General features: G+C 38.6%; 2 protein-coding genes across 2 annotated transcripts; one reads left to right on the top strand and one right to left on the bottom strand.

The window, feature by feature from the left end:
- Nucleotides 1-20,765: 20,765 nt before the first annotated feature.
- ACOX3 (acyl-CoA oxidase 3, pristanoyl) lies at nt 20,766-55,570 on the bottom strand. Its single transcript, XM_027686506.1, has 18 exons — nt 55,470-55,570; nt 53,110-53,288; nt 51,303-51,536; nt 50,425-50,496; nt 49,659-49,748; nt 47,909-48,052; nt 46,991-47,079; nt 37,121-37,217; nt 36,509-36,691; nt 35,016-35,138; nt 33,304-33,424; nt 32,692-32,811; nt 31,392-31,505; nt 29,612-29,727; nt 25,617-25,791; nt 25,096-25,163; nt 24,322-24,408; nt 20,766-21,186 (listed from the first exon to the last, which is right to left on the bottom strand). The coding sequence occupies exons 2-18, from the start codon at nt 53,275-53,277 to the stop codon at nt 21,067-21,069; spliced, it is 2,121 nt and encodes a 706-aa protein (XP_027542307.1). The 5' UTR covers nt 53,278-53,288; nt 55,470-55,570; the 3' UTR covers nt 20,766-21,066.
- On the top strand, nt 55,085-73,980 carry TRMT44 (tRNA methyltransferase 44 homolog). The gene is made up of 11 exons (XM_027686505.1): nt 55,085-55,952; nt 58,251-58,368; nt 59,227-59,446; nt 60,607-60,675; nt 62,832-62,939; nt 64,338-64,409; nt 67,373-67,479; nt 68,090-68,273; nt 68,940-69,330; nt 70,195-70,311; nt 73,531-73,980. Exons 1-11 carry the CDS (start codon nt 55,214-55,216, stop codon nt 73,761-73,763), a joined length of 2,358 nt encoding a protein of 785 aa, XP_027542306.1. The 5' UTR covers nt 55,085-55,213; the 3' UTR covers nt 73,764-73,980.
- Nucleotides 73,981-131,343: the final 57,363 nt, after the last annotated feature.

Raw genomic sequence — 131,343 nt, 5'->3', positions numbered from 1 at the left:
CCACGTGACAAACGGCTTGCTGCAATTGCTTCACCCAACCAAAGCAGCAAATCTGACTGCAGATCAGAGAGGGGATCTGAGGGATCTGGGATGCCACCAGAAGCAGATCAAGGCCGTCCCTGAAGCAGCAAGTTAGGACTTGTCAGCCATAAGAAAAGCCTTTTAGGTCAAACAGCTGACTGCTCTTGCACAGCAGCTTACGTTGTTGCATGATGCTGGTTGTCACTTTACTATTGCTTTGTAGAGAAGAAAGGTCCATCCTCACAGAACGTGCTCTACTAGGGCAAAGAGGGTCTGGTAGAAAGCAAAAAAGTCATGAGCTTGTTTTAGGATAAAACCAAAAAGTGTCATCTGTGTTGGTGCTGGCTAAGTTCAGGTTTGAATGATCTAACTTCCCTTCAGCTTGGAAAAGCACCATGCACGTGACAGAGTGTTAAAGCAAAGACATTCCTCTGCTAGTGTTGAGTGGTTTTGCTGACACCTGGACACCTTCACGCCTTGGCACGAGTCTGAGGGAAAACAGATAGTCTGGGCTCATATCACCACTGTCCATCCAGATTTTCCATCAATTTGATTTCTTTTTGTACAAGATGCTAAAAATGCTGGTTTTTCTATTTAAAATAAAATAAAACTAAACCCTTCTGTTTTTCAGACCACTGTTCTTTACCACAAGTGGGACTGAATCATATTTCTTCATTTCCCCTTCCTGTTTCTCTTCCTCAATCCAGGCTACAGGTAAATTTGAAATGCTCTGTGGCAGGGCACATATGTTGAACGTTTTGAAAGGATTCTGGAAAGAAGTTTAGAGTTTATTAGAAGATGGAAACACTTCTGTTTCTAATGTGCAATTAGGGAATTGCAAATCTGTCCTGAAAGTCCAAATAGTCAGGATAAAAAAATCCAACAGCCTAAAACCCCTAAAATCCCTAGCAACATCCAGGCCTGGCATTTAAGTTAAACATCTCTCTCTTTCAAGGTGTGATCCTTTTCACTCTCCCCTTCATGGCCACAAAGCAACATTTAATGCAATGTGCCCACTGAGAAAATCCACTCCTTCTGCTCTACCAAGGATTTACCCCCTCCTCTTCTACCGCTCCAAAAATCAGGGAAAGGGTTGCTTAAGATCTGACACTTGTCTTTGTAAGAGAAGTTGTTTAACAGGAGTTGGGCAAGTTTGGATTTTTTCCAGAGCAATTCCTAGTGCTGCAGCTGTGAGGGTCCTGTAAAAACACCAGCCTGAATCATTTACTTGCTGTCCTTTGCCACTGCTTTATCTGTGAGCAAACTAAAAACAAAGATGAATTATGAGGCTCCAAGTAACTATGTTGAGTGGAACATTTGAGATGATGGTGTGTATTTAACAAGAAATGTTTTATAATTGAAACAGAAATAGTAGGAGCTAAACATAGACTTTCAAATTCATTTGGAATCTGGAGTTGGCAGTTTTGTCTTTATGGTATTTGTATGATTTCCTTATTTGAACCAACATGAAGTACTTCTTTTTTTTTTTTCAGAATACAAGCATTTCAGTGATCCAATATTTTTGGCACACATCAGCATGGAATATCTGGTAATGACAAGTCAAAATTTAAAATCAGATTTTTTTTCCCCTTACAAAAGGTTCCTGTGAAGATGTCAAACTAGGTATTAGTGAACCCTCAAAGAGTGACAGCACGTAGCAATACGTTTCTGTGCAATATATTATTTTTGTTTAATTTTGATGAAAAAGAGCAGGGTGGTGTTACTTTCACTCTGATTGTAGAGATACATGAGTTACTTCCTTCCACACTAATCATAAGCCAGAAATGCTCAGATACACCTGAGTCTGGTGTGCACTATTTTATTGCTGCCATGCCAAGCTAGAAAGTCCTCTTGTGTGATTTCCCCCTTGAAACCCTCCTGCAGAAATCACTGCACCACACTTCCCCAGACATTGTGGATGTTCTCAAAATTCTTCTGGGTAAATGAAAAGCAGTCTCCTTTTCTGTAGGGCAGCATAGTCAACAAAAAGCAAGAGCGCTTTTGGTTGCCATTGCCCATGGATACCTGGATATTATGGGCAGTACAGTGTGTGGCAGAAAAGCAACCAGGGTAATAAAAAGCAAAACATTAAGGTTTCTTAGTCTTTAAATTGCTCAGTAAATGGGCAGTAAGCCATCATGAGTGGTTCTCTTGCTGAACTGTAGCTGCCTATAAGTTAGGAGTCTGGTCTCAGCTAATTGTCTCCCTCTGGGACTGGGGAGAAAGAGGATTCATCCCACCATAACACACAATTAATACTGTCTATTAGAAGCGTACCACTCTGGTGGTTACTGAAAAGTCCTGGATGGCAGTTCAAAGTCAAAGAATCCTTTTCTAAGAACAGAATTACACACAAAAACTGAAAAATCAGTGTGGGCCAATAATTAACTTGAAAGTGTTCCTTTAGGAGAGATTTTTTACAACTTTTTGTTTCCAAAACAAATCATTTGGCTAAAAATAACAACACTGCTTCAGTTCAATCTCAACAGAAATAAACAAACAAAGAAAATATTTTTCATTAAAACCAGCAATTACTGCATGACAGGATATAACTTTCTACCACATCCTATTTCTAGCTGCGGATTTTCTGAAAATGCACCAACAGCCCAGTGGCAGAAGTGGTATTGTTGAATGAACTCTCTGTTGACAGAGCTTTCCTATGACAGCAAGTCTCATCTTCACCTCTCCATCGGGTCTGCCAGGGGGTGAGTTCAGAATTAAGTCAGGAGGGGCAAAGACAGCACAACATCATATTTCAGCCCTGCAAAAAAACAAAGAGCACATACTTGGCAGCACTGTAATTTCTATGGTTACTTATGAATAACAGCACAGCTGGGGAACTGTTGCTACAAGCCACTAGCAGAGATCATTTGAGAGATCACACTTAAGAAGATCCATTAAAAAAGCACTGAGGTTTTTTTCAGGAATAATAAAACTGAGGACTGTAGTTTGTACTCTTTACATTAATTTCAAGTGGACTATCCTGTGAGTCATAAATTTGCCCTCATTACTGTTGTTGTTTAGAAAGCAAGAAGAGGAAGGATGACTCTTCATTTAAGACACCAACCAGGATTGATTGTTTCTGGACAAAATCTTGACCAGGAACATGATTTACTTGGATTTTGTTGGTCTCAGATGTTGATGTTTCCCTTGCTAATGCAGGCCAATGCTTCATGCAGCTTGGAGAGACTTTTTGGCCAGGGAGACCTGTATCAAGGCTTCTCTTTCTACCAAGGGGACAGTAATACAATTTTCCAGAAAGTCCGGAACAAATAATTGAGTAACCCTGAATCAGAATGGTTTGGAAGCTCTGACACAGACTTCCTGTGTGACCTGGGTGAAATGGCTGGTTTGTGTTTTCAGTTTTGTTTGTATTTCCTTTCTTAGCTGTTAGGACAGCAGTCACGAAGCCCTGGTAACTTCATTGCAATACAATATATCTTTAAATAATTGACAGAACAAATTTTAAAAGCCTTTTGGCCAAGGAAAGTCTATTTCTTTGTTTTACACAGTGCCCTATTCAGAAGGGAAGGCAAAATTCATCCTTCTTTTTGCCTGCCACGCGCTAACTGTGGGCTCCTCTGAAGAAAATCCATTCCTGAAACAGCCAGGGATAACAAAGACTTTAGGAACTTATTTTAGTTTTGCAAGTTCAAAGAAGTAGCATGTTGTCAAGGGACGGAACAACTGTTATTTTATATGCTTATGGGCAGAATTGTAAAAGAAACTGTTAAAAATACAAAATAACTACTAAGCATAGAATCACAGAATAATAGAATCATAGAATGGTTTGGCTTGGAAGGGACCTTAGAGATCACCTAGTTCCAACCCCCTCGCCATGGGCAGGGATGTCACCCACTGGGTCAAGTTGCTGAATTAATGCCCTGAACCTGTGAGTTGTCCCACAGAAATGCACTGCTGTGTCAATGCAAATGTTGCGTTTTGACATTTTATTCAGTGAAATGCAGGATTAGTATCAGAAAAGACAAATGAAATCCATGTAAGCCCTTTTGCAAGACTCTTTTTTCTGCATACTGTCCCTACACACAGTGGAATAAGCACATCATCCCAAATGAAGCCACTGACATCAGTAGAGTTTCACCTGGGACAGATTTGGCCTACTTTTGCTAATTGCATCATTACCCTCAAGCTACGCTGAACAATTCATTAGTGGCAGACAGCTGAATTTCTGAAAGTGTGTGTAACCTAACTCTAACCACCACACAGCAGAAACTACTCTCAGTAGCTCCTCTGGGCAACCAAGGACACCATGAAATTGAACAAATAAATATAAACAAAGAATATTTTTCAATTTGCTGTCCATCTGGAGTGCTGGATATTTTTCCAGCTCTGAAACTGAGGCATGTTTGCACATTATTAAAGGCAATCCTCTTTACCTTCTGCCGTCTCTGATGACCTCAATGAATTCAAGAGCATTCCTATAGATTAGAGATTTCCCTTTTCACCACTTTCAAAGAATAAGCCAACATGCCATGGATTGCTTAATTTTTGAAATTGGTTGCTTAAATCTTTTTTTGTTTTATATAAGACAAAGACCAAAGTATGATTTCGATTTTCATTCTTTCTTCCTGAATGCATGTTTTCACCTGCAGGTTAAATTCCTACAAATAATGAGGCAATGCCGGGCATGGCTCCTGTCTGAGTGGGACTGAGCTGCTGGAGCAGTGGCTGGGCTGGGGTGGCAGGGACAACCAGCTCTCCACGACAGCTCCCAGGCCATTCCCCATGGGATGTGTCTGCATGCTGCTGCCCTGTCCCGGAGGAGAGTTGAGGTCACTACCAGACATAGCTTGAATTGTGCCAGCTGGCTGGAGAGCCTGACAGCCTTTCTGAACTTGCTTGATTTACCAGCAGAGGCTTAACCTCGGAGTCTGCTGAGGCACCTTTCACTGGCAGGTACATGCTGGATTCCTTTTTCACTTTTGTCTATTACACCGCTTAAGGAGGAATGGTATTGCTTCATCTCTCTTGTATTAGACTCTGGATAAACAGGATGTTTCCTACAGAACTTGCCATTTGACTGATGTGTCTAATATCCAGCGTAGGACTTAATTAAATAAATATCCCCCCATCCAAAAAATCTTAGTTCTTGGCTAAAGTTTCATTTCTTGAGACAAAAAAATTACCTAATCTGTAATGTTGTTATTAGGCCCATCTTGCTCTCTCTCTGATTCATGATCATATTTTTTCTCAGTAATGGTGCTTCATGGGTGGAGGGACCATCACTCCATCATGGGATACCCTTCCTTCATCCCATGATGGCTGGAAATGGTAGAGGCTGTAGGTAAATAATCACAAGTTTGTTTCTGGATCTCACCAGAGCCATTTGGGTGCAAGTGCAGCAGATATGGGGACATGTGAACGTAGACTTACGGGTATCTGCCCTAGCAAATTTTCCAGCCAGCAAGTGAATACTTTTGTTAGTGTCTGCAGAAAATGGGGTTCATCTCACCCCACCACACACTTTTGAAATAACTGTTATGAACTGTACCCTGCAAGTGTCTGTTTCTATTCATATAAAGGCATTCAAGATGAGCCCCTCAGCTGCACCATTCAGTCGATGTCTAATACCAGGAAAGGTTGGTTCAGACACCAACCCTCTGTGTTGGGTGCAGGTCTAGATATAGGGCTGCTCAGCTCATAGCCTGATGAAGTATTGCAGATTGTGATTTCCTCATGCAGGTACTATTTACAGAGCAAAAATCTGTGATCAAATCTGTTTCTCCTACACGTCCTTCCCCACCCCAGTGTATTGGCTTTTAGCCAATATCCAGCTTGCAAACTGAGCCCAAGTTTTCTTCCCACCCTGCCTGACTTGTATTTGAGGAAGACCTACATGTTCCAGCCACGGAATCAGCATTTTCCAAGTCTTTCAAGAGCTGGGGTTGTGCCCAGAGAAGCACACTGGGGACTGCATTTGTGAATATTCCTGGTAGATGCTGACTAACATGCACCTGCTGCTCAAACAGGTCCCAGTCAACATACTGTTTGTGGTCTGGGTTTGATATTGTCTCAGATGTGCTGATTCAGCAGAGCCTCTCCTGTTGCATGCTGGAGCCATCCTCCCCTTTCTCCTGGAACTGAGTCCAGACCTTATCAAGTCTAATAGCATAGAGTTCCCAGGAAAACAAATCATCCTCTGTGAATCACCTCATAAGACAGGCACTTCATTGTCCTCCACCTCTGGTGATCTACAGAGGTTCTGTGTAAATAAAGGAGCTGAATCATCTTTTTCACAAATATTTAACTTGACCTAGTCCATAAAAAAGAAAAGATCAGAAAAAGGTTTTTATAAACATACTGTACATGTCCAGTTTGTTCTGCTTTAGCAAAGTGTAGCCAAAGACTAGAGATGCCTATCAGTACTTAGTAGAAAGTTTATATATAGAGAGAAACTTATATGTATCAGTGTTTTCCTTACATAGATATCAGTGCATTCATGCATTCTGTGTATCTACATGCCGGTCAAGCAGTTAAATTTTGCGGGTAAAGAAAAGTCCATTAAAGCCTAAATTAAGGACAGAGCAGTCTAAAATCTAGTGGAGGCTATGAGCAAGTAAGTTTGAAGGCAGCTACTGCACAGCCAAATGCTGTAAATTGCTAGCAACAATCCCTAGCAAAATTCCCTAGCAAACTTTCTGTGATGCAGTTTTATGACCAAATGTTATCTCTTCATTTAATTAGTGGAATAAATTGCAAGTAAAAGTTAATTTGACTCTTTGTTGCATATCTTCTTTATCTCTATTTCTTTACTTTACCTCTCCAAAGAATAAAATTGCTTGTGCAAAAGAAGTTTCTCACTTGCTCTGATTCCAGGAATAAAGACAAATCAACCTCCGATGCTGTCCTTCACCTCCTGCCTGTCCATCAAACCAGCTGCTGCAAGTCCAGCTTTTTTAACACTTCTCTGCATTTAGTACTACTTTTCTAATTTTTAAGCTCTCAAGCAGTGTGTTACTTTAAAGGTGATTAATGACAGTAGCAAACCAATATCAGACTGAGACTGTTAGAACTTTTCTTTTAAACACAAAAAGTATCCAGGCTGGTGAATATAAACTGATAGCACTTTCAGTTGCAGCAACTGGGGGAGACCCTGGTCACTGAAGATGTGATGCAATTGTGCAGTTGACCACACTCTCCTGCTCAGCTTCAGTCAAGGAAATCATGGCAGGTTTTGTGCTGGGGGTATGAGAAGCATGGAAGTAGTGGGGATCCATGTACCAAGTCTAAACTTCTACTGTTTGAGCTGTAGCTTTGCTTCTGACCCCTTGGGGTGCATGCAGGCCTGGTTTCAACAGGAGGGACTCCAAAGCTGTTCAGAAAGAAGTAGTGAAGACTCTTGCCTGGGAAGTGCATCTCAAACTGCTCATGCTAAGTGGGAGCTGGATGCTGTCCTCACCTTTCCAGAGTAAGTGCTGCTAAGGAGAGTGTCACCTACTTGCTGGCAGCATGGGTATAAAGGCTCAACCTCACCTACAAAGTGGGGCCCTGGACTCTGCAGTCTCTTGGGTGTCCATTCCCATCCTGAATTAGGGATGGAGACAGAAACAGGGGTTTTGATGTGTCTGTCTGCAGGCTGGCTCCTATCATCAAGCCCTGCACCTCTCTTGTTCATAACATATACATCTGCTTATATTTGTGCTCTTGCATATGAAACCTTTTCCACACATAGTTGTGCCAAGTAGTTTTGAGTAATGTGATTGCAGTGAGTTAGTTTAGCACTTCAAAAATAAAGTACAAATGGATATCAGTATTTTTAAAAGGTGCATTGGATAGTTTAGATTGGGACAGCAAATGCTCATCCCACTTAAAGTAGATTTCTTTCTATAACTATTTCAAGCAAATGTGTTTGTCTTGTTGTGCAAAATGGCTAAAAGATTTTAGGGACCATTTAATAATTATATATAGTCCAAGGAGTTAAGTAGAACAGAAACCACGCTTTTCAGAACTCAAGAAATTGTAGCATGCAGCAATGGTAATTTGGCACAGAGCTTACACAATAGATTTCATTTTTTCTTAACAGGACAATAATTGAAAACTGACTTAGCCCCTTAAATAAACCAATGACAGCTGGGAAAATCAGCAGATTGGCCCTTTGTGCCTGTTTATAGTGGATTTTGGCAGCGAGATAGTTGATGTAGTCTCTATAGGATACAGCTATTATGTCTTCCAGATGTGCTTGACCTTTATCTTGGATAAAAAAGCATCTTGCCATAGAAACTATCAATTTATATACTCTTAGCCCAAGTCATCAGCTCCTTTAAGATGCTGAAAAACCCCTCTTGTGGTGGTTATGCTTCCATTGCTATTCAGTACAGACATCTAACCTGTGAGAGCTTAGATTTTTTCAAATGTGATTACATAATTTAGCTCAATGTGCCTGTAGAAATCCTCCTATTAGGAAGATCTGTAATAGGATAAGGGTTGCTCTGTACCTGCAGAGGGACATTTAGGAGGCCCTTCCTTAGCTAGCTACTCACAGTGGGTGGAAGTAGAAAGAAAAATGGCAATGGCTTCTTCATGGGTTGACTTATTATTTATTTATGTGTACAGGATGATGCTACTGCTGTCTCTGGCTCTTTGGGGAAACTGTAGCAAACACAGTGCCTAGCGAAGAGTTAAGCTACAAACAGATTAATGCTCACATGCCAGGCAGTTGAGAAGGGCACAGGCCACCTCATACCTACTGACTCCAGGGGACAATGGCACTCCTGTGTCAATGCAAATTGTTCCATTGGCAAAATCCCAGAGCCAGGAAAGGAAGAAAAGGAGCCTCTGACTATAAATGCAGTTGAGTCAAAGAAGGGTTTTCAGTGTGTTAGTTTGACCGTGCCAAAAAGTACAGTGACATTTGGAGTGGCAGAAGAAAAGACTGAATGTCATACATCAGTGTTTATGGGGAGGAGAATAGGGGACATAGTGGAGCAGAGGAAAATAGGGAAAACAGGTAGAGTGCTGTGGGATGAGAGGGGAGCTGTGGTTGAAGAGGATTTGTTCGGATGTAAAATAAAACAAGACGAGATGTCAAGTGTCTTGTACTTGATGTCACATGCTCAAGTCTCCGGGCTAGTAGCTGAAGAGCCATGGCTCCCTGACTCCCAATGGTTTTGTGGCATCTCTGTAGTTTGGTTAACCCTATAGTGACTGAATTACTTGTTTTTCTGTTTCATATAGGTCAGACATGAGAACTCCTGACACAGAATACAGGTTCAGTACAGGAATCCAGGCTGACACATTAACTCAGGGAGCTACACGTCCTGGTGAGTGCATTTCAGACAACCTCAGTGCAAGTACTCCTTTCACCAACACATGAACCAAAATGTCTTGGTCCTCTCTACTCAGGCAGGCTTACAGGTGTGTGCTTGTCACCTAATCTGAGGCATAATGTTCCCACAGGACCACCTCATTACACGACTTTGAGTACAGATGCCTCGTGTTGGGAATTTAGAGGGTTGGAGTGGGGTGTGACAGTGTGGATTAAGGTTACAGCAGAAGAAACCCAACTGAACGAAAGACTGGAGCCAAGCTGCATGAGCTGTTGGCCACTAGTATGGTCCACTGACAATGATGAATATGACTCTACCATCTTACCTTGCTGTAGGACAGGAAGGTAAGCTTATAGAATGGAGGGAGTATACAAATGATGAAGGGAAGAGACAAGAGAGGGGCTGAACAACGTTCTCTCATGTCCACATTTCACCGAAAGCTTCTGAGATTCTGTAACACAACAGTAAGCCAGTTCCAAAGAAGAAGGAAGATTCTGGAACATGATTTCTGGAATGGTATGTAGTACTGTTTCTGTAGCTGATTTTATGAGAAATTGTTTGTGGGAAATTGAAAAAGAAACAAACCCACAGTAACTGTTCAAATTGGACCAAAATTGCAGACAAATAAAAATCTTGATTTTCAGCCTTCATATCTGTCTTCTGGCTCTTCTACAGAGACAAAAATGCCAGCTGGCAACAGACGGATGGTGCTTTCTGAGATGTTGTTTCCTGGAGATAGGAATATTTTTAAGAGAGGTGGTAGGCAAGGCAGGACTTTGCTTCATCATACTGATCTGCTGGTGTAATGTTGTTGGAGGGCATTACTGAGTTTTGCAAAGTGGCAGCTCTAAACAGAGCTTTCTTCCTGTGTTCTGCAGAACTCTCTGAAAGGGATGAATTCTGTCTATAAATCCCTGTTTCTTTCACTACTGAGGAAGACATAATGGTACACACGCCAATTTATCCATATTTAGGACTTTAACAAATTCACAGTATCTTTAAATCATGAGGCAAATCAAGGAAGGCAGTAAAGCAATATGGTAAAATGTATTTCATTAAAATGACCAAAATGTTGAAATAGCCAAAAAAAAAAATAGAATTTGACAAGTGGGAGGAGGAAACAGCTGTGTCAGTTGTTACTTTGCTGTGTAAACAATTTAATGCAATTATAAACCTGCTTCTGGTCATGCTGTGCTACAAATAAGAAGGTTTTTGCATACACTGTTCCTCTGCTTTCATCGAAAGCCCTCCTCTTGAGTCTCAGGCTGTTTTGGTAAGTTGGTAACACATGGTAAGCTGTGTTTGTGGGCTGACATGCAGATGTTTCAGCCTGAGCCTCTGCAGATGCTCTACTTGTCTGGACTGATGGGGATGGGCAGGTGCTGTCAAACCCCATGGCTGGGGTTGTGGGGTTCAGGCCATGCCTTAGGCTTTATGCTTCTGCCAGGAGGAAGACCACAGCTTGTCTTCTTAGTACTCCCCTTGTGACTCTTGCAAAATGTACACCTTTGTTGCTCAGATTTAACCCATTCCTGTGATCTTTGCCAGATTTAACCAGCTTTACACCCCATCACTCACAAACCTCATGAAGTTTGAAGACAAAGAAACAAGACATTTCCCAAACAATTAGTCCAGTAGAAGATGCATGAATGTGGTCTGTCCTATGCCATGGCTCAGCTAGAGGAGGCTTTTAAGGAGCTGTTATCCCGAGTCTTCTGCCCCTAGATTCCTGCATGCACAGCTTCAGTCAGTGCAGACCCCTGGTGCTGTGGAGGCAGCTTCCTACAAAGGGGGGGCTGCCCACTGCTTCTTTCAGCTTTATAAACAGAAAACCTCTGGCTCAGAGACCACTGCTTACTATGGACTATTCAGTGTTGAGCTTTTTTTTGTGTGGTTTAAATGGTGACTTGCTTGCAGTGCCACACACACACAGTGTAACCTGCACGAGGCAGGGCAGAGTTTGCATAGGTGTACATGTAGGGAAGTTCATAAGGAAGGGGTTTAGACAGAGTTTGCCTTCAAGGTCTGGAAACAGTACAATGTAATAATTTAAAACACATTACTTCAGTAATCAGAGAGGGTGTATGCATCAAAATAGAGTTTGCATGAAACTTAAAGCTTTTCAAAGCATTTATGGTTTACATAGCTATATGTTAATTCACAGACAGTCTAATAGTTCTGAGTATTCTCATAGCAACCACAGATCAACAAATGATTTCCCTGGGTTCTTTAGGCATACCACTGCCATTAGATCCTCTGATTTTTAATTAAAAGGAAATATTTCTAAACATCTTGAGGTAATTAAAATTGTGATATCTTCTGTAGGATGCATTTGTTAAAATAGCAGCAATTCCCCTACGTGACTTTATTACTCAAAAATATAACTGCAACTTCATTAGACAAATGACATTAACCAAATTTTTTAATATAAACCTAAAATGTAAATTATGCTCACAGTTCTGCTGTAATTCTTGAATGAAGTAAGAGAATTCCCTCTCCAACATTTTACAGTATAACCTTTGATATAATGATCTTATTAACTTTTACTATAATTCAAATATACCATATCACAAATAGCTTCTTATTATCTCTTTGCCATTCATAATGCTTTCATAAGTAGATGATTACTGTGATAATGTCATGACTTTGTGTTAAAAAAATTATACACGCACATCTAGATTTACACACTTATTTCTGGCTGAATTCTGACAAAGAAGTAGCAACCAGAAGAAGAATAATTTGAGTAAAAAAATTTTCTTAAAAACTGTTTAATTTGCATCTGAACACACATCTGCATGGCTTGAGTTTTGTAAATAACTTTATATCTGTGTGTGTATGAAATCTGTATATGGAAATGTTGCAACATGTTGCAATGAACCACTGGATCTTAGAAGATTTTTAGAGAATAATATTATTCTAGGTGTTGCCTAGATACATATGGAAGCAAAAAATAACTGAACAAAAATTGCAACAGATGTAATTGAATAGTGGTTTAAGGAGAGACTTCCACTGTGGATGAAAACTCATCATCAGTCAGTCTGGTCCTTAACTCCAAACTTTAAAACTCTTTCGAGTTTTCTGTAAAAATTATTGACTTCCCTCTCATACAGTAAAACTTACTTATAGAAGTATGTACCCATTATTTCCTTTTCTCTGTCTTTGGCAAATGCACTTCTGTCCTTCTAATTTCCATGCCAAATACTAGAGGTTATTTGCACTTTCTCTTAGCACAGGACCTTGGCATTGTCCATTGCTTTCTGTGTCTCTCCACTGTCTTCATTATTAGATTAAGGGTAAAGTCTCAGCCTTCACTCTCAAGATTCATCATAACCTAATCCTAATTTTGAAATCTCTCATTTACTGGTACAATGTTTACTCCAACCTCCATGATGCCATTCTGGATGCCAAGTACAGGCTACCATTTTTCTCACAAGCTTCCTTTCCAAATTAGGAAGGTCTCAGAAAATTTTGGCTAAAAATGGCAAATGGGACATTGAGATTGCTGCACATAATGCTATCCAGTACTGACATATTGATTTGTTCATAGTGCATTATTTGCTTTCTTCTATTTAAATTGCAACAGTTTGTAAATATATTTGTGAGAGTACAGTTGTGTACAGCATTTAGGATGGTGGGACCCTAGGCTGTGATTTCACCTGTCATGCATTACAAGCCCTCCCCCTCTCTCCACCAAGAATCTACGAAAACATGATGAAAATATACTAGATTTCTAAAATAGCAGCTATGTCTACCTTTTCCAGTATGTTAATTACAACTTAACCTGTATTGAAGAAAAATTGAGATATAAGGACTAGTGCAGTTACAGTTAATCTTGTCTTGAAGAACAGCATTTGACCAGACGACATCTTGAGTCATCTCAACTCATATGATGTGGGACATGTCTGAAAGAGTCTGTATAGGACCTCTTAATTGTTTTTCTTGGTTACATTCCTGAATGCGAATTTGAATATGCATGAGAGAATCATTCTGGTCATTAAGAGGTAACATGATGGTTCTGAGAAATGGTGAGACACACCTCACTACTAGTAATGATGCTACCATATTCCTCCCAACTAAAACAAGCTGTGATCCGTCATGTTGCAGATTGAACTTCTAAGGAATGTACCTTTTTGTGGAAGTTTTTTGCTCTCTACCCTCAACTGAAGCAAAATACAGCATGAGTCTTTCAATTCTGAGCTTTCATAGGTCAAAATAAAAAAAACAAGAAATTTTTTTTTTTCTTTAAACATCTAAAATCCTGTCTTGTGAGATTATCTGGTGAATCAAGGTTTGGATAATATTATTACGGGAGAAGTCAAGCAAACAGAAACATGACTCAAACAGTTTATTGCCAGGACTATTTCTTAACAAAGACGAAAATCATATCTGGTTGCACATGGAATCCTCCCACAATGAACAGGGAGCTTGGCAACAGAAACAAAACTGCAAATGCTCCATCTTCTGTTCTTGAACTGGCCTCACAGCTGAAGGATAGTGCAAAGACACCAGAAATTTGGACACCGAGGAGGATAAACCATAACATAGTTAAGTAATGCTGTGCCTGTTGCTTTGCTTGTCAAAACAGACAACCGGGTAGTAAGAAAGGTAAAATTTTCTTTAATTCTCCCTCCCCACCAAAAGAACCCGAATGAAACCCAAAACAAAAAGTCAGCCAAAAACACAGAGGGAAATTCCCTGAACACATGCTCTCGCTGTAGCCACGATGGACAGTGCAGGCTAAGAGCAGCAGGACAGTACTGCACCACCTCCAAAGTATCACCTGGTGACAGTCATGGGACCACCCCGGAACAAAGCCCACCAGTGAAAGCAAAGAGTGGCTCTGACTGGGTCTGTGCCAATGGGTTGTGCCTTGGATGAACAACGCTGAGTGCAACTGAGTGCCATGAAAAAAAATACATGGTTTTCATCCGCCGTGCAGCACAGCTCAACCATGCAAATATTTACAGATTGAGCAAAGAACTGGGCTGCTGCTTGCTGAGTGTCTGAGGCACTTGTGTGTTTCTCCCACTGCCCCACACTTCTGGCTGTGGAACTCACCCACAGATAGAGGATTGGAACAGGATATGCAGTTCTGTGGAGCTGGAAGACATCCCTTTAATAAGAATTTGTAAAGAGATCAAAACAAGCACAGAAACCCAATTCCACCCTATATGTGTCAAAAATAAATTTACAACAGGGAATACTCCCCAGGAGATATGTTTTTCCTGGCTTCTCCCTCACACCAGTGAAATACAGCCAGTGCTCAGTCCTGGACTTTGCAAACACTCATCATTGATAAACGAGATGGAAAAAGCCAAGTGTTTGTGTGGGCTTAAAAAAATTCATTATTTAATGATGCTCAGAGAAGTACGTTTTTGGAGGGTAGTTCATATGGCACCAGCTGTTCTGATTTAAAGGATCTTGGTACAGCATGTAACAAAACCATAGACTGTAGTTTGGTCATCCCAAATACTGTGTATATGCACAAACTTTCCTTCAAAGTAAACCATCTCCTTAAATCTCTCCCTGGTGATGGGATAAAAATTATATTTGTTTTGACGTACAACATTTTGTTCCACTTTGGACAAGCCAATAAAACTGTAATTGCATCATATTTTAAGCTCCTCTTTGACATGCTAAACATTGAGTTTGTTCAGTTTCCTGTTGTACCACACTTTTCTCCAGCTTTGAAGTCAATATTGTTCTCCTTTTTGCAGGTTTGTACCTGTAAGGAAGCAGGAACCTGGCATCTGGTTTCTCCGAGTACAGATAAGTACTCACAGAAATTCTCTTTTCCCACGATACTGTTTCTATTTTCCAGGCAGGCGGGCATTGGGATGTGGTTTTTTAGCAATAGGACTGGATAATTCTCTGATCATACCAAGGTTATGAGGATCTTGCATTTTCTTACTCTTCCTGTGACATTCCTGTAGCATTTATAAAAATTGCAATGCTCTTCTAAATACATAAATGGAGGTCAGTTGTTGATAAGAGCAACCAGCCAGTGCAGAGAGGAAAGCATGCACCTTCTCTCTGCTCTGTCTGACCTCGGATGACGAAAATCTCTCTTTATCCCTGTATTTTTGAAGGTGCTGTTGCATACTTGGTTCAGCAACACCAGCCTAGTTTAAACTTATTAAGCATTTCAGATTATGTTTTTTCTCACCTTTATTTACCAGTCCACCAATTCTGCACATTTTAATAAAAGAGATTTTATAATTATTTCCATCTTGCTGAGGAAAATAATAAGCAGTGGCAGGTCTAGGATTATCCTTAATAACATTCCTAAAGCACACATAATGATTTCTCCACTGATGGCTTCCTGAGATCTTGTCAGTCAGAAAGTTCCTAACCCAAGTCAAGTGTGTTTGCTGACAGAATGTTGATTTTTTTATTCTTGATGTCATGTGACTCTAAATAAGGTGTGTTAGAGGAAAATGTCTATGTTGCATGACACATATATTCAAAAAACAGAGTTTGAGAATACCTGGGATGAAATCAGGTTTGTCTGACAAAATGTATTTTCTGTAAAATTTCTGACTGATATTTTTTGTATTACTGTATGCTAATTATCTTATTAGTTGAATCCCCCTTCCGTTTTTCCATTATTTTGCTTCTGATAGAGTCAAGTTCACCACTTTTTTGTCCTTTTAAAATATTGGTATAATATCCGGCAAACTCTAATATAGTGGAATTTCTTTGATACAGAATATAACAGAAATGAGTATGATTAGACCAGCCAAGTCTTCCTAGTAAAGTCTTCACCATCTTTTGTTATATGGGTCTGCTGATTTTAAAGTGTTTACCCCAGTATGTGTTGCTTAACACCCGCCTGGGTTACTAAGGGACTGAAAAGTACTTCCTCACATCCCAGTGATAAAAGCATGTAAATATAGTGCAGAACCACTTCTTGAGTACTCCTTTTGCCTCATTATAAACAATTTTGTCATCACAGCTCACGTTTTTGCCATAGGAAATGATGTCTCTCTATAGATTCTTGTTTTGATTTTTACATTTTATAAAAACAACATATCATGCTGTTAAAAGAGGTTTCCTTCTCAGGCGATGTTTGTTTGCCCATTGCTTATGGGCAGGCTGCCCCCAAAAAAACAGGTGATAAGGCCAGTGCAGTATATGCTGTACAGCACACTGGCAGGATGGTTGCTTTTCTCTGGATACCTTAGAAGGTGACTTGGCCCAGGAGTCACATACCTATCACAGTCATGGGTCTGGACAAACTCCAGTTCCATGTTGGCCCTTTTGTGGGTTGTTTTCCAACTCCTGGTTATCTCTCCATGGCAAATATGCAGCAGGTAACTGCCCTTCTAAACAAAATTGACATTATGAATTGAGGCATTTTTTTCTAGCAAAGAATATGTAATTCAAAAATATTCTTTGCTTAAAAGGAGGAATTACCATGGATATTTTATGATTTGGCAAAAATGAGTATTTAGCAAAGCTATGAGTACAGACAAGATCACAAGTGAAACCAGTTGGGGAGGGTTCTCTGGAGGAGGATGGAAGAATGTGGGCAGGTGAAGGCAGCTATTGACCAGTGACAATTTTGACGGTCTTTGGAGACTGCTGCAAATCTCAGTACATGCTGGATACTAACGTGGACTGTAGTTCCCAAACAAAAAATGTAAAAAATGTGTAAATTGCCTTCAGGAAATCCACTGGGAATTATTCTAGCCGCACGCTGGTCTATTCTTTGAAAACACACCAAAGAAATTCCTGATGGAATTTGCATTTATTCAAGAGAGATTCGTGCTGTGGGAATGCTGAACAAACGCAACCAGGCTGCAAATGTTTGAGAAAAACACCAAGGCAAGGTAGTCAGCAGAACTGTTGTTCTCAGCAAAGCTGTGTTCACCTCTCCCTCTGCCTCTGAAAGGAACTGATGTGAAATGCTCTGCTTGCATTTGATAAATCTGTGATTTGACTTGCTTAGAGACGAATGAAGCTTTCTGCTTCTGTTCCCACTGACAGTGTTGTGGGCAGCCCGCTGTGATCACAGCTGACCTTCACTTGGCTGGATTGCCTGTCTCAGATTATACTATCACATGGATGTCTCATGCAGCGAGCTCCCCTCTGCTTACGGTGCTCCTTAGGCCAGTGAACCGAGTTAAAATGATCTGGAGCCTTACTCTGATCTCAGGCTAATGAGAATTGGGAATAACAAAACACAGTTGAGGCCCATGAAGGTACAGTGCCACAAGAGGACACACAGGCCTCTGTGATGTCCATATGGCTGCATCTGAGAGAGAGAGACAGGTCATGCTGCTAGCATGTGCTTGTATGAAGTCACCTCTCTGCTTTGAAAACACATTAGGTCAGTAAAGAAAATATATGAATAAAGGCAAACAGAAGAGGAACTTGTAACCCTGCAGAATGTGTGATAAATCATTTAATACAGTGGGAAAGAGGCTTTTAGACAGTAGTAGTGTATAAGCCTACTTATCTCTGCAGAAAACAGGCACCTCTGGGAAACCTGCATCCACAGAACTGCATCTGTAAAGATGGTAGAGCTTCCACCTGACTCCCTAAGCATTTCTCCTGACACCATTACTCCTACAAAGGTGATGTGAAATATTCATGTATTTATCTTGCCACATTAGCAAGGGAGGTGTGTGCATTCAGTGTCCTAATGCCCATAAACAATTTAATGTTTTTTGCTAGAACCTTTTTGCTTTGAGTCACATCAGCAGAAATAGCTCATCATAGAAGAAACCAGTTTGAAATACCCTTGGCAGTAATCCACTATCCAGGAGAGAAGCATGCAAAGGGTACCAGGGAAGCAGAATGTTAGGGCTCTTTCAGGCCTGCTTGGCTTCAGCTTTCTGGTGCCTTCATGTGGCAGCTTAAAAGGACAGATTCCTGTGGCCAAATTGTTTTGGACTGAAGCTATTTGACAGTCTTTGACCCAGCTCCCAAAACAAGTTAAAATGACACATCCAACTTTATTTGGCATTTGAAGTGGAAGGGAAATGACTTTTCTGTTCTGTGGGAAGCCTCTCTTATTTAATGTTCTACAAAGAGGAAGAAACTGCATATAATAATGACATCTTGTGGTAGTTGTTGAATTATTGTCCTATGATTTAGTAGATAATTGGATGCCAAATTTCATGACGTCTCTCTCTCTCCATGCTGAAGCTCTGCAAATTCAGACTCACAATTTCTGTTGCTCTGAGAAGCTGGATGTAGAAGATCTCTGGAACCTTTGGCTTATTGTTGACTTCAGAGAAAAAGGATATTTTGATAATTTGATTACAAATGTCTGGCTAAACATACAGTTCAGAAATTCATAGTCATAATTGATGAAAGAATGGCTATCCAGCTAGTCATACAGAAAATACTAGTTTTGATAATGTTGAGTGCAGAGTGGCTCTCCACATCCATAAGCAGGAGGAACCTGCTTACGCTGCACCACGGCTTTGTAGTGGGTGTGGGAGTAAATGGTGACAGCCTCTGCTGGCAGCATGGAAACATGACAGCTGCTGAACACCTGCACTGAGCTTGCAAACAGTCTTGGTGAGAGATGTGTGGTGTTTTAAAGAGTAAATCCCCAAGGCCTCACTGTACCCCTGCTCTGCTATTACTTACTTCAGTTTTGGAGTGCAGGTCTCTAACTCCTGCCATTAACTGTGTGGGTATCCAAGGACCACATGAAGCTCTAAGCTTACTGCAAGCTGTGTGACAGCTCATATTTAGGGTCCGTAATCATGCTATTTAACTGAATATCCTATTTTCTCTGCCCATAATCATGTTCTTGCTGATGTAGTCTCTGCAGTGCTTGCTCTAGTTGAAGTTAGAAGCTTTTCAGAACAAACAGCACTTCTGCCAGTTTGTACAGTCCTTATCAGTATGGAGGAGCACAGCTTTTATCAGGGAGTTTGGCTGTTGACAAAATAGTCATAATAAATAAGATTTGTGGGAACAACTTACGGGGTACATTTTTACAGGGTGTCTGTTTATCCTTTTGTGTGTTCTGGCCTCACCAGGTCTTCAGTTCTGTGGTACTGTGACACAGTTTTGTTTTGTGGTTATTTTGGGGATGAAGGTGGCTTAAGCTATATGTCAAACACCATTATGTTTTCTTCTGGGCTACCAAGGCCTCATAAATAGACTTATAGTCTATATGCAAGATTTACACAAACCTCTGTTTCCCAGCTGCGAGGAAGGAGGCAGAAAAAGACCATGTCACTTATGAAGAACTCAGAGGTGATGGTGAAATCACATGCAAGTGAGACAGTGAAATAATGTTGCTGATCAGCATTGATAGTACAGAATGTGGAGTGACAGATCACTGCTACTACATTTAATGTAGCAGGGCTTCTCTTCCCCATTTGCCTTTTTCACCGTCAGAGATCCTGGTGTTTACATTGGATATTGGGCATAATGTGCTCTGCCTGTTTCCTTCAGCTCTGCACAAACACAAGCAGGATTCTCTATTGATATAGAAAATTGCTAAAGATAATCATGAGACACTGTGATTCCATAATATCTAATGACACGTGTTTAGCTGTATTGATCTGTTTTTTTCCACGGGATGATGCCACCTATTGGAAGTTATTAAGAGAGGCAAAACAGCTCAAAGAAAATAAATACTTTATACTGGGCCGGTTTTTCAGCAAAGGTTATACTTTCCTACAGTTCAATAGCAAGAAAAAGAGCTTCTGTTGGGACATCCTGAATTATGGTACCTCATTAAAAGAGAAGAAGAAATAGAAGCAGAAAAAATACGGACAACAATGACTATTTCTGGAAAGGAAAAAGAAGTCCAGAAAAAAAAATACAGGTAAGGTTTAACAAGATAAAAATTATCTGTTTTTCCATTGGGTCTATAAATGACAGTCGCAGAATTTTGGTTTTTTGTTTGATTTTTTTTTTTAACTGAAGCGTGTTGATGGTGATAATTTTTAATTGACCTTGAACTTGTAGTGGTAAAATTATTAATATCTAAGATTGAGAGCTCTGGCTAAGAAGCTATCTTCACTAAAAGAACATCCTTTCAGCTAAAAGCTAAGTCTGTGATTGTTTCCAACTTTCCAATTCTGAGCTAAGATAAAAAAGGTGTGTCACTAATCAGAGCCATTTTTTCATATTGCTGTTATTTACTGTTTGATTCCTCAGAATTGTGGTAGTTAGCAAGCTCTCTAAGGAGTCCCATGCCTCCAGGGATGGATACCTGGTTTTAACATTGAAATGATTGCTTTTCCTTACTTTTCCATTCTTTTTTCTGAAACAGTATATAGGTTGGTTCTCTGTAATCTGAGAACAGAGAAGCAGAGGGGAAGATGCTCTCTGAATGTTCTCTTACCATATTCATAGTTAATACAGCTTCTGTCTGACCTGTCCTAAATTTTTTTTTTTCGCTTTTGTCAGTTTATTCATAATCACTGATGGGAAATGTTTTTTAATTATTTACCTTCTGTAAGGTAAGTAATGACAAGAGACTGATTGGAAAATTTCTTTTATATAAACTTTGCAAAGCAGCAATCATAATGATTCTTCATTTTTTTGCATTTAATTGAGTAAATATGTATAGTGTGCAGATTTGTTGCTCTTGCTCCTGTCATTACTATGTTAACAGTCCCTGAGACCAAGTTGGACTTGATTTCAAAGTTACTTTAAAACTTGGCACCTCTCAATGAAAATCTCTTCCATTTTCAGTGTTTGACATATGGTCTCCTTTCCTCTTGATGTTTGAAATGAAGTATCCATCTCAGGCCATCCAGACTCTTACAAGTTGATTGGTTTACAATCTTGACTTCAGCCTGCCTCTAACAGGTTTATTAATACAAAATTCTGCCCACCATGAAGGTCTGTTCAGAACTTTGTTGCCTTGAAGGATCTCTCCCCACATATTTTTATATAACTGCAAAATAATAATAATAATAATAAAATGATTAATGCATACAGAAGAAACAAACAAAACTTCTGCAAGATAAATTATCTAACTTATTGGTTGAAATGAGATTGTGATTGAATTTCTAGACAACAAATGTGAATAATTATGTAGAGGCAAGAATAAACACAAAGATAAAGCACAAAATTTCAAAGTACTGTAAACATCAGATTTCTGTGTAAATCATTTAGACCATCCTTGGCATAAGAAGAGGAAACCAGTAATCTTTATTAGTTCTTGTTTTCAATTTGACATGAGTTATATTATCAAAGGTAGAAATTCAGAAACAAAGTTATATTAAGCTAATCTTTGTTCTGTCCAAACCTGATACCAGAAGACTGTATCCGAAAACACTCATGCATGTCTGTTGTTACCTTAGTTTCAACACATTTCTGGAGAGTTCCAGAACTTCTCTTCTAGATGTGAACTGTCCAATTTAAGCATAAGAAAATCTTCTCTCAGAAGCAGATTGCTAATTTATCATCAATTTGCAATTTTATGTGGAAGAGTTAAAAAAAAGTCTATGGGAAGTAAATTTTGCAAAAGTGTAATTTTAGCAATACTTCTTATTTTATAATTGACTGAAGCTTAAAACTTTAAATAACATTCCAGAAAGATGAGGAAAGGAAGGCCATATTTTCAGCAGTAAGATAGAGTACAGTACAATAAAACATTAAAATAGTATAATAGCAGTCAGGCAGGTAAAGTGAAAAGCCTTTCTTCTACATTGAAAGATAGGTTGGCCCTATACATCTGCGATGATTTAATTAATAATGAAATATAATATATTTAATATTAAATATATTTTACCTTGATTGCATGGGCCAGTGTTAACTATTTATTCCACTCTATGTGAGTTAATATTGTCCAATAATTTTTAAATAATGTCAAAATAAATGTGGCAATAACTTCCCATATTTAAGTGGCTATTGTCAAAACTTCTACATAGAAATGATGTCCACACCATGAAAGTTCCTTTTAAAGAGAATCTGAATTCTTCTTTTGTGCTTAAAGCTGCCCATAACAAATCTTGAAACTTTTCTTCTGCTCAGATGAGCAGAAGATCTGAGGCTCATGGTGCAGCCATGAGCAGCACTCCACTGCAGCACAGCATATCTTACCCCAAATTAAATTCATTTTCCTGTTATACTTGGATAATCTATTCTTTACCATACTGTAATTTTTACTAAAATGTTTGTATTGGTTTTCAGAAGCTGCAAAGATAGCAATGAATAGGGAATTAAATATAGACAACCAGGAGACAAGGAGCTTTATTGAGTATTTTCTCTACGTGAGGGATTGGCAGCCTTTTTCACATTTCAGTTGAAAATATTTACATAAGCTGAAAACCACAGACTTACAGGCAGTTCAGAAAACCTTCCTGGATTCCATAGAGCATGGGTTGGATATCACTGATTGAAATTATTTTCTCAATATGGTTCAATGAATTTATAAAAAATTAATACACAAGGAAGCCAGTAGTGTTTAGAGTCCCATGTGCACAATTAATATATTATACTCATAATATTAATCTCTAATATAAATAAGCCTCAGTGCCTTCTGCATTTGTATGAGCTAAGAGCTAGCCAAATCCATCACGTGACAGCTTGATCAGCTAAGAAATCTCCCTCTGACTGTTAGAAAGGGGATAGTACTCTAGGAATGGATCACTGGGTACTTGCACCATATTTTATATTTCTGCCTATAGCATCTGTTCATAGCTTCTGTCAGAGACAGAATAATGTGTGAAAATGGGCTTTTGGCCAATACACATAGTCTTAACTTTCTTACAAATTATGTTCCTCCTCTGAAGAGACACCTTTGGAGCCTCCATCCCAAAAACCTACAGAAATGGAAACAAGGTTTCCAGTGATGATTACAGCCCTCAGTTGAGATGGATGGATAGGTAGAGAGTCTTTCCTCCTGTACTTGTAAAGACTGTGTTAACAAAATAATCATTGTGTTAGGTCAGCCTCTGGTTGGAAACATCTGGGCTGCCTTCTGTATTCCTTGATCACCATGGGAACGATGGACAACTTTGGACAAGAAGACATAGAGAATATTGGAAAGCATCAAGTACTTGACTCAGCAATCCTGAAAACATCCTGGCAGTGTCCCCAGGCTAGTGATTGTCTACAGTATCTATCCACACTAAACCAAACCACTGTAACTGTGACACCAGTCTCTACAAAATAGTTATCCCACAGCTTGGCCCTGCTGAGTAGGTTTGGCCAGTAAGCAAGAATTCTGGTTTGCTGAGACTTTGGAATGAAATATGGATCTTGAAATGTGTCAAGAAATAAAAAGGCAGAGAAGGACCATGACCTCGTACACCAACTCCATGGTGCACCCACATCCCAAGTCCTGCTTGTAGGTCTGGTTATGACACCTCAGAAAGGATATGGCAGAAGCAGAAAATACACAGAAAATGAAAACAAGGTCTGTCAGAGGAACAAAAAGGCTCCCATAGATAGCAACTGTATATGGATGGGGACTAGGAAGTATTTTTTCACAATACTCATAATTAAGTTGTACAAATTATTGTGTGACAGAAACCACAAGACAGCTGAATTTGAAAATGGATGGAAAAAATGGAGGACAGACACATTTGTGGCTATGAAACAGAGTGATACAAATACAACCTACAGTATGAGATATCTCTTAAACCAGCAACTGCCAGCAGTTCAGACACCAGGGAAAGAACACCATGATGTTTTATCTGTCTCATACAATGTTCTGCTTGGCCACCCTTCTCTGTCAGTTACAGAGTATTCTGTGAACTGAATCCAGTGTGGCCATTCTTATGCTCTTAACTCTTGCTTTGTGTAACTATATCAAAAAATTTCTCTCAGCCTTTTTTTTTTTTGTGTTCAGTGCATAGGTGCCTACAAGAGCAAGCTAGAGCAATACTTCACAAGCTTATCTCCAGCAAATGCAAAATGTCATTTTCTGCTGACATCAATTTAACTCTAGTAGGACTTTCCACTGAAAAAGTGATTTTCTTCTCTTTTGTACCTGTGAAGTGTCTTGAATGTGTTAAGGCTATTTACAGGCAATAATCCTCTTAATCATTAAACTTACAAATTTAACAATGGGTTTTCTTACCTCTCCACTGGCTTTACCAATGGGAGAATTGAGAATGAAGTCGGGAGGAGCAAAGACATCAACGAGGGCAACGGCATCATCTTTCAACTGTTTAAAAATAAAAAACATAACACTTGGCAACTTCTGTAGTTGTCTATGGCTACCTGTGAACTACAGAGCAGCATAAAGAATATTTTCATAATGTATCAGCTATTGATAATTTAAGAGAAGTCCATAATAAGTAGCCTAGTTTTATTTTGCCTTTTTTCACTCCCAGGGTAACTGTCAAAAGAGACTGCATTTTAAATGTTTTCCTCCTTTACTTATGGAGTGGTTTTAAAACACATTTTAATGAATATGGTGCTGTTTGCACACATAAACACATATATTTTTGAACTTTAAAAATGTAATGTTCATCTTCTTCTTTGAAATTTTGTTGACCTGCAAAGAATATATTCCAGTTTGGAAAGCTTTTGTGCTAAGAAAAAAAATTCACAAGCTAACACTACAATGAAATAAGTAGAACTGGACTGAAATATTTCACTGGCTTTCCAATGAAGATTGCAAGGCCACAAATACTGTGGTGTTATTTTGCAGGATATATTGTTTTCTGTTTATTGGTAAATAAATTAGGACTAGATTCAGGGTCGATGAGTTGCTAAACTTTACAGAAAATTATTCAGAAACTATTAATGTAGTATTGTGCTCATTTACCCCTTGAAGTACAGAATAAGTGATATATCTCCTTTTTAGTATTTGTATATTATATTATTTAATCACAACAAACAGGCTTACCCTGTAGCAGAGCTCCAGAATAGCATTCTGAATAAGTCTACCAGGTTGTTCACCTGAAGCATAGCCACCTGCAAACACATTCACAGAGAAGCTGATACCAGTTAAGATTACACTGATACAAACTTTTTACAAAAATGACTAAATAGATTCACCCATGTAATTGAATTAAAATCTTTCATTAATGAGTTGGCTGCAAAACTTTTATTCTAAGATATGTAGAGCCTTTTGCAGTAACAAGCTACACTACAGCATCTTGTTGTTTATCCCCTATCCTCTCCCCCAAGCACTGGATCACAGCAAAACTTGTGATCCCTCCATCACCTCTGAGCTAAGAGGGAGCCTTTTGGGTTATTTGTCATTCCAGATTCCTGCTCCTGAAAATTTGGTCGAGAATGATTGTTTTGTGCTGGACAAGCAGTAAGAAAACGCTCTAACATAAATCCTAGTTAGGATTCCCTCCCCCTGCCAAGTTAGGACTTTTATGAACTGACATGCACAGTATATTCAGGAGCTGATCTCACCTTGGTAGAGCACAGCCAGGTGTTTACTTAAAGACCAGAGTCCATAGAGAGCACTGAGATTCTTAAGCACTGGCTGCAGTGCAGGTGGAATGCTGGGGTCATGAGTGTAGTCATGATACCGCTGTAAGACTGTTTGTTCAATAAAGGCAATGGCTAAGGATCGACAGTAGTACACCTTAGGAAACAGAAAAGAAGGACATTGAGTATCAAAATACAAAAAACCAATCCTCAGCTGGTGCAGAATGGCATTGCTCTGGTCAGGTTAGTAGAGTTCTGTTGATTTAGATCTGATGATTTAGTGTGAGATTAAAGAAATTCTAAGAAGAAACGGTAGGAGAAAACACTTTCTACAACGTCTATGTAAAGGTTAGTCATGAGATATCTCATGAAATGCCTCTTAGAAATAAGACTGTATGCCTATTACCAGTGTAATAGTTGCACACAGACTTTATAGGATCAAGTAGCTACATCAGAGAGAACACAATGCAAAATCAGGTTTGCTGATTTTAGGATCATTAATAAACACATATAATGATTATTTAATATTATTCAGAGTTTTATGAAGAGGATAAAATCTTCCTATTGAAATCATATTACAGTCTCTTCAAACAACAAATAAAAATCTAATCATGTCAGCATGAGTGGATTCTGTTTATGGATGGCAACAGATTGCAATACATGTTGCAATCACACATCAGCTACAAGGTGGACAAGGGATTGGACCCAGCCAGCACGGGTTTAGGAAGGGCAGGTCCTGTCTGACCAACCTGATCTCCTTTTGTGATCAGGTGACCCACCTGGTGGATGAGGGGAAGGCTTTGGATGTGTCTACCTGGACTTCAGCAAAGCCTTTGACACTGTCTCCCACAGCATACTCCTGGAAAAGCTGGCAGCCCACAGCTTGGACAGGGGAACTCTGTGCTGGGTTAGGAACTGGCTGGAGGGCTGGTGGTAGTGAATGGTGCTGCATCCAGTTTCAGCCAGTCACTAGTGGTGTCCCCCAGGGATCAGTGTTGGGCCCAGTTCTATTTAATATCTTTATCGATGATCTGGATGAGGGGATTGAGTGTACCATTAGCAAATTTGCAGATGACACCAAGTTGTGGGGGAGTGTTGATCTGCTGGAAGGCAGGAGGGCTCTTCAAAGGGACCTGGACAAGCTAAAGAGATGGTCTGATTTCCGTGGGATGAGGTTCAGCAAGGCCAAGTGCCGGGTCCTGCACTTCGGCCACAACAACCCCCTGCAGCGCTACAGGCTGGGACAGAGTGGCTGGAGAGCAGCCAGGCAGAGAGGGACTTGGGAGTTTGGACTGACAGGAAGCTGAACATGAGCCAGCAGTGTGCCCAGGTTGCCAAGAAGGCCAATGGCATCCTGGCCTGCATCAGGAACAGTGTGGCCAGCAGGACCAGGGAAGTGATTCTTCCCCTGGACCCAGCGCTGGTGAGGCCACACTTGGAGTACCGTGTCCAGTTCTGGGACCCTCAGTTCAGGAAGGATATTGAGGTGCTGGAGCAGGTCCAGAGAAGAGCAACAAGACTGGTGAAGGGACTTGAGCACAAGTCCTATGACGAGAGGCTGAGGGAGCTGGGGTTGTTTAGCCTGGAGAAGAGGAGGCTCAAGGGAGACCTCATCACTCTCTACAACTGCCTGAAAGGAGGTTGGAGCCAGGTGGGCATTGGTCTCTTCTCCCAGGCAACCAGCACGGACAAGAGGGCATCGTCTTAAGCTCTGCCAGGGGAAGTTTAGGTTGGATATGAGGAAGAAATTCTTTACAGAGAGAGTAATCAGACATCGGAATGGGCTGCCCAGGGAGGTGGTGGATTCACCGTCCTGGAGGTTTTTAAGATGAGACTGGATGCGGCACTTAGTGCCATGGTCTAGTAACCACAGCGGGGTTGGATCAAGGGTTGGACCCGATGATCTTGGAGGTCTTTTCCAATACAGTTGATTCTACGATTCTATGATTTTCAAGGAATTATGCAACTAATCATTGTTGACTATCCCATGAGAAAGACAAGTCACCAGTTACTGTTAATGCAGAGTATAAGGAATATTTGTCTACATTTATATACTTCACCTTTGCTATATTGTGGCATATATGCGCAATGAAATACACAGCTGACTGAAAACATTGTAGCTGGTGAACAGGAGGGGAATATGAAACCATTGCTGTTCTGGCTGATTTGTTGCAATGCTGTTAACATGTGTTCGGTTTTACCCCATTTGTTAAGGGTTGAGGGTTTTTTTGTTTTTTTGTTTTTTTTTTTTTTTTAATTTAGAATTAGTTGATTAGTTGTTTTTTTTCTTTTACATACTTGCATTATTCTTGCATCTAAATCCACTGCAACATTTAAAAAAGGCATATTCCAAAGACAACTGTCTTTATCAACAGCTGTCCAGTGGCATACTTATGTCCAAGCTCAGATAAAAGCATGAACAGCAAACCACACGTCTATTCTCTGCAGGATTAGGGAGGACTTCCCCCTTACTACAAGGTCTTTTTTAGATATGAATGTCATTTCCCTAGTCAGAATGAAATAAGTCTTAACATCACAAAGGAAACATTAAAAATTATTTACCTGTTATTCTCCTCTATAATTCTATTTCCCTCTTTACCTTTGCTTGCACTACTGTATTGTTTCTATCAAGCTACTCCCAAACCAAAATAACCAAGGGATATGCCAGGAATCTCTTCCAGATCCCCCATAGCATGAACAAATATTATGTATTACTCAGCCACTGGGCTGACAGAAAACTGTTTCTTCATGCCCAGAAAGTTTTAAATCAAATACGTACATGTCTTCAAAGCACAGCTTGTAAATCATTTTCAGATGTTTTTGAGGCATGCCATTTAAAATAAAAAATCCTGCTGTCCTGAGGAGGAGTTGTAGGGAGAAAATAAAACCTCATGACCTAAAGTATATCAATGCCTATCACGAAAGCAATTGTGTGCCTGAGTATCTTTGGATTTTAGCACATCTGAACATAAAACGAAGAGAACCTTCACACTTCTGAGCAAACCACTCTCTCTAATGCACTGGCCCCAGCATCAGCCTCCCCAAGACCTGGCCAACTGACAGGAAATCAGACTTTAATTTCTGGCAATTCCCATTCTGAGTTTGACCCTGAAGAGTTTCTCTAATAAGCTGCTTCTAGGGTAAAAAACAGAAAGGTTTTCTCCACTCTACCAGTTGTTTCACACAGATCATGCCCTGTTGAAGCTAGGCTGGCTGTTTTTAGGTGTAGAGTTGAATATTCCTTCCTGATGTTTTTTAATGAGCTTTGCAGATAAGGTGAATGACACTGACCATTTTCAGGGAACTGATCTTTCTAAGTGACAAAGGACAAGTGCTCTTTCTTTGGGTATGAGCCAGTTTTTCTCATGGAGGTAACAGAGGAATCTGGTGAACTTGGGGATATGCACTGAAATTTGGAGTTAAGCCATTCCTAGCTGTTAAAACTCTCTGGTGAGAGAGTGGATCTGCTATATGTAAATTGTCAATGTTTCCTTTTCAGGTTCCAATGCTGTCAGTCTGGTATCTTTCATGAGTACTTTGCCCTATAGGAATTGGAGATGAAAAAGACCTATTAGGTCATCTAGTTTACCTACCTGCCAGAGCAAGATTCTTTCCTACAGTATGTATTTGGCCACAAGAGCAGATGGAGAAGTAATAACCTGATGCTGCAGTAGATTTAATACTGGTAGATTTAGTCTTCAGAAGTTGTGCTATCAAAATTACAGAAAGCACGCAGCACATGCCTGCAACTTTTTTGAAGGGAAATATATCCTGAAAGACTTCTGCTGACAGTAACTGTCCTGCTATCATGTTCTATGCCAAGCACATGGACAGGTATTAAGTTTTATTAGTTATTTGACTTGCTGCTTTATGGCTGAGGAAATTGTACTTCATGACACAAGCAGATAAAGCTAACAGGAACTGAAAAACTTGCATGAAAACAAATAAAAAAAATAAGAAAGATTAATAAGTATTACCTGACAGTTGTTTTTTGCCTCAAAATCACTTAGCCCAGCCTGCTTTTCCTTACTCAGTTTTAGGTCACTTTCTCGGAGCAGGTAGCAAAACAGCCATTTATAAGCTGCTAAAGGAACTGTGAAAAAGAGAGAAGCAAAATTCTTAACATTCACATTTGTAATGCAAGAAGTCACACGCAAATTCTACTGCAGTCCTAGTTTTTGTTATTTGAGATGAAAAGTGAAAATGTTAATTAACTGATATGTTAATTGACATGACACTTTGTCCACTACTGTAGATACAATAAATATCTGGGGACCACAGTCAAAATGTAAATGTAGAGTGAAGACGCACCACCCCTGACCATACACTAGTTCATACTGACCCAAAGCTAGAAGACAAGGTATATCTACAGCTCAGTTTAGATTTCTGACTTGAATAAATTTTTTAGCTTGCTAATTTTTTCTCATATTAAGACTTAGGTCTGCAAGGTACCCAGTCTCATCTGAGAATACAAGAAGACAAGAGAGTCCACATTTAATGGAAGCTTGACTTCCAACATTGCAAAGATGGCTCAAGGTAATCACATTTAAATGAATAGCTTTGTACATAATTGTGTCATATTTTGAGAACAGCCTGGAACTATTAAGGCAAAAAGTAATTCAGCATAAAGTCCTTCCCTGAATCCTGCTCGCTTGTTTCTTAGCTTAAGATTTAGTGTAGACTATGATTTAGGCAATTGGGAGTGTTTACATGCTGCCTAAATTTTGGCAACTAAATTAACAGTCCAGTTTCTAACAGAATGGATCAATAAACAGATTGAGATTTTATTTAAAAACTAAAGTCTGTTTCAGTAGGTATTAAAAGAGAGGAGAGAACATGTGCTTACATATCAGTTTGTGCATCTTGGAGACATACAGGAAACAAGAAAGCAAGCAGTTGTTTTGAACTAGTCTTTTTCTTATAAGCCTTTATGTTTTGAATTTATTCAGATTTTGCCCTGTAGCTATTATGATACTATCTTACTTGGTACTGTGCATCACTATCTGAAGTTCAGCTTTTCTGTAATTATTTGAGCACTGAAGTGGTTATTGAATTATAGGAATCAACTTGATTGCTCCTTCTATATCAAGGCTGGAGTTTCTTCCCCCATTATGTTCTCAGTTATACAGATTCACTTAAGCTCTGTGTCCTGTTGCTCTCTCATTATCTGCTCACTTCTTTTTAATTTTTGCCTCCAAGGGCCAATCTGGGATCACAGTGATACACAAATGGGAGCAGCTTCTAATGTCATACTTGATTTGATTACACCAGACTAAACCAGGAAAACTGTAGGGAATTTTCTTTTTACGATTACTCGTTTTTCTCTATACAACCATAAGCAACTGTCAAAACCAGAGAAAATTAATGCCTTTTCAACATATTTCTAAATCACTTGTGTGGTTTTCTAAAAGAAGATGTTTTAGCAATAGAAGGTAGTGGCAATCAATGGCTTAGAACTGGAAAACAGCAATACAGTGGCAATCCCCCTAAATCACAGATATTACTTTAGAGACACAAAAATGGAAGAAAAATATCTGATGCTATCCTCCATTCCAGAACTGAGGCTGGGGACAATAGAACCTACTTTGAAATGCAAACTATGTTCTTAGTAAATTGAAATGCATGTAATACAAAGAAAGTCAGCAAATATGACAAATATCTAATAAATAGCAGAGGCTGAATCTCAAATCTCTAGATCGTCTCCTTTGGAAAGGAATTTAAGATTCTAGAATCAGTTTAACAACAGCAGAAGGCTACCTGAGGAGTCCATGCAATCTTCAACACTAATGGCTGTGAATTTCCAGCCAAGGATATGATGATAGTCTTGCAAAACGTTTATTGTTCCCAAAGGGGATTCAAAAGGAGCTTTATCTGAAACACCAAAAGAAATAAAAATGATATATAAGAAAAGAAATCAGACTTTTTGGAACTAAAAGCCTATTACAAAACCATGCATATACTCAACAGGCCAGATGAAATTAGACTATAATATTTATTTTATTATGGCCTAGTCCAGCCAAAAGAGGACTGGTGGACAAGTGTGGAAAAACCTGACATCACTGCCTATAATTATGCCCCATAAGATTCAACTCCAATTGCTATGTTTTCCAGCTCTGTAAGATGCTGGTGAAACTCACTGCTGGAAAACTGAAACAAAATCTAGAGAACTACAAAATGTAGTGATGGATATTGCTACCAAGTTAGGCGATATGAGCTGTTTAAAGTACAATAAACAGACTTATGATGACTTTACCAATACAGAATCACAGAATCATAGAATGGGGTGGTTGGAAGGGACCTTAAAGATCATCTAGTTCCAACCCTCCCATCCTGGACAGGGACACCTTCCCCTGGACCAATGTGCTCAGAGCCCCATCCAACCTGGCCTCGAACACTTCCAGGGATGGGGCATCCACAACTCCTCTGCACAACATGTTCCAGTGTCTCACCACCCTCGCAGGGAAGAATTTCTTCCTAACATCTAATCTAAATCTCTCATCTTTTAGTTTAAAAACATTCCCCTTTGTCATATAACTATCTGCCCATGTAAAAAGTAGCTCTCCTCTTTTTTATAAATACTGGAAGTCCACAATGAGGTCTCCCTGGAGCCTTCCCTTCTCTGGGCTGAACAAACCCAACTCTCTCAGCCTCTCTTCATAGCAGAGGTGCTTCAGTACTCTTGAGCATCTTGGTGGCCTCCTTTGGACCCTCTCTAACAGGTCCAAATCCTTCTTGTTCTTAGGACCCCAGAACTGGATGCAGTACTCAGGTAATTCCATTGAACCAAATTGCACTTCTCAGGGAGTAAGATACGACTTAACCTGATTAGGGATGGCAAAACATCTAGCTGGTTTCTGCAAGATTTAGGAGAAAGAATATTTCTTGCAGCAAATATCTGTGTATTATGAATGTACCATATGACAGAGTCTGTAGTACATTATTTATGCTCCACAGAGTGATTACATGACTGTCAAATGCTTTCAGTATGAAATTACCTTCTAATTCCATTAGCTACACACTGTTGGGTCCAGCATAAGATTCCACACTGAAAACCTACCTCTTATGCAGTTCATCCAGCTCATTAAGTAGTTGCTGGTTTGCTGAAGGAGGACGTTGTTATCTCCCTCATATGTGCAGTTTGGATCATTGTCATTTCGGATATCACCCAGACGATTCACTTAATAAGAACAAGTGCATAATTTAATATATTCCAATGTACTAGTGGAAGCTAAGAGAGATTAAATAATTATTTTGTGACAAAACGCAAGAGAGTTTTCTGTTCCTGTATATAAAACTATTGTGATGAACAGAGGAGATTGAAAGTTCACTGTTTAGTTTGTGAAAGTGAACATAATGTAAAGATTTTAGAAAAGTGTGGCACTCATCTTACAAGGGGAATTTTCATCTATAAAGTCTGCGCCTTTATTTTTGAAACTAAGACTAAATTGCCTGTATAGTCTGTCCAAATGCTGGTGCAGATCCTGTACAGGTTTAGGGTTTTTTTTTGTGGTAACAGGAATGACATAAAGTTTAAAAATATGGATACGAGGAAAAAATATTTTCTAAACATATTGCTGAAATTCAGACGTCATGATAGAATAGCAGTTGAAGAACATATCAACATAACTGTTCTCTCTCTGATCAGCGTATGCAGTAGACTGTAACTTACTGGCAAGGTAACCATGTCCTCCACAAGCTTCTCGGCACTCCTGAGCTGCCTGCTGAGCAGTCCAAGATGCCAGTGGTTTGCTGGCAGCAGATAAAGCATGAATCTCACGTCCCAAATCAGCCTTTGTGAAAAACAAGTTATAAGTGAGTAATAACTTTTACACAAAGTAAGTTTGTGACCAGTTAAAGCTGTAGATATGTGTATTGCCTTACAATGAACAGTAACTGGCAATACATGCATAAAATTTTCTGAGATCTGTGTAAGCATATTTTTTGGTACCACAGAAAAATCCTGACACAACTGAAGAACTTTCAGCACCAACTTTCTTACACGGGACAGGAATAATTCATGCCAGGTAATGGGCACATGGGTACATCTTAGCTCAGCTGTGCCACCTGGCATGGCATTGAACTGCTTGTCAATCTTTCCCTCCCAAAAATGGAGAGGCAGGTGGTTGAAGGTGGACTATCCAGAGAAAGCTTCATTCCCTCTGTGACACAAGCACTACCTCCTTCCCTGGTCAGCAAGGGGATATTTATAAAATTTATTGCCTTGCACAGTTTTCACTGATCTTTTAAGCACCTGTTTTGTAAGGAATAGGAAAACTTAAATGTACACCCTTGGTTTCCAGAGAAGCAGAGTAGTCTGCATTTACACTAACTCTGCTGACCCTCCTTTGAAAACGTGTTTGGGACTCCAGTTTCTGGACACAGTGGCTTGATACAACCAAGGCTTATTTAAGAGCAACTCCCTGGTTGCTTTTGTTTGTTTGTTTGTTTATTTAAGATCTCCTGTCAAACAAAAGGAATTCAAAAGGATTAGGTTCTTAACATTTTCAACAAACAATGATTTTTATTCCTATCTGAGAGCCACTGTTTTGCCTAAGATTAGTGACTGCACTGCAGACCTCCAGAGATGAAGTATCAGATAAAAAAATGAAACAGATTCTTCTGGGGCCTGTGCAAAGAGGAGAAATTAGAATACCCAGAGATTAGAACAAAAAATCTTTCATGAGCTTTATTTTAGCTGAAAAAGCCTGAGTGTTTAAGTAAGATATAAGCAATTCACAGCCAGTGTGTAGGCCCTAACAATTTGTATTGTCAAAATTTGTAAAAATAAATAAAATTTATATGCTATAAAAAACCCTATAATGCTGTTATTTTGATTAAGAATCAGTCCTTGCACAGAGATTATAGATTAAACTATTTCCTCCGTAAAGGGGTGACTTTCCAATGGGCTGATTGTGGATGAGCAATTCAGCATTGACTCAAAAGTCTTAATTTTTTTCTCTAAAAATATTTATCCTAATGCAAGGATTTGAATTGCAAAGTCAAGCCAGACTCAAGGCTTGTGCAGGAATCAAGAAAAGTAACATTTCAGAAAGTCTTGATATATGTTCCCTGCAGAATCATTTACAACAGTTATAAGCTGAATTTGCACCCTCATAACATATTTATGATAAAAAATTCTGCAAGAAAACACAACTTTTAATCCCACAGAAATCAATAAAACTTTAATCACTTCATCAAAACTAATTTTAATGTTTTTCTAAATGCAACTTTAAAAAGTACTTTGTAGCCCCATATTTCTGAGACATTGCTCCACCATTCTTGATTGCAAAATAGTCTAAGACTTCTAAGTAGGTCTTTCATTTAAGTTTCCTGTTTATTATAGTTAGAGCTCAGTGAAAAAGAAATGAGTAAATATCTCACCTGTCTCTGATTCCTTTGCTGTGTCAACACACCTGCATAAAACTCTACATAGTTCTCAAACAGGGACTTGGAGAAATAATCTAAGGCATATGCAGCGGCCAGGTAAGGAAAAAGACGCCATTGCTAGAAAAAAAATTAAACTGATTTGATCACAAATTGATATATGTTTTTAATACTTATTGTATTGAACTAACCCATTAATTTTTACTGTGTTCAAATTGGAAACTGTTTAACGGAGAACTTAACAATAACCGTTTATTAACATAACTAATTGTAACTATATACAAGTTACAGTTATGTTATTCTAGTTCTTGCATTTCATGACTTTGTGATAAACATTCTGTTAAACTAGTGCAAAAGTTCACTGAAGCTTTGGGGACCAATGACATATTTTTTACCCTGTGTTTATAAAATGTCTGGCATGCCAGGGCCAGTCACAATTCATATGTTTCTTCAGTACCAACATGACAGAGGTTGTAACCATTTCACTTGCTTGTTTGTTGCTGAATGTATATTAGTGCTAGTTACATTCTGTGGAAAAAAAAAACAAACAAGGGCTGAGAAGCAGAGAAAAAACCATCTTTGCTGCTCCATGCAACTCAGGTCTTGTGAAGGAAAAGAGAAACTGCTTAGAAAGCTTTCGTGGTAAAGGAAGAAGGGACTGAAATTTTCAGCAAGAACCCACAGAACAGGCCAAAACAGAGAAAAATTGAGAGACTCAAAGAATAATGGGAAGCAGATCCCAGCTTATTCAGAAGTGGTGGAAAGAAGGCAACTTTCACTAGTTTGTGGAAACCCATGAACTCTTTCAACATTGCAAGACTAAATGCAAACCTGAAAAAAAGCACCCACATTGCAAGGACAAACTGGGCAGGTTTGTTTTCAGCACTTTTTATATATTAACTTTTATCATCCAGCAGATCTGAGTTTTCTCTATTTCCCAGTTACTCCACATACTCTTGTTCTTTTTTTTCAGAGCAAAAAGTTGTTTTCATCTGCATAAACTGCAGACAAATGTTAATTATATTCCCCTCCAAATCAGTACTATCTTGAGACTTCTCCACAATGGATGTCATTGATTTTTATAATTTTAAAGCATAAAGACTAAAAAGAGAAAATTAGAGTAGCAGTAAAAGAAGCACTGAAATTTTTAAAGAAATACTAGTTCCTACATGTGCAGTACTTCCACATGTGCATATAAGACAGTCTTTCTCTGAAAAGTTTACTATTTAGAAGACAAATGTTTCTAGGTACTTCAGAAACATGAATATTTTTGGTTTTGCTATTCCAAGAACTTATGTCAAAAGCTTGATCGTGCCAGGAGAAGGTCTTGAGTTGGGAATGAACTCCTGCAACTGCACTAGAATGATGCTTCAGATGATACAGACAACTTTAATTTCACTAACTGCAGTGTTACTACTGTGACCTACAGTAGTTCTGAATCTGCGTTTCATTACATAAAAGTCCATAGATGTGAATTCCAAAGTATTTACCTGTGTTTGGTATTCAAGAACAGGTATTTCTTCATCCTCAGTTGGTCCAAACTGGCGGCGAGCTGCTGAGAAGCGAATGGCTATTGCCAAGGCAAGCTTTAAATTGGTTGTGGAAATTGCCGTGATCATAATCCTGCCACTGGACAAGGTTCCCAGAGCTGCACTAAAACGCTCTTTAACATCCTGAACAAATAGAAGGCACAGACAGAATGGTGAGGCTAACATTTCATTCACAGCCCCCATGAAGATGCAACTTTGGTAGTGAGATTAGAAGCACAGAGGATTGGCCAGTTTTGTTTCTTGACTTATTCAGATAAGGCTTTCAGGCAAGACTCAGAGTAGTCTTGCCTGAACATCGTCAAACTCTGAACTCTTTAAGATCAGTGGGGTAGCTCAAAGAGCACTAAATTCAGTAAAATCAGTGAGGTGAGACATCTCTGAAATGCAATTACAAAAATGGCATTCATATCTCATGTGAAATTGTCAACAGCCTTATTTAGGTTTAGGTCTCTAGTACCTCTCAACATAAGAGGCACATGCTCTGTCTCTTAATCTACTTATATTTTGTATATTTAATGAACTATATAAATGAAACAAATCCTTGTTTCATACCTTGACTGAACTTGAGTACTTCCCCTCAGCTGTGACATCTCCAGCTATATTCAGTATGTTTTCTTTAGGTATCCTGACATTGTGGAACATGGCGAATCTGTTTAAACAAATACACAATGTAAAATCTATGCCTACATGGTCCGAGGTGTTTGCATTATAGAAAAATGTCACAACAAAGACAGGATTGCACAATGATCTCAGGCATGTCAGTGAACTGAAAACTGTGCCCATCAAGCCAAGTAGGTTATTTTAGGAGAGTATGCCTGGGACAACAAAGGCTTTCAAACTCAAGAGCAGCACAAGAAATTCATGAAGGGAGATTAGTTGTTGTAATTCATCTGGTTTTTTGGGTTTGCTTTAAAAAGATGATGCTTACAAAACCAAAACACACACTTCATTGACTCTAGGAGACCATTTCAGCAGCTTCATAAGTAAAGTAGTAAAAAAGTAATGGAAGGATGAGCAATGTATTCTATCTGAGGGAAGGGACAAGAAAAGTCACTTATTAGAGAACTTATACACAGGCAGTTTGACAGGTACTTTCACCAACACCTCAGACACTTGAACTGAATTCTCAGTCTGCATGAGCCTAGGTAAGTTACTTAGCTTGACATCTCAGATGTCAAAAAACTTCAGAAGATGAACAACTTCCTTCTCCTGCCTAGAAGCTGACTGGACCATTCTTACTCCTAATAATTCCCTGCCACTAACAATTCTGCTGAAGTATATGCTTTACTGAAGCATATACCTGTTGTTTAGTCCAGTCTGGAGATTGCTTTGGAATAGAGGCACTATATATTTTTATGAGTCTAAAATACAGATCTGGGAGGATCATTCATGCTATTGCAAAACAAATGAGGACATAGCTGCAATAGTGCTCTGAGGAGGAAACAAATGGAAATTTTTCCTTTGTTTAAACTCAGATTAGGAATTCTGCTCCCTGGAATGTGGCATCTTAAAAAGGAAGACCAGGACAACGTTTTCTAAATTGTGGCACCCTAGCAGCAATAAAGAGGGAAGTTGTTAGAATAGGAAGAATGTCCTGAGTATTCATATTGTTCAGAAAGAAAGTGTCTGAACTGTTTCACCCAAACGGGCAATAGAACTTGGCACAATAGCAGTAGTATCAACTCCACTCACAAATATGTCACTATCTAATAGCACTTGAAAAGCTGTATTTGTAATCAAAGAAAATTCCTTTTCCCTGCCAATACAGGCTGATCTATTTATTAAGGCTCACGAGAGCCAGGTCTTTCACATTAATAAATTACATAAGGGCTGCATTGCTGCATGTGCTGTTAAATTATGAGTTGTTTCCAAGGAAACGTATCTGCATATGGAATTTATTCAGCCTTAGAGATACACAGTATTTTAGGACGTAGACACAGAGAAAGGCGTGCTATCCTAACCAAGGACCAGCTGCTTACTGGCCTTAACAGTCTTAATAAGTGCTTTGTTAAGTGCCAGTTTCTCTGAGACAACACTACTTCATAACCAAAAAAAATTCAGAACTTCCAGAAAGCTGATTTTCATCTTTGTTAATATTTTCTCATATCACTGAAAATAAAAATTCTCATTCAAGAAAGATCTTTAGGGTTAATTCACATTCTCTGCTCCCTATATCCCAAACAGAATCACAATTAAAACTGTATAACCAGCAAAATTTTTAAGCAATAGCATGCATCTTAGACAGAACTTGAACTTTTAAATTATTACTACTCATTACTTTAAGTATAGGAGAATGTGCATGGCAAGGTTTAGGTCCCTGGTTTAGCACTTTCTTCTCATAGCTGCTCTACATCCATAGAATTCCAAGAAGGTATTTCCTCCTAGGACCTTACTATTCAAGCATAAAGGCAGGAAGCGACAAATATGTTCAAACAAGCAGTTTAGCTGACACTAACTACTGAAGGATAATTTCTTGACAGGATACCTGCCAGTCACAGCACACTGGCAGCTATTCAATGGCATTTTTTTTTACAAGCCATTAGAGTAAATGAGAATTTTAAGAAAGAATCAGTGATCAAAGTAAGGGTGTCTCTTGGATGTTTATAAAGGATCCCTCCCAGGTAGGAAAAGATGCATGGAAGAAAGCAGTATCATTTTAAAAAGCTACCACATGGGTGATAAAAACTGGAATTATAAACCAGACTAAAGGAAGAGTTGACCTAACAGAGAGACAATATGATCTTTGTGGCACAGATTAGGAAGAAATCTCTTTGCAAATACCTATTTGAAACATGTTTAGCCTTGTGTGTGATGAATGGTAAGATCCATGGTAGTGATCATAGGATCATTAAGGATGGAAAAGACCTCCAAGATTGAGTCCAACCATTAACCCAGCACTACCATGTTTACCATGTTCCCAAGTGTGACATCCACGTGCCTTTTGAACACTTCCAGGGATGGTGATTCCACAACTTCCCGGGGTAGCCTGCTCCAATGCCTGAACACTGTTTCAGTGAAGAAATTTTTCCCAATCTCTAACCTAAAGCACCCCCTGGTGCAACTTGAGCCCATTTCCTTTTGTCCTGTCACTTGTTATTTGATAGGTAATGACAATGAATAAGATGGCAAATTATCCAGTTGCTTTTTACACTGTAGTGATTTGTTCAATTCATTCAGCAAAGTTGTGCAGTTGTAGAGAATTGTTTATATTGACATGTGCTTGAGATTCAAGAGTTCATAAAAAGCAAATTCAAATCTGCTACTATGTAAATCCATATAGCAATAACCTACTTTTAGGAAATTCAAGCCTACTCATACTAAACATGTGACAGATGAGTGACAAACAAAACAGCTCCCAAAATGACCTAAACAGTTTTACCCACTTTCACCTGTTGTGATACAATCCCAAACAGTTAAATCTAGAGGAAATCTTTTGTTGGAAAGCGTGAAAAACATTTAAGAGAGTTTTATTATAATCTGTCTGACATAAATATAATGAAGCTAATTCTGTACCACATAAAAGAGGCTAAGAATTATTATGATTAAAAACTACATGTATACCCTTCTTAAATAATTTTTCTCACAGGTAGTGAACCAGAATACAGAATTTCCTATAGTTATATAATAACCTATTTTCTTAAAATCAAAAGGAATTCAAATAACAGGTTTTGAAAGTTTAGATTTTTTTTCCCTTGATATTATTTACTTGATACTTTCCCTTGATATTATTCCCAGATACATTATTTACTTCTTTTCCTGCAAGTTGCTATAAGATATACAGATACACATATAAGATGGCAAAGACTTTAAGAAGCAAAAGAGAGTGGCAGAACTAGCAATTAAAAATCACATAGAAAATTCCCATCCGTAAAGAAATAAGATATTTTGCCTATAAGCACCAGTGTTGAAAATAAATGCAGAACCTTACAGGACTAGGCGTTTAGGCGACCTTGTGAGATCGCTGCTAACGGCTGCTATGCTCCTTCTCCAAGAACTTTGCTGTTGGGAATTGTTAGACACACTGGCCAATTTGAACTTGATATTGGAACATATTAAAAATAAATAGTAAGATTTAATGAAGTCAATGATCACGTTTCTAATGGTTATTAACCTAGAAAGCACAGACTTGGCCCACATCTGTCAACGCATTTAGGGGAAAAATCTCCTTAAAGAATTGAAGGAATATCTTACAATAATGGAACTGCATACACAGTCATGGGGATATCATGTACCAGCAAGTTTGGAAAATGGCTAAATTTCACACAGTGATGACAAGACCAGAGGTTTGAAAGCTGCCCTACTTAGGGCCTCTTCAGCATAGCAAATAGCATGACTGAGATTAAGACCTCTCGGCAAGACAGACGGACGGCTGTCACTTGAAATATATATCACAGGGCTCTACAGCGATGTGGAATTTTGCATCATGAAACCACATATTTTAACACAGGTAAAAACTGTATCACACAGATTTCTACCTTGACTAGCTGAGCAGAGTGAAGTGCTATTCCAATAGCAGCATTCTTGTTTGGGTTCTTTGGCCAGTAGCTTAGGGAACATTTCAAGCTAAGTTAATCTTACTGACTTTAAATCATGCAATAGTAATTCAGCTGGTGTGCAGCGACAAAAGAGGATAAAAGAGGAGCAGCTGGAAAAGGTACGAGCTCCTTTTGCCAGTACTAAATTAATAAGCTGTTACCTATAGTACAAATCACTCAAACATGCTTTGGTGAATTTCAGACTCACTAAAATGCCTTTTCTGCCAGCTTTTGTTACTGACTATGTTAGAGATGGTGCAAGGACACCAGCCAGACTTTCAGCCAGAAACAGAAAACAGGTGAATGGTATTGGAAGGCCGTGAGTCAAGTGATCTCACGGCTGTTTATGAGATACAACGAGCCTTGGGAAGAATAACATTTCAGAGGTTTGGTGAAAAACTTTCAGAAGGAAAGAAAATAGCCAGATATGCCAGACTGAAATTCGCAGAAAGGTTGGAGTTGAAAAGAGTTACAGAGATGCTGGGGAAAACTGCAAGGCAGTATTTCAGCTCTAGTTTCTACAATGAAGTTTCTAATCTAAGAATGCAGCTCTGTACAGTAATACTGAATAGCATTGATAAAACAACATAGCATTTTATGGGCTCCTAATCCTACCTTAATGGACTTCATGAACACAAATAGACCCACTTATTCTAAAGTTCTTACAGACTAAGTGCCAGTCCTGCAAGGAGCTCTGGATGTGCAGACTCCTGCAACTGTGGAGAGCTGAGAGAGCTCTGCTAAGGAAGAAAAAAGGTTGTTTGAAGGTTGCTGCAGACGTGAGGCTGTATTTCTGTGCATGATAAAACAAATGTGTGACCAGACCTGAATCTACCTTTCCCCATTAGCACCACCAAGTGCCTTTCAGTGTGAATTAGATATGGCTGTAGAACTGTGAGGCACGTGAACATGATAAAAATGAGGGGATACGGCAGCACTCTCCAGCTATGTGACTGCATCTTAGTAACCTGCACAGCACTGTAGGTACCCATATAGTGTCTAACCTTAACTACAACGAAAATCACTGTTTTCACTTAAACTGAAAACATGTAAGATGTGTCTGCAAACTACTTGGTTTTAACTGTGAAAGTGGCACTTTTCACAAGGATTGAAGTATTGATGGTATATTCAGATAACGTAAATACAGGCACAGGCATTTTTAACGTTTATTTTTCTTTTACAGCCATTTCATCATTATTGCAATTGTCTGTGACTTAGGTCAGAGGCCGTAAGTCAATAAAAAATGTTAAACAAGCCCAAACTTGTTTATTTGGGAAGCAGGACTGATTTCTATACTTAATTTCTTATTCACATCTCTGTACTGTCCCTTTCCCTGTACTGAAACAGCCACTCCTGAGGCCTTGCAGTGAACCACACATAACAAATGATCTGGTTGAAGACAGCTAAAATTGTCTGGTGTTTTTTTTCAGATTAGTTTTCAGGCAGTTCCAGTTCCCTAGCTGAGTCCCCTACACAGCTACATAAAAGTTCACCCCAGCACAAAGAAACAGGCAGTATGGGAGCAGAAGCAAACAACAAAAAAAGCTGATTACAGATATTATCTTCACCAAACTACTGCTTCAGATTGAAAGATGAAGCTCCAAAGACTATTTACACTTCAACCATGCATTACAGCTCCTAACTTCCTAGTGAAATAACTGCAACCATTGCAAAATCTAAATGAGAGAGTTAAGAGGATAAATACTAGGAGACAAAGACCTTTTGAAGGACCAGACTTTCATTTGTTCTGCCCTTAAACTAGCAGTGGCAGAATCATAATGTATTATTGGCACTCATACTGAAGTAGTAACAAAGAAAAAAATATGAATTAACCATATAAAATTGTCTGTAAAGGTTTGGAGGTTATGTGATGTATGCCACCTTTGCCAATATACAAGGAATTGTACTGAGGGCTTTCAGAGCCTGCAAACTCTTTCTAGAAGGGGTTCTTTTACACCATTTACTGCATTTCTACCCATAAATCCCCTCTACCCATTTTCTCTTGGATATTTTGTTTTGTTTTCAGCATCCAGAAAACTAAATCTGGCCTCACTGATTGCTAGAGAATATGCTGAACATCTTAGCATGTTGTATACCTGCAGCCAGACATAACTGTACATGAAAGCTTATTAAACAGCTAATAAAACTCACCAGTTTTCCAAAGTGCATTATTATAATGAGATCCAGTTAACAATTCTTCTTCCCCCAGAAAGATTCTTTTCTCCCCTACAAAAAATTCAGCTAATATGACAGCTTCATTTCACTAGTTCTTCCTTTATCATAAGTTTTGTCTGCTCATCAAACTCTATACATGTTATCAGTGGATAGAGCTGCATGAGCTCAGAACACATTTTACAAAGAGAAGCATAGTAAGCACCACTTCAGAAACACAATTATAGCTGATTTTCACCTTCCCCAGGTAGATTCAGATGGGCATCATTTCCATCTCTGGAGAGGGGAAAGAAGCAATTTGCTGCTAGTTACAAATGGACATGAAATTGGTTCACCACCAGCCCAGTGTCAATCAATTACTGATGCACACTGCAGTAATGGGTACTTTTGGTAATGTAACATCAGCCAAGGGAGACAGAAAAAAAAACCAAACAAAAAAACCCCACAGTATAGGAAAGTAACAGAAATGCACATCAGCACTTACCCAATATACGTGTGTCACACACACTTCCCTTATTTCTTTTATTGCAAAGTCCCTGAAATCCCAAATACCCAGGGATTTTTTCAGTGGTTGTTTTTTTCCCCTCAGCTACTTCCGTTTTGGGTTTGCAGTGAACAGCATATTTCAAAGACTAGTGCCAGAGCACTAGCAACAGGTGGACATTTTAGTATCATAAAATAAAGACTGAAGCACTTGCAACCCCTGGTGGCAGTCTTGATTTAATTTTGGTAACAAAACACAAAACCAGTCTAAACTCTCCATCAAAAAAACTGGAGTTCTATTTTTACCCATTTATGCATTAATTACACAAATTGTTGCAAATTTCCAAGAGAAAGAAAAATATTTTTAAAATATTTTACAGTGATTTTGTCTTTTCTTTGTCAGGATAGTGAAGTTACAAAGACCTGTAAACCCCATGTGATTTTTGGACATTTGAATTATGAAACTATGAGAATTATTTGGAAAGACAGACTGAGAAATGGACTTACACTGTGAAAATTCCCACATTACTTATGAAATTCTTTCTGTTACTAAAACATTACATTCTGCATTAGCAGGAAACCAGCTTTTAGTCAAACAACCCAAGAGATTAATTGTTTTCCAAAGCCAGAAGAGACAAGTACAGTCTCCTACCCTGTTCTCTTACATAGCATAAATCAATGGCATTTTCCAAGGAGGCTCTGGAATTTCTTCCCTGTGACCTTCATTAGTGTTCAGGAACTTAACTCTCTGTATTCATATTGAAAATCATTAGCATAAATTTCTTGAAGCACAGCAACAAAATCAAACATCTCTGACAGAGATGGCAGACTGACCACATATCCTGAGTGTAACTACATGAAAATAGACCTATTGACTAAGTGTTTATGGTAATTGAACCAGGCTTCAAATATACATTCAAAAAACCTGGCAATCCATGCAGTAGAGGTTAACACCTGTAGTCATGGCATAAGGGAATGTTTTCTCATCCCCACATACAACAGGCTTCTACACTGCAGGCTGTGCTTTCTCTGGGATAAGCTAGGGTATAAGATTACTAAACAGCTAAGGAGAACACCTTGACAAGGCAGTGTCTGGTGAAATGTCTCCCTGTATATCTGGCATTTTGCAGATCATGCAACCAACAGTCCATTTTCTGGGGTGGCACAGCTTGTTGTTTCTACAAACAAACGCAGAACTCTGAAGCAACTCCCTCTCCAGTCCCCATCCACACCTTCGTGTGCCTCTGAGAAGCAATGTCTATAAATCCTGACATTTCTGACAGTTCAGTGTGAGCAGGAAGGTCACAAAACAAAAATTAGTTCTCTAGTTCTTGTGAACAATTTTGGCTTCTTGCCTCAGAGCTCTCCAAATAGCTGAGGTAGTTCAGGAACACAGGCTCCTGGAGTTTTTAGCTGAATAAAGGGTATCTATTGGTAACCTTGGGCTCTCTTGCTCTTCTGTCTTAATCTGCAGGAGTTGTCTTAAGCTTTCTAATGCAGGGACTGTCTTAATGCATACTTAAGAGACACAGATTCACAACTGGGGCTCTTTAGGCACTGCTGTTAGAAGAAAATATTATTTTTTTAAAGAAATAAGGCAAAGGAAACAAGAAGATTAGAATGATTAGAAAATATGACTGCTTTAAATGACATATGATGTCATAACTAAGATAAGGGACTCCACCTGACATTAAGCTAGAAGGTCATTGATATCTCTTATTTACATTTTATTATGTGGATTATAATTTTAGATTAATCAGTTATCAATATTTTAAGAAAGGCTCTATTTTTCCCAGTAGATGAAAGGGAAAAAAGGATTTAAAACTATATACATTTTGAATTAATGCAAAAAGCACACAGTTCTTCCTTGTGCTGCACATAAAACTATGCTGCATATTAAGAATGAACAGCAGTATTTGAACATTTCTACAGAAATATATAGTTGAAGTACATTTAGATTGCTCAGGTCCATGTTACTGTGCCATCTGGTGGCTACTAGTTCGTAATGTAGAAGCAGGCAAAAATATGCCCCCAAACCCGAACCTCCCTCTTTTCCAGGTCTTTTCTCACATTTTTCCTCTATAAAACTTCATTTTCTTTTTTTTAATTTTTTTGTATTTATTTCTTCTGTGTCTTCAGGAAACAGAGAATCAATGAGATTGAGCTACACAAACAAAAATTTCAGTGCTATTTTTGCCACTAGAGCATATCTGGGACAAAAGGAAGAGGCTGCTACAGGCAACAAACTACAGAAGGAAGACCTGTGACCTTCTGGAAAGACAGCCAAAGGAATTACATTTGAAAACAAAATACTTTAGGATGTCTATACTTTACTGCAATGGTATGTTATGAAGGACAATACATATATCTGTAATGAAATTAATCTACAGAAAGAGGTAAATTTAAGGCATAAAGCAGTGACTCCCCTCCTTGTTATTTTAAGTTTCTGTCTTTATACACAGCTATGTAACTAATACAAGAGTTTAAATAGTAATTTTTACATATTGACCATTTTAATGCAGAAATCTACTTCAATTTCCTCACTGCCTCTCCTCCCCATCAGACTTCTTTGGTTAGTAAAGCAGAGACACAGTAAGGCCATTGAAGCCCATCACTAAAAAATGGAGCTCAGGTATTTTTTATTTCAGCTACACACAGAGAATACAGAAAAAAAAAACCCCAAGCCTTCTCCTTCTCTTCTGCAGTGACCAGGACTAGTCCAGAAATCTCACTGTTTAAAAAAGATACAGTTTCTCTACTGGGCCTTATTAATCTTACATCTTTACTAACAATATTGAAGAAAACAATTAGCCTTCTTGTGGGCTGGAAATCAACAGAGAAAATAATTACAGGCTTACACCCAGATGAGTGCAGAGGTTGATAAAGTTCTTTACTCAGAATTACTGGAATGACTTTGTTGGGTTTTTTTTAATTATTACTGTTGCAGAGTGTGTGACTGAAAGACTGCTTGGGGATATTCACAGAATACTAGGGACAATTCACATTTTAAAAGGTTAGAGAAGCTGAAAGACTATGTATATTTAGATGGAAAATACTAAAATTCAACATTTTTCAGTCTGGGTTTTGTTTTATTTTTTTTGAGAAATACCAACAGTTTAAAACCACTTGCCAACACCTAAGAAGTGAAGACAGAACTGACACAGGGGGATATTTGCATCACTACATTGTGATATAACTGAGAATGTTTCCTCCTTCAAATGGATTGACTTACCCATTATCCAACCCATTCTGTCCAATTTTCTTTCCTATGTCCCCTACCATCACACCTGGCATTGGTAGGAGAGTTTTTGTATCTCGAATCTGTATAGAAGTGAAACGAAACATTATTTCAGTTGTGGAACAATGAGAGTTATTGGCTGAACTTTTCAAACAATGAAAATATTTTCAACTTGTACTCTCTTATTAACACTAAAGAAAGCTCTGCTTCTTCTAAGCACATAATCCTGGATAGAGCTTGTACTTAACCAGGACATAGATCTTTTAATGAAAATTACTTTGGCAATGGCACTAATCACACAACCGTGTTAAATATGCCTTAACACTAATGACTGCTGTCATCAGACTAGCACTGAAATTTTCTTCAGATGTACACTGACACAGTAGGAATCAATGGAAGTTTTATGTAACAATCACCTCTGAAATATTCCCCAATTCTGTAACAAATTCTGTTCAGTGTGCAACTAGTTCCTTTTACTATGTACAAGTTTTCTACTGCACTGCCATATTTTCTGATGCCTTTAACCCTAGAAACTGGCTTCTGTGGTAGAAGCTTGTACATTTCATATAAATCAGCCTGTAGCACTGGCAGACATAAATCACCTTAAGCCTCATGCAAGACTTTCAGGACTTCCTATAACATAGGTGAGTTCTAACTATATAAGTACCATGATTGTCTGGACACTTTTCAGCTCTTTCGTATTTTTCAGAATTCTTTGCAGAAAACTGACAGTCTAAAACTGGCTGTACAACCATCGCAAAATCAGCGAACACTTAAAAACTTGTTACAATTGCAATAAACTGTGACAGCATGAAATAAACAATCTGCAGGTCAGAGATAAATAAAGCCCAACAGAAAGTCTTTAATTCGAACCCACAAAAGAAAAAAGGACTGGCAATATTTCCACCCTACCTGTACAAGAAAAGAATGCAATCCTTGGCACTGTCCATCAGGAGTATAGAGCTGGGCGTACAAAACCGCGTGAGTGGCGTGTTTTCCCATATTACCAACCCAGAACTTTGCAGCTTCAAAGTCAGGTGTATTGATGATAAATTCCTGTAGCCAGGAAAGAAAAAAAATTATATACATCATAAAATTCATCACGCAGGTATTTTGGGTTGTTTTTTTTTTTCATTACCCTGGTAATGCTTTGAAAACCTTCATTAACTGCCAGGATTTTATTCAGTACTGCACTCCAACAAACAATATGTCTCTTACTGTATTCAATTTTGGAGAGTAAGGAAAAAAATTACGGTTTAGGAAGTTCATTACTTCACCGTAAAGCCTGAAATTCACCCTTTTTACTTGCTCATTTAAGCACCTAAAAAAAATAAAGCAGACTGATGGACTCAGAAGCATTTCCTAGACCTTGGCTTAAACTGAGCTGTGAGCTCAAGTGAGGGATTGTGAGGGCTATTCCAGCTGTGAGGGCTGAAGCCTGTGCAGGGACCACCTCCTCCTTACACAGTTTTGTACAGAATGAAAGCCTGGTTAACAGTGTGAAAGGCAGCACACTTCCCACTTTGGACAAATGGGGGACCACAAGTTGTCAAAATTCTGAAGAATACTTGCATCCTGAAATCTAGACATCGCATGCTTTCTGGATGTAAAAGAAACCTGAATTCAGGAGCTTTATGATCTGATCAAATAATTAGTCATTTCAGTCACTTTTACTGCAGTGCACTCATCACCAGCCTAAAACTCAACTTATTTAAATGGAACTTCTCATGTTGCTGGTCTCACAAGCAGCATGATTTGTTTGTGGGTTTTTCTCTGGAAAGAGATCTAATCGTCCATGTTGCATAAATGCTCACTGAACTGCTTGTATGTGAAAAAATACAGACTGAAATGTTGTCCTACTGCAGAATATAAAATCTCACATTTGAAATCTATGATTCTCATTTCTCTTTACTGCGAAGCCACTTCATGATGTGCCATCGTTTGCTTGCAGCAATAGTGCTCAGTTCTGTATATTACAGTGCAATAATGCCACAGTCTTTGGGGGAGATGAGAACACCTTCCTGGGACATTAAATAATACACTTTAAATTCTATGTGTCGTGAACCAAGCATGTAGATGACAAAGAGTGAGAAAAAGTTGTAAAAGCCTTCTTTCAACTTCTATTTTCTTCTCTCTTAATGTAAAACTATGATGAATTCTAATCATTTACCAAGAAAATCCTGGGACAATGAATTTATTTCTGCAGTAGTGTTGATAGTAAACATTATTCTAATGGAAAAAGCAGTTTATTCTTTTCTTCTTTGGGTCTGTTTGACAGTCTTCTTACATCTTTTTTTGTCTTTCCCATCCTAGGAAATAATCCTTATCTTTGTACAAAAAGCCTTAATATTTAAAGACAAAAGACAATTTAATCTGCACATTCAACTCTTCCTTAAGAGGCACAACAAAGGAAAAGGCTTCTATCCTTATTTTGTATCACAACCAGAAGAGAAAGCAAGAAAACAGGAATTGTTATTGTTTAACAGTAAACAATGGGTTTAAGAATTTATAATAATGTAAATGTATCACAACTTTTTTTACATTTGAAGTTGAACTTGATTCTTTCTTGTTAATCAAAAGAAATCCCTGAATCACTCTGTTCTGTTAGTAAATAACAGAGTTTAACATTGTCAAACATTATTCCTGTGCATTAAGGACTAACCTGAGTGTTCCGATCAAATGTGGCAGTAGTTCGTATGGCTTTGGTATTACTTCCATGGCTGAGCTCAGTCAGAGCAAAACATCCAAAAATCTAAATAAGGAGATACAAGGTACAGTTCAAGACCACCTTATTACAGTAGTTAAAACTGAAAGACTTTCAAATGATTGCAATGAAGAGTAACAAAAGAAGCTCAGTTCGGGTGCACTCAGTATATTTATCTTACAATATCAAAGAGGGTCTGGCCAGACAATGAACACTGCCCACATGGCCTGGACTGGAGAAACTCTTTAGGACTGGCACCTCCTGTATCAGACAGGCAGCACTTATTCTGCAGGACACTTGGTTCTGAGTCTCCACTGGACTCCATATGGTGTTTCTCTGGCATTAAAACATTATTATTTTCCATTTTACAGCATCAGAATTGAATTTTTATGGCATCATGGTAAGGGTATGGACATCCTGGTAGGATACTCTCAAATGACCAGAGAGAGACAAAACTGGTGTAGTGTCATCTGTACTGCCTTTTGGAAGAAGTCCCCAGACTTTGTCTGCATGTTAACTTGGACAGTCTAAAAGAGATCCAAGAAGTGGTTTAGCAGCCACTAGTGAGGATGGTCAGAGCTCAGCGCTTGAATCTGCCCCACGGTCTTTTCTTTTGCTATTTATAAGTACTTAGGTATGTACAGAGATAGAAATAACAAAAAGCTGCAAGTGGTGACACGGTTCCGAAGGTGCTCACTTCTCACAAGTTATTTTAAAAAATTACCTCCATTCTATAAGCTTGTTTCAAAATGTGTGCAAACCTCTTATAAGCACTCATGATTGCAGTTCCAAATACCTGTAAAAACAGAGAATTATGAATTAAATCACTGGCCCATGATGGAAAGCACAAATTGCACATGATTTGTAATAGTGATGGACAGTAAAGAGACCAGGGAAAGCGGACTGCACAGTAAACTACCTTTAGACTATAGCTGGGGGAGGTAAGGCAGGATTTCATCTTGTCAAGGCCCCTTTACAGAAGAGTAAACTTATCACAGCTCTAACCTGTTCAAGTCTCCATTGTAAATGCTTAAAAATGCTTTCTACTTGTCCTTAATGATGTCCTCTTCAGTAAAGCAAAACCTAAAGACTATTCCAGTTCATTTTCCTGCAAACGGATTAGGAACTGAAGGTACTGCTTCAAGATCAGACAAAAATGCTGGTTTTAAAGTTACCTTCAGTTTTCCTAGACAGATATTCACATAACAAAATATAATTCCTGGATCCCCCTCTTCCACCTGAAGAGTAATAATTAATTAATTCAACTGATATTATTTGACCAGCTATGTTGAGTATCCTGAGAGACTCATCTAGGAAGCAACTTATTAACAGAATCCAGCCACTGATGTCAGTGAGAAACTTCACACTGGTTTCCATTCCTTCTGGATTCTGACCTTAATCAAGACATTGGGGTTTAGGCAAGGGAGTTTCTGATACCTGATGCTTCTAAACAGCTAAAGTTTAATTTCGTTATTGAAAATAAAGGACTAGGGAAAGATATAACTTTAATAAAATAGGCATAAAGCAACAAAATTACGATATTACAAGTTACTGAAATTCAAATATAAATATACACCTCGATACCCCTTGACTTGTACTTACACCGCTATGTAAGACAAATTGGAGACATAGAGACCAATCGTACATTCCTATACAGAGCACCATAATAAAGATCTTTAAGGGGTTCTCTATGATCTCTTGCTGAGGAAGAAAATCATACTCAAAGAGCCTTTTACAGCGCAGAAATGTCAGCTCCTGATATTTCTCACGGTACAAATCTTCTCCAGGATGATGTGCAAAGAGAGGATCACTTTCCAGAGCAGAGAAGATTCTGTTCTTGAGGGCAGAATAAATGACATGAAAATGTTAATTTAAAAGCATTAACAAAACCAGTTAATTCTTCTGGGATAATACAAGGCCTCAAACTACAATCATTTGATAAAAGGTGTAAATTTATAAAGTAAAAACTCCAGAGCATTAGAAAATATATTTAAATGGTCTCTCATTATATATAGAGCTCGTGCAGTGTAATTTTATGAAAGCTTCTTCATAATGAAGTAATGATTCATTGATTCACTCTGAATGTATGAGAACAGTATGGTAAACCTTACTTGCTTTTTATAGCAGCTTCAGTATTTCAATATATGAAGCTGCTGGCAGGATCTAAAGGGCAACGTCCCTCAATGTGAGGACAAAGGTAAAACTCCAGGGGTTATGTTCAGTTAGAAATATGCCATGATGGTAAAGCCATTAAGCTACAACTGCTCTGTTCCCAGATGAAAGCAGAAATGTACTCCATTTAATGGAACCATCATATGCAGCCACTCAATACAGAGATGTGCAACTTTTAATGTTTTAATTTGGATCTTTTTTTCCATTATATACTTTGGTATATTTTCCATAATATACTATGGCACTTTTTTACCTCAGATCTGTGTCTTCAAGATATCCACATCTTAATTGTCTTTCATGTAATTTAGAAAAAAAAAATTGCAGTGCCTTAAGCAAAATCTTTTAAAAATGTTTTTGAAGTCCTTTCCTTCTATCTGAAGAGAATGACACAATAAGAAGGAAGAAAACCAGACTCCTTGTACTTTCCTTTGAAAAGCAGGGTCATTCCTTCTCCCTGGATGAACAACACTATATGCCCACACAGCTTTGAAACTCCCTCAGACACAGAGCACTTGTGTTCTTTCTATGCTCTTACACATACCAGTCAGATGCAGAAAAAGGCCTTTTGATTTCTCTGATCTACCTGCCAGGATTTTAATAATTATGGTGAACATTCAAAATTAGCTTAAATCCATATAACTCTACACCACCTTCAAAAAAGGTAGCTCTTCTCTTACATCTCCAAGTTATGCATTTCCACACCATCTTTTGTGCGGCAGTTAATCTCTTTTTTTCGGTAGGGTTAGCTTTCAGCGAGGTAGACATGCTAATCTGTCCAACTGCAACATCACATAAGCATTAATGCAAGCACAGAAGGTTGTGAGAAATTATGTCAGGTGAAAGACAGACAGAAATACTATGTTTGACAGTGGCTTGAACTTAGCTCCACTTAAGTGCCTTGCAAAACCATGGGATAAATGACTTAATGCAGACAGTAAAGAAATATGGTAGAATATAGTTCTTTCTCAGTTTGAAATGAACACTAAAGTTCTGTAACGTAGCACCTGCTGGTCTCCCCTATACTGATGTTTTATGAGTAATTAAATGAGCCTTATGAGACAGCAAAGTAGGTTGCTTAAAAGTTCATCTCTGTTCTGAAAATTGGATGCGGAAACCCAATTTCTTCATGCTCCCTGTTTACTGAGTATTATTAACTACTTTCCCTTTGAAAACCACATACTTGCTTCTACAGATATCTCCAGAAGTAAAACATGTTTACAGTTCTTGCAAAGTTTACCTTTAGTTGGATGATATCTTCTCCATCTAGTAACACTGCCATCTCTTTCCAGTTGAAGGAAGCTTTCTTACGGTATCTGCAAAACGGGCCTTTAGGTAAATCTGGGAGCAAACTATCCCATGAATTTTGGTTGCCAGTGGCTTCTTTCTGATTCAGTGTGGATGCCATTGTTGGCTAAACTGCAATCAAATGAGAAAAGATAAATCATGAACTGAAGTTGATTTTTAATAACAAAAAGAAATCAAAAGGGTTGTTAATTAAATCCATAGACTTCTTTAAATGTATGAGTACAGCAGAGCAGAGCCAACTAAAAGCGTGTCCTTCCCTTTTTCTGATTCAATTGGCTTGATAAAAACTACGAAAAAATGCCTTTGATCAAATGTAAATGAATTATATCATCTTTGTTACTAAAACATGAGCTAAATATGAAACAGGGACACTATTGATTAATATTGTGTAGTAAGAAAGGAGTTGATAAAAGACCCAGGCAAGAAAATACCATGTCTTAAATAACAAAAGCAGTATGACCCCACAAAGTCTGCTGGCACCTTGTTGTGTGCATCTATGGGTCATGCAAGAGCACTGCAAAACTGCACAGATGCTGCAGGATTTCATTACCAGTAAGTACAACTGCACTGGTTTAGGAGAGAAGGAACACCTTGCTTTCTGTTAGAACCTGGCCTAAAGGAGTAAAGGCTGATAGCTCTGCTGCTTACAGAAGCTGGTGTCAGAGGGCCCTCTGCTGCTCATGGCACACCCAGCAATTCCTGCCACCACGCAGGCGACAGAGATCTCTATCATACTTGTAAAGTGCAAAAATCATCGGGCAGGGGAGTAGAAACTGGCCATGTTTTAACGAAGAAACTGGCTGGAAAGCAATTCAAAGGAACAGGTAGGACATCCAGGTGCAGGGCTGTCCAAGGGCTCCATATGGACTTTGAACATAATAAAGTACAGAAACCACTAGTTCAGTCATATGCTTTTTCCATCACATTTTTTTCCCTCATCATTTTGATATATCTCTTTGCTACGTCTTCAACCTTATCCTTTCACGGAGGACATCCCCTAGTTGTGGACATAGCAGAAGAGGACTGCAGGATAGTATTTCTGCATGTGACTCCCAAATCAGTTTTAAGAAGGTGCAGCTCCAGTACTGAACAACAGGTTTGGAAAGAAATGAGAGGTGTGGGGGGGGAAAAGGCAATGAGAAAGTGTTTTAACCTGCAGCCAAATAAATAGGTATAGCACTTTTAGCTGGAAAACAGGTAAATCAGGCAGAAGTTCAAGGCTTCTGACTAATAACAAAGATTATGCTGAAATATTGCAGGTACTGCATCTAACTTTATTGACATTGCAAATCAGTGAGATTGCCCATATGAGGAAAAAATAATAAATAAAATAATTAAAAAAAGGATACTGTACTTAAATCCGACTTCACACAATGTTTTAGTATAATCTGGCTCCAAGCAAACAGTTTCAAAACTAACTAGGAATCCAAAACAGGCGGTTACAATAGGAAAGTAACAAAGGACTGCCCTAAAGAATACCCTCGGTGTTAATTTCAGCCTCGTCCTGATATGTCGAAATGCGTGTGAAGCTGGCAGTAAAAAACACATTATTTTCAATTTGCCAAGAACGGCTGCAGTTTCACCGCGAAATGCTGAGTTGGCAACTTTTTTCTGCGGAAAGCGCTCCTGCTGGTAATTCAAATTCATGACCGGACAACAGCGGATCACAAATCACGAGGGGAAACGTCAGTTTGCAGGGTGCTATCGTCGATTATCTTGTGTAACAACGACACGGCTCAGACACTTGGTAGTGTCAAGAATGATGCTGTACCCTTATTCTGTGAGATGACATCAGCAGTGTTTATTTTATTTTATTTTATAGCGGCTCTGCATTTCCAAGTGAGCTGCTGAGCGCAGTCGCCCAGAGAAGGACAACCCCGGGGAGGGTAAAGGCAGGGCATGAACCACTTCTGCGGGAGCCCTTTGAGGGTTCACTGCACAGCCGCTACTTGAACTGCCTGAATTCACGGCAGGGCCTCGCTTCTGCTCAGAGGAAGCAGAAAGAGACTACGTTTTGTGTACGAAATGTACACAAAATGTATCGACACGTTTCCTTGAAGGGACGGACAGCTGGGACTGTCAGAGTTCCCGGTCTAGAGTCCGCTCTCAAGAAGGCTGTGACAGCGACAACGACCTTCCCCAAACAGTGCTACAAATGCAGTGACGACCCTCCGGCCTCACTCGCTGCCGGGAGCTCAGGGCTCCCCGTGTTTCCAGCCGCAGCGGGGTCTCTCCCCGCGCCCTTCACGGCGCTCGGCGCCTCGAAGCCACAGCCCGGGGAGAGCTACGTACCTGGAACCGCCGCCGTCCCCGCCTCGGGAACTGACGGGAGCAGCCTGCGACGCGCTCCGCCTCCTCCTCCCGCGGCGCGGCGGCGGCAGCGGCGGGGGATGGGGCCGGTGGGGACGGCCGCTGTGCGGGACCCCGGCGGGGCCGTGCTGCCCCGCGGCTTCTGGGCGGCCGTGCGCGTGTGGCTGGAGAAGCCGCAGGTGGCCAACAGACGGCTGTGCGGAGCCGCCGTGGAGGCAGAGGGGACGGTGCCGCTCGGGGAGGGCGGGAAGGCACCTCCATCCCTCGCCGCCGTGGGCGGTGGGCAGGAGGGGCGAGCGGGGGCCGCGGAGCTGGGCCGGCTGTGGAGGGAGGTGCGGGACCAGCTGTGTCTGCCACCGCCCCTCAGGCCCTGGGGCGGGCCGGGCGAGCTCCGAGCCCTGCTGAGGACGCTGCTGCCCCGGGGGCACCCGCCCGCCCCGGCGGCCCGGGAGCTGGTGGTCCAAGGTGAGCGGAGCCCGGCGCAGAGGGGGCGGGATGGTGGGTCAGGGACTGCGCCTGCCGCAGACCTGTCCCGTCAGAGACTGTCTGGCAGATGAGATAAATACCACTTTTTTTCCCCTTTATCTTCCATTTTTATCTTTTGTTGTTATGCTGGGAAGAGGCAGCAGTTTGAAACGCAAATTAACAGGGGTCGAACACCTGCAGGACTCTCGAGCTCCCGTCATGAGTAAGCTGCCCGCACACAAACGCTGCTTGTAGTGCAAACTTAATTAAAGGCTTGTAAGGACTGATGATAGTGTTGGAAAAAGAATCATAGAATCAACTGGGTTGGAAAAGACCTCCAAGATCATCAAGTCCAACCCTTGATCCAACCCTGCTGTGGTTACTAGACCATGGCAGTAAGTGCCACATCCAGTCTCATCTTAAAAACCTCTAGGGATGGCGAATCCACCACCTCCCTGGGCAGCCCATTCCAATGTCTGATTATTGTCTCTGTAAATAATTTCTTCCTAGTATCCAACCTAAACTTCCCCTGGCACAACTTAAGACCGTGCCCTCTTGTCCTACTGCTGGTTGCCTGGGAGAAGAGACCGAGGCCCACCTGGCTCCAACCTCCTTTCAGGCAGTTGTAGAGAGTGATGAGGTCTCCCCTGAGCCTCCTCCAGGCTAAACAACCCCAGCTCCCTCAGGCTCTCCCCATAGGACTTGTGCTCGAGTCCCTTCACCAGCCTCGATACTGAATAGAAAAGGCAGCTGGCCAAGTTTAAATGTTTGTATCAACTTTCTTATTGTTCACTGTTGCTTAAAAATGAAGCTGGACTTGTTTGTGTTTTTTTTCCCTTTGTTTTGTTCTGACACTGTATGACAGTACTATGCTGTGGTAAATCCTACTAATGTAAACAAAGTTTTAAAGGCTAGAGGTTGACATCTCCTTTAAGATAAATTTTGGAAAAACCTGTTGATATGGATTAAATTCTAGTAGTAATGTTTTGAAAAGAGTCAGAATTCCAGAAAAAATTAAATTTACCATTCAGAAGGACCTATAGTCATATATGGGTGACAGCTGATTTTGAATGTTCTTGTGGCCTGTTTCTTGCTGCCTTAAAAAAATAGGGAAATTTAAAAAAAGTCTATGTTGCAGTTTTAATTTTTCTTTTGATGCTAAGAGAAGGTGTTCCTGAGCTATGTCTAGAGAGCCTATCTGTAAGAATTTTTTTTTAATTAATATGTTTAAAATGAAAAATGTCAGGGATGGGATTGCTAAAGGTGGGACAAGACAGCAAGACTTAATGTTTCCTCTATTGCTAATTATTCTTTCTTGTTGCACTCAGAAAATTTTGGAGCCCATTGAAAATTGGTTGTGTAGCCAATATAGCATTTGTAGTTACCAGAATGTTTGTTTTAATAGTAATTGAAAAACCATTTGCAAAACTGAGAACTTAAGTTATTCATAGGAAATCGCCCTGCATAAACAATAGCTAAAAAGATTTTTGCAACTATTTTATAAAGCAATAGTGCATACACACTTAAGATGTATGGAATATAATGAATGCCTTTAGATTCCCTTTTTCAAAATCTCTAGTGTTTGGAATCCATCAGTAGTGTGGTTGCTGAACATCACTCAGTGTAGGAACATCATACATGCACCTTAACCTAAAAGCAGGTCTTCCCAGGCAGTCTGCCTTCAGAGTTATGAGTTACTATTTTAGGGATAGATAATGTGTTTCTTCACAGTGCTTAGTCTAGGAACTCAAATTGGGAAAGCTGCATGATGCCGAAAGGGAAACACGGCTATGCTTAATTATAATGATGCAATAGATCCTGTGTTTGCAAATGGCAAAATTGATAGATATTTTTAATATTATTGATTACTTTTTAATATTGCACCAATTGTTTATCTATTACTGGAGTGATATGTAAGTCTCTGTTTAATTAAAATTGCTTACCAGGATTTTGGACTTACTGTGGACTATGGGAAAGCAGCAGTTTTGTGCTAGAAAAGTTTCACTGGCTAGCTTTTACTTTATTAAAATAGTTGAGTTAAAATAAAATTAATACTCTTACTGGACAGCCTTAGGTATTTTGAAAATATCATGCAACAGAATGCTAAATTTTGAGAATTCGAACCATCCAGTTTTTGGATGTCAGGCACACTGAGAAATGGATTTATTCTTAGCATTGTGGTTTTTCCTGTGTTGTCCTAGATCTCACTAGTTTGCATTTAACATAGTAAGAAGACAAAAGTTCATCTTTGTGTGAGCCAGGATAGAATAATATACCACTGTTTGTATATCTTTTCAGATGTTTACAATGGAACTGTGACCTTTCTGCCTTTGGAGGAAAACAGTGAAGGAAAATGCCTGATTAAGAAGTGCAATATTTATCAAATTCAACTTAGACACATAAAAGATGAGGAATGGTAAGTGCTGGGACTGAGAGGGAAAGCAAACAGTGAGTTATTGCAAGAGTTACACAATGGCTTAGTATTGGTACATAAGCAATTTGGTTTATATAATTTCCTGCTTGATTGGTAAATTACAGTAGTGTTGTGATCTGAGTGCACAGTGTTCTGTTAAAAAGAAGCATCTACAATACCCAAAGTATCACAAAGCTGTTTCAACTTTCAATGTATACATTGACTGTAGCTGTGTGTGGTCTGGAAAAAAATATGCCTATTCTGATCACGAGGAACTATGCCTGTGAAAAAGGTCAGGTTCTGGGGGTGTTAGTAGGGCTGAGGTCGAATTGGAATTGCTGTGAACCCACTGAGCTTCAGTCACTGAAAGGTGACATTGCAGCTTGGTCCTGAGCATCTGAGGATGTAGGTCTAATGAAACCTGAATAAAGTTAGAGAAGATGAAATAATGGATTGTGCCAATGGATGTATTTTTTTTCTAAATTTTCCTTTTTCTCATGAATTTCATAAACTGACTTTTGCTACTTAGTGTTTGGCTATCTTGTTAAATCTGGTTGGTCATCATATGCGAGTCCTCGTTCATTGTGTTAAATGCAGCATGGACTCTCATGTACAGTGTTTGAATTGACAGCTAACGAGCTAACAAAATTCAGGGGAGACAACCCATTATTCAGTAACTTCATTGTTTTATTTTCCTTTTGGTTTTGTAAATTGTGTATTTCCTTATTCTCCTGTCTAGTTTTATATCTCTGTTTGATTTGCCGATTTCTCCACTTAATAATTTTTTTCTCCCTCTTTGAGGTAGCTGAAATAATGAAATATACTGTATTTATTCAAAATTGTTTATTTGTTTGTTTGAAGGTCTGTGTCTGTTGTAGCTCCATTTCCAGAGGATTGGTTTTCAGATGGAATTGCATACCCCAAGCTAGCATGGCTCGGAAATGAACTTTTGTCCAAACTGGCTAAATGGTCTGTGGAGCAGAAGCCCAGTGAGTTTAAAAGTACACTCTCCCTCATTTCTGTAGCAAAGTACAGCAAAGTGTATCAAGACCTCAAAGAAAAATACAAAGAAATGGTAAAGGTAAATTTAGCACTACATACAGTAATAATATCTTTTCATAACTTTTTTCATTGTTTGTGTAGTGAAGCTGCTTCTGTCACTAAATCTTTTTTTTTTTTTAATAAAAGAAACAATTGAATTGAAATGTATGTTCTTTGGTTTCATGTTTCGGGGTGGGTTTTTTTGGTGCATATGGAGAAAAAAATTCAGTATTTGGAAGAACTTGAAAAGCAAGATTTAGAGACAAATTCACAACATATATTTGGAGGACAGACATTTCTGAGAATGTATCTCTTGTTTTAAAAAGTAAGCAGTAGGTCAGTGGAATAAATACTAAATCATCCACATTAGAAGGCACGAATAAAGCACTTGCTTCTCCAAAGCCTGAAAGACTCTGTAAACAGCATTGGTTAGCAAGTAGGTTAAGTTTCCTATTCCTCTTCTGAAATTTGTATGCTATCTTAGTATGTGTTATATATGTGTTTTGTAAAACACATTGTGAAAATGTTGGAAGGTTTTGCTGTTGATATTTCTGTACTAACAGAAAGAAATACTGAGAGTAGAATTGGTCTTTTAGGTAAGTCAGTGGTTCAGGCTTTAGATCTGCAGTAGAATTAGTTTAGAGTTGAGCATTTTAGTCTTTGTTTCAATTCCTTGTTTAGAAAATAATACTTGGGGATAATACTTGAGCTTTCTGACTTCCTACTTCAGATTTTGATTCTTTGTGTTCTGTTGTGCCAGGATAATTCTATGTCTGTTACCTTCTGAAAAGAAATCTATAAATGTTCATGTTAACAATGTTGCACAGGAAAAATATAAGCATTTTTCTCCTGAGAGAGTTAAGCAGAACATACACGATCTATTACAGAACAGATGCAGCAGTTTACTCGTGACCTGCACATATGGAGCCATAATGTTCTTGGAAACTTTATTGTTGGATGAGAACATTCTTTACACCATCATCCTTTCGTGTGACTCACAAAATCAAACAGTCTTTATTTATGTTCTTTGTGTATATTTTTAATGAGGTTAAAATACGAAATTCGTGAGGTGCAGAAACCTATTGAAGTGGATGAGTGCATGAGTATCCAGATTGCTGTAACTGAGCCCTTTTTTTAGTTATTTCAGATGATGCAGAAAATAAATTTTCTCCATTTTTTTCTCTATTTTTTTTCCTGAAGGTGTGGCCTGAAGTGACAGATCCTGAGAAATTTGTTTATGAAGATGTTGGCATTGCCACTTACTTGCTGGTAGGGAATTGCTTTGCCTAATAATGTTCTATAAGGTTCTATTTCCTAATAATAGAACCTCTCTAAAGAAAATCAGGTTAGAAGGAAACAAGAACTTCTATGTAAAGATATGGTAAAGATTTGCAGTCTTCTGTTGCAGAAAATTGATGATCTACACAGACAAGATGTATTTATTTCTAAGTGATAAAGCGAAAAACACGGATGTGGAAATGGTTAGTTGGACCAACTGGAGATCAGGAGTGATTGTTTTCTATGTTTTTCTATCACTTGTTAATTTTATGCTAAAGGTTTTTCACTGCTATACCTTTCCCTGATAAAATTTCAACTCAAATCTCATCTTCAAATGTAATAAGGCCAACTGTAGATGCTGGGAATGCTTGGTGCAGTTTTCTAAGACACCTACATAGATTCTGTGAAAATTCTGCTACCTGCAGTCACTAGAAACTTCAATTTTATAAAAAGCATCAAAATGGGTCACTATATAGGCACGTAAATATTTTTTACTGCCATCCAGAGTGTGATAAGAGCATGTCTACTTTGAACTCTACCTCTGGAATCTATTTAAATCCGTATTTATAAGTAAGTTAGATCATTTACAGAACTTCCTGAAGGCTAATTAATTTTGATAATTGACTGTTTAACCCCTTAGAGCCTTAGACACTGGCTTGTGGAAAGAACTATGTAATAGATTCATCTTTACCATTTTTACCACTGTGTTAATGTTAGATATTGTAAATTAGGAATTTAATTGTAACCACAAGAAAATTCTGTAGTGATACCATTTTTATGCACGTGAATGTTGGTTTACAGTGATAACGTATGTTATTTGATGTAGCAGTGGTTTTTAAAAAGTTATTAAATTCATCCAACCTACAGTTTATATAAATGAAAATTTAAACTATGATATTAATAACTTAACCTCCTTACTAAATGTTCAGGTATCTATATGATGTTATAGAATAACTCATTATTTAGAAGTACATTAAACAAGTAATTGAGAGTAGTTGGTTGAAAGTAGGTCCAGTGTCAAGTCGTTATGGATTTATGGTGTTTACATGTGACCTCATTTTACTCTGCAATCACCTGTGTCTAGGGCCATGACCAAAGCAGTAGCTGTTCAGTTTGTATTGGGAAAAACTCTGGAGGAATTGGAGGATAGGTACGATCTACGTAGGAGATGATTAGGGCTTTCTGGGATACTGCCTAAAGTACCAAAGTGCAATGATTGGTAAATTTAAAAACATAAACATAGCCTGATAATCTCGTGGATTATCTTCGTCTTCTTTCCCTCTAGCAAAACTGATATGTTCACAAGAGACAATGTTACAAATATTAATTTTCATAGTTAAATATACTTGGAGATTTTTGTTAATCATAGTGAATAATGAGAGAGCAGAGCTGATGAATGTGTGCTCTGTAACTTCTCATTGAAGGAAAAAGTTTGACAGTGATAGAGATTAATCCGTGTTCTGCAGAGAAATATCCAATTGTTAATTATGAATTACATACCTATGTAAAAGTAACTACTAATGTATGGAGCAGGGACTAGAATTTGGGTGAAAGCTTTGGGGTCCCTTTAGCTGATGCAGAATTTGGGGCAGCTGACTTGCTCGGTAACACTGTTGCTTTGTTCAGTAGAACAGGAGGTTACATTTGCCAATATATCACCGACTGATTACAAAGAACATTTTGGTTATTTTCAGCTCTGCCAGCACAAATACAGTGGATATAAACACCTCCGGGGTGTTAGTTGCAGAGACATTGTTGAAGTTTACTTGATAATTCCCTTGCTTTCCACTGTTCTTCTCTTGCACCCATTGTTTTAGCAACTTTACATTTATGCTCATTCTAGCCCAGAGTTGTATAGCCCTGATTAATTTCAACTTCTTGTGACTGAGGAGGGAGTGGAGGATGTGCTTAGCACTTAGAAACTGATATTTTGCAATATAATTCTTGCCCCTCTCCATAAACAGTTTCAATGTTTTTCAGTTCTGGTTGTTTTTTTTCTCTAAAGGTATTTTATCTGTGAGTACAGGGAATATTTTCTGTCACATCTGCATTCCCAGCTTTCTCCTTTAATTTCCAATAACCTTTTGCTTCTTTTTTCAGGGAAACTTGAGAGCAGAAATCTAAAATATTTTCTTTTCTTGCCTTAGATTCTTTGGGAAGAAGAAAGAAAGGAAAAAGGGTTGACTAAGAAACAGTCATTTGTAGATCTTGGATGTGGAAATGGTCTGCTAGTTCACATTCTAAACAATGAAGGGGTAAATAGAATGCTTTTTAAAATAATGATTAAAAACTAGAGATAGTCAATATTCTTATTATGCTTTCCTTTTATCTGGTGTGCAAATAGCCAAAATAAAATCTATTTATCTCACTAAAATAGGATTTTGTCACTCCAGTTACCAAGAGAAAATCCTAGGAGAGCTTTAGAAACCTTTCATTTATTATCTGTTTTTATTAGTACATTTCGTGTCAGTTCAAGGCTGCTTTTTCTGAGGTAAGAAACTAAGGGGGGAAGTTAAAAATAATGGTCTAATTTAGTTATGCTCTAGAAAAAAGCAAAGAGTAATGTGGAATCTTGACATGGGGATTCTCTCTCACAGCATGGTGTTCATGAACTTATTTTTAAATTGAATTCTACTTGCAGTGTTCTGAAAACGTTTTCCTATATCTTTAAAAACAATCCTGACGTCTGTTAATTGAAAATGCCTAACAACATACTGTGCTTTTGGGAATGAAAACATGGTAATAACCATAGTTTCTTGATGTGTAGTTTCTGACACAACAACAAAAATAGGTCAGTGAGACTAAACAAAACCGAGTGAAGTTGGGTCTCTCTGTTTCAGAGAATTGCATTTTCCACTTTGTAAAGGAAATTAATCAATATTACTAGATCAATAAATTTCATTGGCGGGAAAAATTGGCCCAGGTTCTCCTAACACAAGCTTTCTATTCTTGTGTGGCCAGAAAAATTGTGTCCATTGCAAGATGCTATTTTCCCTGTAGATGTTTCTTTTCATTCCTCATTAGTTCATCACTGCTGGAGTGCTGACAAACACTGACTGTCAAAAAAATCATGTATGAGAGTTTTATGAGACTTTTTTAGTAATTGATTTTGGTTAGTTCTGCACAAGGTTCTTGAAGTTCAAATACTTACACATTCTTCATTTCTTACTTTAGTTTCCAGTCTATTTCCTCTTCAATTCACACAGGAAAAAATGCGTTTGGACTTCGATAGTTGAAAGGTGGTCCTCCACTAAGGGCTACTTAGAGTAGCACTATTCTCTGAGCCCTGTGGGAGTTACAGTAGTACTCACCTTATAAAAGGTTTTGATATTTTAAAAACAAACAAAAAATGATACCTCTGCTTCTACATTTGTAGAGATCCAGATTTTCAGGAGCAGTCTCAGTAGGTGTGCTCTGGTAAAATTTTTTAACCAGATATATTCTTAAGGTTTCCAAGTAATTCCCTTTATATTTCGAGGGAAAGAAGGGATTAAAAGTATTCAGCTTCTGCCTGAAATGGCAAAGTGGCGTTTCATTAAATTTTATCATGAATGAAATAATCACTGTTAATATGTACATTTAGTGAACCTGTTTGACAATTTCTGCTAAAAGTAGTACTTAAAATGACACTTTTTGTCGTTTAAATATTTCAGCATTCAGGTAGAGGAATTGATGTGAGGAGAAGAAAAATATGGGACATGTATGGACCAGAAACTCATTTAGAGGTATTATGCAAATGTATGTCAGTCTTACTGTTTTGTAAATTTATTCTTTTGTTCATTGCTTCAGGTTGTATTGATGCAAATCTAATGAAGCATATTGTGTTACAGGCAGTTGTCTAAAGTGACCCAGTGGTTTGGTATGATGCCATCCATATACAGAGGGGCTGTGAAGTAAGTTGTAAAGGGAATTATGAGAGCAATACGGTGTCGTACCCTTACATATTTGCAACTTGCTTATTTTTCAGCCAGAAAGACTAACATGATTTCTTACTGCATATACAGACATGCACGCTATGGAACAAGCTTTGATTTTACTGGAAGATCAATATTAAGCAGCTTTATTTGCACCACTGTAGCTCATAAAAGATAATAATATCGAAAATTATGAGTGTCTTTATCTTGAAAGTGATGACGTTCCAGTGCTATGTGCTGTTTTGGTGACAAAATTGTTGTCGAACCTCAAAGGAGCCAATATAAAAGCCTTCAAAAATGAACAGGAAAATAAGTCTGAAAGAGGGATTATATTTCAAGTTCCATATTAGCATTTTTATAAGAACAGGAGCAATTTGAACACAGGAACATTCACTTTGACTCCAGGCATTCTTAGTCTGACACTCATTAAAGTGTGGTGCCAATGAACAGTTTCCCTTTGGAGGTGAGGTGTTCCTGACTGTTTTGTTCTCTAGACTCTAAAATTTCTCACTGTGTTCTCTCAAAAATTGTCAGCTTCCAATACAATAAAATAATTCCCCACCTGCAGTTATTCTCTAATAGTTTTGTTTAAAGTTAAATTTGATATAACTTTGGACGCTAACAACTTACACTAAATCACCAAAAGAGCAGCAGTTTACACAGATGGGAGGTGAAGCTTTCACAGTGCACAGTGTTGTGTTGCCTTCTCTTTGCCACCCCACCATTTTGGGTACAGATTGCCAAAACTGCCATGTTCTTTTGCTACAGTCTGCAAACAGATCTTACTGAAATGCCTCAAGAAACAATCCAAAACATCAAGCTGTGGAGCTCCTTCGTATCTATTGTACTACATTAAGTCACATCTGACAATGCCAAACAGGGTCTTCTCTTTTCCTGTGTGTTACATGTTCCTTTTCTTGCCCAGACAGAAGCAAAGAAACTGTAAAAATATAAAAAAATGCATATGAGGAAAGTGCAAGTTTGTGCTGGAAGGAGTTATACAATGAGCAGGAAGGGTTAAATGATTTTGCAAGGCTTCTGTAGCCGTAGGAGCCGCAGAAGGAGAAAGCACCTGCTCACAGCTGGTTGTTACCTTGAAGCGTATTTTGTTTTGATCTTTACTTGAAGCATGAGTTGCAGGATGGATATTGCCATCTGGGACATTTAGTACAGAACTAGCAATATAAAGGAGTGTAACAGGTGTCACTCTGTATTGCCAAACTGCTGTCAGATGTGGTGAATACAAATTTGATTATGGGTGACTGTCAAAATGTAGAGTATGGCACTGATAATTCATGCTGTGCCTAAACCGAGTGATCAAAACTGAAATATAAAGTATGAGTAATGAGTAATGAGTATTAACATCTAGTAACCTGCCAGAGAGAAATTTGTTACATTCATTATCTAGAAATGTATATACATAACTAAAAATGGTCAGAGATGTAGTTTTTAAAGTCAACAATAATCACCATATTGATCCTTAAGGAGGAATTGAAATGTAACCAGAGATAGCCTGAAATTTCTGAAATTCCTTAATAAGAGGTTTGGGTTTGTTTTTTGTTTGGTTTTGTTTTTAAAATTCCTATGCAGGTACTACTTTAAACATACATCTGAATTTTAAGCTTGTAAAGCATACATTTTCTATATAAAAAAAGAGTATAAGCATAATTTTCAGAACTTTTCCTGAAAGTCTGTGGAAATTCAAATCTAAAACTTTTTTCAAATCTGCCCAAAAATTCTTTTAAGATTCCTACATGTTTTCAGGATAGAGTGTGTACTTCCATGGTATTAATAACTTTAAGTACTTTCTTTGCCGAAGTGAGTTCATGGTGAGAAAACATGTTTGTGAGGCACAAACATTAAAGGCACTCTAGAACTTTTGAAATTTAACCTGTATTAAGAATTCATCCTATTCACTTTATTTTGGGAGGTTCATTTGTTTGTTATTGTTTGTGGATTTTTTGTTTTTTGTTTGGGTTTTTTTTAAGAATGTCAGGATAGGATACTCTTGAGTTTATTCTGTGGGTCAGTATTGTGACGGGAGGACTTCTTTGCTGTTTTCTCAATTCATATATATCGATTTCCATTAGGCAAAATACTATTCCAAAGGTCACCAAAGAAGCATTCTTTTTGTAACCTATTTTTTCCTAATTTTGCTCCTGGTTTAACATGTATCATAAGGTGGTTTTGACACAACTTGGAAGGGAGTGGAATGGCAACATAGACAAGAGGAGAAAGTGTTAGGCTGGATTAGGTTTATTGTACGTGAAAGCATGTGAAGAGTGTTGTTCTGTGTGTTAGGATTTGATTTGGGAAGCATCTGTGAAAGAGAAGATAACAGTGCAGCTGTGTTCTGATTAATTGCTGTGTGAGTCCTAGGAACTGTAAAACATAGCAAATTAAGTGACTTCCTGAAAAATTGAGTCCAGACATACATGTAACAGAAGGAGATTGGCAAGAAATCGTAATCCAACGTATGATATTTGTTTATAGATATTTAGGGTGCCACATATCTTAATCATAGTTGTTATTCCACTCCTTTTCTGACCAATGTTTTGTGGGTATTTGTTGCTAAATTACTTCTGTGTAGCTATAAAAAATTACTATCTAGCAAAAATTCGTATTGAGGAAAACCTTGTTGGTGTCTGTGATTCTCATTCACCTTGTATTTGTCAGCTAATATTTTATATTGTTGCGTAGTGCTTTACTAACAAATAAAATGCTTTAAAGAAACCTGTAATAGAATTCACTTAATGTGTTGTTTTGTGTTTTAGGAATCTACAATCATGCCGGGTGACAGCCATCTCTTTCCAGACACTGACTGGCTCATAGGAAACCATTCAGATGAATTAACACCATGGATACCCGTAATTGCAGCTAGGTATTTGTGGAGGAAGGGGAGTGAGAGGGAAGGAATTTAAAAAACCCAAACAAGCAAAAGAAAACAAACAACCCCCTCATAATTACCTATGTGGGCTTGATAAAAACTGTCACTTTTGCTGCCACACCTGTTATCCTTGCAAGACTCACTTCTTTTGATGACAATTTATTATTTTTACAACGTGTTTCTCTTCCTATGGAGAAGCAATAGAATTCAGTGCAGCATTTTGTTTTTGAAGTTCAGAAACTTCATATATGTGAATCTCTTGTTGGTTTTTCTTGGTTTTGTGGTTTTTTTTCTGTAAATAAGAGCTTATGGTTCTGCCTTCCCTTGAACTGTTCCTCTCTTTACAACCAGCAGCAGTAGTTTACTGTCTAGAAATTTAGTTCTGCAAACTAGGTTGGCACAGTAATTTGCTACAGCAAATACGTTATGAAATAGTATTTTTGATTAAACTAATAGATCTACTGAAAGATGAAGTTATAAGTATTATTGCATGAAGCTCTGTCACTTAATAAAAATTTTCATTACTGCTTTTATCTGATAGTTTATTTGTTAAATTTTTGTGTTTTCTGAAATAACATCAGCAGGTTTTTTGTCCTCCTTGTAGGTCTTCCTATTCATGTTGCTACTTTGTGCTGCCGTGTTGTTTCTTTGATTTCCATGGAAAATACAGCCGAAGGCAAAGCAAGAAAACTCAGTACAGAGAATATCTAGATTTTGTTGCCCAAGTGGGATTTGTATGCGGCTTTCACGTAGAAGAAGATTGCCTTAGAATTCCGTCAACAAAAAGGGTAATTTTGGACTGTGTAGAGCTTTGCCTTTTGTTTTTCCTTTTTTTTTAAATCTACTGGCTGTTTGAAGCATGTGGATGTTTGTTCATTGTTATTGTACGATCAGACTATAGTCAGCTGCATTACTTGATACAGTATGCTCTGAAGAGAGACTGAAACTGAAAATGCTCCCTGTTTTCTTGGGTATTCTGCTCTTAATGTCATAGGCACAAACCTAAAAACAGGAAGGAATGGAAGGTTTCATGATTTTTTCTTATGCCACTATATGGATGGAAAACTTAAAAAACCTGCCTGTCTTGTTTATTTGTACTTAATTTGTACTTAATTTTGCAGTTTTTCATATCCAGTGAAATTCAAAGTGAAATGTTCTCAGATAGGAAGAGGTGTCCAGCTTTAACTTTGTAAATAATCTGAGGGTCAGGAAAATTACTTTTGCTCTGTGATTGTATAGCATGATTGATTTTGATTTGTTTCCTGTATTTTTTTCTGTGGCATTAGTATTCAAAAACTAGAATTAAGAGTGCCTCAGATGTTAATGAGTATTGGGTTTGTATTGGTATCTCCTGTAGGCAGTGAGAAACCTGCAGAAACATGAGGAGGTTCAGGGACTGTGTGTAAGTTTGGGACTGTGTGTAAATAGTGATTTACCTTTTTCTACTAAAATAGGTAAGCCTGATTGGAAAAAATAGGACCTATCCACCTACAGAATCTGCTCTGATTGACAAGCAGATAACACAGTTTATTAACAGTCGTCGGACCTGTGCTGGGATCACGTGTGACAGAAGAGTTGGATTTAATCATAAGGACCACTGTGATGGTGTGTGTGAAGAAGCAGGCTCAGAACTTCCTGCAGATGAGACTGAGACAGCTGGTACCACTTGGATGCCTGGATTTCAACCCAGAGAAAAAGTGGAACAAATCAGAAACTGTGCTTCCCTCCCTCGGGAGTTTGTAGATGAAGTGGTTCTCAATGTAGCAAACTTGCTGTTAAATGCAACCCCCCAAAAATCATGTTCAAATATGCAGGGTGGAAATATGAATTCCTGGAATCAAGGAGGTGAGGTTGTCTTTCCTTTACACTATCTTTTGCTGGTGGAACATGTCTTTTGCAATAAATTCATATGTTTGTAAATTCAGTAAGTGAAATAGATTTTAGGAAATACCAAAAACAGTACAGTAGCAATCAAAGGTGCTTTTTTCTGCTATGTTTTATTGCACATAGAAGAATATTTGGAAACTGGTTCGAGGCTTTTATTCTGGTTTACAATTAAATAGTATTAGAGAATCCATTTTTATTGAAACACACCAAACTAAACCCCAGAACTCTTCCCCATTTTCCAAAACAAAACACTACATCTGTCTGGGGAGAATATTAAGTTTTTGAATATTCACATGATAATTAGCTGTAATTCTGTAAGAATTATGTAAGAAGTGCTTTGAAGTGCCATTTGGTTACAATGATTAGGAATTCTTAGTTTAGTCTTACAAACAAAAAGAATAGAAGTTGCTGGTAATTTTATGAGCATTCAGTTAGTTCATACTATTATCATCTTCCATTTTCCTCTTTTTATTATTTCCTTTCTGTAGTTTGTCATGATCAGAAGATCCTTTGAGTTATTCTCTCATTTAACTACATGCCTATAGACAGTGCTTATTGTGATGAGGACTACATGCTACTGTAAAAAAAGGAGGGCAAATTAAAAGTGTCTTACTGTGGATATTCTGTCTTGAGTCCTGTAGAATGAAAGCTGCTATTTTACAGACAACATACATGTAAAATATATATCAGACCTGATATTGCAAGAACGAAGTTGCTACAGTACTGGTAGAGAATTCTTACATCATTACTCTATATATAAGTTAAACTTTCCTAAGGTTTTATATATGTGAAGTTTTAATGTCTACACCATTTTTATTGCAGAAAGCCTTTCTTTGAAAGAAGTGGCAGAACACTTAAATAAAGAGACATTAAAAAGGCTAAAGAGTGAATATGGAGGCCTGCAGACACTGCTCAAGAACAATCATCAAGTATTTGAAGGTAAAGAAGTTTTGGGTTTTGTTTTGTTTTTCTGTAATCATTTATTTTACTTCCTCTTTATGCAGCTAAACTTAATTGAAAAATTACTATGGTGGTGGCTTTTTAACTGCTTTTTTTACCTCTGTGGAAAACCGAATATTCTTTATGGGCCCATTGCTCCAAGATACCATTAGTAAACCTGTTTTGAGTGAGATTGGTAAGACATCTATCAACAAAATCTAGAGTGACTGTATCTGAAAAGACAGCCCTTTTGTTCAAGTGGCTAATTGGATGCTATTCTTTGACTTGGAGCATTTTTATTTTTCCTATGAAATATTGATGATTTTGGGGCTGTCATATACACAGCATGTTCACTGAAGCATTTAACTGAGACAGACTGGCCTTACTAAGCCCTACAGTGTAAATGGTGACATGAAATAAAACTAGCCTCCATGAGAACCTGTAACTGTGAGCTTGATGTGTTCGTGTAGCCTATGGTAGCATGGCAGAAAGAACTCAGTAGCAAGTCTCTGGTTGGCTGGGTTTGTTCATAGCAGGTTTTTTTCGTTTTTTTGGTTTTTTTCCCCCTGCTGTAATATGATGGTGGTGTGTTTTGTGCAGTTGTTTTGTTGTTTGGGTTTTTTTGTCAGTGTGAAGTTTTGCAGGAGTAAAGGTGTAGCTTTGCTTTCAAGGTTTTTGTCAGTATTAAAGCTGCTTCAAATTTCAAAGTGCATTAAGTCCCAACAGTTCTACCTCAGCTGTAAAATGTTGATCAACTAATCCACGGCAAGAAATCTTGAATATGCAATCTAGGTGCTGCCAGTGGCTAACTTTACTAGGTTTAGTATCCACTAAGGAGTTCTGTACACTTGGCAATTATAAAATGTGAATCCATACTGAAATACTTTTGAATTACCATCTGTTTAAAAGAGTTGGTCACACTGTGTTCATTATGTGTTTGACTTTGATTCCTATCATAAGGAATAGGTGAAATAGATTTACAACCTGTTACATGGAATAAGCATTTAAATTTGCATGGATGCTTTTTGCACATTATCTCTGAAGAGAGACTGGGATTAAGGCCAGATCTTTCTCAGTAATTTACATCCCGTGGATACTCCCCAGGGCTTCAGTAGAGACCATTTGATTCTTTCCCTCAGGTGCATGTCACCATAGCGAGAGGCTTTTGTCAGCAGCTGGTCTGGAAGGATATTGCTCATGCCCAAGAGGACAAAGAAGAACATGGCTACAGCTCTTTTGTCATCTTTACTGAATTGTTTTTCTTTTGAAACATGAAAGACAGATGCACACACACACACAGGCACATACACAGACACACAAAAAAGGGACTTATGAGGAATTGATCTGTGGCGGTTTCTTTTGATCAGACATCTTGTCCAATACAGGATTGGTTTTCTAGAGAAAAATTATGCCACACTTGATCATATATAGCACTATATCTGCTCATTTTTCTTCATCTGTTGAGAGAGGTTTTAAAGCTTGTCTGCTTCTTGATTGGCTTTGCGCGAGTTCACATCTGTCTGTGTATCACAGGGAAACCTGGAGGGATGAATTCATCCAGGCCTGAATGTGTGATACTCAGCTTTCACTGACTGGACTTGTTACCTTTTGAATAGCAATTATCAGAATGCAGAATGACATTGGTTAACTGTTCCAAGCTACAAGGGTGTGATAGAGAAGGTGTGATTGAAGCAGAATATGAAAATAGAGCATAGCAACTTAGAAGTGGCAGATTCTTCCCTCCTCATTTTTGCTGTTGTTTTTCATCCATTCTTACTTCCTCCTTTCATCTGTTTTTTGTTCCTGCCTTCCTAATAAACACTTGAAGAAAGGTACCAAGATCAGTGTCTACAGAGCCATAGTGCTGTCTACTCTTTTATATGGTTCCGAAACATGGGTCATCTACCGCCACCACCTGCGTCTCCTAGAACGCTTCCATCAACGCTGCCTCCGTACAATCCTGAACATCCACTGGTCAGATTATGTGACCAATACATCTGTTCTTGAACAGGCAGCAATTACGAGTATTGAGGCCATGCTACTGAGAACGCAACTGCGCTGGGCAGGGCACGTCTCCAGGATGAAGGACCACCGCCTCCCTAAGATCCTGCTCTATGGTGAACTTGCCTCCGGCTGCCGCAAGAGAGGAGCTCCGAAGAAAAGATACAAGGACTCCCTGAAGCAACAACTCAGCCTTGGGCATATTGATCACCATAACTGGTCTACTCTGGCCTCTAACCGGGAGGCCTGGAGACAGTCCATTTATAACGCCGCTGATACTTTTGAGAAAGCACGCAGGATCACTCTTGAGGAGAAAAGACAACGCAGAAAGAATCGAGCCTTGCAGAATATACCATCTAAGGAGTCTTTCTGCTGTGTCTTTTGCAACCGGACTTGCCTTTCCCGTATTGGCCTTTTTAGCCACCAACGCGCTTGCAAGAATAGTGGGTAGAGCCCTTCCCAAATCTTCGTTCGCGAAGCCTAGCCATGATGATGACTTCCTCCTTTCATCTGTTTTTTGTTCCTGCCTTCCTAACGTACTTTTATTCCCTTTTATTTACACATTTAAGGACTTGACAGAGGTTCCCATGTGTGTGTATGTGTGTGTGTGTGCAGTTTATGGTCCTAACACAGCAAATGATTTTTAAAAAAACCCCAAAGTGCTGAATCTTTATTAACCAATGATAATGTGATATTGATTCCTTTGAAGGATTAGACTTGTCTTCTCTTTGGTGCAGCGTGTTTTTGAGTCAATGAACTGTGTAGTGAAATTAGTAGAAGACTTGCTGGTAGTCACATTTTTAATGTAGAGTCGTAAAGTTCTGAACACCAGAGGAATTACAGTTCTTGAAGTTGAAACTTTGTCAGGGCTTGTAATCTGAATTCAGAGGATTTTAGTCTAAATGATTCTGCTATATTTAAAACGAACAAGCAAACTTTTACAAAGACAATACAAAGGTGCCTCGAACTATTCAGCATCACAGTAAAACATCTCTCAGGTAAAACCATCAGTTGTTCCTTATGCTGTGTCTATATTGTCTTGGTTTGTTGTGCACTTTTCTGTTTCTGTACAAATGGCTCATTTGGTTTTGCCTACCTATAGGCAAATTTTTAGAATATGTGTGTATTTTATTCACAGAATGTCACTGCAGTATTTTCCAGTTTAATTCCCGTGGCTGTCTATTAACAGCTGCATTTTTGTTTGTTTTTAAATCTTAGTTCTGAATGGGAGAGTTCACATTCGTGACTGGAGAAAAGAGAAACCACCAAGTAAAATTAAACCTGAAGTGAAGCGTCGCCTTTCAGCTGAAGCATTTAAAACACGTCTCTGTTGGTTTTTCATTCATCATCCTGATGGTTGTTCTTTGCCTTCTGAATCTTGCCCATATGCTCATGGAACTGAGGAGCTAAGGCAGTCTCAGATAATTAAAAAGAAAAAACATATACAGTAATAAAATGTTGCCACTTACATTCAAGCTTGTGTACACCACTGAATATAGGATTGACTTTGGGACTGCGTAGTGCATGAAGATCTGTACAATATAGAGGGGTTTTCCACATGCCTATGCATTTTATTTTGCAGTTGGTTTACAAGTTCTCCCATATTTCTAAATCTTTATTTTTTTATGGAAAAGGTATAGTAAAGAATGTCTCTACGTTTGGATTTGTCATGGCTTGTCTAGCACGCACTTGTATAAGGATAAAATTTAAAAGCTTAATTTCCTAGGACACTCTTTATGATCCTCAGTCAGATCAAAAGCACATGATGCAGCGTTTTCAAACCCTGAAAATTAGCTAGTTTGTTCCACGTTTTTAAGGAGTGTTAAGGAAACTTTTCTCTCTGACTATCCAGAACCCACTCTGGCAGTCACACCCACATCACCTGAGCTGGGACCAAAGCCACCTTGCCTCCCGACACACCCCACACTCCCACAATCAAACCAGGTTTCCTCACTGGCTCTGCCTCAGGTTTCCCAGAGCAGAGTCTCAGACCTCGCAATCCTTAAAATAGTTTAATCTTGGTGCAGTAACAAAATAATTGCTCAAGCTGGTGCCTCCAGGGAGGGACCCAGAACAAAGGAAACCCAGGGCTTTTATAACCTCACAGTCTGAGCTATGAAAGTCTCGGGGTCATCGACTCCTGCCGTGTCTCTGAGTGTCTGGTCCCCTGGCTGGTGCCACAGCTCCCCGTGCCCTTCGTCATGCCAAGGGTTGGCAGTTCACGGCCTTTTGCCTTGGAGCTCCTGCCACCCAGAGGTCAACCTGCAGCCTGAACTGCAGCTGCAAAGGGAGCTACCTGCACTGAGTGTATTCCTTAACAGGAGGATTTAGAGTTTCTTATGACTCAGAGTGGCCCTTGGGAGTCAGAAATTAGGGAGATTTCACTCTTTCCTGACTTACCAGCTTCCTTTCCATGTTACTGTGCAGTAATACCATATAGTACACTTGCTTTCTTGGTCAGACCCTAGTCCTTTCCTTGCTTTTTATATTGATTCAGAGTGCTTGTTGGTTTGAAGAACAACTTTCTGGGAAATTATTGTGGAAGACTTCAGATGTAGGTGTAGGTTTTTAGGGCTTTGTAGGCCACACTGTCATAGATTCATAGAACGCTTTGTGTAAGAAGGAACCTTTAAGACCATCTAGTTCCAACCCCCCCTGCTATGGGCAGGAACGTCTTCCACTAGACCAAATTGCTCAAAACCCCATCCAACCTGGCCTTTTGCTCTCTTTTTAAAAGTAAGGACTAACAGTAGAAAATGTATTTAATAATATTGGAATGGTGAGGTTTCTGTTTATCAGGAATGTCTTGGCACCCTGAGCAAGTTATGATTTTCTTTGGTAGACTGTTATTTGCTTTAAAAGGTTAAATTTTTAAAGTTAAATGCACATCCAAAGGAAAATAATGAAGCTGGTGAAGGGTCTAGAGAAAAAGTCTAATGAGGAGCAGCTGAGGGAACTGGGGTTTTTTAGCCTGGAGAAAAGAAGACACAAGGGGACCTTATTACTTTCTAGAACCACCTGAAAGGAGGTTGTAGCCAGGTGGGTATTATTCTCTTCTCCCAAGTAACAAGTGATAGGATGAAAGAAAATTGCCTCAAGTTACACCATGGGAGGTTTAGATTGGATATTAGGAAACATTTCTTCAGCAAAAGGCTTGTCAAACATTGGAACAGGCTGCACAGGTGGGGTCATTCCACCGTGCCTGAGGTATTTAAAAGATGTGTAGATGATGCACTTAAGGACTTGGTTTGGTGGTGAACTTGGAAGTTCTGGGTTAATGGATGGACTCGATGATCTTAAAGGTCTTTTCCAACGTAATTCTATGATTCTGTGAACTTATCATTGATCCTTATTATTACTCAGTGACAGTCATTAAACTGGTGTAATAGTTCATATCTGTCGAGTGTTAGGTACTTTTGAAGTTCAATATCTGCTGTACAAACTCTGGAACAAGGAGTCGTGTTGGCTCTGGCCCAGTTTGAATACTGATAGTGTGGGAACTCTGCTCTGATCTACTGAGACAAACTTTAATTTCAAAGCCTACTAAAGAAAGGGCAAGATAAAAATGAGAAGTTACTAAAGAAGAAATATGGAGATGAGAGCAATGACACAGAAAGTGATTGCAGGACAAAGAGGTGTAGGGGTAAGAGTGAATAAGCCATGTGAGAACTCTACGAGAGCTCAGGCAGTCTGAAAAAGAAAGGAAGGAAATAATTGAAGACAAAGCAGATGAAAAATTAAAGCTGACACTGGAACCACATTTCAAAACAGTTACTTTTCTCACACCCTAACTTCAAGCTAACAGGTTGCAGTCCACTGGATGCAGAAGAAGCTGTCTAAATCTATTGATAGGGTGGGAGCAAAGAACTGACTGAAGTTTTGTATGTTCTCCCTTCTGCCTTTACATTTCTGTTCTGATCCTGGAAGAAGCAGCTCTTGCTGGATCACCTTGACCCTGATAATTGCAGCAATGCCTTGCTCACGGATCATATACTACGTTATCCCATATGCCATGCAGTGCAGCTACTTGGCTCCCTCTAACACCAGTTCTGTGGTGGGCTCTGAGCCTTCCCCCATGGCTCTGGTCTGCAGTGTTGTAAATCAAGTCCTGAGTTTAGCCCTAATCAATGCTGTGTTACAAACAGTACAGAATTTGCACATTTCAAAAGAAAAAAAATACACATATCCTGAGGTGAATTACATCCTAAGGGGCAAGTTGAATGTAGTTCAGTGAAGGTTGTTGTTGGACTAAGGGAAAGAGTGGTGTAAGCCAGGCAAATTGCAACTCTTGCGAAGCAGGGCAGCACGGCAAGGGGACACAGCTGATAGTGTAGTTACTGTTGTAAGAATCAGAAAACCATTTTGCTTATTGAGAGGACTAGAGTTGAGGAAAGACATGAAATTGTTTAAACTTGAATGTAATCAAGTGATGATGTTGCCTGTGTTACTATTTGTTTGGCTACAAGCAGAGTAAGAAGAATTCCTCAAGATGCTTATTTATTGTGGTAAACATAGTGATATGTTTGATGAGGAGGAGGCCCCTGTAAAATTAAGTTCATACTATCTCCAGATGGAAATCGTTTCCAGATGGTGCAAAGGGGAAAAACAGACTTTCAGTTCTTTTTCAGTCATTAGTGTCTTCCCTGATAATTCATCTTGGGGTAGGATGCGTTTAATTTGAAATGGGTGATTTCCTGAGTTCACCTGTGGAGCTTCTCAGATGGTCTTGGGGGAATTCAGGGTTAAGAAGCTGGAAGAAGGTTGGCTTGGGTTTTTTTTACCCTCCTTCTTTCCAATAAAGAGGAATAAAATATGTGCTTGATTCATTGAAGTTGCAAATATACACATAATAAGATTAGTGAATTAGTTTTAAAACTACCTTTTTTATTATTTCTGCAATGCTGTGATAACTAGCATAGCTACTATTACTACAGCACACCGTGTCCTCTCTATAGCCATTGTTTCTGAACTCACCAGCAGCTCTGTCACAGATATGTGCTGGCTGTTCCCCTTCATGTCTGGCATCACTGCGGGTGGCAAGCCAACCAGAAAATCTCGGGTGATTACAGAAACCTCCCTGTTGTCTGGAGAAGTGGTAAGAGAACATTTTTGCATCCAAATGCCAACCTTATATAATTCTGCATTTAAATGTGAAGGTAACTGCTGAAGATATAAAGTAGCTCTATTTTATCTAAATTCTCCATCTTGTTGCTTTCTGTGCGATCCACAGAAACTGAATGCCTTAAAATGGTGTTAATAAAATAATTCAGTTTTGGCAATGGATGAAATACTATGGAGTAAGAATAACTTTAGCTCTTGATGAAAAAGCTCTTGATCCACAAGGAATTGAAGCATAAGGTCCCAATTGTTCAGTTGATGTTGCTCCTTAGTTTTTTGTTATCACTACCCATGAGTTAATTCAGTTTTATTTGAAACCTATTTTATAGAGGGTAAATATTTGTTGTGTAGATATCTCACAAGAGTGAGAATATAAAGAGAAATTAGATATCAGATCAGAAATGCTGGAGACTAAAGATTTTGTCTTTCCATCTGTAGATGAGCTACAGTTTCATTCAGGCTATAGAAATATTCTGAATTAAATAACAAAGAAATCTGTGTTTACCTTCTCCCTTAAACCTCAGTAAAGGACTGAGTTTATTTGCTCATATGATCCCTTAAGCTGAAAACAAATCGCAAGGCTATATTGTCACTTATGGAGTATCTCTATATAGCCTCAGAACAGTTGATTTTTTTGAAACATTTCTAACCAGAAAATTTTCTCAGTGGCTGTCATTTGGATTGTCTGTTTACCATACTACTGTCAGTACTTCAATTACTAGCCTAGATTGAGAGCAATTTCTAGAGGAAGTCTTACAGCTTGCTGACAGTAAATACAGGTTTCTAGGTATGTTTTGTAATAAAACTAGGCTTTTTCTTATGGGTTTTGGGGCTTGGTCGCTCAGATTTAAAGTTTTAAATGATAATTAAAGAATAGTTTGTGCTTGTTGAACTTCTTAAGGTTTGCACAAGCCACATCTCAGGCCTAGTAAGGGACCTCCCCCCTCTTTATCTTTGGAGAGCTTACTGTGTTTTTATGAGCCGGAATCTAGCTTTATTTATATAAATTAGGCAAGAGTGAGCAAAAAATAGCTTTGCTTAGGACACCATAATGGCAAATATTTCACAATCAACAGCAGTGAAATATAAAATGTGTAAAAGTCCTACCAAGTGACAGATGAAACAAATACTGAGACAGGTGTACACTGAAGCGTCTAAATGTTTGACAGCAACTGAAGTCAGACATTATGTTTTGTTATTGCTGGTAACTTCTGTTTATATCCTCTAAAGTGTTATTTTCATACAAAAATTGCAATTTATTGGGAATTCCCACAGAGTGTAATGCCAACATTTTACCGCAAGGAATACCTTTCACAATCAACATCTGCTGCTGTTCTATCGTGCTGGACCTGTGAGTAGCATCTCATGATTTTTCTCCAAGGTGTTGGCACATTCCTCTTGTGGAAGTCCAGTGTGGCAGCACTGTATATACGTGGCAATGGTTTCATGGCTGGTCTTTTTGTGCTGAGGGCAGATTTTAGTGAACACTGTTATTTGGACCTTCTGAGTGTATGTGTTAGTGCTCATTTACCACCTCATAAACACTGCTTTGAGCCACTTCTAACCAGGTGCTGCTACAAACAATACTGCTGGATGAAAGCTGCTTAACAATTGCAACCCAGCTCCTTTCTTCCCTCTGCAATTTTGTTATAAGAGGTTAGTGTAGCCTTGGATTCCTTTGTGGCAGGAGCGTCATGGCAACTTTTTGTTCAGAGATCAGTTTCTCAGCGAGCCAGCCTGTGCTTCACTCACAGCTGCCTATCCAGCCTTTCCCAGGTATTGGTGCTGTGGATGGATGCCCAGGGGGCAGGCACTGACTGCTGAAGCTGAGTGCACCTGCCATGCTATGAGAACACCCTCGCTCAGGCTGCCAGTCAGTCTTGCTGTCTGACAGCAAGCCAGACACTGTACATAAAATCCAAACAGCCTTCTCCTAGAAAGCCTACCCTGAGTTTTGAATACTTAGGTATTTGGTTCGCTGGGGTAGCAATCAGGAAACCGCCTACACTGCTAATTGATACCATGAGTGGGATGTATACAGAGATACAACTGCTGTGAAATTAGAGCCTTTTGCTTTGCTTTGTCTTTTTGTTTTGTGTTAGTAGTTTTTAATCCAGTGAAAAAACATGGAACTGGGAGAGGAAGGGAAAATTGGTTGCCCTTTTCTTGGGTGCAAAATATGGAGAGAGTGGAGGTTTTTCAATTTGCCTGTCTTTTTCCAGTACATTTCTCTTTTTTCATGTCCTTTGAATGTGTAGCCTTCCTAGGGCCATTGCTTTTACTCTGCAGCAGCACCATGGTGTATTTTCACTGGCCTTTGGTGCATCGTGAGGAAATCCATCCAGTACATTGCTATCCTTATCCCTTATCTCTGTTATGCTGTGGAGCAGTATAGACATTATTTTTTTTTGTCCTATATTTTATTTAATGTTTGTTTTGGCAGCTTATTTCAGAGACTTTAAATCCCATAGTGAACACGTCACCTGTTAGCAGCGATTTGATAGTGCTGTGAACATAAATATGAGTTTAGCCCGGCAGTCATATTCTTTCTTGTATTTGGAATCTAAGCAGATAGGGAACGCTTTCAAGTGAGGGAAATCTCTTTTCTGAAAAGCTTTAATGGTCAGGTATTTTGCATTGTTTTAATTTTTTTTTTCTGGAATGCCTTATCAGACCTCACTTCTACAAGTAACAAAACTGCAGAACAAATTTATTAATGGCCCGTGGAAGTACCGCAGATGGTACAGTGTGAGGGCAGAATCACTTCAGTTGGATATTTTCCTGTTACAGGATATGTCGGTGCTGTGCTGCTTTTCAGCATGGCCAGCAGGTGGGGAAAGGGACAAGGCAGCAGAGAGACAACTGCAGCAGCAGCTGCGAATCCCTGAGTTCAGCGGGTCCCGGGGCTGCCTCTCCAGCTGGGGAATCGAGGCTGGTTGGCTGCGTTCCGTTTCATCAGATGTTGTAGACCATTAGTTCTTGAACCTTTCTTCTTGAATTCTTGCTGAATTTTTCCCTTTAAAAGATAAGCTGCATTTATTTCTCTCTAGGATCTTCCTTCCGTATAATGAGTATACTCATTATACAGAGTAACTGAAGTATATTACTAAGTGAAGTAACTGAAGTACACTACAAATGAGTGGTGTTATTTTGATAATTGCCCTGATTAGATGAAAGAGACTAAATTATTTCAAACCATTTCTTGGCAAGCTGAAATGCAAGTTATTAATAAGAAGCTGGATATTTAATGTTGCTTTTTTTTTCCTCCTCTGAAACATTGCTTTATTTTTTAAAAATGCCTGTGGTGTTCTAGGTCTTACAGTAGATGGGAAGACAATGGTACTTTTTGCCAACTTTCCTCTTCTCGTAAGTTTGTAGGTCCTGAATTGACCTGATACCTCCTGATAAATAGAGTACTGTCACAGTCTTTATTTTCAAAGGCTGCTTGGAATCTCTGTACCTGTGGTGGCCAAAACAACAAATCAGAAAAATGCTGCACAGTGGTACAAATTAGTATTCCCAGGGGTCCCTATGTGGAGAAGTGTCTTTATGGTGCAGTTAAGTGCCTTTCTGAGCTCTTTCTTTTTTTCTTGCTCTGTCAAGTTTTAGAGGTAAAATCACCATTACGATAGGAAAAGGTGTTTTAAAGATATTTATGAATTTCATGCCATCAAAACAGTAGTATAAAACCGAATGAGTCTCAGTACAAATAACAGATGTGCCAGTTTGCTTAGGGATGTTTAGCAAGAAAGGGTGATCAGCAAAAAGTTGGCTGACCACAGCCAGTTACCTTCCTAAAAGTGTGTCTCGGGCATGTAATAACTGGATAAAAGGTCTTGTCATCTTTCTTGCTCTTTGCCGCCAGATATTTAACATCAATTTACATCTGACAAAGAGCTTGCAAAGCTGATTGGTGTAGTGTCTCAGTCACTGAAACATTCCCTCTGTTTAAACATTGATGCTTTCCTCAGAAAATATTTATTCTTTGGATTTATATAGGGCGGTCCTTCAGTTTGTACTACCATAGTCTGTTTATTTCTTTGACAATGCTGTGTCATATTGTAATGCTTCTAAGGCTTTGGAAAGGTCCACAGAGGGAATTAAGAAGCATTAGTGTGATGGTGAAAGTGAAAGAAAATGGGTGGTGTTGGTGTTGACTACCATAAGAACAGCCAACCAAGCAGTAACAGCCCCTCCTCTGGGCAACTGGAGAAGGAACTTACATGGACGGCAGTTTAGCAAGAGACTTTTGGGTAGAGAGATTCTAACTTTAATAATAGGAAGAGATACTTTAAGCCAGTATAAATGGCACTTAGAGGTCATGAAAGAAAGTTTCAGTGCTGATCTATCACGTCACTGTCAACCTGGAGGCAAGTCCAGTGCATCTCAGTTGGAATCTGCCCCTCAGTCATCACTTTGACTGCAGGGCAAAGGTACCTCTGCAGCTGGACAGGAAGCCCCACCACTTCCATCCCTCATTTCTTTACAAACAGATTCTGGTGTTATAGAAAAAGGGAAAATCACCTCTTTTCTCCTCTTGTTCAAAAAAAACCCCACCAAAAACAAACAAACAAAACCCCACAAACAAACAAAAAACCAAAAAAACAAAACCAAACCAAACCAAACCAAAACAAAAAACCCAAAAAACCCAACCAAACAAACAAACAAAAAAAGAGCCTTTATTAAGGCCCTGCAAAAGCCATGAGTTTTTTTCTGTTAACTTCTTTGAGATAAAGGATCAAGCCTTGTTGCAGGTTCAGGTTCCTTTGAACACCTTTGCTGCCATTACTCATCTATTGCAGCACTCCATCCACCTCTGTACTTCAGTAGATTATGGGCTTAATTTTGGAAAATCCAGATGAATTTTGTAATTTTGTCAACAGGCAATCAGCTTTGGCTGCAAATACTGTTCTCAAATGTGTGCACTTAATGGGCAATGGCTTTTTATGTGTGTTTCCTCCACAAATGGTGATTGTAAAAGTTTAATCAGTGGTGGAAGAGAATCTGGCAGCTTTACACTGTTCTGGTGAATAGGGGACTGATGTTTGTAGTGAAAGAAACAGGTTATGCCCCCACTACTTCTTTGAAGTACTTTCCTCTCTGGATCATTGTCAGACCTTCTGTAGGGTCAGGAGAAGTTTGATGCTCTTTGCACAGGAACTGATTTCTGCCAAGCACTGTAACATTTTACAGATAGCAGTGTCTATATCTGTGGAGAGTCAAATGGGGAATCAGCTGTACATTCTTGACAGAGAAACCTATAGGTTGCATTTCCTTCTCCAAGTGGGCGTGGAAGAGAAAGGGAGGTAAGATAAATCCCAGTAGGTGAGCACAACCAAAGGTTTTTAAAGAGAAGGAAAAGCAGGATTGCACTTGTATTCCTTGGATCTTTCTGAAAGAAGTAATTACTGCCTACGTTGCACAGTGTATGTCCACAGGAGTAGTTCTGGTTGCTGGCTGGCTGACACTGAAAATAGACTGCAACTTTTGTTACTGAGTATGCCAACCATTTCTTCATTTGCCCCGAACAAGTGGAAGGTATTGAGACAGATATGAGATCTGTGTGTGCTCAGTTCTTTTGAAGACTTTTTTTAGCATAAGTCAAGCAGCTTTGAACAATTCTGCTTTGACTCATTAACTATCAAAAGGCAATGGAGATGGGAGGCATAAAACTGTTTCTTTCAGAAAAGAGACGTATAGCTGCACTATAATCTTCCTTCATGTGAAAGCATCCTTCACACGAATCCAGGCTTATACATAAGCAAGCACTGACACATTACATGACATATTTATAATAAGACAGAGAAATATATAGAGAACAATTCAGTTCAATATGAAATGCCATTTGAGATATCATTGCCTCATCTCCTGGTATCTCACCAGGTCTCCAAATTCTGGCCCAGGGGACTATAGGGCCTCCATTAGGTCCTTTTTCATTCCTTGTGTGATTGTATCACCTATTCTCGGATATCTCAAATGACAGAAGATACTTATGCTTAGACTAATGAATTAAGACCATATAGATGAAAATAGCATGAACTTTGTTCCTAGCTGGTTAAAATGCAACTTTTAGAGACAGATTAAGCCTGAAGGATACATTGAGATTCCTTATTCACAAGGTGCTGATTTTAGAATCCTAATCTGTAATTTTTTATAAAATGTGAATGATGGAGTAAAGGTTATGCTTATTACATTTTCAGACTATGCCACATGGAAGATACCGTGAGCATTTTGGTGTGGATGTTGGTAAATAAGTGCTTAAAATGGAGAAGGTAAGGACTTTTAATGTCACTTTTGACAACTGTATTAATAACAAGAGTGAATAATGATCAGTAGGAATGAGCAAAAATGGGTGAATGACTAATTAAATGTGTGCTTTTTCATGAGATGGTTGAAATCACTGTGTGTGTGAATACTCAGGACAGAAGCAGAATTAGTACATAGAAACATAAGGTGGAAAAGACATTAAAGATCATTGATCCCAACCATGTTCAATTCTAAAACATATTATGTAATAGGCTTATAATACACAATGCAGTGTTATGTATATTATGAAAGAGGAAACTAAATTTTAAAATCTTTGGGTCTGAGCTTTTGGTACAGTGAGTCCTAAGGTGGCTTTATAGCCAGCAGTATGCCAGTGTTGTGCTACTTGTTACATTCCTTGAATGAAATTATTTTGATGCAGAACTGAGTTTGGAGCTAAAAAAGACAGTTTCTGGCTGGTAGGAGGCAGTTCCTGGAGAAAGAATGAAAGGGAGAGGCACGATTTTAATTCAAAATTGTCTTGATTAATTGCATAAGTGATTTGAAATCAGTGAGATGAAATTTAGTAAATTCAGGTGCATCAGGGAGATGTGTGTTTGTAGGCAAGGAGGGAGCATTAGTAATATAACATGAAGAGCTACTGACTGGGTGAAGATCACAAACCTAATAGGGATTTGTAAAAGAGGGATAAATTTAATTCTGGGATTTATGAACACAAAGATGATGCATGGGAAGCAGGAGGTGAGACTGCAGGTGAAGTAGAAGGTCTGGTTCTGTACACCATGATTTAAAAAAGAAGGCTGCAGGAGATCCATAAAAATTATTAGATATTTAAAGATCAAAGGGCATGATCTTCAGGTGATATAAATCACTTCAGGCTCAATAACTCCCAAAGAACTAATCTGATTCACACCAGCTGAGGAGTTGATTAAATGACTTATTTTTTAAATTTTCTTTCTAATCTAACCTTAATGGTGGCAATTTACATTAACTTCTCAGTGACATCAAGTTTTTCCCCAGGGCTTACAGGAAAGAATTATTTGAGTGTCATAATTTAACACTCTCTCTCTCTTATTTCATTTTTTTTTAAACTGTGCTGTAGATTTTTTTCAGTTTCTATTTTAGCATTATTTAAAAATGAACACAGATAAAATGGGAAAAAGGAAGTACTTTTTAAATACAGGGCACAATTAACCTCTGAGCCCTACTGTCCCTTGATATCATTGCTGCTAGAAGCTTAATAGGATCAAAAAAGGGTAATAGATAATGAGAAGATTTCCTGATGTATCAGAGGAGATTAAAATAAAAAAAACTTCAGGGGAAAAAAAAGGATGAAAAGCTACACACATCAGGACATAAGAGAGCCTTCATATATCTGGATGGGGGAAGCTTGTTTCTCAAAGAGCATGTTGTCCTGTGGTTGCCCTTAGTGGACTTGTCTGTCTTTGAAACATCTCCTGTTACCCCTCATCAGATGGAGGATATGGAAGCAGATGGACTCAGCTTTCAATGAGTCTGGCAATCATGCTTTTTCCTGATTTGAATTCTGTGGTCCTGCAGCTAAACCTTGTAAAGGTGACTTGAAAGGCTTATTTAGAAAAACAGCAAAGGCAAGCTTCTTTTTCTGTCTTTGTATTCATGTCTGTGTGCTGATTTGTTGTTTCAACATCCTTTATGTACCTATGTGTTTCATTTTCGTTGGAGGCTGGATTGGTGAGTTGAAGAAAGGTTTCTCCAAGGTTTGATCAGGAAAAGGTGGACACCAATAAAGAAAAGCAACAAAGGAATAATGTAAAAGCATTGTTTGGGTACTTAGGGACAAAATTATAAATTACAAAGTCCAGCTCCAGTTAAAACTGTGAGGGACCATTAATGAAGGTAAGAATGTATTCCAAAAATATGCCAGCTACCAAAGGAAATTTAGGAAAAGTAGTGCTGTTGAACAAGAGCCTGGTGATAGACAGAACACTGAAATTCTCAAGATTTTTTTTTTCCTCACTATTCACAGGCAAGCTTTCTCCCAGGCTTCTCCATGTACTGCCACAGTTTGGGAAGGAGATGGCAACTAACAGGGGGGAGAAACAGGTTATAGACTACTCAGAAAGGCTGATTTTCTTGAAATCTTGGAAGGTGGCTGGAATTCACGTGAGGGTGCTGGTGTGGTGACTATGAGGCTGCTGTCTGTCATTTAGCAAAACTCATGACAGTCAGGGAAGAAAGATTGGGTACTGCCACCCTGCATTCCTAATGGATGGCTTTCTCAGCAAGGTTTTGTGCTAGTCTGCTTGTGTGGATTCTCAACTGATCTGATTTAATACCATGATTAAATTTTTGTGGTTCTTTTCTTCCCCCAAGCCTACATATTGCTCTTTGGAATTGTTGGTGACTCATGTCTAATAGCCTAACGCTGTTGGAGCTGTGTTCTAGTGACGAGATATGTGATCTTCAGTTCATTTCTCCTGACATTTCATAAGTCTAGGAATTGTTATCTTTTGAAGGGGGAGAGTAGTTTTCACCCTTACTGGCTCTTTACAGTGATCCTCCTTGCATCCTTACTTGGAATTAACAAATTACTGTGGGAATTGAATAACCCAAAATGGGATACTGAGAAGAGATTTTACTCCTGCACTTTTTCCACGTGTGAGTTAAACATCAGATATGGGGTGTTTCTGGTGTAATCTGAGCCTTATGGAAGGCTCAGTTCCAGTTTCTTCATACCTCAAGAAGATGTAAACTGAATTGGATTATTTGGTTGAATTAATAGATCCTATGCACATTTTAAAACTTCTTGTAGCTTCTTTCCAACTTTCTTGCCTGGAAAGACTTTCCAAGACACCTGAACAGCATCACAAAATATTTTTGCATCATCTTGCAATATGTTCATGCTTCATGTAGTTTGTGTGAAAATCATGTCTGTCAAAACCCTGCTTTTGGGAATTTCCTCTTTTCCTGTGAGACTAAGCTGAAACAATGTGACCCCAACGATTTATGTTAATAGAGGATCTGGCCTCATCTGTCTATTTTTGTTATACACAAGTGTAGAGGCTGTGTCATTTGTGCTGTGATCTGACTGTTGTCTTTGCTCAAAGCTCTTTGCAAATAAATGCCCCAAACCAGGGAAAAGAATGGGCTGAGCTGAAGAAAGGGAATCTTCTGTTTCAATTTCAAGTTTTACTTTAAAGGTTTAAAAATTTTGTAAATGTCACAGTTTTCTTTTTGTGGGCCTTAGCTCAATAGGAAAAGTCTTCAGATCACAATGAGCTTCAAGCTGGTTTCCTATTACTTTTGATAGCTTGTTCATTAAGCTATAATAAATTGATAGAACTAAGGGCTGTAAAAGGTCTGTGACTTTCTTCCAAAGATGTACTCTGTCTTGATTTGAAGGTCTTGGTTCTTAATCACTCTTGCAGCTGAAAATTAGTCTGTTTCCAATTTGAATTTTTTCAACTTGATCTGTCTACCACTGCTTCTTGGTTTTCCTGCTCTGACTCTACATCCTTGTAGGTCTCTTCTTGAAAAGGTAGGCAATATAACTTTAATTCTTTCATGTTTGTTTCTTCAGTTTTGTGCCATGACTTTCCAAATGCAGACACCAGAATTGGAAGCAGCATTTCCATTTCAGTGCTATCAAAAAATGCACTGAAGACAGATGTTACTTTCCCCATGTTCATATACTGAAGGAACGTACTAACCTTTCACTGAGACTAATAATAGATAATTCTGTTTATCGTTTGTTTGTCCATTTTAACTCTAGATTCATTTTAAGTCACTGCTTTGCCAATACACCCTCCACTCTGTCGGCATGATTTGCACTTTTCTTCTAGATGTATGATGTGAATGTGATTTTATTAAAATACTTTGTGGGCTTAATTGTTTCATATGCTGAATTACTTCAGATCATTCTATATAACTTTTCCATCTTTGCTCTTTATCATCCTGCCTGTTTTTGTCAGCTGTAATTGTTCTAAGATTGCATTAACCTTATTTCAAAATCATTTATGAAAATTTGATATATTCCAGAATCCAGTGCCAACCCTGAGGGACCATATTCAAATTACTTGGGTTCCATGGTGTTTTCCCTTTTGTGACTATTTCTAGAGGTTTGTGGGCCATTTCTTAATTCCCTTAATATGTTCTTTATTAATAATGTATAGTGTTAATTTTTAGATCAGATGATCATATGCTTATGCATAAATCAAATGCCTTATAAAAGTCTAAATATATCCTCACAGATATTTTTTTTTAAAGAAAATTTTTGCCTCATCACATATTAAATAAGATTTGGTCAATAAGATCTGCTTTCTGTATAATCATAATCACTGGCTGTAATTATATTCCAGCAGTAATATTTTAATTGATAAACTGATACAGGATTTAATTGACAATTTGCCCATGTTAGATTAATTGGCTTGTAGTCATACTGACTGTTTACCTGCCTTCCTTGAAAGTATGGGCAGTGATTAGCAGTCTTCTGAATTTCTTAAAAATATACAGCAGAGGCAGTTATCTCATCAGGTAGCTGTAGCCCATCACTGGCATGTAAGAAAACTTTTGAGCATGTTGTCAAAATGTTTTGTAATTGAAAAAGTCTAATCTGAAGAAATTATTTTTGTCACATGAGACCTTTTTTACTTAAATACTGTTTTCAATGGAAGAAAAAAAATAAAAAAGTACTATTAGTTAATAGTTAACATGTTGCTTAATATGAGCATAACCAAAGCACCTCTTCCTCTAAATGAAATCCTTTGTCTTGTGTAAATAAAGAAAATCAAATAAAGTTTACACCAAATTACTGGTTAAGGAAAGATGACAAAACATAGAACAGGAGGATGATATAATTATTGGTTTTGTCAACATTTTCATGCCCCTTGGGAGTCAAATCAACCTGCATATAATTGAAATTCAGAGCATGTGTCCTTGGTCCAAGGACAAATTGAGCATCTGGTAAGAGCAGCAACTTCAGTCTTTGTATTGGCAGAAAATAAAGCTGAATCTACTTTAACCAGAAAGGGGCAGTGAAATTCAACAGCTTATGGCTGAGAACTAAACAGACAGCAGGGAGAAGATAAAATACAAGCCCTTTTGAGGCATCATCAGAGGTGGGTGAGAGGCAGCCTGGAACTGAGGGGAAATGGACTGTCCATTTCAGAGATGGCCAGATTGGAGCTGCAGCTGTCACACAGGTGGAAAAGGAGTTATCTGAGCCAAGAGATTTGGTGCACCAGAGGGAAATCCTTAAACAAATATTAGAAAAGGCAAAGGAAGAGTATGGCAGAGGCACACGTTGGCAAGATGAACTCAGAGCTCTTGCAGATCTGAAAAGGAAAAATGACACCATGGGTAGAGTATGAAACCACGGGCTTCATTTTATGGTAACAAAAAATTATCTGGCTAAAACTCCTGATGGAGGCTTTCAATCAGGAGGAGAACCCACCACAATTGGGTGAGCTGTGTCCATGGGAGAACAAGGAGAAAGCTCTGACAGTGGTAGGTTGTGTACTTTGAATGCCAGGATATGGACATGTGTATGTAATGGTCATGCTGGCACCAGGAAATGGTGTTCTCCAAGACAGACAGCCCACAGCAGCCCAATCCTAAGAAGAACCCACAGCAGAGAAAAGGAGGAATGATCAAAGTCAGTGCTGTGTAATATCACTGTACACTTTATTTTCTGTATTGCTCCTTGTTCCAGGACCAAGAAGACATATTTTTGTATGCCAGTCATTATGATTATTTTCTCATTAGTGATGCAGGACCAAGGTTTTTGAAGTATGTTGTCACTTAATTCCCTAGTAAATTAAGGGGTTTAAGGAGGGATTTGGCTGTCTAGATACCTTTAAAAATCTCTTCTTTCAGCTAAAAATTTTTGAAGCCTGTTTCTGTTTACTTCAGCAAACTGTGAACTGGGCCCAAGTTCATCTCCTTGATAATCTATTTTATCAGTTTTAGCACTCATGGCTGTTATTAAAAAGGCAAATCATAAAAACAGTATGTCATTCTTTTCAGTGCTTAAGGTAATTGATGACAGATAACACCACTGTTTCGTACTGACTCCTACTTCGTACCTACTCCTCCGTTGAAGAAAAGAATCTATGTCAAGTCTACAAAGTTGCTAGGACAACATGAGGGAACTTAAGAATTCTTCTCCTCGAGGAGCAGCACTTTTCTTGCTGCTACCTTAATTACATTACTCTATATTTATCGCAGTTCAGGAGAAAAGTGACGATTAAGATATGACACTTCTCTGGAGAACTGCCATTTTATTTAGGGACAGTGTGAAGTTGGGGCTGCATAATCAAACTGAAATGGAGACCCTTGCCACACTGTGCTATCAATTATACTTTCCATCAATGCCCAATTTAGGAATTAATGTAACTTTTACTTTTGAAGTGATAGGAGAAATTTTGGCAACCAAAGTTTGATTTTAAACAGAGCACAAGAATCAGAAATAGTTACCTAGATTGTATGCTTGTGCAGGGAAATGTTGGATAAGGTCCTACTACCAGGCATACCTGTAAAAGTTCTTTGAACTTCTTTTCCCATTGTAAAGTGCCAGTTCATCACAACTGTGATTGTTCAAAAACAACCTTTCCCAGGTTGCAAAACATATACACCTCTTTATGTTTTATCAAAATTCCCTGTTTAACTCACTTGATTTCTGAAATCAGCTCCTTGTTTTATTTTACTCTTTTGCAAAAGAATGATTCATTTCACCTTGGTCATCTTTGACAGTGTTTTGGATAGAACAAATGCGAAATATTCTGACCGTCTCAAAAGAGGTTTCAGGTGATTAGTTGGAGAAAATGTGTGGATTCTTAACTTTCTGACCAATCTGGAAAAGAGGAAAAAATCCTAAAGGTGGGTAAGCTCACTTATTGAACAACCTTGCCCCTCTAAGACTACAGGCGGTCCTGTCTGAACTCAGAATTGTACTGTGCTGAACATCACTCCCAAGGTACACAGGTACAATACACTTAACTGAAGGTTGTATATGCACCTGCTTGCTCTCCTTCTGGAGCGGTGTTGTGAAGAAGCAATCTTTGGAACTGTTGTGACAGGAGGGAGGTACCTTAATTTATTGCTGGGTTAGTCTGGCAGATAACTCCTTCTTCACAGGGAGCAGGGGGAAAATAGGGAAGGATGTGCATTTAGACAATTCGAGGGTGAATCTTCTAAAACTTGAGGCATTAAAGCAATTAAACTTGCTTCTATCTTGTTTGATCATAATTGAAATAGCTGTAAAATAATTAAAATATTTTTTTAGCCTGAAGCATTGATAGTCCAGTACTTGAAAAAGAAAGGGCATCAAGAGGAGGGCATGAGCAGCAGTATTTGAGTCAGAACAAGGTTTTTTTTTCTCAGAGTCTTGCTCTATTTTCTCTGCACTGCTTAATATGTTATAAGGGTTATCGTGGTATCCGTGTGCACTATTCCTTTCTGAATGTTTGATTTTATTTAATTGCCATCATATGATACTGTATCTAAAACTTCCTCAATGTTAGTTGCGTAGAGGGAGATGATAGGATGTCACAAATATTTAGAAAGGTCAAACACACAATCTACGAAGATCAGTTCAGCTCTGTAAGCAGACACTAGTTTACATTTTTGTACTATTACTTAATTAAAAAATGAGCCCAATTACTATATTATGTTTATCCAGTTAACAACAGGAGACAAAAAATCTTCTCTAGGCAATATACTTGTGCAGCTAAGGTAGTCCTGTGGAAAAAGAAGCAAAACCATCTTTGTCTTTAATTTCCCTTGAACCAAAATTGATTTTGTTTCCTTATGTTTTCAACTTGCATTGTGAATTCAAATGACAACACAAATTATACGTGAACAATAAATTTCATGAATCAGAAATCTAAAATAATATTTTAAGGTCATATGTGAAGTTTCATACAAACATTGGAAACTAGTTTTGTGCTCTTGGTTCTGTCTTACCAATTTGGGACACAAGACAGGCCCTTCAAAGTCTATTTCAAAATAATATCTTTGCTTATTTTGGTATTTAAGAGTCATAGGCTTTGATAGAAGACCCAGCTTCAATGATTCACTAAGTAAATATGCTTTCAATATTTACAAAAGTTCTGTCCTTAAATTCTTTGAACATGTGTGCTGATAAATTTAATGTGTTACTTCTTAGAAGCTTTGGATATTCTTATGTCAAGAAATCATTTCAACAGATGGTTAATGTATAACCCCAGACTTTCAGTGGATATCAGCAAGATGTGCTAGACTAGGTTAATCCTTGGCTTACATCTGCTGAATCAGATTTTACAAGGAAGAAATGGATCTGTGTTATCTACCCAATTCTGGTGTTCCTGTAAGCAGTTTATGTATGTCCAGTATTCCTATGAAGTTCCACAAATACTTTGAATCATGGATATATTGTAAATTTAATTTTTTCACTGGAAATTATTATTTTATGTGTTCCTCTTCAAAGACTTGTAGTTATATCCTGCATTTTTTACAAATAAAAAAGGAGATCTGCAACATTAATGGCATTTACAGATAACATGAAATTTGAAACAGACAGAGAAATAGTCAAACAGGAAAATGAAAGCAATACAGAATACCTGCGGAAAACAGACAAGAGTTGATTCCATATGGTCAAATGCAAGAGAAAAAATAAATAGACCAAACAATAGAAAACTCAGTGGTAGGCAGAAATGTTATACTAAACACTGAATAGCAGTGTTCATAACAATTTTAGTTATTTTATGATTAGATTTCTGTAATGATTTTCATATCAGTACTCATGCAACTTGAAAGCATTAGAGAAATTATCCTCACATTTATAACAAAATACATTGTTTTATAGCACCATGTCATTATTTTATAGATTTTACAGCTGAGAAGCTGGCACACATGTAGATGAATTCTTCAGAGAGCAGAGCATTCTCAAGAGAAGCAATTTTCTGGCTTAAACTAGACAAGCTGTTCCAAGAGGCATTTGTCAAGTGAAGCCATGGCAGTTCTTCCAGACTGAAGCACAGAGAGGTCCTTTCTGGCATATCAGGAAAAGAAGTTGTGTTACTTAGTTCTGATATGAATTTTAACCATAAAACTGTTCAGACTCTCTACAAAAAAATATAAATGGACTGTACAGTGAATTATGGGAGGAAAGATCTTTTTATGTCTCCAGTAGTAAAACATGAGGATATTTAACCTTGGACTGAGAAGATATTCACGTTTTTTTTGTGACTTTTTGGGACCAGAAAACTTCAGTTTTCAGTTTTGGACATCACAATATCAAAAATAGGCAGACTGTTTTTCAGTAACTAAAGGAAAAACAAAAAGTCTGAAATTAACAGAAGAAATGCAAAATATTTATGCTAAGGAGATTTTGTGATACTTAGCACCTAAATTAAATGTGCATTTCAAATTGCTAAACACCCAGCATTTCCTATCTGTAAGCCTAATGTAATGTTCATTTATATTTGTCAAATAACACTCTATCGCTGTTGTTATTCAGTTTCAGCAGAAGGATTGCCACAGACTTCAAGGTAGCCAAGATTTCTGCTGCAAAGTTAGCAGGAAGAGGCCTTTACCCATGGAGGAGGCAGTGGCTTTCTGGCTAGAGCACTTTTTGGGTTCATGGGTGTGACCTGACCTGATATGCCCAGTTTGGAGCAGAAACTTGAATCGAAATCTGCTTTGTTCAGGAAGTGGAACATCTGAGTCATCTTCCTACAGGTATTCTTTCTCTCAGTCTTTCTTCTTGGCATTTTTCAACTTTGTGTTAAAAATGTACAGTTACTTTTCAATACCATTTTACCTCTGAGGAATTAGAAAGGAAATCATCTGCTGTTCTTTTTTCCTCCACAAGAACTAAATTTGATTTGCTCTATTTTAGATCTACTTGTAAGAAAGCTCACAAAAAAGTGTTTAAAACTTAAAAAAAAAAAAAAGGGTTGGCCTCACTGCTGATTAGTATTCATTCTGTTCATTCCCACTTTCTTCTTGCCTGGACCTTTTTGTCACTGCAGAGAACAGGATCCACTACTATAACTGACATGCCATGCTCTCCCTTGCTCCCTCCCCTTTCTAGGAGTGTTGAGCTGAACTTCAGCTCATGGTTTAGGACTAGACTATCACAATGCCTCATAGTGATATGGAGAAAAACTTGGAAAACAAGGACAGCCTTGTGCCCCCACGGACTGATCAGGAACACAAACAGTACTATCCTAGAGACAGCCCAGAGCAGCCCCACAGAATGTCTTTCCTCCTCAGAAGCTGGTCCCTCACCTCTGGGACCCTGTCTCAGCAAGGGGAGTCCTGAGCAAAGGTTATTGTGCAGGGATGATGATTATGGTCTATTTGCCATATCAGTCAGCATTTCAAAATCTTTTGTTTCTTTAAAGAAAGGTAAAGGAATGGGATAAAAATTTTCACCAGATGGCAGCCTCTCAGATGAGAAGGTGCTGCCTTTTCTCACTTTGTGATTTGTTGAAAGCTGCCTATTCTTGCTGTTTTAATTTTGTCTTGTTGGCATGTTCCCAGTGAACCTGTTTTCCCCATATGTGAATATTCTCTTTTCTAAACCAAGGTAACACAGTTGGCAAATATTACTGCATGTAAAGGGCTTGTTTCTTTTTCTCTTATGTTCAATAGTACTTGTTTTTTCTATCAAACATATTTTTATATGCAGTCCCTCAAAAGACCAACATAAAAGCATCATGTTATTTGACCAGTTTGTTCTTGTGTGTAAATAAATGCTCAGGTATTTTTCTTTGTATCTAGGGCAAATGGTAGGTGTAGGTCACGTTTCCTGTCTTTCCAAGACCTCAAGTCAGTAAATGTATTCCCAGAATCCTGAGATTAATTTTTCAGCTGTTTTTCTGCATAAGTGGGCTATGCCAGATAATGGGTATGCATCACAGAGCATGGTCTGCTTATTTATTTGAATAAAGGGAAAATGAACTGAAGTTTATCCCATTGTATATAGAAAGAGGGGAGACACAGAGAAAGTAAAGATTGGTTTTTCACAGATATTTATCTGACCTTCTATATCACCTCTTGCCTAGTAAAGAGGCACTAGTACAGTGTAAAATACCCAAAAGAAGATAGGCTGGCTATGCTTGTTCTGGTAAACAAAGTTGTAAAAGCCTGGATTGTGGCTTTGATGGCAAATGGCATGGCACTGTTTGCATCCACCTTTTTCCCCTCCCCAGAGTGGCCTCCTGTGTTTCCCAAACTGGATATTTTCTGACAGATTAGTAGTTAGGATAGGACAAAACTGTACTAGAGAAGCCAAAGGTTTGGCAATATGAACAATCATGGCAACCTTGATCTGTCTTCTTTTGTTATTATAGGTGTAGCCTCAAACCCAACTGATTTAACTTAGACCAGATGGAATGCGGTTTAAAACCACTTAAGATGTATGGATAGAAACCAATACATTCATTCACATTTTAACTTGGCTAGAATCCTGCTTAAGTTCTTCTGCTTAAGTCTTGTTTCTCCTTCCATAAGGAGAAAAGGAAAGGCCTCTTAGAATAGCTATTAACTCTCTCCTTGTGGAAATTCCCAGAAGGATAGTAAGGCTGGGTTCAGTTTCTTCCTGGACTGACTACATTGAAAACACATCTGCTTCCAATTTGGAGGAAGGAGATGAAGCGTTCTTTGTCTGAAAGTCATGCTTTGAAGCCAGTCTTCTTTGTATTAAACAATTATCTACTGACTCAGAGAAGGTGAGAAAATAAGAGAACAGACAGATAGTATTTGGAAACAGGGTGGTGAGCCTGCTTGGTTGGATCTGCAACTGAAACATGATGACCAGTCCTGTCTATGCTTGTAGTCATTTGTGATACATAGAAAATCAATAATAAAGCTGATTTATGCACCTCCTTCTGCAGTATGATCCTAAAAGGTGTGACTTTGACAGCTTACAACTGGGTGACTGTGTACCTGATTGTCAACATGAATGTTTGTCTCTTCTTCAACAGAAATGGATGTGGGAAATGGGACCATTGTTGAAGCCGTGTTCTATTGATACTGATGACTTGTGATCAGGAGTTTATTTTTCTGGGTCACTGTGCACATTTGTCTGAATTCTCATCCAGAGAAGTATATATTTATGCTATATAAAAATAATCATGGAATTGATTTTCTGACTTCAGGCGTCTGCACGCTAACCAATATTTCTAAAAAGAATCTGTCTTTTATTTCATTTAAACAACTTCTGTAGACGTTTAGTGTAGAGAAAATAAAGAGGTTGAGAGATGTATTTTCTTTTTCTCATTAATTCTGTTAGACACAAGAAGACTGGGGAGTAATTAACATATTGATTTAGAGTAAATATAAATTAGTCTCATCATTTCTTACGTGAAAGCTTGGGGAATAAAAGCTTGATAATAGTGCTAGAAAAATGTTCTGATTTTCCACAGATATAAATTTTATGATCAAGGAATGGGAAAGAGAAGGAGGGTTATACATCAAGCACTGACATTCTCTTTCATCTAACAGGTTTCATCTTTCTAGCTTTCAACATCAAGAGTTAAAGACAGACCCTAACAACTGCGATTAAGATATGCCCTCTTATATCAGGGCTGAAAGTTGTGCCTGGTTATTTGAAGGGGAATAATAAAATCCACATAACTGTATTTTACTTGGCTAGAGCTCTCCTTGTGTTAACTGACATACTGCAGAAAAGTTATGGGGTAATGAAATTTTATATCAGGGCTTTTAAACATAAAATGAGTGTAAAATACTGAAAATTTATGGTTCATTTATTCAACTACTGTAGTGTTATTCTGGCCAAGATCAAACATTTGGCTAGTGGACTAGGATTTTTCTTTTTTTTTAGAGGACGAAAGAAATCAATAAGAAATAGTGTTGTTCTCAGAGTTGTAGTCAGCATGACCTCTGTCTCTTGTAGATTCTTCTGTTCAGCTATAAAAGAGTCATGGGGCTTGGTTCTGAGCCTACAAAAAAAATCTATTTGCTTCAGTGGAATCAAGAAGGAGCAGTAATTTTTTACTAGCGTATTCAAGCACCACATGTTAATTAACATGAGACTTAAAGGGACATGTAGCTGAAGACTAGACCATAAAGTCTAGTCTCTAAATTACTAAATATTCAAAATATCTCAGTCAGAGCTGCAGTTAGGATGGGATTCATTTGGGGAAAAAATGCTCAGCCTTGCTCATTGGTGATTTCCAGCATCTAAGTATCTTCTGAAGATATGTCTGAAAACATAACAGTATTAATTAATTGGTAGATCTTTTGATTAGAATTTGAGAGTGACAAACTATCAGACTAAAGAACTGTCTAGCTCAGACTGTGTTTCTAATGGATGCTGGGGGAAGGAGAGCAACAAAAAAGACAGGTGTTTCCGTGTTCTATCTTGTGTCTTGCACACATGCTAATCTCTCCCAAAGCCATGGATTTTTAGCAGTCAGTAGATTTATCCACTAACTATAGTGGATACAGAGTTTATGGAGATTACAAACCCCTTTGTGTGGATTGAGAGCAAAAAACAACACAATCTTAGTTTCCATTTCTCTTCCTTCAAGGAAAGATACTCTATTTTGTTTTCTTGCTTCAATCTCTCAGTGCCTGCCACCTTCCTCACTAGATATGCAGGTGAAGTGATGGGAAAGGCTTTGGCTTAGATCTTCCTTCTTCCTTCTCCCAGGAAGAAATTCACTGAATCATGTCCCAGATCAGGTTGAATTTGAATATCACCCCTAACAGACAGGTGCACGAAGCCTTATCGCAACATGTACTGACTGTGGAGGTGATGAGGTGATAGAACTACGACAGTGAATCTTCTGGGACTGGATTACCCAGATGTAGAGCATCCCCGTACCCTAAGTGCTGATGTGTGATGGAACGAACACTTGAGAGGGAATTTGTATTGCAGATTGTGTAAATTGCCAATTCCAAGGCCAGAAAAAATAAAATTATCTATGGTACAGTAGTTCAAGACTTGGGTACAGCTTGTGCCTATCCATTCTGAAACTTCTCGTGTACTTCAGAGTCAACAAAGTGAATATGCTCGAGTGCATGCAGATGCAGCCACGTAAATCTCTACCCTCAAAAACAACACTTCAGTCCAAGCTTAAGCCATATATCTAAAATAAGGGAAGGTGCTCTTCCTGTCCTAGCTCTTTGCCTGATATACTTCAGTGAAGTTAAATACAGCTCTGTAGCCAAATGAAATAAATTTTTGGCGAGCATGAATAAGGATATATGAAGGGAAAAATATTTTTATTTGTCTACTCAAGACTTGTATAAACTCTCCTAAAAATTGAATTTGATTAAATGTCAAAGCCAATTCACATGGGATCAGAAGCTCTACAGTTTAAAGGAAGTTCATGTCAGGATAAACCTGCTTTCAAAATATTGATACAAACCTAGCACAAAGGTACAAGTTGATTCCCCTTCCCCTGGACTTATGCTGGCTTGACTGGACAGGACGTGGTGATTGCTCTCTAACTACTTCCAGGCAGTGTTTCCTAGCAGGAGGGCACTGTGAAAATGTCACAAGCAATCATAATATTTGAAATCACTGGCACTATTAGACATGCAGCATTTATTAAGGAATGTTAAAGAACAGCAATAAATGGCTTTTGTGCAGTTTGAGATCTGGCTGTACCAGAAACAAAATATTTATCACATCAAGAGATATTATTGACTGAATGTATACCAGAAATAAACATGCCTTATGCTAATAATTTGTTGGCCAGGTATGAGCCAGAGCTAGCCTTAGATCTGTTCACTGTTGTAGATCAGTGGCTTTCAGTGCTTCTTTACCTTTTCTTCCCCACTCAGACTCTTATCCAAACTGTTTTCATGAGGTCTGCAAGAGGAACCCTCATCTGTGTGCTTGTAAAAAGGCCTTTTGTGCATCTTTTCTGTTGGATTCATCCCCAGACACTAAAGCAATGAAAATATTGTAGATGCCATGTTGTGTAACAGTGCCTCTCTAAGCACATCCTGTGGAGCACATGATGGAGCTCAGTGGCAAGCTGGTTGCCCTGATGGTGCTGGCTCCTTCTTAGTTCTACTCACTACCAAGATGCTGAAAACCAGCTTAGAGTAGGTTGCTAAGAGTAGTTTTTTATTGCTTTGCAAAATGAAAATGAAGATTGGTAATCAGGTTCATTAAACTGGACAGAGGTGCTAGGGATTCACCACGGTCAATTGTTGTTTGTGATGATTAACATATGAGCTAGCTCCCCTAAATTCCTTTTGTAATGCGTGGAGAGCAGTAAACACTTTAAGTGGGGGTTCTGCAACCTGATTAAGCTGTCTGCTGTGGGATGAAAGGAAATGTACGCCAGAAGTGCCTGATTCTCTCCATTAACTGTGAAGGAATAGTACTGTGCCTGGCTCAGGTGTAGCTGCCCCTATCACGGGGGATAGCAGACCCTGTCTCTATAGCTACTTTGGAGAAACAACTAATACAAATTTCCTCCCTGTAGGCACACTAAAGGAATAGGAAGAAGCTAAAAATCACTTAGGACAAAAGAGTGACATTCTCATGCAATGAAAATGCTTGCAAAATTCTCTACAAGCTCACTAATGTCCAGAGTATATCTATTCAAGTTAAGTTGTGTAAACAAAAAAACCTGAATCTAACAAAAAATTAGTCTTAGTGCTGTTTTGTTTCTTGATATGAATGCTATAAAGGTTGCAGCAGTTTTAGAATCCAGACACTTTTTTTATTAAAATACAGTTTCAAACCCATTGTTACATGATTTATTGCTGCATAGATTAAGCATTTCATCATGAAACACTATAGAGAAAGGATTGCTAAGTTTTGCCAGTTAAAGCTGCCCACTGATGTGATCTGTGACCAGACCAGAATTCATTTTGGACTAGGAGATAATACTGGGATCCATTTTCAGGAGATACCTGTGTTTCTCCATGCAGCAGGAGACTGGCTTTTTGAGTATCCTTTTTGAATATCCTTTTCCCCATAAGCAATGCAAAACACTCTAAGGAAAAATCAAGCTTGTGAGAAGTGCTTAATTTTTTCTTTTCAATAGCATAAATATTTGCAGAAAGTTTTGTTCCCTACTTATTATAAATGCTGATCAATAAATCAGTGTTTGTAAGTCTCAAAATCCTACAAATAAAGGTCTCAAAGGAATATAACACGGGTATTATGCCTGTACTGATTATTATCTCTGTGTGATTTTTTTCCAGTTAGTATCTGAAAACAGGTTAGTTTGTTACACAGGCTGTTTCTAGTGTACCATTTTCTTAGTATTTTATATATATGTGTGTGAATATATATATGTGTGGGTATAGATAGTTTACTCAGAGATGCATTGTAAATTATTTATTCTTAACTTCCTTGTAGCTACTGGCTGACTTTCAAACAATCACAGGACAACCCATCATAAAATTCTTGATTTATATTATGATTATAAGAGCATCTTTGCCATTTGAGTACATTTACTGTATGCATTATGTATACAAATGTATGTGTATTATGAAATACTTTTATCTATTTTCTCTACTTGTGATATTTTTTGCAGACTAGTCCAGGTGTCTGTGAGCAGCTTTTCAAGGGGAAGTGCTGAGCACCCAAATGAAATGGATGAAATTAACCTGATTTCAGCTTTTTATTTGTGCTAAGCAGAGTACAAGGTATTTGCTGTATTGCTCATCAGATGTCTTTTTAGCAGACTAAAGATTGACCAGTATTAGACTATTATAGCTGTCCAGGAACAAAGTCAAGTTATTAACAGCCCCCCCATTACCTGCTGCACCTGAAGCAAAGCTATTTGGAAAGCTACAGCATTTCTGCAGTGGGACCATTCTGCCACAAGCAGCGTGAAGGTTGTGTGTGGGCTGAACAGGGAGCACTTTTGGGGTTTTGCTGAGGCATGGAGAAACCAAATATGGATATTGAAATGAAACAGTAGTCCTTTCTTCCCTTCCACCACCCTGGCAAGAAAACAAGAAACACGAAGAGTTTGAGCATATTGTACTCTGCACCTCTTACAGTGAGTTCACACAAGCACAAAGCTTTTGTAAAATTCTCTCTTCTGCAGCAGAAGGGCTTGGCACGTGTTTGCTCTGTTTCTCTGGCATGTGATGTCAGGCCAGGAACCATCAGACTCCAGAATATACCTGGGCAGCGTGAACCACCTCCCGCCTCGTATAATACAGCCCTGTGCACAGGCAGAAGCTGGGTACACCGTGTCCGTGCTGTGGAAGCAGTCTGAGCAGAAGAAACCCAGCTGAAAATACGATCTTTTATCAGCTGCAGGCTGTTGTCATGAGTGACAAAAGCAAATACGCCTGGCTTCTGTGTCTGGCTGGGAGCGAACAACACTCCAGCCCGACAGAAACATTAAGAATTGCTGTTTCTCTCAGCATGGGAAGGATGTGGCTGGTATTGATGTGAGCTGGTACCCGCAGCCTGAACTGAAGAGCCTGGGAAGTTCCTGCAAGTTACATGCAGTGCTGGTGGGACCTCAGAGCAGGGATATCTTACAGCTACAGAGAAAATGGAAGTTGTGCACATGTAGGGAGAAAATCTGTTCAGCCGCCTTCAAAAATGCACTGAAGAGGTGAGATTGAAGCAGTTATCTACTGGCACTGATGGAGGGAGCCCTGACTTGCCATTTAATTTTCATCTTTTCAGTCCTATAGCACTGAGAAATGCAAGCTGACAGCACAATACAGAGAGTTCTTGGAGGCTTAATGTGTTAGTGTCAAATGAAACAAAACCTGAGATTAGCTTTTTAAAGGATTTTGTATGCTACAGATAGGAGCTGAAAGGCTTTGATAGATCAGCTCTGTTGCTTTGGGGGAGGAAAGGGGGAGATGAGCATTAAGGCAGAATAGTGATGGAGCAATCAAATGGATTAATGGATAGTAACCATAAAATGGTGCATTTGCCTACATAATTAGTACCTGCTCGGGTTACAGAAACTCAAGGTAATTGACTGAGGCTGCAGATTATGCTGTAAGATGAGAAGGTTAAAAAATACATTTCTAAGAAATAGAAATAGAAAAACTAGAAATCCTGACAATGATTACTAAAGTCTAGATTTGCTGGTCCTTTATTTCCACTTTTTGAGCAGTGTCTCTTAATGTTATGTAAATAAATACTCATTTAGCCAGAAAATATATTGTCATATAGAAAAAGTCTTCCAATTGGTGTGAAGGAGGGGGACCAAGGGTTGATGACTGTGCCTATTAATTACAACATTTCCTGTAAAAAGACTTAGAAAAAAGCTCATGCAGAGCAGCTGGGTGGCTGGGCTTGCATCCTCGAAGATGGTGCCTGAAATCTCTTCTTACCTGAAGTCTCTCCACCAAGATATTGGTGGGGTTGCTGTCTTTTGAATTTTAATGAAAGAGAATAAAATTATTTTAACAGCAGTTAGTTTTGAGTCACCCCATCATAGAGGCTCAGCTGGCAGAGGTGAGCAGGCAGCTTCCTGGAGTAGCAGGGCAGACCAAGGAGGAAACTCATTTCTACCACCTGTTGGTGAGGACCATGATGCAAATCAAGGCAGAAACTCAGAAGATCAGGGAAAAAGTTTGTCTATTCAGACCTGAGATGGGTCTCCATGTCAACAGGATAGGTCTCCATCCTGTTCATGAGTCATTCTAGAGCAATGGAAATGTCTCTTAGCAATGCCATTTCTGTTTAAGTGACGTTTATGTTTCATAGGTAGCTTGGCTTTTGACAAGCAGACTTCTTCCAAGCCAAAACTGTTTTGTTAGAAAATCCCCAGGCAGTGATAGTAATGACAGCACACACTGAATTACTTACTATGGGTGTCTTCTGTGCCATGCCTTAGCAATCTTCTCCTGAGTAGCTGGTGGTTTCACCAAGGAGTGGGTGCCCTGGCACGGGCTTCACAAGTCACCCTGTGTGGAAATTGAGATTTCATAAAGGCTTCTACATCTTGGTGCCTGATTATACACAGTACAAGCCTGTGCTGAGCAGATGGCTTTCCAGATGCCTTTGATTTGAAGAGCTGAGACTGTCTTTCTGGAGGATGGACTCTTCAGTAGTATTTAAATGGTCTGAGAAAACATCAGGGAAACTGTTTTCAATTATGCTACTGCTTCTAGAGTACCTATGTGCTTCCAAAAATGCCAGCTATGCTGGTGACCTCCACCCAAGTCCATTTCTCTGGCTGCATGCAGATAAGGAAGGGATGCATTTACTCCCATGCAGGAGAACAATTCCATTTCATTTCAGTATCACTTAATTTTTCATAGTTCTTCTGGTAAAATTGGGATATTTTGTAGAGATTGTTATCTGGCTTAAGTAGTTAACAGATGATGCCATTTACAAGATTCCTGAAAGCTTAACCCGGGAAAATACCACAATGAATAAAAATAACCTTTATTGCATTTAATTTTCATTTGATATTTACTTTTCTTTCTTTAACCTTTATTTATCCTGAAGTCCAGAGCTTCAGAGCTAGTTTACACTTAAATACTTAAGCAGAAATTAATATGAGCGTGTCTCACAAATCTGGTTCTTACATAACTTTGTTAACTGTCAAACAAGATGATATGTTTTAATAGGATGTCATAATTTAGCAGATAACATGAGTGAGCCAAGGTAGCACGTGCAGCTTGCATGTTCTTCTGAGTACTTGCATGTGATGATTTCTGAGGGCTTGTCCGCAGCGGACCCCCAGCCTCCACTGGCACTTAATACTGATTTAATTAAAAAGCATTTAGTCCTTCTGTGAACACAAATTTGGAATTGAAGTGGCCTTTGGTCAGCTTACCATGAATGTTAATTATGCTAGATTGAAATTACATTTTAATCCCAATTAAAATACAGATTTCCTGCCATGGGAGTTTAATGTGCGATAGTTTCCTGCTGTAGTTGTGTGCTGCATCCAGCACATGGACGGCTGCACAAGTTACTGCTGTATGAGTTAAACAGAATTAGAAATGCAGAGCTAACCAGAGGCAACTGCCTGTGTGCATACCCTAAGAGATAAACAGTGGGTAAGAGGGGTAAATTGTCTTCCATTTTCTTGGTGGTGGAAAGATGCACGAACACAGATACAAGAATTGTTAAAGTTCAGCTTTAAATTCACAGCATCTTACTCCTTGTACCTCACCTGTGTGTTGAGAGCCTTCAATGATTTAGATTGACTTTCTTTACTGCTAACAAATAGATGTTTCAGTCTTACCACTCTCGTTGTCTGTTAATTTGTTTGTTTTCTTTGCAACAAAATGTTATTTCAAATACCTCCTTTTGGTTATTTCCCCTAACAAGCAATTGTCAGTCAGATACTGGCTGAAATGGACAGGCTGTCCCAGGAGAACACAGCTCCCCTTGATTTCTGCATTCAGACTTCTGTCTGCACTGTCACTGAGGGAGCCTGGAATTGCTTGGGCACTGAACTTGGACAGAAGCAGTCCCAAAACAGAGCAGTGGAGCTGGCACCCAACTCTACTGGCTAGTGGCAGTGAACTACCAGCTCCTTTTTTTAGCATAGCAAAAGCCCCATCTGTTTCCAAAATAAAGTATACTCAGATAAAATGCTGCTCTAGCAAATTTGATGTAAGGGTGGCATAGCCATGAAAATTCTGTTTGAAAATATTCATTTCTTTAGCAAGACTGAAAAAAATTGTATTTTGAAATATAAGCACTCCACCACTCCACAAGTCCTTATTTTAGTTCTGGAACTTCATGTTGCTATATGTCATGGTCACTTTTTGTTTGAGTCCCTGTATGTGTTGTGGTAGCTGTGAAATGAGCAGGCACCTGATTCTTTCAAAGTTGTTCAGCAAGCCTCTTTAGTAAATAGATTTTTGAAAGAGCATCTGTGTAGGTTGTGTCTTTTGTTATCAAACATCAAAGTATTTTAGCTCCATGATGGTAGGCAAGGGGTAGCCACAGCTGTTTTTTGATGTCGCTGCAAAACGAGATCAATGGCAATGTCTTCTGCTAAAACTAGATATCATTTTATTCTAGTTTCTCCACTCCCATGCAGGATAAATCAATGCTACCTTAAATAAAGGTAGTGAAGTTTCAGTAGCAGGAAATAATTTGAAAATGGTGGTGGTGGAGTCCAAAATGTATACTTCGTGTTTTGTTTGAGAGATGCAATAGAGAAAGACAGTAACCCATCCAGTTGTCTTGCCCATCCATAACTGAAGACTGTTTGTTTCCATGAAACAGCTGATTTTGGTGTTTCCTTAAATAGTCCTTTGATGTTTCAAGCTTCCCATCTTTTACTCTGGAACAGAAGGGACTGTGTATAGCTTTAGCTTCCCAGGCATATCTGAAGAAACAAACACAACTATTTCTCAGAATATTCTTATGTTATAAAGCACCCGAGTTGCACAGAACATAGTTATTCACTGGCAACTGGTCAAAAATACACAGAATATCGGAAAGTTGACAGAAAAAAAAATGGCAACAGCAATGATAAAGGTAGAATGAGCCAGCATTATGCAAGTAGTTAAAGGAACAACAGGGACATAAGGAAACAGAAAGGAGAGGAAACATCCAAGAAACAAAGCTGGAGAGACAGATAAAACATTAGTAAAATTGTAAATGGCTTGAAAATTGAGATGAATTTCAGGAGTGTACGTAAATAAGTTTTAGTGGTCTGTTCTTGTCTTTCTCTTTAGGCAACACTTCCACTAGATCCACTGAATAATGCCTTGTCTCTACCAGTGAGTGTATTTGTCTAGCATGATACATAGACCTCCTATGCAAAATAAAAGTCCAAAGTTTTGCAGCTGCTTGGGTCATTGCACTGTCCATCACTGGGACTGCACATGCAAGGACCCGGAAAACACTAGAACTAACTTCTCCACTGTTTTATTCTCTTCAGTTGACCTGCTTGTAGTGTGGTTGAACTCAACCATCTTCATTCCACAGATCTTGTTTTGAGGAGTCTGGGCTGTTTTGGAGGTGATGAGACTGCAGCCAGGGAGAGGTGCAACCTCTGAGAATGCTCTTTGTCCTTGAGGAAGACAAAGGTGAACAAGTAGCACTGGGGTAATAGTTTTCTTGTTCAGATATGAAGTCTACTGTGCTTCAGGTCAGCTCTAGATCAATCTCAAGACGACAGTAGTTTTTCTACTGCATGATACTAAATTTCAGGTTTAAACTCCAGTAATAAATGTTTTCTGTCTCCCTCCCCCCTCTTTTTTCTTTTCTTGACAGTCTCATGAGAGATCTCCATCTTCTATATCTGAGTCTCACAATGCAAGAAACACTAAGGACTTTCTGGGGTGTTAGAGCATAATGAAAAGGATTATTATGGGCTGCTGCTGTTGTTTCTCTGTTAATAAAGAATTAGCTATTTGAAGCAAAGGACATTGTCTGGAGTTTCACTATGCAACAAAGTTATCAAGGAGAAATAATGTAGCAGACAATGATTATTTCATAACTCATACAGAAAGCTATGATTAAATCTCATGATATGATTTATTGAATTCTGAGAAAAAAAAAACTAAGGCAGGATAGTAGAATAAGAAATAGTGAATGGGTCCTGATTTTCAGACAATAAGAAGCTGCGTCTGTGCTTCTGCCTCGGGTATCAGACTCGGTCATCTCACAGATATACACTCGTTAGTGTCATTAAAGAGAAAATTAACAGTAATTTCCATTTTTTTCAGTATGGTGGCATTGCATTTAAAGAAGCTTATGACTCACACTCTGTTTACTTCATCAGGGAGCCTGACATTTAGAAGGATGTATTTAGTAAGAGTGGTTGTATAGAGGAAGAAAATTCATTTCTCTTAACTACGCTTATCTTATATGTTAAGTGCCAGCAATATGTTTAGATCCAAGTTGGAGATGAGGCATAATTTTCTTCTCAGTCATGCCTCTGTTAATTAGCAGTAATTCTAGTGCAGCAGCAAAGTGACTTGGTAAAGTGACAGGGAGTATGAGCTTTCCCTTCATATGTTGTTGCTTCTATTTGCAGCAGCCAAATTTTGATACATTTATTTACATTAAACAGAACCTTAATGCGTTAGACATACCAATGAAATATTTTATTTGGCATTGGAGAACTATAGCTTTTGCCTTAATTTTTCATTTATTATAAAACTAAAGTAAACATCTGTGGAGACACTAACTAGAAAACACAATTTCAGTCATTTCTTGTGGCTTGGCAATAAGCGTTTTTAGCCTTGACTCTTTCAGTGCACGTCAGGCTGACATTTTCCTACAACAAAAGAGACATTTCCTTTTCCTTTTAAAGATTTAGCTTGTGCTTTTCTCAGGAATTCTTTTGTTATTACAACAAGCAGCAAGGGCTGCAGGACCAGTTTGTTTCAGAAGCTTAAAAATCCCCATTTATGTGGCAGAGACACATCTTTTCAGCAGCAGAGAAGGGAGACGAATGCCAAAGTGGGGAGGGACAAAGCCTACTTTTCTGAGAGTATCATGTTTTCCCATTTGTCACGTCTTGCAAGAGGAAGCAAACGTTTTTCCCTTGGCTTAGCTGTGTGATTTATTACACTTTCAGCTGTTGTAGCAGTTTTCTAGCTGCTCTTTTTAGTGATTCTGGAATGGTTTTTACTGATGCAGGGGAAGGAAATCTCTGGAATGTCTTCTGCTGCCTGGAAGTAAAACCAAACTCTCAGTAAAAAAAGGGCTGTATCTATGGGATCTCTAAATGCAAGTGCAGATTTTGATGCTGCAGTGAGACCCAAGGCTGAGCAGTATTCATAACAGAGCCACATGTAAAGTTTGTTTTAAATGTTTTTCTTTTTTTTTCCTAAAATTTTCTACTTTCTGAAGAAAATGTGATTTTTTTCCCCATAATGGAAAACAGGCCATATACTTTAACCAGGTTGGTTTTAATCTACTGGTAGGTCAAAGAATATCTTTCTAGCACACTAGGGAGAAACACAGGCACTGTTTTGATGCAAAATAATAGCCATGTCAAAAGAAACAGCATAACCTTTTGCAGCACTATTTGCTTTCATTTCATGCAGCCACAGCTTCTAGAAACCCAGCATTGAGAGGACTTCTTGGTGTTATCTACCCACACAAACTTTGAAAACCTGCCTGCCACTTTCAAGCTCACGGATCTTCAGGCCTCAGAAACTAATTTCAGCAAAACTACACAGTCATGCCCAAATTGTTGGCTCCTGGTGGATTCATTGGCTCAGAAGAAAGGAGACATCATCCAGCTTATTCTCAAGAACTGTTTTGAGTGACTTGGTTAAAAAGAAACAATGCTCTGAGCTGCTGCTCCTTTGCTGGAACCCTTGACAACCGTCTCACTTTACCCTACATTTTAACTCTGTTTTATACAAAGAGTTATTAAATTATGTAAGAACCAGTCTGCAGTCCTTATAAGTTTCCACAAGAGTCACTTTGATTTTCACTCCCTAGTGATGTTCCTTTACATTACGAAATCATAGTGTCTGCAGGCTCTGTTGTGTGTATGTTTGCACTTTCTTAATATGCATGGAGGTAGTGGGGTCCCTTCTAATTTGGATAAATTAAAAACCTAAAAGTATGTTTCATGCCATCTCTACTGTACTGAGATTACTGCTCCAGGAGTGATTTGAAGCTGGGGGCAGTATTCAGTGCAGCCCCATGTAGCTGTGTTGACTTTGTAAGCCTGAACATGGTTGTTTTTAGGTTTTGTCTGGAATAAAAGTTAGGCAAGAATAAAACTGTTGTCACCTGAGATATAACAAAGAAACTGAAAATAAATAATCAAAGTCTGGAAAACTTCATGGAGTGGAGTTGGGACCTTAATACAGCTGGGAGAGGTACATGTGAGAGTGAGTGAATTGGTTTGATGGTAAACATTTAACACTGAAATTAAGACTGGAGGAGGATGGAGTTTTAAACTAGCTGGAAACTGCCTCAGTACATCAAGACATATTTTAGAAATTGAGAGCAGACTGGGGTTTGTGTGCTTGTGACAGCTTTGAATCTGACTGCACGCCTGCTTTTCCTACACGGTGTAGATGAAGCCGTGGTGTCTGCACTAGGGGTTGTTCCAGGATAGCTATTCAGAGAATCAGATCCTCTAGTGAAATACCTCCATGTATTTATTCCGTGCAGATCAAACTTTGGAAATATTTCTTGCTTAAACTATATTTTTCAGGATTTTTTTTTCAGTGGAATGTATTCTGCCTGCTTGGTGCTGGCAGCATTGCTTGATTTTTTTGCTCTGCCATATCATGTTTTCAGCATAAGACAAAAGTACTACAAAAGTTAGCAATAACAAAATATCTCAGTAGTGGAATGGCAAGTATGAGAGCCGTTCATTTTTGGCTGTCATCCACAGAACATGGTTCACACAGCTAAGCATTTGCTGGTTTTTATAGCTATTTTACAGTGTAGAGCAGAGAATCGCATGTTTGCCTTGTAAAATTCAAGCCTTAATTAGAAAAGCATGCCCCTTTGGTATTTTGGTTTAAATTGCAAGGAAACCTACAATAAAGATTTTAGTCTGATTCCTCTTTTCTGGGGCAAGCAGCTAAATAAATACAGCCTAGCCTGACAATATTGAGGAGTAAAAGTGAATCTGTAACTTACAGAGAAAATAACTCAGGCTGAACAAATTTATTGAGTAGTAGAAGGAGAACAGCTGTTGGACACTGCCTTTGGTTGTGCTGGTTTTTTTTTTAATGGGAATGCAACATCAGGTCAGTCTGCAAATACACAAAATGCAAATTAAAAAATATGTTTTATTAATTAAATATAACTATTGACAGGGACCTCAAATACAGTGAAAAGTACAAAGTCATAACTCTTCTTAAATAGCTTTCACCTTTAAAGATTTAGGGATATCTTATTTTGTCCTTGAATTTCAGGGAGATAATTCATTCCCTTCCCCTAATCTCTTTCCTCTAGGATTGCACAATAACTATATTCCCTTCCTTCTTTGCCGCCTCAACATACCAGTTACCTTATAGAGAGAAATAGCTGTTACAGTTTTGACCTGGTTGTCTTATAAATAGTCACTGCATCTTCAGTATTAGACTTAAATTCCTTTTTATGGGTGAAGAGAAAAAAAAACTTATATGGAAAAAATGTATTGCTGGTGTTCTTGAAGTCTGAACAGTCTAATCAAAGAGTTATTACTAGCCCAGATCTAATTATCTAATTATCATAGAACCATAGGATGGATCAGGTTGGAAGGGACCTTAAAGATCATCTAGTTCCAACCTCCTTGCCATGAATTGTTATAGGTTGAGTGAGAAAATAAAGAGATTAATATTACTACAGAAAAAGTCTAGTTCTAATACAGATTAAATTGTTATAGTTCCCCGTCTCCACCCCTTCTCTGCTGTTGCACTCGTCCCTGTGCTCCCTCTGGGCCTGAGGCTGATGGCTTCAGTCCCAGGAGATGGTGATGCTGTGCTCAGTTATCACGTCCCAGGTCATTTCTGGGGACAGTGAGACACTGGTGGTGGGAATTTCTTCCTTCCCTTTGCCACCAGGAGCACAATGTTGCCAATTAGTTCTGCTTCACTCCAGAACCTGTGTAGAATATCTATAAGAACAGGTTTATAAATCTGCTACCATGCTTAACCCCTTTTTGGTGTCTTCACTGGCTGCAATTTCATATTGTAGTCAGTATCCATTATGTTTAGTACTCTGCAGTGCTGGTTACTTGCTCTTTGTTTAGTTATAGCTGAAATACTTTTTGCACAGTTCCCAATCCTTTCTGCCTTCAACAGACCAACATGTCCTGCAATGTCCAGGGCTGGCCTGTGCTCACTCCATTGTCATGTCCCACTTGTACTGCTCTGCATCTCATCTGGATCCCACTCAGATCACGTTGTGCCACATTACACAACATCATCCTGGGTGACCTTATTACAGCTTTTCAGTACTTAAAGGGGGCTACAGGAGAGCTGGAGAAGGAAATGCTGACCACTGGTAGGAAGGTGGAGTGACAGCAATGAAAGGGGTTAGGGCCGATAACTCCCTGGCCTGGGTGGAAGCTTTTGCTTTTGGTTTAACTGAACCTGATGGGTTTGACTGAATCAGGTTAGGGAGCCATCAGCTGAGCAATTTGAAGGAAGTGATTTCAAAGGGTGCCAGTTTTTCCCAGGGAGGTGGTGGTGAGGAGCTACTGCCGAACCAAGGGAAGTAATCTTTTCACCCAGCTGAGCTCCAGCCAGGGCAGGGTGTAACCAGATTCTTCAGCTGAAATAAAATTGCATGGATATCTATCTTGGACAGATAGCTGAGAACAAGACAGGGTGAGAAAATATAGATTTACTATGAAAAGCTAAAATTTCAGCATAGTGAAATGTGAAAATGAGTGGGAATTTTATAGAACAAAGATTTTTGTACCAGTATGTCTCTGAGAACGATTGAAATTTTTTTTTTCTTTTCAGCATTTCTAAACAAGTGCTGGGCAGGTTTCCAGGCAGAATCCTCTTCTCTCTGCATTTTACTTCACTTAGCTCCTGGGTGCTCCTGCCCCACTCAGCTCCACTTGTCAGTGCTGGAAGCTCTGCAGACAGGGAACATTTCTCTTTGTCACTGGTTGTTTTGCTGATTTTGAAGAGGCCACAGCACAGCAAGGGTTAAACTGCAGTCTCTGTCACCCACTCAGGTGGACTGAGAGCAATACATATCAAAATTCAGTCAGAAAGGAATCTGAAGAGCAAGAAGTGTGTTCATACAGTCTCTTCTTTTAAGATGTTCACCCATTTTTCTAGGGCTGATTTATTGCTTTTGAACTCATTGAACCATTCTGAAACCTAAATTCAGCATGAATTTATGAGGATGGGAACATAGTTTCTTCAGTTCTTAGGTTTTTAAATGTCAATACCTCAGTATTTTAAAACACAAATACACTATATAATATAGTAATATATCTATGTATAACATATACTATATAACAATATACTGTATAGTATATAGTATATACTATATACTATACTATATATACTATGTAATTATATACTATATACTGCACGGCTAAACTATATAACATAGTTTAAACATATTCTACTTTTTAATTTAATGTTTTAAAATTATTTTTTAATTTTGTGTAAGAAAAATAATTCCATACATGTGTTACTAATTGCTTCAAATCATTAATATTAGCCTTCAAGAGGTGAACTTTTATTTATGCTTTCACCATAATTACATTAAAGTGTCAACATGAGCATCTTTGAATTAAAAATTTTAGATCATTCTTTAAGTAATATTTTTCCTCATGTTTTAGAGAAAGCTCTCCCAATAACAGGTGATATATGTTACCTCAACATGGAGCAAGAAGTGAGAAGTAAATTTCAGAAGTATTTATTAGATTAAAAAAAAAAGTTGATTTCCTATTTTGATTGCAAACATTCTTGATGTTACCTGGAAAAGCCATATGACAAAAATTGCACTAAATGGAAGATGCTGTCCCATTAATGTTTGTAAAATATGTCATGGTACTCTTGAACAACTGTTATAGTTATATTGACAATGTAAAATACACATTCAAATGCATTTCCATTAAACATGAGTAGAGCCATCGTTTGAGTCATCTGTAATTTACCATATCTAAACAATAAAGCCAGGAAACTTTCTCTGCTTGTTGCCCAACCTTTGCAATAGTGGGAGTCTCATGTTGTCTTTATGAACAGTGGTAACAGGCTGTGACTGCCAGGACAGTGTACAACTGAACTGTATTTTTCAAATCCTGGTAAAGTGCGTGTTTGATGGGTACATGGGAAGTCAGGAAAACCAGCTCTGTCTGGCACTGCAAGAGGCACATGTTAGATTTCCCAGCCTGGTTAATTATCTGCATTTAGGGCACACCTGCCCTACTTCTGCCATGGGAGCCAGTGCCTGTCTGGTGCTGTCATGGGCAGGGACAGCCCCAGCCCTCATAGCTCACACAGTTCAGGACACTGAATGTGTCACACAGCAGAGCTGAGCCGGGGCTAAATTAGTGTTTCTGCTCTGACAAATTGTTAAAAGCATTTCAATAACACATGTACAGTGACGTGCATGCTTTAGAGAACTGTACTGACAGTTTGGGATTTAGTAGCTGAAGAATTAAGGAAAAACAGATAATCAGAGTCCCTGTGCTCACCCTCTGGGATGCACTGCTAGCATGCTCTTTTTTTCCAGTATTACACTCTGTTTGGCTTTGTGGGAATTATTTTTAATAGTAAGGTATGTAAAGTGTGAGGTATTTTCAGATCACAAATTAATACCAGCTGCACCCCTAGCAAGCTGAATTTCTGATATATTATCTTGCTTTTACTTTCCCCTGAACCAAATTCTGCAGTGTTATCTCAGCAGTCCAATACCTGAGTCAGACTCCTCTTTTCTTTTTTTTTTTTTACATGGTACCTTTCCGATATTGGGACAAGCAATTTGTGGAAAATGTGGAACTGATAAAAGAAAAAGAAATTGTTTACAGATAAGCCTGCTTCACCCTTGCTGTTTTACCAGAACAAACAAAATTGCTTTGTGAGTTAGAGGAAGAATGTGTATTTTTTAGTTCCTGAAAAGAAGATATAAAACAGAGTAGGAATCTCTGCAATAAGCACACATTACTACAAGACCCATACTATGCTATTATACAGCTCTTCATTAGCAGCAACTGCTAATTAATCCCTCTGAGCCAAGGAGTCTGATGAAGACCTTTGGATTTGGCATGGGCAAAACACATCTGTATTCCATGGTTTGGTTCCAGATTGTCTGTCCTGGTCTGTTGCCTGGATAGCTTCCCAAATCTTCCTTTTCCAGCCAAATTTAGGAAAAAATAGTTAACAAGCAACATCCACATCATCTAAATTTTCAAATGTTCAGATGTTTTAAATCCATCTGCTAATCCAGATCCTCTTCCAGAAGTAGCGTGAACAGTTTTAAGGAAAACTGTCCTTAGCTGCTACGTTCTGGAGGTAACTGTCTCAAGGCTGAGCCACACAGAGGAGCCGTGTATTTTTTCCTCACCTACGTGCAAATACAGCCCAGCTAAAATAGCCCTGAAATGGTTTGGATTAGCTCAGCTCCCTGTGCACTACAGGAGATGAATAACAATGAAAGGATCCATTAATAGCTTTGGATTGCAATTAAAAGCACACTTGACTATGACTATGCGACTGTGCCTCAAAAACTAGCTAGCACATCTTAGCTTAAGTAGCTGAGCCCTAAGATGCTTTGATGGTGATGTGGCTTTCTGGATCTGGTAGAGACATTAGTGTTGCTGCTGTACATTGGGAAAGCTGTAATTTCTTGTCAAGTTGTGTCCCATCCATAGTTATCCACTGCTGCCTGCTGGGTTCTTGCCTTTCTAAGGGCATCTTGGACAAAAATTCTAGCTTGTTGTACCTTCTTGCTGGGGTGGTGGAAGTTACAATCTGTTGCTTAGAACTTGTGTCTATAGAGAATGACAGGCTTATACAGAGCTGGACAAACCACTCTCACTAATAATACACTGGTGCTTGTGTGTCATTGGAGGCAGCATTTCTTCCAGCTCTGTATCACACCCCGTGACTTCCCACCACAAACACATATCATCCCTTGTTTACGAGGCAAGCAGCTCCCAGGATTTCAAAGACCATTGACTTCTTATTTTCATTTTATTTGCTGCTTTGTACTTCTGGAGCTCTCCAGGGACTGATGTGAGTTGTCACAGCAAAGGCCACCTTATTTTTGATTTTCTGCGTGAAATGTCAGTGTGGGGAACCCGTGCTTCACTGGGTCTGCTGGGCAATTTAGCAGAGGTCTGCATCAAGGAGCCTGCTGTGAGCTGGAGTGCTGGCCCATAGCAGGATCTGGCAGAGGAGCATTGCCAGACACGGCTACTTTTAGGCTGACACATATTGTTTCACCCAAGAAACCACATGACAATTATTTTTATGGCCTTTTTTTTTTCCTTTAGCTGATTTAGTTTAGAAATTTGATCCATTCAAAAGAAAAAAATAGACAGAAAGAATTCCTTTGAAGCTAACCAGTGGTATTCTAGTTTTAACAAAAAATGAGCATTTGGTGGACTGTTGACAGCAAATAATTTATTCATTGAATTTAGTGCTTTCATGTCTCCTCGTTGCCAGTAAACAGATGATGACAATAAAATACAGAAATGTGTATGTAGCTCATATGCAAATCAGTAAAAGAGTATTTTATGTGGATAAACAACAACTCAGAGAATAATCTGACCATGAACTTTATAGTGCAGGACTCTTTGTATGTTTTATATCCCCAATTCTTGTGATTTCTGCTACAGAGAGAGGTGCCTCAAATTCTTTTCATGAAGGGATGTTAGTTTTGTGAACAGGACCAATCTAACTTAGTTAATAGAAAAGTATGCTTGAATACTAGCAATTGCTAAGGGAACACTCACGTGCCAAGATTGCTTTTTAAACTAACTCTAAAATAATGTACCTCATTTAAGTTTTATGTGATTTGAAGTATTAAAAGCTTAGCTTCTAACAAAATTACTTCAGCACCTAGTATAAATGCAGTGTTTGACACTGCACTTAATAATGAGAGAGGTGTGTTGTTACTGGTGTTATGGTTGATGGGACTTCTGTTACTGAGATTTTTTTAAGAACTGGTGACATAAAAGCCTGTAGGGAATGACTTAGGTATGGATGATCAGGCCTTTGCACAGACGGATGGACTTAGTTTTCTGGGAGTCCCTTTGCAGAGAGTAGATTTGTATACAACAGGTCAAATGATGGACAGCCTGGAAGTGATGGTCCAAGCAAACCATATTGAAATTATTAGTAGTAAAATCAGCCTGGAGGGTCCAGTTTGGCTTAGGATCTGCAGGATTATTGAAGACTATTCAGCCAGAACAAAAGCTGGGCCCTGCTCCAGTGAATTCAGCCCTGTTTTCAAGGCCTTTGCAAAGCTCTTTATGAACATTTCATCTCTTCTTAAGAAAATGAAAATCATCTTGACTAATAAAATAGGAGTAGGATAACTTTTGCATGTAAAGTCATAACTAATTATAAATAATTATTTGGAGGCAAATTGTTACCAAATAAATGACTACTGATCTTTCATGCAGCTCTTACGTACATTTAATACTGATCTATTATGCTATGAAATGTGCATATGGAACTAAATATGTTGACCAGGATTTCTCAAAAGCATAATTTTCTGCAGAGTCCTTCAGCCTGAAATAATTTTGCTGCTCCTGGCTTGGAAGAAGGGACAGACATTTTATTTCATAGAAGATTAATGTGTAGTCAGAAGGAAGAGAGTGCTTATATTTGGATCATTCTTCACAAGCAAAAGGCTGACTTTGTTCCACAGTGATTGCCTTTGTTTGATAAATAGTTTGTGGTTGAAATGGAATACGTAAACATTTAGGGACATAAATAACTCAGTCACAGGAATGACTTGTAGACAGTGATATATCAATGCCATTATGGAAATTTGTGTTCAGCATCATAAACAAAAGCTAAACTGTATAATAGGGGAGGATGTTTCTGTATAAGGATTCCAGGAAGCAAAAGTTTGTGTGTATATGCTGCAGATTAGCCCAGATTTCAAAAAGTGAGGTATTAGTTCTGCAAACATATGTACTCAATTTGTCCAGACCTGGCCTGAGGTTTCTCCGAGTATGGCTGCAGGAGGACAGAATAGGGATAAGTTTTTAATATATAAGTAATATCAGAACGGCAAAGAACTGCCCTATGGAAAGAAGGCAACAGGTGGTATCAGCTTAGTGGAAAGAAGTCCCTTGAGCATCTAATGCTTAGAGCTGACCTCGGCTGGCTTTGTGCAGGTGAAGCAACACTATGGGCAAAATTAGCACAGAGGTGGACTCAGGTATCTGCCAAAGAAAGGGGGGGCAAACGGGCTGGGGAGCTGGGAAGAGGCTGGAACTCCTTTGTGGAGAAGTGCTGCTGTGGGGCTGGCAATGAGACTGTACTCTGACTTTGACTACTCACATTTCTTAACCTGTGGTCCTTGATTTTGTAAAAAACCCCAAAAATTTAGTGCAGGTTTTGTTTATTTGTTTATGTTTTGGGTGGAAATGTATGTAATGTCTTTAAACATGTGTTACCATCTGGAAGCAAGGATGAGAGCCAAAAAACCACAGCCGGCTCTCTTAAAATTTCTACCCAGAGCTTTTTAAATCACATCAAGACTTACTGATTTATAGGATACACAATTGCTGAATATTGTGAAGCACATGGAGCCTGAGGAGTGATGAACTTTAGATGAGATTTTATAGGTTCTCCAGGGATACTGAAAATAAAGTGGTCCCTCTATCCTGTTCAGCAAACAGCGTGCACTGTATTCAGACAAGTATTGCTGATGGAGCGTGATCTCCAAAGATTACTGATTATGCTTGGGATGTACCTGCACATTTTCAAGAGCCAATGAAGACTCTTTTTCTTGTCAACAAACCTTCTTCATTTCTCAATCAAAAATTAACAGGGAATCCTACTGATATGTACATCTTCCTGAAGAAAGCAGATTTTTTTCTCCTTCTTGTTTGGAGAATGATATTGTCAGCGCCTTTAAAAAATCACAACTGTTTTATTAAATAGGAAAGCTAAAATACAGTAGGAAGAAAGCAGCATTTATTTAAGCTTGTCTTAAAAATTATATCTGCATTTTTTGCCAGAAGCTGTATAAATTGGGTGAAAAATCCAATAGACAAAGAAAATATAAAAAATATATTTTACAGTAGTGCACTGCTAGGATAACGCTTCCTGAAATGGGTCACAGTGGTGGCTTTTAACATATCAAGACTCAAACGGTTTAGATAGAAGACTAGATCTCTTCAGGTTCACAGGTCTATGTTTATATGAAGCAAAGGAATATATATTTCTTTTTCTGTAAAAGCAATTCTTCATTTGATTGCTAATTTATTCATGTGGCATGTTGTCTTTCCTCTCCAGTGTAAGCAATGTGTGTTCACGTTCCAAATATGACCACGTGCTGGAGGGGACTCTTGAGGATGATTGTATGCTGCATTCTTTGGGAATTTCTGTGCTTTTCTCTCCTGTGCCTTTATTTTTTTTCTCCTCCAAAGTGAACAAGCAGCTTTGAGCTCAAATAGCCAATTTCATTTGCTCTACTCACCTAGACTGTTTGCATAAAACTTTTTTCCCTCCACATTTGTGTTTATCTTAACCCTGCATGAGCATAGGGAACTGTGACAAAGCTGCTCCAAAGAAAAATTAATTAAAACCCCAGCTAAAAAAGTCTGACTACTGTTTATTTATTGCAAACTTCCTTCCTGTAAGGGAGTGGAATGGTGGTGGATGCCAGAGAAAGTGCATCATGGAGATGGGGACCAGGATGTGAGATGTCAAGCTGGAAATATATTTTACCCAAAAATTTACTATCCTTTTCTTCCCTGTCCAATGGCAGCCTCTGTTTTCCTCTAGGATTCATGCAAAAGTCTGAATTGTACCCTATATGAACATTAATGGGTACCATTATGCTAGATATGGGAGGGTGAATGCACAGCACTCCCACCATGGCTGGGGTTCCACGCCTCAGGATTTAGAGACAACTGATTCTTGGCCAACTAAAAAATCAAATATAAGGCTCTGAATTGTCAATGTCTGCAGCTCAGTCAGGCTTGACAGCATTTAAATGCAATTTTACAAATATTAATAAATATGATTTTTGATTAGCTATATTTTTATTACCATAGTAATTGAGTGTATAAAAATCTTCAATGTGACAATTCTTACAAGACCCCCAAAACATAAGAGGCCAATTTATTTTTATTATGCGAATAGACAATCAAAGCCAAGGGGCTGCTTGTCCCAGGTGACAAGGTAGTGCAGGCTGGAACAGTCTCATTCTGTGCCCTGCAAACACAGTGGAACCCAGTCCCACCAGCAGATTCTCAGAGCTGCTGTGCTGTATAGACAAGGCACTGATGCTGGACTTGGCAAAACGTGCAACTCTGAGAAGGAGACAAAAACCTATATTTTGCAGATTATTTTTTTAGGAGTAAGAAATGACCCATGCTGAGCAAGGAAAGCCATCATTTTTTCTAGGCAAATTCCCTTTTGGTTTCAAAGGAGAGTGAGGCTTAATGCTCAATGATATAGTAATGCCTTAGTAAGGAAAGGAAGAACTGAAGAAGATAAACAGTATTGAGGAGAAAACAAAGTCAAGCCAACCGGACCTCAGCTAAAATATTTAAGTATAAGCTCCAACATGCTACCAACGGATGAAGCGCAACAGATCACTGCATTGAACTCTACAAAATGAAAGGATTTAGTGCAGCAGTCGAAAACAGATGTGGGGTAAGAGCTAAGCAGAAGTAAAAGTGATTTTCCTCTGTATTTGCTGCCCATGATGGAGATTATTGCTACATGTGAGCAACCAAGCAAAAAGGGCCACATCTTCTGTGGAAGTAACTGCAGACTGCAAGGGACGTGAACTGGAATAATTTTAAAAACCAGCTTTCTCATTTGGCAGTGGTATCTGCCAAAGGTACATTGTTCTTCAGGATGAAGAACAGACTTCACTTAGTTGTCTAGGGAAGTGGCAAAGAGCCCAGCAGGGAGTTAATGTCACTGTTCCCTGCTGTCAGTGCAGTGCCATCTATTGCATGCCCATCCACAGGAAGGTGCAATATAAATGTTCTACGTGGCTGTTCTTCTGCTTTTACTCTTGGTCCTCCCAAGTAAAAGAGTTTATTTCTGGGGTTAACAATAATTGATGGTGAGATTTCAACACATGCAAAGTCTGCAGCTAGTGCTAATTTAGGTGGTGAGGGTATTGACAGCTGTGCAACCACAGCAGCATGGCTGTCAGCGTGGGCTCTTCTACACCCAATGTAGGAGGTGACTTTGAAGAAGCCTATTATATTCATGTTTCCTTTCAGCTGACATCTGTCTACCCTTGGTATATCTAGAGATGCCATGCCATTACACAGTTTTTCTGTATGTTTCCCTTTGCTGCTTTGCATTTTTCAGTCCTAAAACAACCAGCTATTTTCTGGTGGGTCTCAGCCTAAAAGTAATCTGAGCACCAGAAGCAGAGACATGAGTTATGTAGGGAAGGGATGATGAAGAACAGTATTGAAAAGTGTCTGAAATTTTCTCCTATAGGATAATCATGGGTTTTAAAGATTCCTTGTTCCCCACAATGACAACCTCTGTATAAAAATATGTTTTCAGTGGTGGTTTTCTTTTTCTAAAAATGTCATGAATTTGAATTACACCCCATTTGCTCTAATCATTTATATGTTGAAAACAACCCATGTGTCTCACCTATCAAGACAAGGTGCTTAATGTTACTTTCTTTAGCCAACATGGAGTTTGGGTTTTTTTCCCATTGCCCTTGCTGCAAACATCTAACCATATTCCTGATAGATTTAAACTGGCAGGTGTGTGTTTTGGCTGTTCAGTTCACACTCTGGTATTTATAGTTTCTGTTAGATTAATAATGATTCTCTGAAGAAGCCCATCTGTTAAGTTGCACAGCCACAACTTTGAAGACTTTAATTTCTCTTGAATTGCAGTATTCTCAGCTGCACAATAAAAGGCGTCTTTTGATCATTATAACTTCTCTGCCAAGCTTATTGTACTTACAAATGTTCTAATTCATATGCCCGTGGTGCTTAGGATCTGCATTATGGACTAACCAGTGTGGAAGCATCACAAATTCGCATTCAAGTTACAAACAGGTGAAAGAGGATGGGTGAAAGTCCCCCCTGGTGCTTAGGCTCTGGCCTCAGCCAGCTGAGAGGAGTGGCACTTGATAAATTTTTGCTAAATCTGAGGAAATTAGGTTATGAAAAGTTTCATGAGGAAGTGAAAACATGTCAACATAAATAAATTACAGAATGACTGAGGCTGGAGGCGTTGCTGGCTTGCGGTCAACTTGGTGCCCACCAGCCCCCCCTGCTCAGGTCCTTTTCTGCACAGCTTTTCCTGCTGGCTGGCTTCAAGCTCACATTAGTGCATGGGCTTATTTCTGCCCAGGTAGAAGATTTTTTATTTCTCTTTATTAAATTTAATGAGATTCCTTTTGGCACATTTTTTCAGCCCATTGAGGTCCCTTTGAATGGTGGCACAAACCAAAACACTTGGACCCATCTTCCCTCCAAGTCTGTACCCCACAGGACCCTGAATTGTCCAAAATGAGGGCCAGCTGCCAGATGTTCTTTTAGATAGAGAAAGTTTTTGTCATGTAAAAGGTTTAGGTTCAGCATTAGTTAGAAATTCCCAAAATGCAACATAGCAGCTCCAGGGAATATCAATCACAACTCTCCTGGCAGAGGGCTCAAGAAAGGAATTTTGTTCCTGCTGTCATTGGGGCTGCTTCTACAGTCCTGACTGGGTTATATGGTCTCTTTTCCAATGTGTGAAGAACTTCTGAAGCTTGAGGTGAAGTCTGACATTGGGCCAGGATAAGAAACTGGGGAAAATTTTATGTGGGAGTCTGTGCTTCCTTTCCTGGAGGAAAATTTGGGTTATTTGCTCTATGTTGTAAAAGTGGAATCATAAAATAGGAAAATGGGCTTAGTTAAAATTCACATTCCTTTGACTAGGCAGAGGTAGGGTGAAGAAAAAAATTAAATTGAAACTTAGAGTAAGTCTATACATTTCCAAATGACATTTGTTTTTATATTTTCCTAAATAAATAAAAAGTAAGCCCCAAGTAAACAAGAGGAAAACATTCTGTTTTATTTTCCATTAGATATTTTAATGGATGGGCAAAGTATTTATAGTTGTTTTGCTTATTTTAAGTGTTTTTTTAGTTCATTTTTGTTTAGGTAACAATCCCAGAAATCAATTATTTCTAAGCGTCTCACTTTTATTCAAAACCTGGGGATGCCTGAAAAAGAGAATCAGATATTTAAGAAAATATCAAAGTAATTTATTTTGTTTTACTTGGAAATATTAAAAAAGTTCATGTGATACAGACCTAATTCACTTTAGGAGGGCTTAAATTTTATTGTGATGAGCACTATGGAAATACAAGACTTGGGAGGACAAAAGAAAATATGGATTTTCACAGATAAAAAAAAGACATATTTCTAGCACAACTGAAGAGGACATGCAAGATGTGTGTTAGCTGTTGAGTGTGATCAGTTTGCTAAAGAAAACTGGCAAGTGAAGCATAAGAACAACAGCACCAGAGCTGGAAAAGAGATTGCTTCTCTGCTGTGCTCCTTGCCAATGCTGAAATGCTCTATTTCACTTTCAGAATATTTATTGTATTTTACAGTCTAATTTTTACTGAATATTCTTTCGCTTCCTTTGGGAGACTGACAGACTGACTAATCCCCATGTCGCCATGACTTTTTTCTCAAAAGTAATCTCTGTGTTGCCTTTCTTCTGTTACTTATCGTTGTATCATCCATGATTCATCTCCTTTGTTTAAATAGTTTAAGTCTATCCAGCTTTGCAGAGCCATTTATTTGGAGAGTTCTGCTTTATCAGATGGAGTTAAGCATGGGTCGGCAGGTGATCCTTTTCAGTGATGTGAATTAGGGAAATCCCTCAAATCCCTCAGATTTTGTCTCTGCCAAGTTAAATGCTAGCATTTTTCTTTCTTAATATTTCAAAATTCCTTTTCAAACAGCTTATTTGAAAAATAATTTGAAATGTAGTATTTCTCTATGTGCATATGAAAGGTATAATCTGTCCAGACTGTACCCACAAGAAAAGTTACACAAGGCATTTTTCCTGTAATTGCATTTTTTCTAATAGCTTAGCCAAGATACTCCAGAAACACAAAGTAACTTTGCATATCTTTTGTTGTATTTTTTATTCCTTATAAGCACTTTCCAAATTATAATTCTACAAGTCTTTCCCTAATAATTATGTTATCCAGCAGAGATATGTTCTGCAATTTTGAACTCTACATCGATACATGTATTTTATCCTTCTAACCCTTTCAGACATTGCCTTTTCTCTCCCTTATGTTGTCATCCACCTTTTTATATGTAAACTGACTTCCACAAACACTTGGATGCACACACACTCCTGACAACCTACTAGCACCTCTTCTTATTATTGATACTAGAAGTACTATTGTTATGGTGTGATATTCTCCTTTCCTTATTTTCCAACCTATCTGTTGCAGTCATTTTCCCTTATCTACTAAGTATGAGATATTTCTATTTAGCTTATCTTTTATTAACTTCTATTGCCTGTTGTAGTCTGTATCCTGGTGGGAAGGTGGGGATTGGATATTTGATCACTGAGATTTCCTGACTTTTGCTCTAAGAAAGTGAAGAGACAGAGACACCAATACAGAACTCAGGACCAGAGCCCTAAATGAGATCTTTAGACAGATGGGGTCAAGTTTTTGTTAAAGCAGACCTAAAATCTGGCCAGAAAGTCAACCCACCAGGGACATAGCTACTGCTCAGGCTGAAAAATGAAGGTTTTGAGAGTCTCAGTACCTCACATGGCAGAGCACATCGCCCTGTAGTAACAGGCAACTAACTTCATGAAGAGTGAGGGAAAGCATGGGGCTCTCGTTACACTTATGGGTTCAGGAGCTCTGGGGCTCAACATCCAAAGGCTGTGGGATGGAGAGAGATCAACAGGGGCATATATACACCCTCATCTGGAAAAGTTCTGCAAGGTGAGCAAAGAGTCCTTGTCCTGTTATTTATTGCTCTCAGACATGCAACACTTCTCTAGAAATATTTAGATATCTTTAGGATATCTAAATCCATGGTTCCACTGCTCAGTTTTGACAACAACAAAAGAGAAATATTGTAAAATATTTGTTGAGAACAAGCTGTCTCTAAGTGTCACAACAGAAACCCAGCAGAGCTTGTACTCAAGTCTCACCTCAAAGAGAGACTGGGAGGCCAACCTTATAGCTTTCTCAGGATCATGGAAAGTATAAGGAAAAAACCGGATGGGGTCACTTTCAGAGCGAGTCTGCTTCTCTGGGCTAGTTCTCACTTCCAGGGAGTTGGGTTCTTTGTGAAATGGGCTGTCATGAGCAATATGTGGCATATTGCCTGTGTTCAGGCTCGTGCTCTGACCCACATAGCCAGTGAGAACTGCAGTAGCTTTTTGTTATGGGCTATCAGCTGATGATAGACCAGCCTGGATCTCGGTGTGAATTTCCACAGGTGTTTAAGCAAACAGGGATATCAAAGGTCCAAATCAACCACATTGAGTTCTCATAAAACGTAAAACTATGTGTCTGATGTAAAAATTGTGCATTTTGCCACCCCCTCTCTGTTGACATAATGTAAGGGTTTCTTTTGGAGGACTGTTCTTGTATGGATATTAAATATTTCTATATGTATAGTGTTGCTATCAGCTATTCAGCCCTTTTTTTTCCTGAAAAAATAGTATCTCAGAAGGTCTCAGGACTGAATAGACGTACAGAATGAAATGATTTAATTAACCTCTTTCAGAAGTTGCTGTTTGAAACTCTGCAGCATCCTGCAACTAAACCACTAACGTTATAATGTTTATAATTGATTGAGCATTGACAGTGTCTTTGGCAACATAGGGGGAGCAAAAGCCAAGGGTTTATGTACCTGAAAGTATATAATTGGATCCAGCCAGACACAGAGTACACCTGTGGACTATTAAAAAAACAAAACAAAGAGCAACAGCCCGGTCTTTGGCTGGCATAAGTCAGTGCAATTTCATAAAATCATCAATTACACTCTTTCCCTGAGAACCTGACTCGCTTTTACCTTCAGTCAATGTCAAGGAACAAAGCTGATAGCAAAGCAAAAATAACTTTCTGTCTTGAAAACTTTTAATTCTAATTGACTAAAATTTTCATGCTGTCGGGCAAATTGTTTTGGTAAAATATTAGTCCACATTTCAGCAAATATGAAACTCGTTTAAGCTCCACCACCTTCATTAGGAAAAAGTAAAGCTCAAACTGATAGTGATGAAGGACTGAGTCTAGGCAATCACTGAGAAATTGCAATTTGGAAATTGGGCAATCTTGGGTAATGCACTGTGCTTTATTACTCTTGTATATATTTAATCAATAAAGTGAAATCATTAGTTGTGAATTTTTTTGCCAGCTTGCTTTAATTCTCTTTTAGTTGCATTTAAGGAGCTATTATTTCAAGAATGGTTTTCCTCTACTTTATAAAATTTGTTTTAAACCTTAACTTGTGCTGGGACATACCTGTTTGCAGTCTGGAACTTAATGTCACCACCTCGTGAAAGCAGCTGTAAGATGAGCATTTGCTAACACACCCAATCTCTGTGTTCAGAAGGGTTAGTTGAAAACCTTTAATTAACATAACGACATACAGATGGCCTTCAATAAAGAGCAGTAAAAGGGTTTGTGGTTCAAAAGTAATTTATGTCTGAAACTGTTGTCCTTGGCAACACACCTACACACTTTGTCTGGGGAATGTGCTACTGTTTTGGCTGCCGGAAGGGAAAAGAGAATATTTATTGAAAATAGAAGAAAAAAAATGCTATTATAAAGGGGAAGGGAAAGATTCCAAATTAACACAGGGATTCACTATTTTTGTTAATCCCAACCAAGAGTTATTGTAGAAGTATCTGGTATGTTTTAAGTCTGTATAGGAGATGTTCTGTCTTAAGACAGGAGGACAAGAAAAATGGGTCTTTAAATAACATTCCCATGGGAACATGCCTTGAGGTGTTTCTAGATTATCCTTTATCTCTTTTAAGTTGAAAATTTAGAGCTGCTTTCCCCATTTTTATAATTGTATAGCTGTCAATTTTCCTTTACAAACCACAGGACAAAACATTGGAAGTCATATAAAAATTCATGAAAGAAAAAAAACTCATGAGCACAATAGTGGCTGGGAAGGGTTATTACTGGAGCTGTTTGATAAGAATATGCTCATTGTATTTTTTTACCTGGAAATGCCACTGCTTCTAGACTGGCACATCCATAAATATTTACCATGTGCTCCAGGCAGCTGTGTAATAGTTCTGTCTTGAAGCTTGACCCCATCCCCCACACTCTACACATGAATTAAAGTTTCTTCTAGGATTTTATAACACTTCAAAAACTTTCCAGAAGCCTCAGAATGGAAACATAAATAGAAGTTGTCTTTATATTCTGTTTTTATCCTATCCTTTCCCCATTGCACTACTGGTTCCCTCTCCTCCCACCCGAGAATTTCAGAGCTTTGAGGCTCACATTTCTGACTGGCTTTGTAGGAACACTTCTTTCTGGGCTAGAAACATGCAGTGAACATGAGTCCCGTGACCTAGGCCATTCCTTGAGCATCTCCAGGTATGCATTATTCTGCAGCAGCAGAGAGACTTCTCCCACTGGACCTCCAGATACCTGGGAGGACTGCTGACATCTTCCTTTTCTTACTAGACAAAGCTTGGAAGCAGAGTGTAGAACCTATGTGAGAAACCGAGGGATTGGTTGCCTTGTAGAGAGTGCTTCTGTAACCCCCAAAAACAAAGTTCAGCAATTAGGGAGTAACAGAAGTACTTGCTTATGATGAGGGAAGTGTCATAGGGTCCCACCATTTGTAAAAGAAAAATTTTTCTTAACTCTATATCTATCTCTACCATGACAGTAATATTTACAATGGGCCAAATCTCTTCTCCCTCCAAATAAAAGTCCAGGAGAGAAGAATAAGAAAAGACCCCTTCCAGTCTGTCAGCAGCAGGCTCTCAGCCCAGCTTCAACACCATTCCGAGTCCCTGCAGCCCCCCAACCGGGGGCTGGGGGGGGGCAAAGCCCCCTAAGGGGCCGGAGCCCCTTCTCCTCGTGGCCTCTACAACATGGCCACCTCTTCTTCTCACAACAAGTACTACTGCTTCTTTTCCGGTCTCCAGAGATATGTTTATATTTTGCAGGAGCACTGATTGGTCAAGCCCCAAGGGTCACCACCCCCTGGGGGTTACCACTTTTCTTAGTTTCAGGGGGAAAACCTGGCTCAAACCACTACATGTGGAAAATACTTTTAAGCATACCCTAAGTCAGATACGTGGGTAAGGTGCTTCTGAAGTTGCCTGTTCTTATGGCACTGAAATTGCAACAGAAGCAGGGAGTCAGATCACCGACTCCATTCCCACAGTCATATCATATAATCACTCTTCACCATTTTGGTGTATATTGTGCTACAGTTACATAATTCTGATATATCAAGAGATTATTCTGCTTCTATTATGTCCTAAAATTAATTTGGATCTTTTTCATTTTGCATGGATCAGACCAGACACTCTGTGCTCTAGCACTTAAGAAATTTCCTCTTATTTCCAGTGTAAATGTGTTCACAGCCTATTTATAGTATCTATTTATCTGTTTATTCTTCTGTAAGTATTAACCTTTACAAATATAGGAGGAGAAGAGCTGTTTCTATTAAAGGATGATCATATCCCCTTTTCACCTTTCATGTTTTAGAGAGTGAACAAACACGTCTCTGTGGTCTCCTTTCATGTGACTGGCTCTCTCTATTCCTGAACTTTTTAGTAGCCTGTTTTCACACTAGTCCAAGTTAGCAGAGAAACAACAGTCACTCTTGTAAATACTGTGTTGAATGGTAGTCTTGATTATTTGACTCCTTATGGTATAAATGTATTCATTGAAAGAAAAACTAGTTCAAAACTTGTTGGAAAGTGCTTAAATACCGAAGAATTCAAACACAGAGAGACCCTCTTTAAGCTATACTGAAAGTATAGAGGAATAGCAGATCAGAAAGTTTGGAAACCTCGCTGATAAGGACAGGTTTTGGAAAATGTATGCCTTGCTTATGGTCTGAGTAATTTCACAGTCTAATTAAAGATTTTTTAAAGGAAATATTGTAGAATTCACTTTTAATCAACCAATCAATCAATAAAGTAATCAACATTCTGAAGTCTTAGGAAACTGTCATCATCAAACAAGCGTTTAAAATTTAGAAAGGGAGAATTGGCAACTAAAGATTAAATAAATAATACATCCAAACCATATGTTTAACACTTGTTAATCAGAGAGAAATGGATTAAAATTTATTCAGAACTTTTAAAATGCTTTGGGAATGATGCAACTCTTTTCAGTTAAAATGAATTTTCACTGAAAAGTAAAATTAAGACCAAATTAAAGAATAATTAAATTTTCAGGTTTGGTTTTACATTTTGTTTTTCCCTGTTCCTTCTCTGATTAACCTTTTAAATTTCCCTATGAAGATAGTTGAAAGAGAAACAGAAGAGTGGAAAGAAAAAGTTTTTATCCCCGCAGCCTCCAAATTTGGGACAAAAATATTATTGATCAGAAACTATGAAAATTATGGGGCTTTTTTTTATTCATTCATTAACTTCATTTAAACTTGTGACTTCTCTACAGTTATTATTCTAAACAGTTATAGCACAAAGGTGTAAATAATTCAATTAACTTTTGTTTTGTTCAGCATGTTTAAGTAAAACAGAAATCCATATAACACATCAACTTCAGAAGTCACACATTAATGACCATTTCTAATTTAATTTTGGCTTCTTTTTTTTTTTTTAATTAGTTTTCATTGAAACTTCCAGAAGCTCAGTCTTTCATTTCCTCATGGAAAGCAGGATAGTATGAAATTTTTCTATCTTCTGGGAGCTACAGTAAAAGCATTTTTATCACAAAGAAATTTTAACCAAATCTAACAGCGAAAGATTGATCTTCACAGAATCACAGAATCAATTAGGTTGGAAAAGACCTCCGAGATTGTCTAACTTCCAGTCATCTGGAACCTCCCCCATTAGCCAGGACTGGTGATAAATGATGGAGATCAGCTTGGTAAGCTCTTCCACCAGTTCCCTCATCATCTTGAAGTCCTCCTTGTTTTCCTAAAGAGCAATCCTATGGGATAAAAGTCTTTAGGAAAAGGTTCTCAAAAGATGCACCATCATAATTCTTCCAGATGTGATATCAAATACAAATGCTGTGGAAATAGGAGAGACAGTCTGTCCTGGATTGGCTGCATCACCCTGAGTGCAGGGTGCAAGGGAAAGGGGTGGACAAATAGGAACAGAGCCAGGACTCAATATCTGTGGGCAGAAGTGGATATCTCTGTGGTCCTGGGAACAGCAAACAATTCCCTATACAGTGGGAACCTCAGGAACCTGAACAGCCTTTTCTGGCAGAGGTTAAACTTTGAGAGTGTCTTCAGCGACTCTCAGATCTGTCCTTTGGAGACATGTCACTCTGGGAGGTTTGCTGAGCACTGAGGCTGGGGCAGGACAACTGGGAGAGAATCTGGGGGAGCAGGAAGTGGGGTGGGGTCTCCCAGGAGTGGTCCCTAACTCAGCCTTGGTCACAACAGCACCTTCCCCTCTCTCTTTTTGAAGAAGGGTTGAAACTGTCTGTGCTTTAAGCCTGGGATGGCTGAAATAACTGAAATAAAAGTATTAACTGAAAACTCTCCTTTGCTGCCTTTTTGTTGCCACAGCTGCTTTGTCTTTGTCGTGGGCCTAGCATTTACTCATTATTTGGCTGAGAGGAGAGACTATTTTTGATCTGAATCTCTCCTAGTGCACATACCCTTAAGGCTGACAATGTTAGTCTTATTTCAAAAGCATCTGCCTTTTTCACTTGCTCTGTGAGCATCTCCTTGTTTTCCTCTTCAACATTTCCTCTGATAATTCCTGCTTATAGCTCTAGGTCTGTATCATTCATTATGGCAGAAATCCTTCCTGCTGTATGATTTGGCAGTGGTACCTGTAGCAGTAGAGTAACATTTCCATAGCACCATTTCAGTGGTCAGAGACTTCAGAGATTCAGCTCTAAATAAAACCCCAGCTGTCTGAAGACTTGCTTTCCTGAACATAAGCTAGAATCTTGCTAATGCTCTATCCCTGAAAACCTCCTGAGTCTGTGAGCGCCTTCAAAACAACTGGAAGTAGCCTTGATTATTAACTACTAAGAAAAGAGAACTATTTGCAGGAATAATATTTTAATTCAAGTTGTAGTAAGGTCTTGTGCAGATTCCCTTTTTCTCTGCTTTGAGCAATGGTAGTATTTTTTAACATTATACAATGATCTTCAGTATATCTTTCAGAATTTGATTTTTTCTCTTCTATTATTATTTTTTTAATTTTAGAATTATTTTAACTTTGACATTTTTTTCTGCCATGTAAGAATAAGTCACCTGTTCTACTAGCAAATGATGAGCCAAGTGATCTTTGAAGTGCCATGCCCACCTCTGTCAGTGGGAGGTGCAAAATGTCAAAAGCTTTTGAAAGTGTAAAAGCTTCTGAAGCTTAATATTCAAACACTACACTCTACCAACATACCAAGACCTAGAACACCTAGAAGCTCACAGGCATTGCCACCAGCCTCAAGACTGTGACACAGAGATAGAAACTGACCTATTCTCCATTTGAATCCAGAGCCAAGTCTAACTACTTGGAAATGAGCTGTTTCCATGTAATTCAACTCTGTTGGGCCACAAGAAAGTTGCCCGCTTAACAAACACTGAAATCCACATTAGAAGAAAGTTTTAGGGTGAAAACATCTTCTTAGGGTTTTCGAGATGTTTGAACTTTCCCTGTGTTGGAGTAAGTGAGTAGTCAGTCCCGGCCAGCTATCTTTTCAAAAGCAAGCAAATGTGTCTGTAGCTGTAAAGCAACACATCTACTGATTGTTAATGAAAAACATAAGTTCAGTGTAGCAAATGAACCTCTATTATTTACCTGAAGTGATTTGGTAGATATTGTTAGTGATGTTTACATTTAAAGTCAAGTCTCTACATAAGGCACTTTCAGAACATTTTAAATGTTCTTATTTTACCTAGGTGGTATTTTCTGCTCATACTTTCCAAATGTAAGGAAAGCATGAGCTGTATCAGTTTCAGATTCAGTAACATGCTTATCAAATGTCAGTCATGTCTTTGTATTACTTTTAGCTATTACACTTCAGCTGACATTAGCAATGCACTGATGTAAAATCTCCCCCTACTATTTCCTGCAAGTAATTGGATTTTTTTAATTATCTGCATAAATGCATTCAATAGTACTCTCAACCTTTAAATAAAGCTCCCATTACTGCCATCAGTCACCTATTGGGCTTTCCTAACCCTCTTAAACTGTTCTTCCATCTTTCCTATCATCCTCCTTCTATAGTGGAGAACTGAAAACCCAGCACTGCACCCAGGGCTCAGCCAGCAGAGGTTGCCTGGGCAACCAAGACACAGTAGTTGGACATGTGGATAGTGAGAGGGAGAAGAAAAACCTCTAAAAGGAAGAAAAAAAATCCAAAATGCTCTTTATAAATACTTTTTCATCTGTAAAACTGTTGTAAATATTCCAGGGTAGCTCTGTACAAGTGTGTGAGGAGTTAGTCTCATTTACCTTCAATGAGAGGCTACAAGAGCTTAGGCAACAGTTTAGCAAAGGGAAAGTAATAGGATCACAGCCTAGAACTTTCCAGAGAGAAAGAAATATTCCTGATACAATAAGACTTTCTATTTTTGAAGAGAAGTTATAAGAATATCTGACAGCCAGATCTAGCTGAAGTTAAATACATTCAGACTAGAAATAATGCATGCATCTTTAATCAGGATAACATTTAAACTTTGAAGAAAATCACCTAAGGATTTGTCTCTCCCTATAACTTAATAATTGTCTTTTTCTAAAAGATATTCTCCAGCTTCTAGATCAAGTATGGATTTCACAAAGGTATCACTCAGTATAAGTCATCAGACTGCTTTCTTCTCCAGTTCAAATAGTTCCTAATGGATTAAAGCCTATAGGAAAAGAGAAAAATAAAGAGTAATTTAAAAAGATACAACTTATTCCTTATGATGAGTAAATCCTAACATGTTAGACCAGACCAGTACTCCAGTCAGTCTAATGGTTTTCATTTTCTACATCCTGAAGGAATTTTGCAGAGTGATA

Source organism: Neopelma chrysocephalum, unplaced genomic scaffold (genome assembly GCF_003984885.1).
Source record: "Neopelma chrysocephalum unplaced genomic scaffold, ASM398488v2 Primary Assembly neopelma1_71, whole genome shotgun sequence".
NCBI classification, from domain to species: domain Eukaryota; kingdom Metazoa; phylum Chordata; class Aves; order Passeriformes; family Pipridae; genus Neopelma; species Neopelma chrysocephalum.
This window is presented reverse-complemented; position numbering and strand designations above follow the sequence as displayed.

Bases quoted from the DNA above. Each gene is read 5' to 3' on its own strand.
- ACOX3 (XM_027686506.1), bottom strand. From the start codon at position 53,277: ATGGCATCCACACTGAATCAGAAAGAAGCCACTGGCAACCAAAATTCA. The intron at 50,497-51,302 runs GTAAGTACAAGT...CTGTTTTTACAG, and splicing joins AATTTGTCTTACATAGCGGT to GTATTTGGAACTGCAATCAT. The intron at 24,409-25,095 runs GTAAGCCTGTTT...ATTTTTAAACAG, and splicing joins TTCTGGAGCTCTGCTACAGG to TTGAAAGATGATGCCGTTGC.
- TRMT44 (XM_027686505.1), top strand. From the start codon at position 55,214: ATGTATCGACACGTTTCCTTGAAGGGACGGACAGCTGGGACTGTCAGA. The intron at 55,953-58,250 runs GTGAGCGGAGCC...ATATCTTTTCAG, and splicing joins CCGGGAGCTGGTGGTCCAAG to ATGTTTACAATGGAACTGTG. The intron at 67,480-68,089 runs GTATTTGTGGAG...TCCTCCTTGTAG, and splicing joins ATACCCGTAATTGCAGCTAG to GTCTTCCTATTCATGTTGCT.